General features: G+C 43.7%; 1 pseudogene; it reads right to left on the bottom strand.

Annotated features, from left to right (window-relative positions):
* Positions 1–55,625: 55,625 nt before the first annotated feature.
* Positions 55,626–134,649, bottom strand: LOC124805596 (annotated as a pseudogene).
* Between the last annotated feature and the right edge of the window lie 9,530 nt (positions 134,650–144,179).

Below are 144,179 nucleotides of genomic sequence, written 5' to 3'. Positions count from 1 at the left end.
ATGCTACCAGTGTTAAAGACTGCGATGGAGCTCCGTATGCCACGGCAAACTGGCTGACACTGACGGCGGCGGTGCACAAATGCTGCGCAGCTAGCGCCATTCGACGGCGAACACCGCGGTTCCTGGTGTGTCCGCTGTGCCGTGCGTGTGATCATTGCTTGTACAGCTCTCTCAGTGTCCGGAGCAAGTATGGTGGGTCTGACACACCGGTGTCAATGTGTTCTTTTTTCCATTTCCAGGAGCGTACCTCGTCAGTCTAAAATATTTCGTGACTGGTTTAATAAAAAATACATACTTGTTTTAATGCTTCATTGTCCACCCTCACGTGAGTACAATGCATAGAATGTTCATGCATGAAGCAGTCTCTGGGACGCTGTTCAGCTGGCACGTCACATAAACACATGTTATGTCGTCAGTACGTGACCTTTCATGTGAATTCGTCGTTTTGTGGTAGGTCCGCATAGACGACGCCAAGCCTTGTGTTGATATTTTTTCCGAGAAAATAATTGTCTGCGTTTTTTATTTTAGTGATTTCTCGCCAGGCGTTGACGTGTTGTTGTTTTTGTTCGAGAGACAAGATGTGCGGGTCAAACTTTGCTCATCCTTTTCTCTTTTTCAAAACATCCTGAAAAATGTGTAGAACATTTAATTTTGAGCTGTTGCTCCATTGCGATTTGTTAGAGAATGGCGTTGACAAACTACAACCGGTCGTCCACTTCGTAACACTGCCTTCTCACAACCGACTAGTCGAATGCACATATGTTATTTACAACTTCAGGTAAGTCACCTCGTCATCAGTCACTTCTCAAGTTGCCACCGCAGTTCACTCTCTGGTGTCACTCATACGACGGGGATAAAATGAGGCTAGGAACGTTTTGGACAGGTGATGTACCGTACGCTAGTATCAATTACGAGTACCTGGTCCTCCATTGACCACTTGCCGCTAACGTTCCATTTTTATCTTCCCTACTTCCATCACTATACACGATAAATTTTCCTTTCTAGCAGCCACTTCCGGATCACCACCAGCCACGCAAAAACCCGGACACAATGCCATTCCAGTGGCTTCAACAGCATAAAATTAATTACGCCGTTAGTGATATACGCGCTAGCATCACATCAATAAAATGATGTCACTTCAGGTAAGTCACCTCGTCATCAGTCACTTCTCTCCACCGTCCCTCAACCGCTTTCACATCTCATTCCATCCACAAAACGAAGGGCTCTTGACATGACCTTTACCCTACTGCCAATGATACCCAAAATATATGAGTTAGAGACTGAGAACATGGATTCCTCAACCATGTAAATTCTTTCATCCAGAAATTAATTCTTTTCTTGTTTTCAGCCATTTGTCTTACGACTGGTTTCATGTGGACTATCTGACCTTTCCTTGTGTGCCAATATCTTCATGCCACGGTAACACTTGCAGCCTATATCCTCAGAAACGTGTTGCACCTATTCTTATCTCCATCGTCCCCTACAGTTTCCACCCTCTATGGCACACTCAAGTACCAGGAATTTCAGTCCTTTGCATCTAACAAAATCCATATCACCCTATCCCCTATTCTTTTCAATGTATTTGTTACGTCTTTCTCTTCGCTGATTCTGAGGAAAAACTCCTTATTAGTTCCACTAAGATTTAATCCGTGTATAGCACCACGTCTGGAATGCTTCGTTTCCCTTCTTTTCGTGTTTTTGCAAAGATTATGATTCAGTCCCATACAATACCATGCTCCAAATCTCCATTTTCGCAATATGTTTGTCAAATTAAGGTCTGTTTTTGATACGAGTGTGGTTCTTTTGGTTAGACTGTGCTGGTCTGTTGGTTTAAATTCTAATTTGTGCCTGTACTTCGCCGTCTTTATGATCGTTAATGCCATTTCTGCTACTCCAGATTACCTTCATCTTTCTCCCAGTTACTGTCAGTTCATTATGCTGTTTATCCCACTGATCAGGTCCAGTAATTATCCCCACTTTCATTTAGGATAAAAAAGTTACCAGGTAATTTAGTTTCTGATTTCCTACCCTTGAAACTTTCTTTGGTTTTCGTCATTTCTTCTCCGATGGACTGACTGAAGAGTTGGATCGAAAGACTATATTCACGTCATACACCGTTATTAATACGAGCACTTCGTAATTGGCCTCCCATTCTTCCCTCTTTGTACTTTTACATTTTGTGTGTTATTCGTCTTACCTTATAGCTTAGTTCAATGTTACTAATACAAAATACTTACTTCAATTTTTCTAATAATGGCGTGGCTGGTGGCGATCCGGAAGTGGCTGCAAGAAAGGAAAATTTATCGTGTATATTGATGGAAGTAGGGAAGATAAAAATGGAACGTTAGCGGCAAGTTGTCAATGGAGGACCAGGAACTTGTAATTGATACTAGCGTACGGTACATCAGCTGTCCAAAACGTTCCTAGGCTCATTTTATCTCCGTCGTATGAGTGACACCAGAGAGTGAACTGCGATGGCAACTTGATCTATCAGCTGTAAATAACATATGTGCATTCGACTAGTCAGGTGTGAGGAGGCAGTGTTACGAAGTGGACGACCGGTTGTATTTGTCAACGCCATTCTATAACAAATCGCAATGGAGCAACCTTGCACAATATTACGGTGTCGATCGCTCTTTCTACGCCACCATAATTATCTTTTGAACGTGAGTTGATTTTTCTGAAATCAGGCGTCCATTTTCCACAGGAAAGTAAGATATACCCCTCTGATATGTCTGCCTTTCCTAAGCCAAACTGATTGTCATTTAAAGTCAGTCTGTATGACCGTTGGAAGATCGTTAGTTTGATTGTTAGTTGCATGAATTGTAATAAACAACGTTCTTAACTATTTCTTCCGAATATTATTGTAATTCTAAATATCCGTCATTGGCCTCTGCCACGTAGACGTAAATCTACGTATCGTATACTTCTAAAACCATTTATGTAACTTAGGAATTCCACTGAGTACTACATACTTAACGATTGCCATCGGCTGGTATTTGCCGTCAGTTTAGAAAAAATATTGTTTTTGTAATTGTTTATATATATCGGTAACACATCACATACACATGGGGCATCGTATGGTTGTAACATTGACTTACATTATTTGCCAGCAATGACTGATTTTGTAGGACAACAATGTATATTTTCTGTTTATATTGACTGTTAATGCATCTTTCACCACGCTTGTGTCGTGATTGGACGTATACTTTAATCTAGACGTCAGTAACATATGATGTGGACATGCGGCACGTTCTGTTGTATCATTGATACATATCTACATAAGTTGTTCTATGGTATAATGAGACACTGAGGATGACGTATACATCCAGATAACTTTTAGAAACGCACATTAAGGTTGACTATTAGATGTGTATTTGAATAGTTTGAGTTTGCTACAATAACTTTGCTAGCCAGAGCCTGATATTATGTAAATTTTTGCTGATGTGGGGATATTTTGTGTCGATATTTCTTACCTCAGATTTCAGATTTTAGCTGTATGATGGCAATTACCACCATCCATTTTGCTTTATCATTTTTGTATTAGTAACCTCATTGGTATGTACATTGATGTACATAGCGATCACATAGTACGAAGAGTCCTTAACTGCTTGAGGCACATCATCGTTAGACTGGACTCCTCGACCCTTTTTTAAAGGACCGAAGGCTTGATAATCGCTTGGTTAGAGATCAGGACAATAGGGGGCTTCTCGAGCGTCTCTCACTTGAGTTTGCATAACTTCTGCGTTACGACACTTGCGAAATGTGGACGTGCGTTATTATGAAGCAGCAGCACGAAACTTGGCGGAGATTTCCACAACGATGGTTTCCGACAGATATGTTGCCCATACATATTCTTTATTCTCCGATGGTGTCTACCGGAGTTCGTCCTTCCTCAGTCATGAAAAGAATAGCACGTTGGTCCTGTTTCGATCCATTTGCCAATAACGTCGCCACAATACACGTTTCCGATTGTTCCGCACGCACGTCAGAAAGACACGAATGCCACACGAATTCCTTCCCTACATGTTGGTGCTTGTATACGCGCAGAAGAGTCGCACTACGATGCTTATACGCTGCAGCAGTGTACTCAAACAGAAAATTTTCGATCGCTCCTTGTCTTATACTACTCGAAACTGTGTTGTACCATGCTACAGACTTGCGGCGCTTTTGTCAGGTACGAGTTAGGACACTCAACGTCGATCTGTCTGTTTACGACGAGCTTATGCAGTCTTTGACTGTTGCTGTCACCACATAGCATGGCTATTTTCTATGTCACTTTGAATTAACGACAACTGTGCTTGTCTTTACTTACTATATACTCAAGTTACAAGCTCAACTTGGAAGGTATAAATTTAACATAATGTTTTTCTGTAACTTTTACGCTGTTCTCTTGTGATTTGTGGCGTGCATAAGTTTGCATAGTGAGGTTTCTATGTAGATTTTTAAGACAATGTTTGCCGGCTGATTATACTTCCCAGCTGATAGTCCCTTGTGTTATCAATACCCAACTGACAAATTGCCCTTTTATCTTACACATTTTTTAAAATATATTGTTACGTGCGGTACAATAATTTTGTTAAAATAATTCTACAGATACCATCAACGATTAATGCATTTCTGTCTTGTAACCCATTATATCTGTGAGGGGCAGGCAAATGAAATCTGAACACATTGCTCAACGGGACCATGGAATGGTTCCATTCAAAAGCGAACAACGCATGCTTTAAGACATTTATTCCGCTGGGAGACGAGACGATCAGTACCTGTTTCATAGAACGCCGACGGCCGCTGACAGATCCATAACCACACCAATTGTTGCATTTCCTCATCCGACTGAAAACGAAGATCATGTCTGTCTTTCTTCAGGTCGCCAAAGATGCGAAAACTACACTGTGAAATATCCTCGCTGTATGGAGGATGTTGCAGTGTTACCCAACCAAATCTCTGAAGTGTAGTCTTCGTCCGATTAGCAGTGTGGAATCGGGTGTTGACTTCCAACAGGATCATTTCATCCTACAGCATTCTAACAGCCAGAGGTAAAACGGCAAACCTCACATCTTCCCCGTCAAAGAAATCCACAGCTGTTCCCAGCAATTCCAGGTGCCCTCTGTTAGTCAGGTTCCTGGATTGTGGAACCACAATCCATGCACAGCGCTATGAAGCAACTTTCCAGAAACTGCGACTCGCCTTAAAATTAAAACGCCCAAAACTGGTGTTGGACAGAATCACCTTGCTGGGCGGTAATGGCTAGCCAATCACTGCCAATCGGACGAAGGCTGCACTTCAGCGATGTGGTTGGGAAACAATGCAACATCTCTGTACGGCCTGGATCTTTCACCGTGTGATTTTCTCATCTTTGGCGACCTGAAGAATGGCATGAGTGGGCATCAGTTTAATTAGGTCGAGGAAGTGCAAATGTGGGTGTGGTTGCCGGCTTTCTGCGAAAAATGGATTGATTGTCTCCTCTCCCAGTGGGATAAATGTCTTAAAACCATGTCGTGATTATTTTTGAATGGAACCATTGCAATGCCCCATTGTGACATGTGTTTCGGTTTTTATATGACGTCTGCTTGTTTACAGGGTGTCCCAAAACACACCGACAAACTTTAGGGATAGGTTCCTTTCTCAGAAATAAGTAAACAGTGTCTAATGTACATTGGATCCAAAATGTATACTTTCAGAGCTATGAGCACTTGTTTATCTCTTGTACTGAAAAAGTGCTCGTAGCTCCTTAGGTAAGCATTTTGGAGACCATGTTCAGTAGATTCTTTTTCTTGTTTTGGTATTTACTGCCTCTCCCAAAAATAAATAACGAAGTGCTCGCAGTAGATGAGATGTGCTTCATAGAATCGAAGACGAACAAGTGCTCATATCTCTTAAAGTATGCGCCTTAGAGCTCTACTAAAATATTCATGTTTCTTAACGTACTAGACGAATATGTAATTAAAAATGGGAGTTCCCACTTTAAGAAACGCAGTTGATACCGGTTAGACCTATGGCAGCGCCATCTAGCGGGCCAACCATAGCGCCATCTGGTTTCCCCCTTCAAGCTAGACGAGTTTCGTTCTTTGCAGTTTTTTCGTTTGACGCTTATTTCGTGAGATATTTGGCCTGGTCACAAGCAATGGACCATCCTGCATATATAATTAAGGCTCATCGGTCACTTGTCCATCTTCTTCTTCTATGCGGATCCACAAACAGTGCCGGAACTCTTACGGGAATTGGCAATGCGCAGCGAGTAATGAGTATAATGGGTGGGGGCACTACAAATGTAGTGCGGGACAATACGTTGAGAATGTGGGTTTCGCGGGAGGCGCTCCAGAGATAAATCCCTGCAGTCACACTGCCCTCTGTGTTCTCGGTGGCTCAGATGGGACACAGTCTGCTTTCGGCTGCGGTGGGGCGAGGACTTCCGCTGCGCCCCGCCGTGCGCGACCGTGAGCGCTTGCTTGTGTTTACTTTCTCGCGGCGCGAGTTGTATTTGTTCCAAGTTCAGTGCGACTGTGGCACACACAGTGCGTCACGATATGATCAAAATTACTTTCCAACCAGATCACGAGCGTCCTCGAGCCTATGAAATAGAACAGTTCATACGCGACGATCTACATTTAGATCCGGCGACCTTCGTCGGAATACATTTTTCTGTAACCGCCAGCGTGGTTTATGTTAAAATGACCAGTGCAGAGGTCTGCGCCTCAGTGGTGGTGTGTAAATACTCGAACTCACTCAGATTCAAACATTCTGACGGGCATATCGGTGCAATGACGGTGGATCATGCAGGCATGGGCCTAAGGACTGTACGGGTTTTTGAGCTCCCCTTCGAGGTCCCAGAGGAAGTTGACAAGGACGCCTTCCGACCATATGGCAATGTTATCAGCCACGTTGCAGAAAAGTGTCAAACTTTCCTGACGTATAAGGTCTACAATGGTATGCGCCAAATTAAACTTGAGTTCAAGAAACATGTGCCGTCCAATTGGAACATCGGTGGCTGCAATCATCATGTACGACGGTCAACCGCGTACCTGTTCCGGATGTGGGCAGGAAGGCCATGTTCGATCGAGCTGCTTACAACCTAGAATTACGCAGATACCAGTGGGAGACTCCGTTTCCCCGACGGGGACGACAATCCTGCCCCTCATGTACGCTCAGACGACGATGCGCACCATAGATGAGGACGAAACGGGCGATCAGACACATCCATCGACGTCAGAAGTACCAAGGGAGGAAGAGGAAGGACCCCCGATGCCAACCCATATGTCGCCCCCTCCACAGCAAAAACAGCAGCAATAGTCCCACGGAATCCAGACGCGACATAATATTCAGAACGCGATGGACTTGGACGCGAACATTGTCCCGATAGCGGCTTTCCTAGCGGAAGGTGATACGACGGTGGACTGCCTCCCACATTCGGATACGGATGTCCACATTCGAATGCAAAGTTCGCCTCGACGGCGCAAGCGACGTCGGTGGACCCCTTCTGACGATTGCCTCCTACACACGGCCGGTCAAGAAGGTGACATCTCATCAGACGGCATGGATAATGCTCCTACTGAGGATCTAAGTGGTGTAGACGGTTCACTTGCCCATACCACGAGTGCCCAGTTACTTATTGCACCACAGATGCAGCAGGTCGCGTCGATGGATAGCGCTCCGTCTACCTCTACCAAAGACGACATACGTGAGAGAGATTTAGGTGCCGATTAGCTACACAGCATCGTGTAGCACCCACTGTGATCGGACGATGTTGAGGACCTTCCTGGAGAGGGCATGGGTGACAGGGGAAGGGATGGCATTGGGGATGCCACTCCTAGCGTGAAAGACTCATAGTTCGTAACGGGTTTGGTGGATCTGGCATCTCTTGCTGTTATCTTTGATTGCCATGACGTCTACCCTAGGTGAAGAGGCTAGGCAGCACACCTTTCACCTTGCCACAATCAATATCAACGCGATAAGGGCACCACACAAACTGACAATGCTACAACGCATGCTCGATGCGACGGACATCGACGTGGCCCTCTTGCAGGAAGTATGTGTAGCTAGTTTTTCTTTTTTTTAAAAAAATCTTTATTTACCATCAATAATAATTATACATCATAACCCACTTCCTTATGTGATTAGTGGGTCTTACTTTCTAAATGTTAGTTACAATTAGCAGCTAATTACAATATATTAGGTCGTGAGCTACAGCTATATTCTAATTACAATGGGCAGCTATATACACTTATTAGTTTTTAACTTAAGGTTTTAACTAACCCTACTTCTACTTCCTGCTGCGTCAAAAATGTGTCAGAAAATTATATAAACCTACTTTATTGCCTTGCCCATCGAGCTAACCCCGATGGGCGTGCCCCTGACACTGGGCAGGCCAGGATGTTAATCGCTACAGGTTCCTAATTCTAGATTCCTAGTCTAATTTCTACTAACTAGTTCTGACCTAAGTCAATTCCGGTGCATTGTCCAGTCCTTGTTGTTTTTATTCCCCACTACCCCTGATCCCGTACGCGGTGGATTCCAGACTGTAAGGTCGGCCTATCCACGCGCAGGCGGTATGGGAGTAGGGCGCGTGTTTATTGTAATCTGTGCTATTTAGTTTAGTTCCCTCATGTATTCTCTTAGCGCTTTTCGCGATACCTCTTCAGCAAGTTTATTTAATGTTTGGAAGGTGTCTTGTTGTCTTATCAAGTAGTATGTGTCATGGTCGGGTAGTTGGTCATGTAGTGTGGAAGCAACATCATTGAAGAGGGGGCACTCGTAAATCACATGATCGGGAGTGCCCTCCGGTTCACCACATTCACAGGCGGGTGTGGCCCTTTTCCCGAACCGACATAAGTATGTCGGGTAAGGCCCATGTCCAGTGAGAAAATGGATTAGTCCTCTGGTGGGTTCAAAGTATTTCATTTTTAGTCGTTCCCTAATGCTTGGAATCAGTTCATATGTCCTACGCCCTGTTTCATCCGTGTCCCACAGTTCTTGCCATAGTTGTTCTCCCCTTTGCCGAATCTCGCCCTTGTCCCTTGCCCCAATGCCTAAGATCTCCTCTATTTTTGTTGCATTTCCCTTCTTAATCCAGAACCACGCAGCCTGCTCTCTGATTTTGATGTCCAGGGGGCAAAGCCCCATTATGACCAGTAGTGCTCCCCCTGGTGATGTTCTGTAAGCGCCTACCGATCTAAGTATCATGTTCCTTTGAACCCTTCTCACTGTCATGGCGGGCACAACCCTCGTGAGCCTGTGTGCCCAGACTCCCGAGACGTAACCCACTATTGATGTTAATATGCTATTATGATAGAGTCTTATGAGGTGAGGTGGAAGATGAAATCTTTTATGTCATATGGATATGAGATTGTTCAATGTTTGAAGGGCTTTCTGGGTTACGGTTTCGATGTGTTTCCTGAAATTCCACTTCTCATCAATGATGATGCCTAGGTATCGTGTGTCACGTCTCCGAAGAACCGGCTAGCGCTCGATTCGTACAGTCGGGTTACGGATTAATTGTCCATTCAATAGTAAGTAGGTAGACTTGTTCGGTGATATCGTCATTTTGGTGTTTTAGCATCATAGTTGTAACTTGTTTAAAGCACTTTCTATTTTGGGTTCAATGTCTTCGCAGCTACTGCCGCCGACCAACAGGAGGAGGTCATCTGCATAGGCTATCACCTCTAGCACTTCTTCACTTTGTTGTAGGGTGTCTAGTAAAGGCTTCATGTGGATGTCCCAAAACAGTGGCCCTAACACGGAACCCTGGGGACAGCCCTTTGTTATAGATTTTCCAATTCTCTCGCTAGAAGATGATAGCCAGACCTCCCGTTCCTCGCAATAGCTCCTCAGACAATCATATAGCGGCCCTGGGCACTCCTTCTCCCGCAAGCAGGAGAAGAGCGAAGGCCACCACAGGTTGTCGAAGGCGCCACTGATGTCAACCATGATGCCCACCACATACTTATGTGGGGTAGAGCCACAGACCTCAGCAGCCAGGGCGATTGCATCAGATGTCGATCACCCAGGCCTGAAGCCGAACTGCCTGTCGCTCATCCCACGCAGCATCCGATCTGCAGCCAGTCTGTCAGCTAGTAACTTTTCTAGTATTTTCCCTAGTATGTTAAGCAAGCGGATTGGTCTGTAGAATTTTGTATTTGTTGGATCTTTATCTGGCCCTTTCTGAATAATATCTACATTCGCGGTCTTCCACACCCTTGAAAATTTTTGTTGTATCAGACACTCATTATATAAGTGAGTGAGTGGTGCAGTTAATTGGGGAGCTAGAAGCTGCACTACCTCGGCTACAATGCCGTCTGGCCCGGGAGCTTTACCCCTTTTAAATGATTTTATGTGGGCAGCCACCTCTTCCTTCGAGAAAGGGTAGACTGCCGTATTGTTGGTGTATTCGTTGAGGCTGTCATGTCTTAGTTGTTGTTGTTGATCAGATTTCCCATCCGCGCTATCATCAGGCAGCAGGGATCGGAGGAGGACCTCGGCAGTTTCCTGCCAGGATTCCGTCATCCTGTCCCCGTGCCTGGCTGTTGATAATTCCAGTGGAGAGCGGATCTTCTCTCGCACTAATTTATATGGTGTACCCCAGGAGTCCAATGCCAATTGGCTCTGGACGAAGTTTTCCCAGCTTTGTATTCTAACAGCCTGGAATTCCTTCTGGAATCGGAGTGTAGCCTCCTGATATTGCAGCAGCCATCTTTGCCGTTCTGGCCAGACGACACTGCACTGGTAATATCTTCTCAACCTTCTAACAGACCGGCGCATATCCTCGAGATCGGGCGACCATGGTAGTGGAGAGGCTGCCATGGCCTTTCTCCTGGTCGGTGCGGCAGCTTTCACCGCGCTAGTTATTGCACTGGGCGGTTCCTCTGCTCGGTCGTTTACGTCTATGTCAAGGTCTGCGCCACCTTCTGGCAGGGCAGGAATCACGCACTCCCTCGCTAGTCGTTTCCAGTCAGCCCTTTTGTAGTTAAACTGCGTTTCCCACCCCATGGCCCAGCGGGACACTCTTTGACCTATGATGAATGTTATTAAGTTGTGGTCGCTTGTGGTGGCGTTTTCTTCGACTTTCCACTCTTGTATTATGTTGATTGCATTGGGGGTGGCTAGAGTTACATCAATGTTCGTGACTGGTCCTCCTCCCCAGGCATAGGTTGGAGGGTTTCCTGGCTTGTTAGCTATCACTAGTTGTGATGCCATGATAAAATCTTCTACTCTCTCTCCGTTGGTGTCCCTTGTGCCGCTGTACCACAGGGGGGATTTTGCGTTGATATCGGCAGTTATTATCATCCTGCGTCCTTGCAGTACCCTAGTTACTGTAGCTAGATGGTTAAGGTGTGTTTCAATGTTATCACCGTACTGAAAGTACATATTAACAAGTATTATTGCTCCACCGGGAGATAGCAGCTCCACGACATTGCAGTGACTATTGGTATATTGCGATAGTGTAGTTACTTTCAGGGCTGTATTTGTGATTATTAGCGCCGCTTTCGGACTATCTCCTTGGCTGACGACCTGCCAGGTCGCTGCTACAAATGCAATTTTTCCAGCTACGGAGTACGGCTCTTGTAGACAGAGCACATCCAGCCTCCTCTCCTCCACTTCCTTACGTAGCTCCTGCATTACAAGTCGACTGTTATGTGTGTTAAGTTGGCCAATGGCAATTTTTGTCATCTACGGAAAGTATGTATGTATGCGGTCTTCTGGCCATGTCTTGCTCCAGTCAAACGTAATACGTCCATTAGCCAGAACTGACTATTCGCAAATGTCGTCTAGGTCAAATTTTTCTCCTCGTCTCTCGAATAATTTCTTTAATAAGTCTCGCAGGGCTCCGAAGTCGGTGGGGAGATTCACTGACTTTAGCTGTATCCTGTCTACAGCCTCCATTACCGAGAAGGTGACTCTTCTTCCGTATTCATGTCCTACGCGGACCACATGTCGTAAGGCAGTGGTCAGGGTAGCCGGCTGCTCCAACCTTGCCAGTTGCATGGTGAATTCTAGATTTGGGTATATCCGAACCGGATCTACTGGCGGTAATCTTACCACTGGGGTGTCTTGAGAGCTTGTTATTGTGCTCTCTTGCACAGGCTTTTGTTCTTTCCGATTGCTTCCATCTATTGGGATCTCAGGCACAGGATACCCTTGCTGTTGCTGGTGTTTGGTCGGCTTCACTCCCCTGCTGAGAGAGGAGGGATTGGCCATAGGGATAGATTCCGTCTGGATACATTTATCGATTTTCGGTGGATCTGTTTGGATACTTTTGTCAGCTGTCTCAGTTATCGGATCTCTCGAAAGAGACTTTATAAATTCTTTGGACCTATTTGCCCTGATGGCATCCCTCCTCCTTTTTCTAGGGGATTTTCGCTTTGGCATCCTGTTTTGTTTGACGTACTCAGCCATAGTCCGTTCTGGATATCAGTCTCTGCTCCAGCATGCGGTACGTAGGGCAATTTCGTCCTGAGGCTCCGCAGCCTTTCTTCCCGCGTCTCTTGCAGGGAGTGCATACACTTGCACCTTTACATTCTTTCCGGGTGCGACCATCTTCGCCGCACCTGGAGCACGCCGACCCCCTGGTGCAGTGCCTTAGAATGTGGTCCAGGTCTCCACAGTTATGGCAACGAGGTACCACGCGGTAGTCTCTAATATTTATGACATGGAAGCCAACATATAGTCTGCCCATTGTTATTATCTGCTTCCACATTTGTGCTGTGACCTCAGCGACGTGATGTACGACATTACGATCCCGAGATGTGTCGCTAGTTTCCCTGACTTCTACGGATACACCGCCCACATCTCCCACGACTCTTTTACCGATTGTGTTGTCGCTGTCCTGCTACGGGACGGCTTGGCGGCTACGGACGTACTGTACTTACCGAGTGCAAGAGCCATGGCAGTAACTGTCAACGGTGTACGACTCATCAATGTATATGCCCCTTCAGGTTCAGGGAGACGGAAAGATCGGGGCCGCTTTTTTTCGGAAGATATTACGCGTCTATTTATGGGCCACATGGATGATATGGTGATCAGAGGAGATTTTTAACTGTACATGATCTCCGTCTGATCAGCAGCCACATCACGTCCCGTGTGCGGAATTGGAAATGCTAGTGCGTGACCTCCACCTGATCGACACGTGGCGCCACATCCATGGCCCAGCTCCTGGTTATACCCATTATACAAGTCATTCATCAAGTCGGTTAGACAGAATTTACGTCACAAGCACCCGTTCGATGGCGACGAGAGGAGCAGAGCTCTGGCCCACTGCTTTCACCGACCACACAGCCTATATTTGCACCATTGCCCTCCAACATGCACGTGTGTGGCGCAGTAGGCCCCCCTGTAAACAGAACGTCGCCCATCTGGACGAGCCGGCATGCAAACGTGCTATCGAAGAGTCTTGGAACGCGTCCTTACAGCGTCGTGGTCGTTACCGATCGACCCTCAGTTGGTGGATTGAATGTGCAAAGCCTGCTCTTAGGCGCACCTTCATGGCTTACGGCCGGGAAGCGGCGGCATGAAGGAGGAGCACGGAAAACTTGTATTACACCGTTCTACGGGAATGTCTTGCTATGGAGCCCTCACCTGACAGGCAGATCGTAGTCAATCGCGCGAAAGCGCAGCTCGCCTCCTTAGCACACCATTATTTACAGGGCGCTGTTATACGGTCGCGTGCTCCAGACATGATACAATCAGAAAGGCCATCTATGCACCACGTGCTCCTAGAACGCAGGAGGCGCCGTAGGGCACTGGTAACCAATATGATAATGGACGACGGACGACATGTGGCAAAAGAAGCAGATATGGCAGAAGCCTTCTATGGGCATTACGCTCAACTTTATTCAGCAGTGCTCCCTGATAGGGCGATGGTAGACACCGTTTCAGCACATGTCCCCGGTACAGTTTCACCAGACATGGTACCGTCTTTGCTGGGAGAAGTGACAGAAGAGGAAGTGCTCGACGCCATTGGTAAAAGTGCTCCCCATAAATCACCAGGAATCGATGGATTGGCATTAGAGTTCTATCGAACATTTAAACAACTGTTGGTACCGTGTTGGGTTGAAATTTGTCAGGAATTGATGTTCCCGGGTATACCGTTGCCTGCACCGTTCTTGGAAGGACTGATTGACCCCGTCCATAAGCCGAAGGGACGGAATCATGTCCGCGATTATCGCCCCTTAACGTTATTGAACAGCGACTTCAAAATCTTTTCGAGGCTGCTATCAGAACGTATTCGCGGCACACTATTGTACGTCCTGTCCAGCGATCAGACGTCCTTGGGGGAACCCAACAACATCAGAACAGCGTTATGTCGTTACAGGGATCTCATCTCCCTTGCAAGGGTGAGACGTTTGCCGTCAGCCCGGGCGTCTATCGACCTTAGCCAGGCTTTTGACTGTGTGGGCCACACTTTCCTCACGGCCGTTCTACGGCGCATGGAATACCCCGACTCTTTTATTACAGTGTTGACACGCCTTCTGCATGGGGCTACTTCTCGAGGTCTTGTCAATGGTAGACTGACGGCACCCACGCCAATCAGCCGATCAGTACGACAGGGATGTCCTTTATCAACACTGTTATTTGCATTGGCCTTAGAACCCTTGTTGTGTGGTCTCCGAGACAGGCTCACTGGCATACAGTTCGGCGGCTCCATCTATCGCTGCAACGCATATGCGGATGATTTGATGATCGTCTTACGTGGAGCTGACGATATGGCCGCGGCTTTGGACTGGATTGCAACCTACGGTACAGCTTCTAGTAGCCAAATCAACGTTGACAAGTCTGTCGCCTTGAGCATCGGGATTGGGCTACCGCAGGAACACATTGCCCCTTTACGCTTCCGTGATACTGTCCGCTGCTTGGGCTTAGATTTCATGAACGACATGCGACGCGCGACGCGCGACGACGCTCAGTTATCGACGCCTTCTTAACCAAATTAGGGCCATAATTGCAAATCAGCGCTTGCGATCCCTCAATATCGTTCAGCGGGCGTATTATGTCAATGTATGCCTTGCGTCCCGCATACCGCATGTCGCCCAAACGCTACACATTCCGAAACCCTTGGCTCGTAGCATTATGGCAGCGCTGGGATATTTCGTCACCGCTGGTATGTTACTGAAGATCAGATACGTATCTCGTACCCTCTCCAAGGAAAAAGGTGATCTCGGCCTAGTTAACGTCCCTTACCCTCCCCAAGGGAAAAGGTGACCTCGGCCTAGTTAACGTCCCTCTATGTTAGCTCACATTTATGTCTGCTGCGCCATTGTCCTACGAGCCTCACGAGTCTGCTTCTGAAGGTGCTACGACCTGCTTCACTAAGAGCGCCGGTGCCACTACAGGACATCCCAGCACCCCTCTTTTATATAGGACGTTTCTATTTAGAACAAAGTTATTGCAGTGTAGCGCTCACGACACCACAAATGGCCGCAACTCGACGCCTATATCATGACATGCTGCAACGCCGCCCCCTAAATGTGGTCGAACTAAAATGTCCTGACGTACGGTGGCGCGTGGTGTGGAAGACTGTACACGATGCCATGCTTGATTCCGATTTCCAAATGGTACGTAGTCGTTAATGGGAAGCTGGTGACGCAAGAACGTCTCTACAATATCCAGATGTCAGAATCTCCCAATTATGTGGGTTGTAATACAGTAGATTCTAACGAGCACCGCTTCAGCTGTGGAGAGGCGGAACCGGTTTGGTACCTAGTGCGGCAGATGCTGGCTTATCTCTTGCGAGTCAGGCCGGAGCATATATCTGCACGCACGTTATTGTACCCGGATGAGACAATTTACCCCAAGACTCGAACCAACTCCGTCACCTGGATACGTGGATATGCGGTCCTTTATCTCTGTCGTGAAGGACACAAGAATTTACATGACTCTATTTGCAAGAAAGACATCATGCTATTTCCGGACATACCAGATATCGACAATGCTCGCAAACCCGCCGTTTAGCTGGAATGTTCCAGGCAGTGGCAGATGAGGTCAGAACGAACTGCAAACGATCATATATTGAACAATCTTTATCAGTGGGCGCAGTCACTGGGAAGCCTAACTACGAAGTGGTAGCTTTATTTTCATGTTATTTACGTTTATTATCTTCGATGGTGTCTTCATTCTGTTTTAGTTTTCCTGGCTTGATAAACTACTACTGTTCGCACATTGATATCTATATAAATAATAAAATGAAATAAAAAAATTAAAAAACTTAAAATAAAAAATTAAAAAAATTAAAAAATACCTTACGAACCCTACTAGAAATACCCTTCCCCCCTTCCTTCCCTCGTGTTTCTGTGGGTTGATGCACACACGTTAGTCGCGTATAGTGTAGTTTCTTCACATTTTAGTTGAGGGGTGGTTACGTATAGTCAGGAAGACAACGCCTGAGGAGGTAAGAGTTCATTTTTGTTTGGCAGGACACAAGTGGCGGTGCCAAGTAGGGATGGCTATGATTTTGTTTCATTTCTTTAAAAAAAAGTCACACGACATCTATTTATTTATTTATTATTTACTTCAAAATACAGTTACACAGTTTCAGTTCCCGTAACTGCACAACTAGCAAATAATAATAATAATAAAAGATGGATAGAGTGTCTGCCATGTAAGCTAGAGATCACGGGTTCGAGTCCCGGTCGGGGCACACATTTTCATCTCTCCCCGTTGACCTATGTCAACGCCTGTAAGCAGCTAAGTGTTTTCATTTCATTGTAATTATTTATTTGTTTTCCTACATGTGATCTTGAGAAATGAAGATTTTATAAAAACCAACATTCAATGAAAAACAAGATATGACGAGAAAATATTTCTTAAGAAAGTATATTGTTATTGTGATTGTGTTTTGTGGTTTTACAGACAAGACTAGCATTGGCTTTCAAATGGTGTATTGAAATGTCGATTGAAACTAATCTCGCGCTGATTGAGGTAATATGTTGCTAAAGAGCTGTGACAGATTTTTTGTGGAGTGCTCCTGAGTCCGTTGAAAGTTGCAGTGTTTATCTGCAGGTTCGTTCGTCAATCTTCCCAGCGTCACTCCAACTCCACGTCGTTGTAGTGAAGCTAAAATTTTCTATAGTAATTAGGATGACTAGAAATGGTAATACGTATTTTAAATTCTCGCCTAATTATTTATCAAACATGGGCATTCGTTTATTTCTTCCTTGAATACAACTTCTACTCACAAATGTTCAAATGTGTGTGAATTCCTAAGGGACCAAACTGCTGAGGCCATCGGACCCTACACTTACACACCACTTAAACTAAATTATGCTAAGAACAACACCACCCTCTTCCCCCCCCCCCCCACCACACACACACACACATACACGCACACACACACACACACACACACACACACACACACACACACACACACACACACACACACATCCATGCGCGAGTTACGACTCGAACATCCGGCGGGAGTGGACGCGCAATCTGTGACATGGCTCCTAAGACCGCGCGGCCACTCCACGTGGCCAACTTTTACTCTTGCTATCGTGTTTCAATACGTAATATTCACATTTATAAATTCCCTATTCCTTATCGGAGCAAGAAGGAAATCGGAGTCATTAACATTACAGTCAACAATAGATATAATAAAGATCAGAGATAATACAGTGATAATGTTTGCTTTTCTTACGTAAGGGCTAACATTAACATCTTTGGTTCCTGCACACAGCACAGTATTTGACCCAGTTATTTCCGTAATAAAATGTGATATTACAAGAGGTCTGTGACGGCTAGGAGCTCAGTATGAACAGGGCACGAATGTAGCGACGGACACGCGCGCAGCTGTTGGTGGCTCCTGCAACTCAAGCGGCTAATAGCTGGCGAGCTGATAGCGTGCGCAGCGTTGGCGGACCGTCTGGCCAGCCCAGCCGCCGCTGCTGCTGCTGCTGCTGCTGCTACGACGGCGTCGGCGGCGTCCGCCAGTTATCGCCGCCGTTACTCTCGGTCCGCGAGATTGCGGCGCCGTTCTCCGGAATATTGCTCCATCTGTAGCCTTCGGCCGCGAGATTTATTTCAAATCGAAAAACATCAAAAAGTCACGCGCACCGCCCGCTGTGGCCACGCACACCTCACACTCAGCGCTAAGCGGCGGCCCGAGGACAGGTAGATGAAGTGCTGCTGCAAGCCGACCTCGCGGCGGCCGTCGTGAATTTTTACTGAGGCGGAGCTGGACGAGGAGGAGGAGGAGGAGGAGGAAGATAAAAAGAAAGAGAGAGGAGGAGCAACAGCGAGGGAGAGGCTTGGGAGGGCAGACGGTGGGGCGCCGCTCGGCGCCGGCGAGAAACAAAAACTCGACCCCGTTATCAGCATCTTCGCCGCCGCAGATTGGATTCCGCCTCATTGTGGCGGGGCGTTATTTGGCGTGGCTCCTTCCGCAGACACGGCCCCCAGACCTGGAAGCGTCGCGCGCTGCCGGCTCCATCAGCTTTTATGCCGGCGCCCTCGCTCTCACGTCGACAGGCGCCGTAAGCAGTGTTTTCACTCCTTCCCCGCACCCCGTGGGCGAGCGATGTTTCCGAGACGTGCGCCTCCGGTTCGGGATTACGGTTTCATCTCTGCCGGAGATGTTTTCCAGGAGATTTCGCAAGGATATTATTTTTCTCTTTCCATGTGCTGGACTACACCGTAAACAACGACCCTATCGGTTTGCGCTCACCGCCTAACCACCTGAGGGTGGGGTTCTGTTGACTGTCTCTGGCAAGTCCACAGCCGTGCGGGTTCTGCCCTTCATTTTTCAAAGAAGAGGCAGGATGAAACTGAAAAAAGACAATAGTCTTCTGAAGCCCTACAATTGTAAAAATGTCTGTGAGCCAACGACTGTACCACAGTGTGATTCGTATAATACGGCCAGTTGATTGTAAGAAGATTTATCTTGACGTAGTTTCGGCACCGACTAGAGGTGTCTTCATCGGAAAAACCAAGAACAATTACCTATTAAGATTAAAAACCCATTACCATACAGGAAAACCAGTAATAGATGGTTATACTGAACAAAAGCTCAAACGTTTTCAATATAATAACCATGAATTTTTGGTTTCCTCCGTGTTAATGTTTTTTAATCTTTATAGGTAACTGGTTTGGGGTTTCTCATGAAGACGCCCATAGTCTGTGTCGAATCCAGATCAAGTTAAGTATTGTTACAATCGGTTGACTGTATTATACAAGTAATCTCCTCAAGTTAATAGTGATGGACTGTATCGCCTTTTCCATGTCATTACCTTAACATGAGGGTATAATAGTTTTTAATCTCAGTGATATAAATAGTCAGTCTCTTTTATTTCATATTATTCTGTGAACCTCTGGTGAAGGAACGGACATCACTGTGTATCTTCCTCATTAATCACATCATGCACAGCCTATTCTTCTCCCTCTATGTTGCTACGTATTATTGAATATTGAGTTCCCATGTGTGAAAGATCCTCTGCCGGGCAATAAAGTATCACAGATAGGTTAGCTGTTGAGTTACTGGTGCCAACCTAAATGCTAGCGTGACTTCAGTCAAAGATGCACCTGCTTCTCTCTAGGCTACAGGGTCTAGTAGCGGTTCCCCTTCCCCATCAGAGAAAGCAGAGCGACCATTGGGGGTTGTCATCATCTTTTGGTTCTCGTTTCCGGGACGGCACAGGGTAAACACGGAGACTGTGAGGGTCACCGCGATAAGAAGTTTCGTAGACAGTAGGGATGAGATGTTATATCATTTGTGTGTCTAATCGATTGTTTTACAGGTGATTGACAGCTAAATTCTGACGACCACTGAAATGTCAGTGAACGCCCCAGGATGACGATATAACTAAACGGGCGTGGGAAAGATGCAGAAGATTTATCACAAGTCATTTGTTGTTTCATAAAACAACGATCTTTCATTGCACAGGTACCAATCAAAACACTAATAAAATACTAGTGATTCATGTAATTATTCCATTCGAACCAATAGATAATTACTCAGTTAATTTAAACGAATAAAAAGCACCAAATTAGGAACAACTAACAAGCAAATAGTAAAATCAAGTATGTCTCAGACATACACTTAGCTCTGGTAAACAATGACAGTATTGATGCTATATATTACAATTACAACATTTGGGTGGCCAAAGAGGTGCTTATGATTTATGAACATAAGTTACAAAAGGTGTAGTATTTTAATTTATTGACGTCTGGTATCAACACAAATAACCAATTTTTGGTCAATACTAAAATACTATTTAAAAAATTGAGCGTGACATCAATATTAAGATTGTTTTAAGAACCAAATTTCAAACAGAGAAAACATGAAGGGGCAAGGACGACAGGCGAGGTCCGAAGAAGATTGTGACCGCAGCTCGTGGTCTCGCGCTTGCTTTCTCGCTTCCCGAATACGGGGTCCCGGGTTCGATCCCGACGGGGTCAGGAATTTTCATCTGCCTCGAGATGACTGGGTGTTTGTGTTGTCCTCATCATTTCATCATCATACATGAAAGTGGGCCCGCATCTCGTGGTCGTGCGGTAGCGTTCTCGCTTCCCACGCCCGGGTTCCCGGGTTCGATTCCCGGCGGGGTCAGGGATTTTCACTGCCTAGTGATGGCTGGGTGTTGTGTGATGTCCTTAGGTTAGTTAGGTTTAAGTAGTTCTAAGTTCTAGGGGACTGATGACCATAGATGTTAAGTCCCATAGTGCTCAGAGCCATTTTTTTGCCATGAAAGTGGCGAGTTTGAATGGAGCAACGGTTGGGAATTTGTACGGGCGCTGCACCGCGCAGTTGAGAGCCCCACAAACCAAACATCACCATCACCATCATGAAGGAGACGGTTTAGAATATGGGGCACCATTGGTTAAAGTAACGCCAGATTGCTACTAGATAGAACTTAAGGGGCATGTCGCAGCAAGCCAGGAGGCCGTAACCTCTGACACGCTAAGGTGAGACGGGAAGCGGCGCGCCGCCTGTGCGGACGTATACAGCCGACGCGGGCAAGCTACGCAAGTAACAGGTAAAATCCCGTGGCAGCGAACCCAAAGGCAACGATTAGCTCGAAAGACCGGGAGCAAACAAGCAAACCTATAATTCGTGCATAAAAATCATAGACTTATGAAAATCCTCAGACCAAGACAGTAAGCTCAATGTAAGTGTAGCCTCAAGTCCCAACCAAAACTTACGATAACAACAATTTTACAATAAAAATTACTGAAAGGATTAACCGGTTAATCTTGCAATGAAATACACTGAAGCGCTAAAGAAACTCGTATAGGCAAGCGGTATTAAAATACAGAGAGATGTAAACAGGTAAGAACACGGCGCTGCGGTCGGCAACCCTTGTATTAGACAACAAATGTCTGGCGCAGTTGTTCGATTGGTTACTGCTGCTACATTGGCAGGTTATCAAGATTTAAGTGAGTCTGAACGTGGTGCTATAGTCGGCGCACAAGCTATGGGACGTAGCATCTACGAGATAGCAATAAAGTGGGGATTTTACCGTATGACCATTTCACTAGTGTACCGTGAACATCTACATCTACATCTACATCAATACTCTGCAGGCCACCTGACGGTGTGTGGCGGAGGGTACCCTGAGTACCTCTATCGGTTCTCCCTTCTATTCCAGTCTCGTATTGTTCGTGGAAAGAAGGATTGTCGGTATGCTTCTGTGTGGGCTCTAATCTCTCTGATTTTATCCTCATGGTCTCTTTGCGAGATATACGTAGGAGGGATCAATATACTGCTTGACTCTTCGGTGAAGGCATGTTCTCGAAACTTCAACAAAATCCCGTACCGAGCTACTGAGCGTCTCTCCTGCAGAGTCTTCCACTGGAGTTTATCTATCATTTCCGTAACGCTTTCGCGATTACTAAATGATCCTGTAACGAAGCGCGCCGCTCTCCGTTGGATCTTCTCTATCTCTTCTATCAACCCTATCTGGTACGGATCCCACACTGCTGAGCAGTATTCAAGCAGTGGGGGAACAAGCGTACTGTAACCTACTTCCTTTCTTCTCGGATTGCATTTCCTTAGGATTCTTCCAATGAATCTCAGTCTGGCATCTGCTTTACCGACGATCAACTTTATATGATCATTCCATTTTAAATCACTCCTAATGCGTACTCCCAGATAATTTATGGAATTAACTGCTTCCAATTGCTGACCTGCTATTTTGTAGCTAAATGATAAGGGATCTATCTTTCTATGTATTCGCAGCACATTACACTTGTCTTCATTGAGATTCAGTTGCCATTCCCTGCACCATGCGCCAATTCGCTGCAGATCCTCCTGTATTTCAGTACAATTTTCCATTGTTACAACCTCTCGATGCACCACAGCATCATCTGCAAAAAGCCTCAGTATACTTCCGATGTCATCCACAAGGTGATTTATGTATATTGGGAATAGCAACGGTCCTATGACACTCCCCTGTGGCACACCTGAAATCACTCTTACTTCGGAAGACTGCTCTCCACTGAGAATGACATGCTGTGTTCTGTTATCTAGGAACTCTTCAATCCAATCACACAATTCTCCGACAACGCTGCGGCTGGAAAAAGATCCTGCAAGAACGGGACCAGCGACGACGGAAGGTAATCATTAAACCTGACAGAAGTGCAGCCCTTGCGCAAATTGCTGCAGATTTCAATGATGGTCCATGAACAAGTGTCAGCGTGCGAACCAATCAACGAAAGGTCATCGATGTGGGCTTTCGGAGCCGAAGGCCCACTCGTGTACCCTTTATGACTGCACGACAAAAAGCTTTACGTCTCGCCTGGGCCCTTAAAGACCGACAATGGATTGTTGATGACTGGAAACGTGTTGCCTGGTCGTACGAGTCTCGTTTCAAATCGTATCGAGCGGATAGATGTGTACGGGTATGGAGACAACCTAAGAATCCATGGACCCTACAAGACAGCAGGGGACTGTTCAAGCTGGTGGAGGCTCAGTAATGGCGTGCATCGGTGCATTTTGAGAGATATGGGACCCCTGATACGTCTAGATGCGACTCTGACAGGTGACACGTACGTCAGCATCCTATCTGATCGCTTGCATCCATTCATGTCCATTGTGCGTTCCGAAAGACTAGAACAATTCAAGCAGGACAATGCAATACCCCGCACGTCCATAACTGCTACAGAGTAGCTTCAGGAACACTCTTCTGAGTTCAGGATTCCCTCCAGCACTACTTCAGACATTTGTCGAGTCCATGCCACGTCGTATTTTCGCACGTCTGAGTTCTCGCGGGGGACCTACATGATATCAGGCAGGAGTACAGGTTTCTTTGGCTCTTCAGTGTATAACAAGTTAATGTAATAACCTGGAAATTGTACGGCACTCAGACACATACATTTAAGTGGCTTAAATGGTGACACGCAAATCTTGAGTGCTAACAATCAAACAACTACAACAGTAATTATATTTAAAACAATAAATATAATTTTCCTTGAATGGAAATAATCTGACCAGAGTTCCAGAACTTTACCACAGCCGTAGGCAATTTCATAGTCACTACATCAGTCAGGAAAGCAACAACTTCCAACATCAGCAAGAATCAGTTTCGACCTAGTGGTCAGCAACCCACGTGGTGGCTAGAATGTATGACAATTAAGATCAGGTGCAACTGACGAAATAAGCAGACAGTGAAAAAGTTGTAATTTTATAAAATTTAAAACATATAAATTAGGCACTCGGATAGTTTCAAACAGAGGCGCCCAAGGGTGAATTTAATACCTCAGACAGACTGATGGAGAACCACTGGCAATCCGTCGTAGCGGGAGCAACTTCAACATGGGAGCACGTGTGTCAATCTAATAACGAGTACCTTACCCCCAAAGGGCAGAACAGAGAGCACCAGGAAAAGAACAGCACTCCAACATCGATATCTGCAACTATGCCTCCTTAAACCAGGGTAATCAAGCTGCATCGACATTGGCCCAAGCATTGCCGACTAATGTCACTCTATCGACCACCAGCCGTGTAGACAATCACGCGCCGGTAAGCTCCGTGAACAGCTCGCCGTAAGACACGTGTGCCCATCGTCTCTCTCTTGCTGACTGCGACCGACTGACTGCCGATGTTGTCAACAAGCTGCTTCAGGGAACTACAAGCAGAGAGACTCTACTAACAGACGACCGAAGCGCCTCCCGGCAACTAGACAGAGGGATCACGCCAGTAGGCAAGGATGTAAAACCATAGAACACGGCTCAACCGCCATATGTAGTATTTTTCAGTATTATACTCCGCAATTAGTATTTTCAGTTTCAGAGGCAACCATGGTGTCAATCTCCTGGTACCTTAAGCACAACTGATCTTAGATAATCTCTGAGTTCAATTTACTTTCCTACTACGATTAACGTTTGCAGATTTGATAAATATTTGACATTTTTGTCGCTAAATTGGGCCTACCCACTGTTTGAAGTAGCCATGCGGTAGTAACTTGAATAATTTAAATGATCCGCAGAACTCGCGTGAAACTATTTACGAAAAATGTCTCCTATGTGTGAAATATGTAAGAAATAACACCGTATGAAATTATTCGCTATTTAACTTAAGTTGTCATTGTCTCCTTCTACCCACATGGCCACCACCAGCGGTATAGTTCACCATAGGCATCATCAGTTTAGTAAGCTTAGGTAAACCGTGTGAAATTTGTCATTAAATATAGCCCAAAAATGATCACTGAAGGTGAGTGGAGCATGGTACATGCGGATCATTTTTGGGAAATTTCAGTTGAGGCACATACGAGTGACGATTTGTAATAATCCAAGAGTGAATAGTGTTGATTAAAATGACTGCCATCTACCAAACTGACGATGGCTGCACAAAACTGAAAAACATTACACGCTCTTGTTGGAATTGCAGAAATTAACGTGTGGCGTCTGATTCAATCAGCAGGACGTATTAATGTACAATGTGTCTGTGTTACTGTTAATGTTCGCGTCTGTTTGTCTTTCTTAACATTCATACTACTTTCTGTTTACTCGAACGAAATTTTGGTTCCCCGCTACAATAAATTTCATTCTCAACAGCGTTATAAGGCCATTCTTGCGGATTAACAGAGGATTAGATATTCGTTTACGAACTGCACATCGTAATCCAGTTTCCATAGAGTTTTGATTGTCTCCCAGTGTAGCGACATAAATCCCACCAATGTCCACGTGCATATCGTATCTAAGAGACCAGTAGGTTAAGAAGTACACGGCATTAACGTAATTATATTGTTGATGTTTACATTTCATTACTATTTTGTGACTGAATGTTGTAATAAATAATTTTACCATAAGAGGAAAGCCTCCAACATTACCTGAAATGATTTCAACCACTGTCCCCACCACATATACTACTCCTGTAGTAATTGTAAACACAGCAGATAGCATAAGCCAAATGGTACGAAAATTTCATGTGATAAAAGAAACATGGAGCGTACCAGAATACGTGGTTTAAAAGGCTAGCTTCCTCGGTTACTGGAGCTCTCCCCTGCGTTATCCGTTGCGCTAATATGAATCTTATTTTTTTTAATTAATTCTTTCTGGCCATCCCTTTATTTTCTTGATCCCGGTACTGTATCGAGGTTGCAAGAGAAGAGAAGGGACCGTACCATAGCCTGGCAATGATCTGCACGAAAGTTTAGTTACGCAAACCAAGAGTACTTGAATTAACAAAAAGGCAAATTAAAAAGGTAGTAAGATGGTTTCAGCACTTCATGGAAAATATGTAATGTTATACATAGGGCTCCCCCGTTAGTATTGATTCAACAACTAAAATGCCTCTTCCATTTCTGGATCCTTTACAGTTTTGCCATTGTCAACGGAGTTTTTCAGTTTTGGGCATCGAAAATGTTTTTTATTCAATACATTTTTCTCAACTATCTCAAATCATTGATGTAAGATCCTGAGGGACCATTGATTAATGAAAAAATTACCAGCAGATCGCACATGAATCGTCAGATTGTGCATATCAAGAAACTAAGGGGAACCTTATGTATATGTACAGGCAAGTACGCACACTGCACGGATGTGTTTAAGCCAAGGAAGAGGCATTAACAGATGATGCTATGAACTCCAAAACAATTCATTTCGGTAGTAATTATTCAATTAGTTTTTGTTGTAAGCTTGGAAATATAATGAAGGTAATATGTTTCAATATCGAATTTTCAAGTTTTGCTGGAGTATAAATTACCGTTACTACTATACTACTATTTAGGAAAGTGCGCAACCAAGATTTACTGCGTAACCCATTCATTAGAAATAGCCTAAACATAGACTTACAAGAATCTCTGAAAAAGTACCAAAACTGAAATGAGACGAGCTCATATCTTCTAAAAGGAGCAAAATACAAAATTTCTTTGATAATTTACCAGATTTTGGCACTGTAACATGACTTACACAGCTGATGAGATAAGGTACTCAATACTGCTAAGATTTCTACAAACACGGTATTATGTATTACATCATGGAATACACTGAGGGTTTTCACAACTAAGAGGTATACATTTGATAAGATAAAATTGCAAGTAACTTTGATAACTAACCGTTTTATATCACCCCGGACACTTCTAGTAATTCGGATGACAAAACCTAAATGCCTAACCGTAACATATTACAGTAATCATAACAGTAGCTCCATAATAATACAAAATTATTTGGCTGTGCAATTAATGCATAGCATGGTCTGATCATCATGTAACTATGAGAAAACGAAGCTGACTTGGAATCACCTTCATTACAATGAATAGTGACAAGCTCTTCTGGCCCTTCCACTCTCGCTGGAAGGCCCATCAAGTAGTTTCCCACTCATTTTCTTTTTTTCAGTACTTCAACAGGCAAATAGGACGTAATTTACATGTTCGATGAGCTCTCAGTACCTGCATGTCCAAGGAATTTCATCAGTGAGGAGGGGATAGATTTATTATCTTAATACTACGTTTCACCCTCCGTAAGCGACTGCTGCATTCCGACAAGGCAAGGTGGCCAGGGGTGACGTCAGTCTGGCGAGTCGGCGAACTTCCAGGAACGAAGCGAGGACAATACGTGAAAGCGGTGAAGAGTCTCACAGTCGCAGTCCATCTTTTAAGTCGCCGCCAGGTAGCCGCAGCTCTGCGCCGGCCAAATCGCTTTACTTCTTAAGCCCTGTTTTGTGGCCATACGGCAGAGTGCTGGTCTGCGGAGCCCGCACAGCTTTCAGTGTTAGAATTCGCAGAAATATCCCTCTGGCTCTCTGGCTCTACGGGACGCCTGTAGGAGAGGCGCCGGCCGGAGTGGCCGAGCGGTTCTAGGCGCTACAGTCTGGAACCGCGCGACCGCTACGGTCGCAGGTTAGAATCCTGCCTCGGGCATGGATGTGTGTGATGTCCTTAGGTTAGTTAGGTTTAAGTAGTTCTAAGTTCTAGGGAACTGATGACCTCAGAAGTTGAGTCCCATAGTGCTCAGAGCAATTTTTTTGTAGGAGAGGCATTCCTCGAACACACCAGATTTATATGCCCGGTCACTGCACCCCACGGTTCAGTTGTCCCACGAACCGTTTCGACGAGCCCTAGATTGGTGCGTGGGTTGTGACGTCTGCCCACTTTCAAAGCAGCAGTTTGGCTTTGGCAGACCGTTTTACTGTTGCCAGAATGAGATTTTCGCTCTGCAGTGGAGTGTGCGATGATATGAAACTTCTTGGCAGATTAAAACTGTGTGCCGGACCGAGACTCGAACTTAGGTCCTTTGCCTTTCGCGGGAAAGTGTTCTTCCATGTGAGCTACCCAAGCACGACTCACGCCCCGTCCTCACAGCTATACTTCTGCCAGTATCTCGTCTCCTACCTTCCAAACTTTACAGAACTCTCCTGCGGACCTTGTAGAACTAGCAATCCTGAAAGAACGGATATTGTGGAGACATGGCTTAGTCACAGCCTGGGGGATGTTTCCAGAATGAGATTTTCACTCTGCAGATTAAAACTGTATGCTTGGGTAGCTCAGATGGTAGAGCACTTACCCGCGAAAGGCAAAGGTCCCGAGTTCGAGTCTCGGTCAGGCACACAGTTTTAATCTGCCAGGAAGTTTCGCTGCTACGCCCCGATTGGCAATTTTCGAGAGCAACGGAATGGGCTTCCGTGTTGTGGTGCAAAAGACAGAGGGCCGAAGACTCGCTTCTGGAAAGCCGGAGAGAAAAGTCGCTTTATCGCTTCCGCATCCACGGAGAGATTCGCGCTGACCTGTGTTGATCCGAACGCCCGGTTGAAAATTAATTGTGTTCCATTCCGGAGAGTGGCAGATGGGACGCTGGGCAGCTGATAACTCTTGCGCCTTCGATATCGTCACCATACACCCGTCAGCTTCACATCATATTTCTGTGGTTTTGGCAAAGTGTCGCATCACCAGAAGATAGGTAATTCCGACTTGCATTACCACCACTTGCTGCCATCTGCACTAACCGCAGACAGAGCCTCTCTGTTCGCATACGATCACACGTCTTTTCCAAGTGTGGTCAATCACCGTTTTGAGGTAGGTGAATTCCATATTGGTATTAACGGTCCTCCGCTCATAGTAGAGCTCACAGCACGTTTGATGTAGTCAAACTAAGAGCACAAGCGTTTGTTGTTAGCAAACCAGCAGTAAATGTTGCTCACACTCTTGATTTTAGTATATTCTGCCACTTTAATATTGTCAGGAACCAAGCATCAATTTTGTCCTTCAAGCTTAGCACATTATCTTACTGGTTCGTGATTGTCAGTTAACTTCCTTTCCCAGCTCACATATTTTGGAGGGGTCATCACATAATTTCTTCAATAATTGTGTTGATGAGAAATTATCCACCTCATTAGTATATGTACGACGGCCAAAGCAAATCAGCGTTCGGTAATTATTGCGTCAGCTTGAGCCAGGTGGATAACAAAATTCTTCCCGGTTGGTATGGACGGATGTATATCAGTCAGCTCCAAACAGGGCCCACCAAAGTCTAACTTCCAACAGTTCCAGTAAGTTAAAAGACGAGATAACAGTATATACAGAGGTACGACATTCAGCCATCGCTCCAACCTGGCAGAGCGTACGGAAAGACAGAAACTGTGCAACAAGCCATAGAGAGATAATGTACCACACCGAAGTCTCGAAGAAAAAAGAGGAAAGTGGTTGCACATGATCACACTTGCATATTTAACGGCACAACTCCGCCTGATGGAGCACCCATTGTAATCTCCGCCTACACCGTCTGCAGACTTATGACGAACGATTGTTTCTTGCTAACCACAGCATCTCCATAGAAATACTTCTGCTTGGCGGACAATCTGAATCACTGACGAGTACAGGTCGTGGAAGGACTGGACCTGATAGCGACCTATATGGAAAAGGTCTGTAGGTGTACCGTTATAGAAAAGACGATTGGAACAGGTATGTTTTAGCCAAAACTTGGAAAACCATGGGAGAAGATGAAACGTACTCCTGTACTCTGATTTGTGTAACAAGATTAATAACTTTGTAGATCTCGAACTTCATGCTTGCTAGATATATTCCATTCCTTGACGGTTGTAGGTGTCATACTTTAGCAAAGAGATTGTGGAAGGTTTTGAGGACAGATGCTGCGGTGGACAGTTGACATTGTTCTTCTGCGCTTGTTTAGACTCATCCAGCGATGATCTTTCGTTCCTCTCTCCGATTTAAGTGTGCCATTTAACCTTCTACAATATAGATGTAGAATAGTGGAATAAGAAAAGTCGAGATAATTTCTCGGGTGCAAGTTTTATCGAAGACAAACAGTGACGCGCAAAACTTAAATGCGAAGCGGTTAAACTTTAGTGTCTGTCCTATCATCAGGTACAAAATGAATATGTTAAAAGAGCATAAGATCTAAGTCTTAATGATTCGACGAGAATTTGAAGCTCTGTCCACCTTGCAGCGATTGCTGTGCTCTGACCACTACGACACTTCTCTCGACCGACAGAGAAATTTAACTCGGTGCGCTTGAACTAGAAAGAAGAACAGAGACTTCTTCCTTCGTGTGCTTAAATGCCTTCACACAGTGACAAGAATAATTGCGTCAACCTGATCGCAAACTACTTCCTTCCTTTCCCATCCGACCGATGTCGATGGTACGCAAATCTCTACATAGTTCTTCCTTAATTACTATCCTCAATCTACTGGCCTCGCATTTTGAAAGAATGGGTAGGAAGAAGAAGTTCCACCAGTTGCTGCTGTATACGGCTTGGGAAGCCATACTCGAGGAACAAAGGTATTCAGAGCTAGCTAGACATCAGACGTTACAAATTCAGAAGAAATTGTAACAATGGTAGTAATTTGGTCCTTCATTTGTACTCATGACCATGGATAGTTTTCAGTTTTATTATGAATGTTTAGGCTACAAGGCCAGCTCAAGTTCTAATAAACTTGTCATTATTAGACTTTCATCTCCATTTAAATGCAGAATTACTCAGTCAGTTCACTCAAACACACTTTCGATTTCTTCATTTTCCACTTTTAACATACCTGAACGAAGTACGCGATGCTAAGCATTAATCTTTTCAGGAGACATCTCTTTAATAACGTGTAACAGTGGCGTTAGCCATGGTAATGGCCTAAGTTTGTCGAGAAAGTAAGGTCAAAAGTTTCTTTAGGTACACCATATAAGGCTGATGCCACTCGGGTATGATCAGATCACCAAACGGAGGGGACGTTGGCTCCTGTATTACATCCTGCATGAAATATCGCAGACATTTTCTACTGAATGAAGACCAGATGATTCAGCAAGCCAGACAAGGTGCAGCAGGGCGCCCAAGTGTTCCTCAAAACATAAATATCTGCGTCTAAGCGTGTCGAATGCGGCTGTTGCGATCTTGATGATGTGGCTATCATTAACAAGGACTGGGAAGAAATCTGTTCACCTGCGTTAATCGCCCATGCGTGCCAATCTTTTCGCCTGTACTATACACCATGCCAAAAATGCCACCTGTCTGAGTGGGAATGGGAAGAGCAGTGGGTTTGGGGGAGGGGGGGGGTGGGCGGAGGGTGCGAAAATTCTGAATGTGGCATTTGGCTTCTTTTCAAACTTCTCAAAGAGATAGATCGCAAACAAAACACATTTCTACTGTTTTTTAATTATTTTTGGCCCCCTGAGGACACAATAAAATTTATATCGGGAACAGACTGTCAGCAGATATTTCGCAGAGTTTGGTCACTGAGGTTGCCACGTATATTTGACTGATTACGTTTCATAATCGATAATGCCTTTCATGCATGTACTGTATGTTGACAGAAACATTGCTATCATCTTTGAAACCTTATTATGGAGGAGATGAAGCTGTTTCGAAACAGATCAATGTAGAACTACTCGACGGTTCTGACGTTAAAGGTTTTGTCTCACGCACGGAAACTACTATGCAAATCGTCCAGTTTAATTTGCAGAAGGGATTATGTGATTGCATGATACTTGCTGGGAGTTCTTCCTTTACACAACGAACAAATAGCTATGGGTAAAAAGCGCTTAAAGAAAGATTATGAAGAACCGAAGAATGTCCTGCCGAGAAAACTAAGCCGCACGAAACGCTGGAAAGAACTGCTGAACGGCACTACTAAATGAACTGTCGTGCTGTTCACAAAAGGACCGATCAAAATCGAGATGTACCGAATACTGCCGAGACAAGCCGAGTCCCAGTCAGAACGAAGTTGCCGCTGTCTGGGGCATCTCAAACGTGTCTTCGGTCTGGAATCTCACTGACCACTTCAGATTAAGCCCGGATAACCAGTGAAGAAGAGCGTGGAGACGCCCGAGACAGCAGAAGGATGCAGATCTGACTATCGCCCACTGTACGGCCTGACAACCAAAAGTGATGGTCTGGGGTGCCATTTATTTTCACAGCAGGACCCCTTTGGGTGTCATCCGCGGCACCCTTACAGCAAAGCGATACCTAGACGATATTCTACGCTCCGTTTTGTTGCCCTAATGCAAAGCCATCCTGGGCTTACGTGTCAGCCAGATAATGCCAGCCAGCGCAGGGCAGGAGTTTCTACTGCTTGACTTACTGCTTGCTAAACCCTATCTTAGCCAGCAAGATCGCTGGATCTCTCCTCAGATGAAAAAGTTTGGAGCATTATGGGCAGAGGTCTTCAACCAGCTCGGGAGTCGGACGATCAAACGCGCCAGTTGGACAGAATTTGGCACAAGATCCCTCAGGAAGACATCCAACAACTTGAACACTCAATGGGAAGCGGAAAAACTGCTTGCGTAAGAGCCAGAGGTGGACCAACGCTGTATTGACTTAATCAATTCGTGTTCAGTTTCCCTTCAATAGATACCCAATTTTTCTGAAACTGTAGTCATTTGTTTAGCTGTATATGTACATCACATCTACCAAATTCCGCCCCGTTCACCTAATTCCTTCATGATGTGTCTTTCTTTTCTTTGCCTTAGGCTGTATGCGGCAGCATTGTCCAACACTGATGCCACAAATTTCGAAGGGTAGTCCTACGGTCATAAATATCAGCTTTGAAAAATTAAGCTACATAATTAATATATCCTCTGTATGCAGATATATGTCTTTAGCATTCTGTACACAGTGAAAACACTACACCACATTGTCGTAGCCGTAGAGGATCCAAAGCAAGTGCATTCATCTTTATATATGGGCAACGCCGTTTAGGGTTCACTGCTATCCTGTTGCGGTACGGTGTGTGGGTTCTTTGCTACCGTACTTCAGTACCACAGTCCAATAAGTAGAGTGGCGACACTGTTGGTGTGAAAGTTGTTATCGTTGACTGCTGCAGTCACAATATTTCTTGCACTTCACTCGAATTTCTAAAACACGATTATTTTTGTAAATTGAATCACTTTTGCTTCAAAATAGAATGTGTTGAAGGTTATTGGTGTTTAAGGCTCAGATTTGGCAACGGTTATGGAGCTGATTTCTCGTGTGTTTGGGAACAGTTCTGTTGCTTTTGACGATCTATTATCATATCTGTGTGGCCTAAACATTCATTCCCTTAAGCTACTGTTGTGGTGGGTTATTTGATCAGTTAAATAATGCAGATATTACATTCCACATAGGTTCCCTACGTTCCACATTCACTGGTTTGGCTGTAAGTATAGAGAACAAAACTCTACTTTGTTGGACAGATATACGACGCCTTTCTGTAGAAGGTCAGGTCTTCTCGTGTTTACTAACAACTTCTCGTTAATAAAGGAAAACGAGATCATTAAGTAAATTCCTGTCCGTTTCAAGAGAGTCGTACATAAACTGTCTTGGAAAGTACCGTCTGGTGTCTCCTAGGTCCCTTAGAAAACTAAATAATCACAAATATGTTGTAATTTTCTAATTATTGCAGATTTTATAGCACTTCATGCACCTCCTGTAGCAAAACTATGTTATGATTAAACACAAAACTTAGTATTCGTACTCATTCGATATCGTATTCATAAGTGTTGCATGCTGGCCAGTTGGAGTGCTGTCATCGCTGGGGGAGGGGGGTGGGGACAAAAGTGCGACACAGTTTTGTGACTGTTATGTCAGACTGTATTGAATTACAGTTCATTATTATCCTACTACAGTTCTGTGGGAAGGGGACTGCCACATGTACCGGAACACTAGGGCAAAAGGGGCAGCTGGCACATGTTGTTTGTGTGGACTGTATACATCCAGAGGCAAACTTGATTGACACCCCTCCTCTCCCCTTAACCTAGTGTTCTGTTAATAGATTTATGACCGCCTGGGGGTTTATTTATTGTCCCCCTGGGTACAATCTGTCCTGAGAAACCTCCTCTACCGCTACTCCTACTCCTACACCTCCCTCAACCCTCTGGAAACTCCCATTCCTGATTCTAGAATACTTTTCTTATTATTACCTGATTAATTAAATCGATCAATTAATTAATTCCTCCCCCTCTGGTAAATTCCCCAGGTCTCCCCTACCAACCCACCCCCTCTCCTCCTTCCATCTGGAAATTTGTGCTGCAGAAGAAGGATATCATGACAGGAAATTCCATTACATAGCAAAGGATATATTGTTCACTTATAAAATTCAATTTTGAATGGTTGTATCTCCCTTGTTCATCATTCTCTGCTGTTTTGAAGGATGCACATCATGTAACATGCACTGAAATGAAGTAATTAAATAGGTTGCCTAGAATACCATCATGCAAAGAATACCATCATGAAACACCACATGTGATTACACTGTTAAAACTTTTTTGATCACATCTTCCAAACGACCACATGGTGGAGTCCGTTGGCAGTTGATGGTTGGAGTGCTAACACAAAGTTTCCAGATAGTCTCCAAAACCAGTTATGTTGGTCACTGATGCAGTATTTGTAGGGATTGTGTCAACCCATTCTGCATCAACTACAACCTGAAGATGGCGCATTGAAGTACCAAAACTGGTTGCCACAAAATAGATAAAATCATAAGGAACGCTGTAGGCCTTTCATTTTCTCACAACAGACCTCCTGTCAAAAGGATGGACACACAAAAACAGGGTAGATAAGCTGGCCTTTTCACATATTCACACATGCCGGCCGCATTACTAAGCTGTATCACACGCTGGTGTCCGAGAGGCCGCACTACGCCCACTCAGGCCCCGTGACTGCTGTCAGCTGCCACACTGGCAGCCATCTTGCATGTTACCATGCACACAGGTTCGGAGAGAGCCTTGCAGACCAGACGTCGCGCTAATAGCTGAAGAAGGCAGCAGGTGGTGGCAACTCTTTGATACTGATACCTGCAAAATTCTTCTCGAAATACATTCTCTCCCTCTCTCCTTCTCTTTATGTCTCAAGTGATTGCTTCCTGTTCGTGTAAAGCAACAAATGCAAACGTATACAGAACAAGATGTCCCCTCAAACCCTCCATCCTTCCACACCACTCCCCTGCGCTCCTCACTACTCATGCACACCTGACGTTGGTAGTTGATACACTTATTTGTTCTCATACCTCCATTGCTATGAAAACATGTAGCAGATCGAACAAAGATGTGCACACACAGCGCCCTAGGCCAGAGGTCATGTATCACTAGTTGATTCCTTTCTTGTAGAAATTCTATCGGCAATTTGTAATCAAGTCTCCATTAAACCACACACTTTACTGGATTCTATGGAGATGTCTTTTAATGATTACAGCCACTGGTGAATCATATTTGTGGCGATCTCATATCTCGAATCTAATCATGTTTTCCGAAACTATCTGCTAAGGATCTCACATAGCAAAACTCCACTGTGGTGTAACTGTATTTTGCAACTGTTCCTCAGTCTCTGCTCTGTCCTCCCTGTCCATGTGAATGTTTCACTTTAAGTCAGAACTGAGTGTAAGTCCGAGAGCGCTATATCTACCACCATCTACATTCTGTGGAGAAATAGGGTGAGCTGAGTTAATGTCACAGGGCCTCCTTTTGACCACTCAATTGGAAATTGAAACGTGTTGTCATAGCTCCTCCAACTGTATGCAGTGTGTAAAGCCAGTGACAAAAGAAGGTTTCTCCTGCAACACGAAGTAGTTGGAAAATTAGGAAGACTTAAGCTCAGATGAGAAGTGAAAGAATGAGGATTTTGCTACTGCATGGCAGTGTGTTTCTAAGCTACATTCAGGTACTGCAGTCTAAAGGAGATCTACATCGCTCAGGATGCACTCATGTATTTATCCCATATATTTTCTCCATCCACATTATTTTGTATCATCCAATTGAGAAAAACTACGAACTATAGAAACTTCGGTAATGTCATCTGCTAAGATATTACCGCAACCCTCTCTTCTGACAAAAACAAATACCATCTGCATGCTGACATTGAGCATGCATGGTGATCCTGTTAATTACACAGGTACTGATCCATTGAGAGCCAGTGGCCAGCAATGAAACTCACTTGCACGGAACAGTGTAAAGTTTTGTCGCCTGTACTGTAGGAGGTAATATTCTAGAGACTATCAGTCACAACAGAGGGTCCCTGCGTTGTTCTTTCATTAGCAGTTTGATGCATTGTTCTCCTGTTTGTAACACATCCAGAGAGTGTACGACTACAGCTTTGTATACCGCCACACATTTTATTTCTCAATCACGACCTTGATGACTGTGTCAGGTGCTAAATTAACATTAACCCATTACAACCCATTGGCTCTCACAGAAAGCCAGACATCGCATGGTGTAACCTATGCTGCTCCCGCTACACACAGGATGGTAGAAGTAAATGACAAAGGTGGTCTTTCTTATGACAAAAATATGGAGAATATCGCAACATATGAAGACTGGAAGGGTTTGCAGAATTATGGAGCATTTCCAAACAGCTGTCAGAAGGCGATGACCTCCACATTTAATTTCATCATCTACAGTAATGGGGTAGCAGATGTTTGTGTGTTACATTTTGAAAAGACCAAGAGCGTTGATTCCTCACATTGCACCCATGTTTGCCGTTCTCTTTTTAGTGCTGACATTCCTGGAAGATGTTGCTCCCACCAAGACTCTCTCCATCTCAATCAGTGCCAACCAGTGACATAGCAGCATGATTCCTAATTTCCGTATCATCACGAAAACACTCCTCCACTACTTCCCATGTACCATGTACCAGACTGCAAATGTAGATAGTGATGTGTTGGCAAATGTGCCAACATCTTGTAGATAGAGGAGGCCGAAATGCACGCTATCTAACGCAGACGGGCGTGAATTCTGGAGCAGGATACGTAGTGAATGGTAGCAAGAAAAGTTGCTTTGGGAATACTTAACTTTTATATAGTCCTTTGGTTTACAACGTTCTTGATGAGACATTTCATATGATAACTATCAAACTATGTAAGGCTAATGGCGCCTTGCTAGGTCGTAGCCATGGACTTAGCTGAAGGCTATTCTACCTGTCTCTCGGCAAATGAGAGAAAGGCTTCGTCAGTGTAGTCGCTAGCAAAGTCGTCGTACAACTGGGGCGAGTGCTATATTGTATCTCGAGGCCTGCCTTGTGGTGGCGCTCAGTCTGCGATCACACAGTGGCGACACGCGGGTCCGACATGTGCTAAATGGACCGCGGCCGATTTAAGCTACCACCTAGGAAGTGTGGTGTCTGGCGGTGACACCACATTCCTCCCCTGCAAATCGGCGAACGGTCGTGTTATAAGGCTTCCGCCCACCGTGGGGAGGACCCCATGTTGACGTATGCGATGAGGTGGGGAGCCTAACAACAGGCGAGGCTGTGCCACCCGCACCCGGCCATTCGGTCCGAGGGGAGCTAGGAAACGCCTGAAGACCTAGTCCAGGGTGCACGTCAACATGCGGTGTATGCGCCCGTAAAGAGACAGGAGGGGCCGAAGGGTCGACCTCCATTGCGTCGGGGTATCCGACGCGCGAAGACGCCATGTGGTCCGGAGCGGGCAAGCGTTCCATGGCGGAGGACAGCTGGTCACGGGAAGCGATCGGCGGCGCGTGACCAGGGAGGCGCTTGGCGGCTGCAGCGAAGCGTCGAATGCGGGCGGCGCCGGCGGGAGAACAGGCGGCGGCGGCGGCGGCGGCTGCGGCGGCGCGTTGCCATGGAGCAAAATGGAAGGCATCGTCGGTAACACCTGGGGATGAGGCGAGCCAGTAGATGGGTCCCCAGGGCGCTGACCGGACGGCACCGTCGCTGAAAGCAGACGGGGAGCGGCAGAACCCGTGCGACGACAGAGGCGCAGCTGATTGAGATGCCGACGCACCTCACCAGAGGCCGCCAAAACCAAATACATCGCGCGGCCGAGGCAGCGAAGAATGCGCCCTGCGAGCCAACGCCGTGAACCTCGACAGTTGCGATAGAATACAACGTCGCCTGGAGCAAAAGCAGAAGTCTGCCGCTGCACAGGAACCTGATGCGGCGGATGCAGCAAAGACATCAAGGTTCGATGAGGACGACCGTGGAGCAACTCAGCCGGCGAGCGACCATCTCGGGGCTGAGAGCGATAGGAAGGCAAAAAGAGCAACAATGCGTCCTCCCGGGAATGCGACTCTTTCAACTTCAACATCTGTGACTTGAAAGTCCGGACCAATCGTTCAGCGGCACCGTTTGACTGAGGCGAAAACGGCGCGGACGTCAGATGTTGAATACCATTCGCCTGGCAGAATGACTGAAATTCAGCGGACATGAATTGTGGGCCATTGCCGGAAACAATAGTCTGCGGAAGACCTTCAATGCAAAAGATAGCAGACAACGCTTGGATGGTGGCAGAGGACGTCGTGGAAGACATCCGGACAACAAAAGGAAAATTACTGAAGGCATCTACCAGAACCAACCATCGAGCATTCCAGAATGGACCAGCAAAATCGATGTGCAAGCGCTGCCAAGGGGAAGTGGCTTTTGGCCATGCAAAGACTTTCCGCGGCGGTGCGGACTGTTGTTCGGCACACGCCATGCAAGAAGAACACATATTCGTAATCGCAGCATCGATTCCGAACCAAGTACAGTGCTGACGAGCAAGTTGTTTCGTTCGCACTGTACCCCAATGTCCTTGGTGAAGAAGCCGTAAAACAGGGGACTGTAACCAACGTGGGACCACGACTCTGGACTGATCATTATCAGAACGCAACAACAAAACACCACGTCGAACAAAAAGTCTCTCCTTATGAGCAAAAAATCTGCGAACCAACGGATCCTCGATCCGAGACTTTGACAAAGGCCATTGCGTAGCAACAAAACGCAAAACGGTAGCAAGGACAGGGTCAGCAGCTGTGGCTGTAGCTACGCGACGAAAATCAATCGGAAACGATTCGACCACTTCATCGGTTTCCGAATCAATGAACATGCAAGCAAGTTCGGAAGAATCGAATGCTCTATCCTCAGCAACAGGCAAACGGGACAACGCATCGGCGTTTCCGTGCTTAGCAGTGGACCGATACAAGATATCGTAGCGGTACTGCGAGAGGAAAATAGACCAGCGAATGAATTTCTGCGCTGTACGCGGAGGTACAGGCTTGTTCGGATGAAAAAAGCGACGTTAAAGGTTTGTGGTCTGTGATGATGGTAAAGTGACGACCATACAAGAAATCATGGAACTTAGTAACACCAAACACGAGAGCCAAAGCTTCTTTCTCTATCTGTGAATAATTTCTTTGCGCAGATGAGAGCAATTTGGACGCAAAGGCAATAGGTCGATCATGCAAGCCAACTTTGTGCGCAAGCACAGCACCGATCCCGAAATCCGATGCATCTACCATCAACAAAAGGGGTTTCTGGGGATCGAATGGCGTAAGGCAAGTATTAGAAAGCAACGCCGATTTCAACTGGCGAAAGGCGCGTTCGCATTCCGTCGTCCAGACGAACGGAACATCCGTACGGCGTAAGCGATGAAGCGGAGCTGAAATGGAAGAGGCATTGCGCAGAAAGCGATGATAATACTTAATTTTACCCAACACACTCTGTAGCTGCTTCACATTCTGTGGCGAAGGCAATTCTTGTATGGCACGGAGGTGCTCTGGACTCGGATGTATGCCTTGGGCATTGATGACATGCCCCAGGTATGGTAAGTCACGAGCAAGAAACACACATTTGTCCTTCCGCAAGCGAAGACCATTTTGTCGCAAGACTTGAAATAACGTTCGTAGGTGTGCTAAATGCTCGTCGGCTGTCTTTCCGGAGATCACAATATCGTCCAGATAGTTCGCAGCAGTAGGGACCGACGCACAAATAGTTTGTAAATATTGCTGAAACCATGCAGGGGCGGATGCACACCCGAATGGCCGTCTTTTGAATCGGTACAAACCAAGATGCGTGTTAACCACCAAGACGCGCTGGGATGCGGCGTCCACTGGGATCTGCAAGTACGCATCTGCTAGGTCCAACTTCGAAAAGTATTTACCCGGGCACAGTTTATCAAAAAGATCTTCCAGGTGGGGTAAGGGAAAAGTTGCAGTCACTAGTTGTGGATTCACTGTTGCCTTGAAGTCCACACAAAGTCTCAGTTTTCCGGAAGGTTTTGGCAAAATTACTAAGGGTGAGGCCCAGAGAGAAACTTGCACACGTTCAATTATGCCTTGTGATTCTAAATCGTTTAATGTTCTTGCGACCTCATCACGCAATGCGTGAGGAACATTGCGCGCTCTGAAAAATTTCGGTTGCGCGTTGACTTTCAGTTCCAAATGTGCTTCATAGTTTTTAGCGCAACCTAAGCCCGGTGCAAAAATGTCTGCAAATTCTTTACACAGACGAAAAACACTGTCTGAAGGCACAGTCTGGTTCACTGATAGGACCTGATTTACTATAGGCATGTTAAACAATCGAAATAAATCCAAACCAAACAAGTTCACTGCAGTAGAAGAACGAAGAACGTAAAATGACACAAGTTTTGTTTGTCCCTTGTATGTTGCAAGAAGGGTGCACTGTCCGAACACAGGGATAAGCTGTCCTGAATAACTTTTTAACTGAACATTTGCGGCACGCAACGGAGGTTTGCCCAGTTGTTTGTAGGTGTCGTGATTGAGCAATGAAACTGCAACTCCGGTATCGAGCTGGAATGGTATGACCTTGCCATTAAAGTCCAAATCTACAAAAAGTTTATTGTCCTGCTGACGACAAGAGCGACTGTCTCGTGCAATTTGAACTGATACAGGTACAGCATTACTTGCTAATTGACGTGATTTCCGGCGACGTCGATGCACACTTTTTGTGGGACAAACACAGTCACTGTTAGAGAAAGTGGCACTGGACGAAGCGGAATTAACTACATGAATGTCCATGGGCGAAGGTCCATGAGCCGGAGTGTCCTTGGTTCGATTCCGGCGCGAAGCAAATGGCCTGGAATGAATGTGATTGTCTGATCGGAGCTTTTTCTGGCAAACATTGTCTGATCTGAGCTTTTTCTGGCAAACACTTTGAACATGTCCTTTCTTATGACAGAAAAAGCAAATAGCTTGGCGTGACGGGCAATTTTCACGCGAATGTCTAGTTGCACACCGCGGGCATGATTTCACTGCATTTGTGTGCTGGCGCGGCACACCTGGTGTAGAGCGTGGCGGCAGCTGCGAGGACGTGCGCGAGGGCAGTGTACCGGGCCGCACAGCGCGCCTGGCGGGCCGGTTAATGTTACACACGGCTGGCGAAGTTTCAAAAGATTCCTGAGCACAGTCAAGTGTGTCTTGCCTATCCAATATGTCTATCACTTGTTGAAGGGAGGGATTAACTAGTTTCAAAATTTGTTCCCGTATGCGAACATCAGAAACGTTCTGTACAATTGCACCACGCACCATAGTATCTGAATAAGGAAGGCCACAGTCACATTCAAACGCACAATCCCTAGTAAGGCCTTGCAAAGTTGCAACCCACTCCCGGTTAGTTTGACCGGCCATACGTTTTGTATGAAAGAAAGTATACCTCTTTGGAACTACATTAACTGTTTCTTTGAAATAGGCGTCCAATGCCGACAAAATTTCATTGTAGGACAGAGTTGCTATGTCGCGTCGAGGAAACAATTTCACTATCACACGGTACGTTTGCACGCCGACACAAGCAAATAAGTGAGGCTGCCGCTCGGTACCTTGAATTCCGTAGGCGGCGAGATGAAATCCAAACTGGCGTGACCATTCCGTCCAGGATTCGTGCGCCGCATCAAAATTGCGAAACTGCGGTGCAACTGCATGTTGTGGCTGCGGGAGCGATGAAGCGGCGGCCGCCGCATCGGTTTGAATGGCACGTTGACCTTGGACGAGCTGTCCAAGGGCATCCAATAACGCCTGCGTCTGCTGATTCTGCAAGCGATAAAATTCGGACAGTACATCTGGCGAAGCCATGACACAAGTAAATGTAAGCAATTAGAAAGAACACGTTTTTCTCGTCGCCAATGATGTGTTGGCAAATGTGCCAACACCTTGTAGATAGAGGAGGCCGAAAAGCACGCTATCTAACGCAGATGGGCGTGAATTCTGGAACAGGATACGTTGTGAATGGTAGCAAGAAAAGTACATTGCTTTGGGAATACTTAACTTTTATATAGTCCTTTGGTTTACAACGTTCTTGATGAGACATTTCATATGATAACTTGCTAGGTCGTAGCCATGGACTTAGCTGAAGGCTATTCTAACTGTCTCTCGGCAAATGAGAGAGAGGCTTCGTCAGTGTAGTCGCTAGCAAAGTCGTCGTACAACTGGGGCGAGAGCTATATCGTATCTCGATGCCTGCCTTGTGGTGGCGCTCGGTCTGCGATCACACAGTGGCGACACGCGGGTCCGACATGTACTAAATGGACCGCGGCCGATTTAAGCTACCACCTAGCAAGTGTGGTGTCTGGCGGTGACACCACAGATAGATGGCTGTGTGATACATCCATTCTTAGAAATATACATCAAAGAATACCAGTTAATGTCCACTTTGGTAACCTACATATTTCTGACACTTCGATCGTAGTGAGGAATTTACGATTACAACTGTCCATAACTAAAATGTTTCAAATGGCTTTTAGCACTATGCGACTTAACTTCTGAGGTCATCAGTCGCCTAGAACTTAGAACTAATTAAACCTAACTAACCTAAGGACATCACACACATCCATGCCCGAGGCAGGATTCGAACCTGCGACCGTAGCGGGCGCTCGGCTCCAGACTGTAGCGCCCAGAACCGCACGGCCACTCCGGCCGGTTGTCCATAACTCCCTATGTGAATGGATATCAGAGTAATCTCATATTCAAAGGGTAATGTTGGAGATTCAAAGTTCTACATCCCTTTTTAATCCAAGGACTTCATTCATTGTATTCCACTCTTACTGTTCCCTCTTGGCTCTTGTACATATTGTATATTAACTTTCTTCCCTGTAGTTTATCCCTATTTTTCTCGTAATTTAGAACATCTTGCACCTCTCGACATTGTCAGCACTTTGTTCAGGCCGACAGCTCCTATGAACATGTCTAAGTTTGTTTATAGTTTTGTTTCCATTAGCATCACATCATCACAACTGACACTCTGGTGCCTTGTTGTTTCGAAAAGCCAAACTGATCTTTATGTAACAGGTTCTCAGTTTTCTTTTACATTCTTCTCAATTTATGAGAAAGTAAAACCATTGGTCGGTATCACTATAAAGGCAAGAAAGTCTACAACCTATGACATGCGAGAAGCTTCGGTGCAAAATTTCGTGAGCCAGAACTAGTATAGGAATGTGGGGTAAAGAGGTACTGTGGGGTAAGAGAAAATGACTTTTCATCCAAACTATAATTACTGATAGAAGTTTGTCACTCACATATCAATGTAACACAGGTATCACACTAGTTATTTACAACTGGAGACTATGCAACGATTAGGAGCCACATGAATTCTTCTGAAGCCCCTTTTCCCAACGTGAAGGGGTAAAATGTTCAATATAGCATACACCAAAAGCAGATAGCAACACTCTTTTGACTCAAGTAACACCACTGTCTTGGCGTATTGCTTAACATACAAAGAATTTGCTATTCTCGGGTGAACTGTCAACGGTTTCATCCACATTATAAATATGATGAACAGGATGAATTCCTAATCTTGCGTTTTTTAGGGATATCGGAAAGCTAGTCTCCATAGATCCTGTTAAACTCTTTCCCTCTAAACACTGAGGAGTTTATTCATTCAATTTAATTGTAGCCTGTTACCTATAATCTCTCCACAAACTGTATTGATTCCTACAAAAATTATGCAATATGCATTAGGACTTAAATTTATCCTACACGATACTACATTGCCAATCGATATAGACAAACTAAGGCTAGTATTAGGTTATAGTCTTTTCTAGCCAGTATGACTGCTGGTTACAGTGATGTGGTATTTTGTTCAGTCTGGCATTTAGAATGCTGATCTCTATGCATCGTCATGGTAAATCCATAGGATATTTTGTTCTGGTTCTTTATTGAAGACGCCCCACGAATTTCCCATAATCTCATTATCACCTAAAGCATCTCTGTTTCTTCCTAGAACTCTTCAGAGTATTACTTCAAGTATGAAATCGTTTTGCTACTGTAGAAGAGTGCATCTTACCATCCCTAAACGCTTCATTCGCACTTTCCTTCACAACAGGGTCTCACCTCTCTTCCTCTTATTTCTGGACATATTTTGTAGGCTTCTTGATGCCAGCTGCGAAGCTCTGCAGAGGTTTTTTAGGCTTAGCCTTCCCAAAAGTTTGAAGAAAATTAAGAATTAGGTTTGGTATATAACAGTGAGTTAAAATTGTGTAAGTTTTTTTTTGCATGTTACTTCTGTTTCATTCGATTCATCCATCAGGTGACAGTTCACTGCATTGTGGATGGTATCCAGCTAAAACAGTTCACTGGAATCTTTTAGAAGTAGTCTCCCGATTTCACGTGAATCCCGGTAGGGCGGCTGGCAGGAGGAGCGTGGCAGCAGGCTTGCCCCATCCGTGAAATTGTTGTTATTTCCCGCGCTATTCAGTCCTGGTTTAAAACGATTTTTTCAGCAGTATAATTTGCGAATGCAGGTGATTAACAGATTATATTATGACTTGTGTAAAGGGACCACTTATGTCTTTATTTCGTTAGTTAGATGACATACCGTCTACTTGCTGAACTTCTTAAACAAAGTGCACTTATGAAGGCAAAATAGTTGATGGGAACATATCATAAATTCCAATTTTCTTGGTAAAAAAAGTGTCCTTTGCGTGCAGGCTGCTCTGTAACGAATAAAATGCATTGTTACACCAGTATTTTGTTTGGTTCGTCTTGTACTGAAAAAGAATGGTCATCAGCTTCTTTACGAGTATACGTGAGAAAAGAAATTTTGACAAGAACCTGGGAAACACCAGAATTCAAGCAGGCTCCTTCAAAGTCAAAAGAGTTTTCAGTTGTTGGATCATGGACGAACCAAACTTCTACCCATGAAACATTATCCGATTGCCAAATAACGTTAATTCGTTATCGAGAGACTTACTGATGTTTTTTTTTTCTTGGGAAACCAAGAGCTTGCATTCACAGGACACTTTGAAAATGAAAGTTCTGACAACAAAGGCAATTACCTTTAATTATTAGAACTTTTGTCTAGACAGAAACAATATTTGTGATTGTTTGCAGAGCACTTCTGAGTTCAAAGGCACATCAAGAACAATCAGAAACGAGTTAATGGAATTTGTTACCAGTGTCATTATCGCCTTAAAGAAGAGTTTCAGTCATGTCAGTTTTTTGGAGTGCAAGCGGATGAAACGTTGAATACTTCTTGTAATTCACAAATGAGCATTATTTCCAGGTTTCGTACACAAAACAATAACAAAGAAAGATTTAGTGGTTTACACAATGTTCTAACGGCATAACTGCTCGAGATTTGTCATAAATGGTACTCAGTGTCCTCGATGTTTGTATAGCTGCCATTCTTAATAAAACTCAATTCGTTTTTCTGCTATCCCTTTACTAAGAAATATTTATGTATGTCCCTGTGCACTTCTTCAACCCAAATTTACAAGTGACATTAGTATGTACAAAGCTAAAAAAAAAAAAAAAATCAACAGATTGTTAAAGGATATGAGTTCAGAACATACTGGGGCCTTCTATACTGAAAGCTGTAATACGGAATTTCACTGTGAAATAAGTTTTAGTAACTGTGACTTCCAGTCGCTTAAGATGTGGCCTTATGAGAACAAGATGACAATGCATATAGAAAAGCGTTCTGTAGATATTCAGATCATTCAGTTTACAGATATACTTGTCAAGAATCAGACTGGAAATTGTAAACCATATTTCCCAACAATTAAACTGAAATGCCTTCTCACAGCTTAACCATTCTTCAATAAAAAGCAAATGAAAATGAGTTAGGAAACACCTGCATTGGCGAACATAAATATTTACCACCTGCAGACCTTCTTAAAGAAACAATGGACAGTGAACTTCAAAATATTTATAACGAAGTAACAAAGTTTATCAAACTGATTGTTACAGTCCTTGTGACTATAGCTTGTGCCAAAGGAAGTATGAGTACCATTAAGGAATTAAAAATTGCCTTTGCTATTCAGTGACAAATGGTACTCTTAACAGTTGCAACAGAAATAATACTTGATTAAACAGCTTAAAAGTGACCAGAAAATTAAAGGTGACATGATTGATAACTTTGATACCGAGAAGAATCGACGCATGGACCTCCTGTATAAATAAGATATAACGTAAGCCTGCCCACAATTATTCCACTAGCTTCTCCACTGCTTGATGACGACGTACTTGAAAGGATACGAAGCAGCTGCAGCAAACCGCTTTCAATCGGATTTTTATATTAGGTCAAATACAGAAGTGGAAATGTGTTTTTAAATAACACATTTCATTAAAACAAAATTGTCGTAAAGGGATGGAATGACGGATGATTGCTTTGTTCCTGGAGATTTAGGAGAATGTAGTAGTAAGTGTAGAAATAAGTAACTCTTACGAGGGTGATCCAACTGATGGAGAAGTGGCCACTTTGACCACTGTTTCTGACGAGTATAGTGGCTACTTGGATCGGACGCCATGTCAGCATGAAACCACCACGCCGAAAGAAACAACAAAGAACTTCATTTGTAAGCCAAGGGAGATGTTTACCACTGATATTGTAAAAAGGTATTACTCCAAGTTTAAGTGAAGTAACAAGAATAATATAAATGACTTACCTTACATGAGACGACTTAAACTAAGAACAGTTTGTTTAAAAACTTAAAAGAAGAAGCTTCGTCTGTCAAATTCACGGACAACAGAGGTGCTGCGTGTTGGAACTAGTTCGACCACTTTCCGGCAAGCAGCAGCTCTTTCCAGCATAAGAAAGGTAGTCACTTTTTCCGTCCTCACTACTTTACACCACCTTCGAGTACCCACACTGTCTGCACGAAAAGATGAAAAGATGAAGACACTTGAATGATTTGGAAGAGAAGTAATATAGAATGAAAACTACTGCCGACCTAGTGCTTCATCCTCTGCTTATGACGTCCCAACACAGAGGTGTCGGATGGGGATGTGGCCACTTGCGAAAACGAAATAGTGTCTTCACTGTTCATCAAAAATAGTAAACAGCTAAGTAATAATGGAGATCAAACCAGTGACCAATGGTTGGCAGTCTGAGACGCTGGCCGATAAGTGGAGGATGCGGATTTGTTTAATTATGGATGGTAAAATTACGAAACCGGACGGATACATTTTGATATCTTGTTTGTTTCAACGTCTATAGGAACTATCGTAGAAATTAAAAGAAGAACTTTCGGAACAATTCACGACTTTCCCTCCAGCGATTTTAACCCCTAACCATCTGCTTGTAACAGAAGTACATTAACCAGCACTTTAAGTAACATTATGAGGAGATAACGCAGTGAGCGTTTCTCGCTCATAGCCTTGTTAAATGTTAGGGACACAGTAGTAGAGTTCTGGAGGCCACGTGGAAGTAGTCTGTGTAGAAGTGTGTCTGATATGAGTAAAACCAATCTGCCCGACATGATCCCATCGTTCATAGAGTATATAAGGCCATTAGACGAGCCTTACTACATTTTCCTCGATAGGTATGGGATGAAATGCATGTGTGGGTACATGGCGATGCAGTTACGAAAGACAATGGATTGAGCTAAGACGCCCTGAGGCATTTCCATGGAAACAAATCTAGCATTTTCGAAAAGATATAAATGAAGAAATAATAACTTATGGCATAGTTTGCATCTTAGGAGGAGGCTACGGAAGAATACTAAGCCTGGACTTTCCGAAGAGGACGCCGCGTACAAGTCGCGAAGAAAGCGAATGCTGTGTATGTGGCGTCGTCGAAGCTATTGGTGAATGGCACTGAGGTACGTTTTGATGTCTGACCACGTACTAGGAGCTCCCAGGGCTCGCAGTAACCTCATACCCACTTCGGCTCTTGTTTTCAGGGACTCCAAGGTGGAGCAATGGGACCGCCGTGTGAGAGTCGCGGAGGGTGGAAAAGCTGACGGGGTAAAGTCGAAGCTGTTGGCGAAGAAAATGAATTTACACACAATTGAGCGTTTGAGTTTACAGGCTGCTACGCTTGTAGTAAAAACGTTCTCAATCTCCTGTGTGTTTGATGTTGTGAAGATGGTCAGTTGGGTACAGGCAATAGAAGATGACAGAACAGGACGAGAAGTCACTAAGTGGCAAACCGACAGAACCATAGCAAGCGGTTTGTGGCGTTTGCATATTACATCAAGTTTTGTGTTGTAATGAGAATTTACGCTACATTACATAAATTTTTGTGTTATACCTAGAATACGTTGTGGAGTCACTACAGTACATGGATTACTGAAGAATGGGATACAGCCCGTCGGCTTTGGCCAATGACGTCAGAAGTTAACAGAATTGATGTACTGCACAGAATCACGTAATTCTAGAAGATAGCTTTCATCAGCCGTTGTACGATTGAACGATACGCCATACTCGCCCCCTCGCCCCCATCCCTGTGTGCCGTAAGAAATATTGGCGTTTTTATTGAATACGACAGACAGTAGTTACGAATCTTTACAGAGATCAGTTACTATTTCTACAATTTTACAGAAATAGATGTACTTCTAATTTTTATTTTTCATCTGGTCTAGGGATGGAGAAATCCTTTATCAGGGACTATTTCTTTGCAAGTAAGTGTCTGTTAAAATCTCTTATGAAAAGTTACATACTAGGAACAAAAGTTAAAATTGAAATAAAATACAGATAGTAAGTCTGGTAAATATTAAATTGCACATTGACATTTCAGGACATTTCCAAATTCAAATATTCATCCTACACAGTTTATACACGATGTTTAATATAATGTTTACCTCATACAAATCTCTCTATTCAAATTCACGAAAGGGTTTTGTGGGGAAATATTGTTCGTGGTAAATTCAAAGATCCCGCAGTTGATCGTGATCTCTCTGCTCTCACTGGTGGTTGTCTCAGCGATGCGAACGTTTAGTAACCGTGAGCAGTTTACACATCTTGGTGCCTTGTCAGAATCTAGTGAAAATATTCCATTCTAAGACGTACGACGAATAATATGAAGTTACAAAGTCGAAGAGTACCCACCGTACAGCACACCAGCCGCAAAATCCTGTCAGGTAAGTATCCAGGACATCATCTTCTTTTTGAATCATTGTGTTCTGTTTTCATGAATTTCCTTAAAATGTGTACCTAATAATAGATGAAGCGCTGATCAGCAACTTTTTTCCAACAACATTCCGTTATCCCCTGGCATTCCTCTATGGTATTTTCACGTAGAACTTTTCACGAAGAATTTGCTTACAGCTTTTGATCACTCACACTGTCCTTGATTCTGCGAAGTAATCCAACACGGCACCACTTGTGAAAACTCTTAAGACTGTTAAAACTAACCGCGATTGCTTATGTTCGTGGCATATGCAGCATGTCGTGTACTGACTTGTTTTTCCCTTTCATCAAAATCGCAACACAAAGTCTCATATAGCGTAGTCTCTCCACCTGTCCACCAAACAACATTATTTACAACCTCTTTCTGTTGCTGTTGTTCGCTTCTGCAACAAGCGGCACGGTACGATGTCTGCAATTAAATGTCCTGTTGCGTTTAAGAACAAGGTGAAGCATATGCGTCAGTCATCCTCATAAATTTCGCCTACAAGATTATCACACACTTCTAGTTTCACTATCTCAAACAGTAAATCAAGTATTCCTACACTTCTTCCCCTTTTAGTTTCTGATTTAGTCACAACTCTTTAACTTTCTCTTTCGTAATCACTGATGTCCTCTAACACTCCTCTTACTTCCCCTCTCTCAGCTGTCGACACGTTTTCATTGCTGCCAGTGCCCTCAGCTTAAAACTGACTATAACTTGTCTTTGTTGTTCTACTTGTCGTGAACTAATTAAACTCTGCTTCTATCTACTCTTTTTTTCCGATAGTTACGTTATAGTTATTTCTGAATACGAGTATAACATCCCATGTTCGACATAAGTCCTTTCACAACATTTGTGTCATTATTAACACAATGCAAAATAGTTAACATGGAACTTGAGAAATTGAGTCACACAGGCCAAGTAAATTGTATTGAATGCTACGCTAACACTTCGAAGTAACACAGACATATGACACTATTTTTCAACATAGTCATCATGCCACCGTAAACAATGGTCGGAACGTTTTAACAATCGTTACATTACTCGACGACTTCTGTTTGTTAGCCAGAGCAACATGATTTCTTGAAACGAGTCTTTGTCTCATTCTTATTCAGTGGACCTAGCGAAACTAGAGATTCAGTCAGCGCACAAAATAATCACATAACTCGCAGGATGGAGCCGAGTAAGGTGTTTGACAACCCTCGATATATTGACGGGTGCATACACTGCCGTTTTTCAGGCAGACATAAGAAAATGGTTCCCCTAGAACTTAGAACTACTTAAACCTTACTAAGCTAAGGACATCACGCACATCCATGCTCGAGGCAGGATTCGAACCTGTGACCGTAGCGGTCGCGCGGTTCCAGACTGAAGCGCCCAGAACCGCTCGGCCACACGGGCGGCTCAGGCAGACATACAACGAGAGAGTGTTGTACAAGGAAATTTGAAATCACGGTATGCAGAACATATGCCGAAAGATAACACGCACGCAAGCGCGCGCACACACACACACACACACACACACACACACACACACAGTAAACACCAAGGCAAACAATCAAAGTCGACGCCAGAATTGATCGACAGTGTATTGGCGGGTGAGGTTGCAGCAAGTCTGTCCTATTTGGTGTTGACAGCTTCTGAGAAGCACAGAGTGGCTTCGTGGTTCAGGGTGCCCTGTCACGGATTGCCCAGTCCCTCCCGCATGAGGTTCGAGTCCTCCCTCGGGCATCAGTGTGTGTGTTTTCTTATCATAAGTTAGTTTAAGTTAGTTTAAGTAGTGTGTAAGTCTAGGGACGATGACTTCAGCAGTTTGGTCCCTTAGCAATTCACAAACATTTCAACATTTTCTTGATAGCTTCCTACGTTGACCGTCTTTGGCTGTGTCATAGGATTATTGTTTACGCTGATAGAATTATTGTTTACGCTGTGTGTGTGTGTTTTTGTTGTGTGTTTTTTATTTTTGGTATATGCTCTGCATACACTGGTTTTAGATTTCCTGGTACACCGCACTCACGTTGTAATTCTGTCTTAAAAATGACCTATCGAAATATCGATTGTTGTCAACGACGTCACTTGGCTCCGTTTCCGTAAGTTATTCGACTATTTTTGTGCGCCGAGAGAAACTCTGGTTCCAATAGATCAGCTGGATAACAATGAGACACAGACTCGTTTCAAGAAATCTTGCCGTTCTCCAAACAGGTTTTAGTCGAACTGGTGGATAATCAACGAGGCGATATACGAACAGGGTTTGACAGCTGGACCAATGTCGTAAACGTTACTAGCACTCGAAACAAATACTGGAACACAAATTATTGTTTTCTTTTTTTGTTTTTCTTTGCAACAAGCGTACTGAATTAGACTGGCTAGTAATGGAAAAACTTGTTTGAAAATAACTAATTTACTATACATAGATTACGTGATTCTTGGTCATTTTTTCTTTTTATCGAGATGGTGAACGGTTTATTAGTAGATTCCTTTGAACGAATGGGAACAAGGGATTTTGTAGAAGTGAATGAAATGGATTCGGCATGCTGAAATCCGTAGCTGCATCTGTGTAGAACATTTTATCTGCTCCCGTACGGATAGGAAAAAAAGAATAGTGCCAAAGCACGGAAAATAGCGGACAGTACGGGCAGTAGATCCAATCACGTCGGGGGCAGCTCCCGAGCGCGTCAGAAGACAAACAGCAGACGGACGGGTCTGACCGCGTACACTCGGCTTCCCCCCTCCCCCCTCCCTCCGACCCCCTTTACCATCGCCCATCCACGCAGTGAGTCCGCGGAATCCGTTTATTGTGCCTGTTCCGCTCAATCCCGCAATCTGGTCGCCGTGGGAGCCGCCGTTTACGGTCGTGAATTCTAATATCTCTGACGGCAGGCGGAGCGCCTTAATGAGTTTTCTTCCCAACCCGTGTGCCACTCCCATAGTTCGTTTTCCGAAGCTTCTACTGGTTTTGGCGATGGACACTGGAGTGTCTGTTACAACGGTGAAAACTCTTTTGTCCGTTTTTTCCCCGCACTACTTTCATTTTTGTCTCATCCGGCCAGCAACACTGTGAAATGAAATTTCATCACAGTTTGCTGACGTCACATAGTACCGAATCGAATGGTGAATGTGGATACGAGAGCATGATTACAACGACTGTGTTGGTACAGGTAGCAAAATCAGTTGGACATATTTCGCCATAATTTTGATTTATTTTTACTGCTACAAGTAAACGATTTTATACTTATACGTGAAAATAGACATATCCTCCTCCCTTAATTAAGCTAGGTATGTTTTCACCACTCGCTCAGCTGTTCATATGTATAAATCTACTGCTTATCAAAAACTGATGCCTTTCAGATGTGTTATTAACTACTGATGACGTATAAACTTTGAAAATTCCTGGTAGATTAATACTGTGTGCCGGACCGAGACTCGAACTCGGGACCTTTGCCTTTCGCGGGCAAGTGCTCTACCACTGAGCTACACAAGCACGACTTCGCCTGAGTCGTGCTTGGGTAGCTCAGTGGTAGAGAATTTGTCCGCGATAGGCAAAGGTCCCGAGTTCGAGTCTCGGTCCGGCACATAGTTTTAATCTGCCAGGAAGTTTCATATCAGCGCACACTCCACTGTAGAGTGAAAATTTCATCCTAGAAACATCCCCCTAGGCTGTGGCTAAGTCATGTCTCCGCAACAAACTTTGTTAGACGTCAGGATATGAAAATTTTGATACAACGTGAACCGGAGCTCCACCGGAAAAACCTCGTACGCTCTTCGGAGATACTTTAATATTACTGACTCCTTCGTCTCCCGTGTTTCATTACAAAGCAATGATGTAATTACGATTTATTCAGTTTGATACGCTAACTATATCTGTTTTTCGGTTGTATTCAGTCAACCCCACCCAATGCGATCTCTTAACGCAAAGCAAGCTGCAATGGCAGATGCCAGTTTAGCTGCATCTATTATCCGTAGGTTGTGGATACGCTACAGGAAGATAAGTAAGTTCACAAGGCGAGTTGGACGGGGTCTACGATGCCTTGCAACCCCACGTGAAGGTCGATGAACATGTTATTCTCAGACGCTTCTAGTTTTTCTCTGAAGCAAGGTAATGGCCTGTTCGTCTGTGACGGCGTCGTGGTGAATGATATCAGACAAATTTTATCCAGAAAATCGACCGGTTCGGCTATTGTTCTGTGAAAGTGTGTGGAGGCATCCGTGTTGACAATGGTGCGGATCTTGTTGTTCGTTGTCCACGGTCGCCCTACAGCCAGGCAGTACATAGAACAGACCCTGTCGCACTATGCGATAGTTCCTGCATACGGTGGTGGCTTTGCATTCTTTCTCGTGCTTGATAATTGAAGGCCCCTCCTAGACCACCAGAGATGTCTTGCGCAACCTGGTAGTTGATGTAATGGCATGGCTAACGGCGAGTCCCGACCTAAAGTTCATGGAGAACGTGTGGGACGTATGGACAGATGTGTTCATGATCGTCCTCTATTGACGTTAGTGAAGTTCCAAAGTACGATCAAGAGCGCCCAGGATGACGGGAAGAATGATTGTTTCCACTTTGTTTTCAAAACCTATCTGATACATCAGTTCTCGTTACGTAAATGAGCGACTATGTAATAATGTTTTGTTGTATATTTTGTTTGTGAAAGATACAGGCGTAACACGCCCAGTCCTCTATTACTGCTCACTGGGTTGTTGCAGACGCCCAAAATCATACTCCCCAAATATTTTGAAAAGTTTCATTTCTTAGCAGTAATAAAGCCTGGAATATCCGATCAACAAAATGTACGAAACAAACACACATTAATAAAACAAATTAAATCTTTAAAAAAATAAAGCTAGTGGGGAAGTCTCTATGACAGAAGAGTTTTACTTCTTAAGAGTAGAAAAGCCAGGAATACACAATCACCAAAATGCACAATGCAAACCCAAACTAACAAACAAAGGAAAACTTAAAAAAAAGTAAAGCTAGTGGACAAGACCCTGTGACAGCGTAATGTTAGAAATTGTCTCTACAAAAAATACAAAATTAGCTAACATAATCTTTAAGGAATTTCGAAAAACATAAACATCCGAGGATCGTGTAAGGTAAACTTAATAGATCCACAACATATGAAAAGCAGTAAACAAGAAATTAACAGCTATAGAGGAGCTTCTGTACTGGGAGTTGCATATAAAATATTTTCCAACATTTTGCTAAACAGTAGAAATAGCACTGGACAGTGATTTAAGTGAATATCAAGGTGGTTTTAGGAATGACAGATCATGTTATGATCAAATATTTAATACGAAATGAATCTTTCACTACATATAATTGAATTAAAAAGATGTTGTTGTAATATTTGTCGATTTCCGAAAGGCGTTTGATTTCGTTGACAGACAAATCATAGACAAAATACTTGGAGAACTCGCTGTAAAGTCTAAATTACGAAGTCTAATTCGTGAACGCTTACAGTCACGTACCTAAATTAAAAGTTATGGGTACAATATCTCAGCTCTTCGAAATAAATATAGACGTACATACTGGTGACGGTCTATCACCCACTCTTCATAACTGTGATTCAGAAGAAAACAGCGAGAATCTGGAATGAAAAACTGAGTGGAAATGAAGTTTCAGCATTTATATTCAGATGAGGAAACTAATGCACTAGACAAAACTGTCCTGCATTTGCAAACGACTTTACTGTACTTCTGAAAAAGTTACGTCTGCTGTAACACATAGAAAGAAGAAGTAACCAAAAAGAAACAACTTAAAAGTTTATGCAGAAAAAGGAATTTTCATAAACATTAAAAACGCACGGAACAGTCTGAAAAAAGCATTACAGTGTCAGACCACACACAAGCGCTGCGACGTTTGCAACAATCCGATGTCTTGGGTTCTCTGTGATCAATCATTCTCCACACATTAACTGTAGTCGCAGTTGCGAATGTGGATAATCATCAGCTGTGTAACGGAATGTCGACGGTAAAATTTTCTGTTGGACCAGGCTCGAAACTGGATATCCCGCTTATTGCGAGTGGTCACCCTTGCCATTTTTAAGCTTTTTTTCTGGTAATAGTTAATTCGTATTTATATCTTTTTTCCCATTATAAACTGACATTGGCTTCGTGATCCATCAAATATCTCAGGAATTACTGCAGGGATTTTGATCTGGTTTTCGGTAATATATAAGAGTGATTCACGAGGAACGTTTGTGCATATAATTTACAAATAGTTCTTGCTTATTGGCTGAGCTATAAGTTAAGTGCCCTGCCACTGTGAAAATATCTTTCCCATCTAGCAGTGGCAGGCATGCATCCACCAACTACTGCACCATGCCAGTGCCAGCATCACAGCTCCTTTACGAACAGCTCACTCTACGCAGAATCTTTCCCTGACAGTCTATCTTATGACACGTACAACAAATGTGATGTTTCAAAGCAAAGTAATACTGGTACTTTATGCAGATTACACTTCCATTGTTTGGGCTGAAGTTTCAGTATCCCATAATATATCCATTGAAACACAGTTGGACATTTGCCCAATGGCCCAATGGCCCAATGGCCAGCAAAACCTTTTTTCTCTGGAGACTTCTGTCAGATCTTCTTGCCAATGATCACAAAATGGATGAGGGCAGATGGAGCCCATACACCCAAATGACAATACCTTGAAAATAAAGTCATCAACCAGAAACTTATGTGGATACACAGTTTTCAAGAGTCCACACTTTTTAAAAAGCCAGCTGTAGAAATACTAAACACGGAAAAAAACTTTTCGAGCTCGGCTATTGGGAATTCCACCTCGCAGACGTAGTCGTCTAATAGCTTCTCGTAAGTGTTTTGGCTGTAATGGTCCTGTTTCACCCTGTTTATCCATCACATCGCCAACAAAAACTTTAGCAATTGCTGACAACATCCTGTGAGACAGAACATCCCATAATTGTCTGCATCAACCTCGTAATAGATGCCTTTGGAAAAGCTGGCCTCCTGTTCACTTCATATCTATCCAGTTGATCTTAAGTGAAATTGGATGCCAATACTTGCAATTTCTCTCGTTCCTCCTCTTGTAACTCCTTCGTGCTCTATGCTTCCTTCTTCTTTTCGTTTTTTTCTGCTGCATCTATTTTTTTAATTCAAAATACCCGATGTGAAACTCCCAGAGCTGTGATGATCTTCGTTTTGTACAGGTCTTTCACGAGAATGTTTCATAAACTCGCCTCTATTACTAAGAATGTCTTCAAGTGCACGGGCCGCTCTGTTTAGATTAGCGTCCTCTGCTTCGTTGTCATCGGAATTGTCATCGGAATCCGAATGTACATTTTGGCTGACACTTTCTCGCTTGATATCCAGAGTATCATCCTGTGCTTCAAACGTACTTTCAAGAAACTGTGGCGGTGATAGTTTAACGTCCGCTGTTGGAGCGCATACTTCACTAGCTCACTCTCATTTGCATAATCGTCGTTGGAAAATATATTTTCCATTTCCTTTTGAAACGCAGTAACAACTTTACTCTTCACGCATAACACCAATGACTTGAACAATGCGCACTCCACATCTGCCATTAGGCTACTCGAGTGCGACTCACACCAGACCGAAACTTCCATATGTTGTCAACCACGTGTCTACAACCTTACCTCGTACATTTATTATGTATATTCCCATACAGGGGAGACATTTTACTTGAAATATGCTTTCTCGGTGCCGGCGGATAAATACGATATTACAGTGCCTGTGTTATTGCAAATTACAATGCAGTGATCCTTTATCCGCCGACACCGAGCAAGAGACTTTCAAATAAAATATCTCTCCTGCGTGGGAATATACATGATGGACGTACGAGTAGATCAAGTTTTAGACAGATGGTTGACGATACATGGAAGTTAGAGGATGGCATTGAGTCGTTCGCGTGTAGCCAAATGGTAATGCTACATCTCGTGATAAGCGGGTTCGAGTCCCGGTCAGCCACAGATTTTCAATGTAGTCATTCCGTTATACATCTGATGGTTATCCAAATGCACAACTGCGGATGCTTTTGATCTGTTTCATAACGGCTGTAGTCACCACAGTGTCTGTTCCTTCGAACATGCATTCATCTCCCAAGGGACTTTGCATAGTAATTCAGAATAACACACATCCTGCAATATCGTATTCTCCATACAGTCCCGACTAGACACCATCCGATTTTCATCTGTTTCCAGAACTTAAAGAACACCTTCGAGGACTTCATTTTGACATGATAAAGATGGGAATTTAAAGAAATGGGACCTGGATAAACTGACTAAACCAGAGGTTGTACAAGGTTTCAGGGAGAGCATAAGGAAACAATTGACAGGAATGGGTGAAGGAAATACAGTAGAAGAAGAATGGGTAGCTTTGAGGGATGAAATTGTGAAGGCAGCAGAGGATCAAATAGGTAAAACGACGAGGGCTAGTAGAAACCCTTGGGTAACAGAAGAAATATTGAATTTAATTGATGAAAGAAGAAAATACAAAAATTCAGTAGATGAAACAGGCAAAAAGGAATACAAACGTCTCAAAATTGAGATCAACAGGAAGTGCAAAATGGCTAAGCAGGCATGGCTAGACGACAAATGTAAGGATGTAGAGGCTTATCTCACTTGGGGTAAGATAGATACTGCCTACAGGAAAATTAGAGAGACCTTTGGAGAAAAGAGAACCACTTGTATGAATATCAAGAGCACAGATGGAAACCCAGTTCTAAGCAAAGAAGGGAAAGCAGAAAGGTGGAAGGAGTATATAGAGGGACTATACAAGGGCGATGTACTTGAGGGTAATGTTATAGAAAGGGAAGGGAATGTAGATGAAGATTAAATGGGAGATACGATACTGCGTGAAGAGTTTGACAGAGCACTGAAAGGCCTGAGTCGAAACAAGGCCCCAGGAGTAGACAACATTCCATTAGAACTACTGACGGCCATGGGAGAGCCAGTCCTAACAAAACTTTACCATCTGGTGAGCAAAATGTATGAGACAGCCGAAATAACCTCAGACTTCAAGAAGAATATAATAATTCTAATCCCAAAGAAAGCAGGCGTTGACAGATGTGAACACTACCGATCTATCAGTTTAATAAGTCATGGCTACAAAATACTAACGCGGATTCTTTACAGACGAATGGAAAAACTGGTAGAAGCCGACCTCGGGGAAGATCAGTTTGGATTCCGTAGAAATATGGGAACACGTGAGGCAATACTGACCCTACGACTTATCATAGAAGCTAGACTAAGAAAAGGCAATCCTACGTTCCTAGCATTTGTAGACTTGGAGAACGCTTTTGATAATGTTGACTGGAATACTCTCTTTCAAATTCTGAAGGTGGCAAGGGTAAAATGCACGGAGCGAATGGCTATTTACAATTTGTACAGAAACCAGATGGCAGTTATAAGAGTCGAGGGGCATGAAAGGGAAGCAGTGGTTGGGAAGGGAATGAGACAGGGTTGTAGCCTCTCCCCGATGTTATTCAATCGGTATATTAAGCACGCAGTGAAGGAAACAAAAGAAAAATTCGGAGTAGGTATTAAAATCCATGGAGAAGAAATAAAAACTTTAAGGTTCGCCGATGACATTGTAATTCTGTCAGAGACAGAAAAGGACTTGGAAGAGCAGTTGAACGGAATGGACAGTGTCTTGAAGGGAGGATATAAGATGAACATCAACAAAAGCAAAACGAGGATAACGGAATGTAGTCTAATTAATTCGTGTGATGCTGAGGGAATTAGATTAGGAAATGAGACGCTTAAAGTAGTAAAGGAGTTTTGCTATTTGGGGAGCAAAATAACTGATGATGGTCGAAGTAGAGAGGATATAAAATGTAGACTGGCAATGGCAAGGAAAGCGTTTCTCAAGAAGAGAAATTTGTTAACATCGAGTATAGATTTAAGTGTCAGGAAGTTGTTTCTGAAAGTATTTGTATGGAGTGTAGTCATGTATGGAAGTGAAACATGGACGATAAACAGTTTGGACAAGAAAAGAGTAGAAGCTTTCGAAATGTGGTGCTACAGAAGAATGCTGAAGATTAGATGGGTAGATCACATAACTAATGAGGACGTATTGAATAGGATAGGGGAGCAAAGGAGTTTGTAGTACAACTTGACTAGAAGAAGGGATCGGTTGGTAGGACTCGTTCTGAGGCATCAAGGGATCACCAATTTAGTATTAGAGGGCAGCGTGGCGGGTAAAAATCGTAGATGGAGACCAAGAGATGAATAAACTAAGCAGATTCAGAAGGATGTAGGCTGCAGTAGGTACTGGGAGATGAAGAAGCTTGCACAGGATAGAGTAGCATGGAGAGCTGCATCATACCAGTGTCAGGACTGAAGACCACAACAACAACAAAGCGATGCAAACAGATGTGACTTTCAAAATGATTCAAATGGCTCTAAGCACTATGGGACTTAACATCTGACGTCATCAGTCCCCTGGACTTAGAATTACATAAACCTATCTGGCCTAAGTGTACCACACACAGCCATGCCCGAGGCGGGATTCGAATCTGCGACCGTAGCAACAGGGCGGTTCCGGACTGAAGCGCCTAGAACCGCATGGCCTCAACGGCCGGTAGACGTGACGTCGTGACTCCATCAACAATGTCGTGACTTAATCAACAAAGTCAAACATTTCATTGTGATGGTATCAACAAATTGGTCTCTCGTTCGAAGAAATGTGTCGGTCGTCAGGGTGATTATGTTCAGAAATAAATATGTAAATAAAGACGTAGAGAGTTAATAACGTTTTGTTTATTTCAAAAGCTTCAAGAGTTTTCACATTCTAGGCATGAATTTTCAGCGCGCTCTAGTAGATATCAAAGATAGATTGGAAAAATAGACGAAACGTAATTTATCTGTAACTTGTCGTCAGGGACCACCGATTTAGCAGAAAGTACGTCTGAAGATCTTCGGAAATTTTTCCGGTGAAATTTAGGTTTGCCTTTATACTTCCAGATACGTTTAGAAACTTTTGATCTTCAATAAGAAGAAGTAATCGCACCTTCATAGTGAGAAAAAAAGAAAAATACCTTTTCATCATGAAATACGGAAATTGAATTTTCAAAAGTGCGAATAATTCGGGGGTGAATTCTGGCAGAAGTCCGCATATCTCCCTACTATGGGAAAATGCCCCTCGTCTATTCCCACTAAAATTCTAAGTACTGTGTCAGTGATGGCAAGAAAGTCTGTAATGTATGTACAGGATCCGACAGATACGCTAAAAGTCGTTAGAAAGGAGATATTTCTAGAGAAGCGTTTATTGAAGTTACACACACAGGATATAAAGTGGAGAAAAACTCTTAATTGTTCACGGAATATGTAACTGTTGTAAGGTTTTGCAGCTTCCTAGAGCAGATATTGCCTCAACTCTAACAAAGAATGTGATGGGTAGCAGCTGACGGCGGATAACTGTCAGGGGTGGGTTAATCGATTTTTTTGTAGCGACAACATCCTTCATAAATAATTTACTAAATTTGTTTAAAGCTGCTATACAAAGTGTTATGTCTTTCGTATATTACAGTTTCAAGAATCAAGAATGGAAGACAAACTCATCGACGACTGTACATTGCAAAAGCTGTGATTTTATGTGGTGAATACTGGAACTGCGTTGGAACTGAATCACTTTTCAGTTAAAGAATATTCACAGGGATTGGGTTACACTGCTGTAAGCCATTGTTATCATCACTTAAGCCGCAATTTGAAATTTCTAACGAGACATATGCGGTGACATATACTGTTCCGAATAAGGAAGTTTACTCGTTTCTCCCCCTTTTTACACTTATTTAACTGTTTCTTAGTTTTTATCGCGTTCCCAGTGAGGGTATCTACGTGAAACTTGCTTTTGTGTCAGTATCATAGTTTGAAAGGTCACGAGCAACCTCTCTTTCAGATTCTCAGATTATCTCTACAATAATAATAATAATAATAACGTATGACTCGTAGGCCTGGTTAAAGTCTTACAACCCGCCTCCGTTTCAATAACTGGTGTGTCCCTGTCCAACCAAAGCTATCCAGACTGGGAAAGAAGATCGACTGTTTAAAGTGGAGTACGAATTAAGTATTTTTTTGGGCGAATCTCCACGTCGTTGAGAGGGAAGGCTAGGTTATAGACAGACTGAAAGAATTCAGGATTCGATCCGGCCTCCTTTCTGCTTCCAGACACGGAATCTTTCATGTTTTTAAAAACAACTTGAAGGTTCCAAAAGTGCAACGTACTACGAAAAATTTGTTTTAGACACGTTGTCATTCTCTCAGCGGAAAGCTTTAGTACAAGGGAAACGTGCTGATTGACTTTTCAGGATCTCTTTAAACAGGTTTAATTTCGTTCTCGGTGACTGTGACGCTAATCACCTTTCAAGTCAGCGTCGTACAGTGTCGACAGATTTGGGTTCGAGTTTTAGATTACTGCCCTTATCAGTCTGTCTTAAGGAGGACTTCGTGAATTGCTCCACAGTGAAAGTAAACTGTAGCCAGATTCAATAATATTTTAAATTATAACTTTATTTGATGTTCGATTCAGGGGATTGTTTTGTAGTAGATACAAACTCATGAGTGCAGTACTAAATAACGTTTCGTCATTTATCACATCCTGCAGTTGCAAATAGGTACGTTAACATTTGTCTCATTGGTGACTTTATGACAGTTAGCGCACTTACAAGCTGACTTGGTCTGAGTTTTCGTGGTCCATTTCGTAGTCTGCGACAGCATAACGATGGGTATGTTAAAAGTTCACCGTAGGAAAGAGAGGTGTTTTTCTACAAAGTCCAGAAAGTTGATGGTGGGACAAAATGGTCCAGAATTGAGGACAGACTATTTTGAAGCGTTTTAGCTGTGTGCAACAGCCTGCACCTTTTAGCCAGATCTCGGGGACTGCAGCTATTACTAACGTTTTTCTGCGATACATCTAACCCAGACAATAACCATAAACACAGTGTGCGTGCGTGTGTGGTAGTGTGTCTGTGTATGTGCGTGTGTGTGTGTGTGTGTGTGTGTGTGTGTGTGTGTGTGTGTGTGTGTGTGTGCGTGTGTGCATGTGTAGGTGGGTGGATGGGTGGGAGCTAAAACAGAGAGGTCTCCATTAAAGATCTGCAGCGGTCACCGCTCTGACAAGGATTTTTAGTGGGCGTGGAGGTCGCCCAGGTGAGGAGGTGAGCTACTGATGGATGTTGTGATACTCTCCCCCCCCACCCCCCCCCCCCACCCCCCACGGCATCAGTGAAACAGCTATACCTCGAATCATGTTTAGTACCAGTGACATTAAAGTAACGAATGTCTTCTCCAGTATGGTGGAAGGTTCACACACTCATATGTCTCATATGTGACGAGTAATGCAGACACAGCGCGGTGACACCTCCGTCCGTTATATATTTCAGGTCACGGCAGCGATTTATGCAGGTTTCCCAGACAGGAGTCTGATGGTGCAAGCCTGCCATTGCTTACTGTCTGCTATTGTGGCTCGCCCAACTGCTCTCGAGGAAAGACGTACAACAGATTACCACAGGCGGTAGGTGTGTTGAAGGTAGAGCTGTGGGACCCAAATCGGTGACACGTTGTGCAGCCATGGAGGTGGTATTCAGGTGTCACTGGCTACAGGTCGTTAGCGGAAGTTTTCAGTCCCTCAGTACCACCCTTCACGAGGGGAAGTCCCACGCTTGCCCGCACCTGCTTCAATCATGGAGGCGTCCAAACAGCAGTGACAGCTTGCAGCTGCAAATTACCACTACAGCCAGCTGACTGTGCTCTCGGAGGCGAAGTCTCTTCTAGTCCGTCGGCGGCACATTTAGTTATTCTGCAAGGAGATTTTAATCTTTAAAACAATCGAGATCTAACGCATTCTATTTGCCATAATTTAATTAGATTTATTTGCACAATTCAGTTCCTACTTCTTAGTTATGGCATGAACCCACTGTACAGGAATCTGGTGTAAAGGTAGATCCAGAGGACTGGCAACTTTATGCCTCAAATGGTTCAAATGGCTCTGAGCACTATGGGACTTAACATCTGCGGTCATCAGTCCCCTAGAACTTAAAATTACTTAAACCTAAATAACCTAAGGACATCACACACATCCATGCTCGAGGCAGGATTCGAACCTGCGACCGTACATTATGCCTCAAGCGAAGATACAGAATACAAGTTGCTGTAAACAACATGGCTGTGCTAGTAGTAGAAACACTTAGAGTGATAATCGGCAGATTGTGTTCCCGGAAATGCTGGATATATTCAAACATATGTTCTTTTGTATTACGCCCCTTTTATGATACAAACAGGTTATCTGCTGAGTGTAGGAATATCGTATTCAAAGTGCCGTTAAGAAAGGTTAGATTTTGGGTAGGCAAGCTATTCAAATGCTTTTCTAAACAGTAGAGTATATATATTGACAACTTGATCATGGTGTTACCAGTAATGATATCTGCCTTGCCACAAATATGCGGTCTCAAGTTTGTTGCAGCATGGCCGACTGAAGGATAGAATACACTCAGCATAAACGTAACAGTTTATTGACGATCACTACATACACAGATATAACGTCGACTGATAGCTGCACGTCGGATAAAGATAAGGCTACAGACATTTGCATAACTATTAACTGTGCAAGTATGGAGTCCTATCACTGATAACTGAAAGGTCATTGGCCCGGGGCTGATGTTAGCGTATAGCAGAGGAGATGCAAGTGGATGAGTCCCCTGCGATGGGGCGGTGCCTGCAGGAGGGCCCTCCAAATGGGACTGATGTGGCTGCGGCTGTGGCAGTTAGTTGCCACACCTAGGGCGTTGATGATTGTGATGGCCGGAGAGTGACGCCCTGCCAGCGTCCACGGTGAACATTCGATGGCCGTGCGTTTCCCGAGCCATAGCCAGCAGCCACCCCGGCCACCGACCAAAGTTGCGCTCGCAGGATAGTTTGTCCACAGGCTGTGGTGCACAGGCTGTGGCACAGGACAGAGCAAGTGTAGGGTTGTCGGCCACACAGAAGTTCTGTTGGGCAGCGGCCATTCAGCGGGATGGCCCTGTAGATGCTTAGGAACAGAGGAAATGCTGTGTCTGCAGGCGAGTACGCAAAGCACCTCATCATCGATTAGGGGTGAAATGGTGCAGACCTGAGGTGAGTCATACCGTTCCGGATGCAGAAATCGTTGGACAACGTCGTGATAAAGCATGGCCCATAATCGAAGATGGTTGTCTGTGGCATTCCTTCGATTTCAACAATCCATGTTAGAGGCTGCACAGTAACTTCTTCCGATGTAGAGCGCATGCAGATGACATATGGGTAATTTGATAGTGCATCAACCTCTACTATCCACAAAGAATGACAGAAAGGACCCTCAGAATCGACCTGGATGGGGTCTCATGGCTGATTGGGAGTGGGCCAAAAAATTTAGTTCGTTAGTTGGTGCTACCTGATGTTCTGCACTCTGCACCCCTGTACAAGCTTGTCACTCTCTGAATCAATGCTTGGCCAGCAAAAAAAAAAAAAAAAAAAAAAAAAAAAAAAAAAAGTATCGTTAGCATTTTCGTGTGGGTTATGCCCAAGTGGCCTAGATGGAAGGGTGCAAGAATCTGGAAGACTGATGGGATGACAACGTGAATTTCATCGAAATCTCTAGTAAGGAAGAGTGTTCCTCCGAACACCACCAGCCAAATATCAAGGAGGAAAATATTTTGGAGTGGGCCCGACTCCTTAGCAGGCAGCCATTTGGGCCAACCTTTTAACACAAAATGGTACACCTGAAAGAGCACCGGACCTTGGAGATTTGCTTTCTCTATGCGCTTTTCTGTGACTAGCAGGCTACCCAACGTCCACTGCACATGTTCATTCATTTGGAAGCACACAACATCAGCTTTGTCGAACTCTGGTCAGAACCAGTGGATAGGTGTGTCATCGCATCTGCGTTGGCGTGATGAGCAGTGCGACGCTAATGAATCTCGTACTGATACACATTCAAAAATAATACATGCCACTGACGTCCTTGTGTGATCCTGTCCGGAAACCGAGTATGGGAGCCAGAAAGCGCCACAGTTTATGGTCAGTGATAAGACGAGGTTTGTTTCCGTGAAGGAAAACGTGGAACTTATGGACCTCGAAAACCATTACCATCGCTTTCTACTTGCGAATAACTGTGTTGAATTGCTGTCAACTTCTTTGAGGCATATGGCAGAGATTGTTCAGATCCAACAGCTTCCCCGTGAGATAAAACTGCACCAATTCCGTGCTGGCATGCGTCTGTGACAAGAACCAGCTGTTTATCTGGTGTAAGGGTAGAAAGACACGGGGAAGACGTTAGCAACGACATTATGTGGATAAATGCCTTGCGGAGTCCACTACCCAAACCAAAGGAACACCTTCCTTCGGGAAGGTGTTTAAAGGATGAATGACACCTGCCACATTGGAGACATTTTATTGATAACAACTAACTTTTCCCAAAAAATACTTGGAGATCTTTCTGGTTTCACGGCGTAGGAAGATTGCCAACAGTCGCTAGATCACGATGCGTAGGGCGGACTCCATACATCGAAAGAGGGTGGTCTACATATTCTACATCTGCCTGAAGAAACCTTTGACTTTCGGAGGTTGCAGTTAAGGCATGCCTCTTGCAGTTCAGGTTTCAAAGGCTGTCAAGATATTCCTGCCATAATGACCCCGTGATGATAACGTCATCTAAATAGTTTGCACCATGTCAGACGTCGCGTATTAACTGTTCTAAGAAGCATTGAAAAATACTGGGGGCATTCGCGATGTCAAAAAGGTAAAAGCTTGTAAGGATACAACCTGAATAGGATACTGATGATCGTGATCTGCTGGTAAGCGTTATCCAGACGAAGCTCTGTAGATACGCCTCCGCCAAATCAATTGCTGAAAATCATTCGCCACCCAGCAGTATTGTGAGATTTCGTCGGTTCGCAAAATCGGATAAGAACGCACTAGCGACGGAGCGCCTGTAGCGGATTTGAAATCCTCATAGCAACGAAATCCTCCTGAAGGTTTGCGAATAACAACCTATGGCTCATCCCAATGGAATTGGGGGTCAGAGTGCGATAAAATTTGATATGGCTGTCGATTTGACGGTGACGTGTGCCTCGATATCCTATGCCGCCCACAAATCTGGCGAAAATAGGTGACCAGACTCACAGCAGAGGTCATCCATTTCCCGGAATGGAACAGAGATGGAAACGAGATGTACCACGCCTTGAATCTGAAACCCAAAGACTGTGTTTGCTTAGAGACCAAAACGTTCTCCGACGTCGCACTGTCTATTGCCAAAAACGTGAGGGCCCTCCTGACAATTTGATGCGATACATCGATCGTGAAATCTCCTTTAAGAAGAATGGACTGGTTTCCGTAACCGACAAAACGCTGACTGGTGGAGGAGAGAGCGTGTCCAAGATCGTGAGGGTCGCAGAGGACGGAATTCTACCGGCATCATACGTATCCTACTGCTACTGCCCAAAGACTGTGATATAAAAGAAATGACACCAGATTCACACTACGAATTATACAACACACAACGAATTATCCCAGTTCTTACAGCATACTTTTGCCCATACACTCTTTACAATCTTATCCCAAGGATCCCCAACGTCGACAATTGCAACACATGTCTGGCACAGCCTTTGCGCACGAAAACTTGTGCTCAGAGATATTGTAATATGAAAGCAAACAAGTCATGAGATTCACACAGTTGTTCAAGAGTTACCTTCGGATTAAAATGAACGTCCCAAAGATACACCATGGCCAGTGATGCCACACGAATTATAAAAGTGTTTGTATGTATGTACGCATGCATGTTTGCACGTATGAATTTATGTATCTTCCACATCTCCTCCTAAACCACTAGATCGACTTCAACCAAACTTGGTACCTATATCATTTACTTTCTGGAAAGAACCACTGTGGAGGTAGGAAATACCAACCTATCAAAGCGCTGGTGACACGGGTAAGAAAGCATTGTAACCCACGGCGAAATAATACTCATATTTTAGTAATCTAGTACTTGAGAATGAGAGCATTTAGAGACCTGCAACGAACTTTACACATAATTTCAAACTATTATGGAACTACTTCGCGCTGATGACCTGCGCAAAAGGGTGAAAGGAAGAAAATATTAATTAATACATTTCCGTTGTTCATGCAGTAAAACTGCCACGTGGAGCATGACGTTTGAATTTATTATTTCTCTGCTACTAACTTAATCGCGAAACATTTTGCCGACAGTTTTCACATATACCACTGAATTTACAATAAAATTATATCACTTCATTACACATATTTCAGGAGTTAAGTCGTCGAAAACACTGAGATGCATGAGAATGTCCTGCGTGATTCATGACGTATTTCGCAGATAGTAGGCACTTATACCACTGGATGTCCCTGCACATTGTGACACAGCACATAGTTCAGAAGATGAGTCAACATAATCATTGAGCTACTAGAAAATGAAACTGCAGGGCGAAATTCGCTAGACAAAGAAGTGAAATACCTGTAAAAAAACGTATGAAATATGTTAAATATGTGTGAAATATATTTGATATATGCGTAAGCAGGCAAAGCCACGGATAAGAAGCTCATCCTAAACCTCAGGTGCGATTTCGATCAAATTTGATACACATATTAATTACAACTTTGAAGGTAGTACTGTAGGGGTAAGAACCACCAGACTCCTGATGAGGTGAGTGTGATTAGGTGGAGAGTGAAGGAGGATGAGGAGATGGATAACCAGCGGGAGGGAAAGCTGAGATAGCTGCAGATAGGAGGAGGCGATGGATAGAGATACTGGAGGTGGAAATTGATAAAGTGTGTGGAGAGGAGGAGATAGACAGAGAAAGAAAAGAGGTAGTCAGTGGGATGACTGAGTAGGAGATGAACAGGGAGGGGGAGAAGGGAATGGACAGAGACAAGGAAGAGGAGCAGATGGATAGATAGAGAGAGAGAGAGAGGAGAGGAGGTGATGGACTGAGAGAGGAGCTGTAGGAGATGCATAAAGAGAGAGGGTCAGGAAGATGATGTTTGATTGATGATGTCTGCTTTGTTGGGCGCTGAACAGCGTGGTCACCAGCACCGGTACAAAGTCCCAATTTATTCACAATCCAATTTTTTATACGGTACAATCTAGCCACTGTAACAAATGATGATGATGAAATGATGACAACACATAGACCCAGTTCCTGGGCAGTGAAAATCCCCAACCTATCCGGGAATCGAATCCGGGACCCCGGCAGCCCTAGGTGGCCGAGTGGTTCTAGGCGCTACAGTCTGGAACCGCGCGACCACTACGACAGCAGGTTCGAATCCTGCCTCGGGCATGGATGTGTGTGATGTTCTTAGGCTAGTTAGGTTTAAGTAGTTCTAAGTTCTAGGGGACTGATGACCTCAGAAGTTTAGTCCCATACTGCTCAGAGCCATTTGAACCAACCGGGACCCCGTGATCCAGAGCCAGCAACGCTAACCACTAGACCACGAGCTGCAGACAGGGACAGGAGGAGATGGACAGAGAGTGGAGGTGGAGAAGATGGACATAGGTGGTGGTGGAGATTGACGGGCAGAGGGGGAAGTAGGAGGTGGATTAATAGAAGACTGCAATAAATACCTACCGGGGAAACGCCGGGTACTCAGGTAGTTACACAATAAAAATGGCCCGTTGCTAGGTAAATAAGGTGAATAAAATTCTTCTCACTCATGGCCCTGCATTGCGTGAAACGTTGACTGCGAGATAAGCGAAGCTGCTGTGGTGATGACAGCAGTGTCAGAAGATGGCACCACTGGTGATGGCATTGATATCCAATTCTGATCACCAGTGACAGCGGTGTCAGCATGGTCATAAGATCAGTTATGCACACGAGGTGAAGTGTCACCCCTCGGGTCAGGATTTTTAGTGGGCGCGGATGTTGATCGTGAGAGGTAGTTACGATGCTGGAGTAGGAGACAAAGCTCGGCAGTTGGTATGGATGGCTGTCTTGTACACTACGGCGCCAGTCAAACACCTTTACCTGGAATCATGTTTATTGCTGGTGATTTTGACAATCCAAAATGTTCTTTTCCGGCTCGGATGAAGGCGCGCTGGTTCACACACTAGCGTACGACGAGGAATGCAGGCACAGGGCTGTGCTGGCTTGTTCGTTGTGCGGGTCAGCGATGTCGTGCTGGCAGCCTGGACAGGAGCCTATAGACGTAAGTCTACTGCAGCTTACAGTCTTGCTCAAGCTCTCGAAGAGGGGCGTGCGCTTAAGCAAGTGCTAACATCACGTCAGTAACGGCGACTGTTGTGAAAGCGGAAGCCCAGTGCCCAGGTACGTGACGCAGCGTACAGGAAGGGAGGCGATACGCGGGTATCAAGCCCAGCAGATTGTAGACAGAAGTTTGCAGTCACTGGTTATGTCTCTTCAACAGCGATTGTCCACATCTGCATCAGTCACGGTGGAAACTGTGGCGAGTGTGTGTGTGGCGGCTAGATGGAAATGGATGTTGAAGTCTGGTTGACACAGGTCGGCGTCCGTCGATAGCGACAACTCCGATCTATAACTGTTAAGACAAACTCCTCGCTTTGTTTGGTTACTTTCAGATACTGTCTCCCATTAACATATATCCACGTATCGATGGAGCAGCAAGTCGAAATGTATAAGCGGCCCTCGTTTATGATTGATGCAATGGTGTTCGAGGGATGTTTGCCCCCTTTACTCTACACACAGCGACGGCACCACTCGGTACCGTAACAACTCCCTTTATCTGAAACGATAAACCAAATATCCTTCGCCTGTTCGCGACGGGCTTATAAGCTTACTCGAAACTTGATAACAGTAGTTTTTATGCCCGGTTTGCAAATGTCCAAACGTAGATAATATGTTATCTCAAATTATAAGTTCCACCACTGAAGCCGATGCCACTGAAATGCACTGCTTAAGTCCGCAGGACAGAACAGGTAGTTGCTATTGTGGAAATGGGCCAAAAGGGGGCTGTCAGTTACACTCAAACACATATAACTTTATTTAGTTGTCCAAACAATACTGCAAAAATTTTTGAACTTAGATATCGGCTGAATAGGCCACACTATCTTATGCCTTAAGGGGACAACCACTTAAATTTAAAAACGTTCGAAAGCCATTAACTTAAAATTCAAACTCAAAACAGAATATTTAGAAGACATAAGGCCTCACGTAACGTTCTGTAACTTGTCTGAAGCCCAACAAATTTAACACTTGAAAGGCAAACAAGTTTAATATAAAGACGGCTGAAGGCCCATGATTTAAGACTGCAGGTAAAATTAATTAAAAAAAACACAAGGCAGAAGGCCTTATCTTCAATTAGGCTGAAGTCCCTACACAGTCTGATACTTGAAAGACAAGAACTTTAATTTAAAAGCGGCTGAAGGCCGATTACTTTAAAGAACTAAAATAAATTTTAGTATGCAGAAGGCCCAAAACTTTATCTTTAAACAATAATTTAGACAGGTTGAAAGCCCAAACAATCTAAGATTTAACAAGTAAGCACTTTAAATTTTTAAGTGGCTGAAGGCCCATTATTGAAAAACACCACTACAATAAATTTTCAAAAGGCACAAGGCCAAAAGCTTTATCCAAAAAAAAAAAAATTAAATGAGGTTGAAGGCCCAAACAATGCAAGACTTGACAAGTAAGGAACTTTCAATTTTAAAGCGGCTCAAGGCCCATTATTTAAAACTTTAAAAATATTTAGTAATTAAGGATTTGTGGATTTTAAAGGTTAAGTTCGTGTACGGGATCAGAATTGGAATACGTGCTAATTCTTACTGAATTAAGGACCGAGCGAGGTGGCACAATGGTTATGACACTGGACTCGCTTTCCGGAGGATGACGGTTCGAACCCTCGCCCGCCCATCCTGATGTAGTTTTCCCGTGATTTCTCTAAAGCGCTTCAGGCAAATGTCGGAACGGTTCCGAAAGGGCACGAACAACTTCGTTCCCCATCCTTACCTCATACGACAGGACCGATGACGTCGCTGTTTGGTCCTGTCCCCTAAATCAATCAAGCAACTGAATTAAGGTGAAATCTTACAAAAAATTGGAAGAAGGAACCATCCATTATTCGTTACATTATTCGTCAAGAGAAAATAGCAATGTCATTACCTTGGTACTGAAAGGTTCAACGATGGGCTGCTGTTCAGGTTTAAAATTAGACTTTGCTGATGGTATACGTGCTGTCTCATGTTTTTCGTTGTGGAGAAACATCCTTCATTGGTTATGCTGTATTACAAAAAACAGTTTAAGAACAGGGACTAACAAAACTAAAACAACAAATGCTACTTTCTAAGATATGGACAGCTTTAGGTTTTGTTCCTAACATCGAAATTGCTACACAATTCTAAGACAACATAGACACGGAATATAATGAGATAGTCGCATAAGCGTTAGTGGTACTCATGCTGTGACAAACAATGGGAGACTGAACGAGTTATTCAGTAACTCTCACCTTGTCAAACGTCCGGCCTCGGTAGCTGAGTGGTCAGCGCGACAGAATGTCAATACTAAGGGGCCCGGGTTCGATTCCCGTCTGAGTCGGAGACTTTCTCCACTCACTGGTTGTTTTGTTGTCCTAATCATCATCATGTCATCCCCATCGACGCGCAAGTCGCCGAAGTGGCGTTAAATCGGAAGACTTGCACCCGGCGAACGGTCTCCCCGACGGAAGGCCCTAGTCACACGACATTTTTTATTTACCATATCAAACTACGTGTTAAGGAGTTTTAGAGCATCTTTAATGTCATTATTTAATAACAATCTTTCAAGGTGAAACATTAGCAGTTTGTCACGGGGATACACTACGATATCGACGAGGCATTGTTATTCTGTGGGATAACTTAAACTTTGTTTGTTGAATATTCGTCCCGTTGAGTGTCTATGTCCGATAATATTTTACTTTGGACCGTTTGTTTCCACTGAAGAGTCAACCAGATCTGATTCCTTCTTTCTCAACCGTTAGTAAATTGACGAATACAAAAATATCAATATTTCTCCTAAGAAACTGCCATATGATGGAGTTCCAGATTGTAGTCACAAAGAAAATTAAGGGGTAAAGTGATGCTATAGTATTTTCGACTGTCATTTGAACTTGCAAGAAATTGATGTCAGAGAAATATCAGAAGATGTAACACACTGATTTAAAGAAAGAAAATAAAAGGTCTTATTTTGCTCCATGAATGGTTAGTGTTGATGATATGCAGTTTTACCACATGAAGCGATGCTGATTGCAGTGATCTAAAATGAGGAAAGTTAATGTCAGGTGTGCATACGAAAGTGTTCTTACTGACTACGTAAAAAGAAAATTATTTTATACAACTTACTTGCCTTCTAAAGTGGATGGACATTTCGAAAACCGAGGGACATGTTGTTTTAACGTCTAAAACGGTTTTTAGCTGGAAAATGTAAGAGTTAAATAAGTTGATCGTAATTTACAGGCCTTTCGGAATAGAGTGCAGAGAGCGAATCATTTGAGTGGAGAAACGTTGTATTGATGTGAAAGAGATAGATGGAAAAGTTAGTGTATTTGCGACCTAAATATAGAGCCTTTCAATGAGCCATCAATAGTGTTCATCCTGCTCTCGTACGTTAACCTTCCTCAGTGAAAATGAGGACAATAAAATGGGCGTAATGTGACAGTGTGGTGTGAAAATGATCCGAAATAATTTCATGAAAAATTTATTTTATGTTTTATACCGCGAAGGTAAAGAAAGCCTCATAATTCGAAATCGTCACACATACAAACATCTGACACCATGATGACTGAGATCTTGACGCTATACAGAAAAAAGAGAGTAATTAGAAGGCCACAGGAGATAGAGATAACAGTCAACGGAAAAAATCTCAGTCTAACTGACTTAATAGCAGACGTTAAGTGAAGGTTTCTATTACATTTTTTTTCCAGTAGTCCCATGAGTGGTTTAATGCGACAGATCACGATTACTCCTCCTCTGTCAGTCTCTCGCTCCTCATCTTTTAAAATAGTTCAAGTGGGACTTAACATCTGAGGTTATCCGTCCCCCAGACTTAGAACTACATAAACCTAAGTAACATAAGGGCATCACACACATCCATGCCCGAGGCAGGATTCGAACTTGCGACCGTAGCAGGCGCGCGGTTCCGGACCGAAGCGCGTAGAACCGATCCGTCACAGCGGCCGGCTCTCATCTCCCCACGCCGAACACCCCTCATTAGTGTATGTATGTTGCATTCATTCATTTATGTGCATGATTTGCGAAGAGCGTTATTTTTCGCATTTTTTGCATATTATCGTTACTGTAATGCTTTTGTGCCATAATAATGAGTTAATTATAACTTTCAGTAAGCAAAATACACGTATGTTACCCCGTACAACTACACTATTGATGACAAGCTTCTGGTAACAGTAACGACCTTAAAATATCTAGGAGTAGCTTTCCGGAGCGACCTCAAGTGGTGTGAAAGGTAATATAATTCTTTCATTAATCAACTGGCACACAACGTGGTTTTTCAACCGATTCTTGTGCAACGTTGATCGATCTTGCGCCTTTACCAGATAGGACTGATAGAAAAGACAGACAAGATACAACGAAGAGTGGCGCCTTTCGTCACGGACTCGTTTAGTCGGCAAGGGAGCGTTGCAGAGATGCTCAACAGACTCCAGTGAAAGACTCTTCGAGAGAGGCGTTGTGCGTACGGAAAGTTTTGAAGCTGAAATTTGGAGAGACTGTTATCCAGGAAGAATCGGACGACAAATTACTTCCTGTCACATACATCTCGAAAATGACATAACGAGAAAATTCGAGAAATTGGACTTACTACATAGGCTTACCTACAACAATTCTTCCCACGCCAAGTGGCTTGCAGAGTACTCATGTAGACGTAGCTAGTGCGGCGTACACTAGTTCCGTGGTCAGTCAAAATAACGGGGATAGAAGACAATTAATATTGATCTTTGCTTCAGTCACTGTGTCGCGAGTGTGCAGGTACGTTTCCAGTGGGATACGAGCGCCTGCGCCCGCCAGTCAAAGCTGCCCTTGGGAGACAGTGAATGCATTACCAGAGAGCGACCGGCCGCTGGGGATGCGGCGCGCACGTTACGCGCAAGGCCGGTCAGGCGTCCAGCTGCAGCCAGCCAGCAGCTAGCGAGCGAGCGAGCGAGCTAGGCAGCCAGCCGAGAGCCAGCGCGCGAGACCCGCCACCGGCTACCGCACGGGCCGCTACCACGCTGTCTGCCCCAAGCAATCGCGACGTGCACCTCAGGCCAAAGGGGTGCAAATTAAGCACCAGGTAATCACACCGCTATCTTCTAGGCCACTGCAGACATTAACCTCTCAAACAGGCACACCGAAAAAATATGACGGCATCGCTATTATTTCCGTATAAACATTTCCCGATATGACCCAGGAAGTCCTCTTCCTGTACGTCATTATCTCTTCTTTCAGTTCATGTCAACCTGCTCCCATTTCATCTCCTTTGTCTAATTTATTTAATATTTTGAACAAGTGACTTTCTACAACTGCCATGTTCATAAAGAAATGCGTTTTTGATCTTCAGCTGCATAAACTCTAAGATTCTGTGTGGTGTCTGTTTGTTCTTAGTCGTGTCTCCCTACCACATTCGCGCAACGACGCTCTGAGCGTGTTTTTTTTTTTTTTTTTTTTTTTTTTTTTTTTTTGAATTGATTAGTGTGAACCTGGGACCTGTTGCTGGTAAGGAGAAGCCAGACCATGACACGTAGAGATCAGAAGAGTTCAGTGAGACTAGCGATGATATAATCTAATACTTAATGACTTCAGCGTCAGCTCCACTGCACTCCCTGTAAAAGAATCTTAATACTAACTAAATTTAGTGTAAGGGGTTCAATGCTTTACTATTTTTAGTTACCTGGTAAAATAACGTGGAAAAAGCAGTTAAGTTTACCACTGGAATTTTTATTCTACTCACAAAACATTGTTTATAAATTCCACTATTGATAATAGGAAATATTTAAATACAGCATGATAAAAACCAACTGCGTTCAACAAAAATGTGAACAAATATTCCCTGATTGTGTTTCCAAGTTCAACAATGGATCGAAGGATGACCTATGCCATATCACATCTATAATATAGGTTTAAATTAAGTTTCATTAATGAGAAAACTATCAAAAATGGTCTACAGTGACCCTTAGTTATCTTTAATTACTTATTTAACTTGTCATAAATTACAGTGGGTGATGTGGCTTCTCAATAATTATATAACAGAAAAATCATCGCGTTTCAGATTTTAACTTCAAGTAGCAAATGTGAATACCATGAGCTTTAATTGATGATCTTCACTAGTATTACGCAAAAAGGGGATGTAACAGATGAAACTTCTGCAGTTCCGAGTGAAGCATTATGCGCGCGGCATCACGTGCATTCATTACCTTGTCGTTGGTTAGGCAGCGTCAGGGGGTGGCGGGCGGCGCAGCTCCACACATCTCGCCGTCTCGGAAGCAACCCTTTATAACTTCTCTTAACTACAATTTACCGAAGTTGGTTTAAGAAAAGCTATCTGGCTGTGAATCAGGGTCTCAATGTTAACCTTAAGCTCCGCCTACAAATCTTCTTTCTATCCATTGAGAAACGTTATACTATTCGTGGTGGGGCAATGTTTTTAATGTTTGCAACGTAACAGAGACACGTACAGTCTCACGCTAAAACTTGCAGCTGGTGTGGCCCTTTTAGTGTTACCGTAAGATCTATACTGTTCTTCTATCTTTAAACATGGGCTGGGGATGGTCTTGGCGGTCGGCTGGCGACGTGGGTGTCCGTCCCTTATCGTAGGGCCTCCTAGCCTACACGATTCTGCTCTCAGTTTCCGTTCTCGTTTCTCCCCTCGGAACTGCGTCTGTTTCACAGTGGGAAGGTATGGCATGCATTTAGGTGCTCTTGTGTTAGTCTGTGGTATTCCATTTGCTCATTCGTTGGTCGTATTACTTTGGTTAATTTAATGGCAGGATTTATTCGGAGCTATGTGACATACTGCCGGATTTGGTATCATGTCAGGGTTTTCATGGAAGGTGTTGGATTTGCCTGACACCTTACAAAATATGTCTTTATTCTCTACCAGTTGCAGTCACTCGTCACTGGAAGAGTATCAACAGAAAAATGAAAAATGTAGTGTATACATTATGTTCAGCAAATAAAGTTAAAACAAAGGTTAAAAGGACATATAAAAGAACTTATAAAGGCACATGTTGGATGGAAAAGCAGTTCGTCTCTCCCTTAGATGTTTGGAAAGTACTCAACACTAAAATGACTGTGCATGCCCATTTGCCGACCACTGTGCAGTCCGGAACCGCGCTTCAGCTACGGTCTCAGATTCGAATCCTGCCTCGAGCATGGATGTGTGTGATGTCCTTAGTCAGTTAGGTTTAAGTAGTTCTAAGTCTATGGAACTGATGACCTCAGATGTTAAGTCCCATAGTGCTTAGAGCCATTTGAACCATTTGAACCATGCCCATCTACTGTGCATCCCAACCTTAATAACCTTAAATAGAAAGAAATTGATCTCACAATAACAGAAGGAATTATCAAAAAACCTAATCATAGTTGACGAGACAACAACACAGATCACATCTTTAGTAACTCCAAAGGAATTCAATGCTATGTATGTTCTCCCATTTTCAGTGACGATTGTCAGCAAAAATATATACTGCCAGCGGTCAAAAGAGTAAAGCAACAAAGTGTATCTTAGAAAACTTAGTATTTACTGTGTGATTATATTGTAGCCGCAAGGAGACCATTAATATACGTAAGTCTAAGCTGAAATCGTTGCTGAAGTAGTGATCATACAAATGAAGAAACGCGTGAAGCGAAACAAAATACTGTTTGAATCCTCAATTGTCAACAGAAAACTTTGTAACCTAACACATATATCGCAAAAATTCATTGTTTATGTACAAGTTTCAGCTACTAAGTTACGTCAAAATAAAAGATAATAGGCTCCAAAATCTTTTAATTGAATTTTTCTAGTCTTGGCTTGTATATGGTTTCACATATAAGGAAAAACAGCCATTTATCAATTGTTACACAAGGAATGAAACTATTGACAATCAGCATATATTTACAAGTTGTTTCGTTAAACAACGTAAGTCACAAATGCTAGTCAATAAATTTGTGATACATGATTTTGAATCATACATCCCTTTAACCAAGGTCTTGGACACTAGATTACTTAGGTCTCGAAAAGTTACACATTTTAAGAACGGTAAGAGATGGGGCTTCTTACATGTATTACAATATTGTGAATCCATCGTACCTTATATCCCCGGATCTGGGGCACTACAGTAATGTCACAAGCCACATTAGCTTAGACTTTGAAATATAGATGATATACACAGTGGTCTCATATAACATAAACAAAATGGACATATGTGGGTAACGTCATGTAACTCTCATACAACCACCACAATTTGCATGTTGAAAGGTCTCTGTTGGATTCCTTTCATGTTTGATTTCTTAAATCTGTTGTCATTTATGGAATAAATTCCTCTTCTAAATTTACTGTGGCGTTTCTGACTATCTGGGAGGAGACTGAGTAGTGGAACGTGTTACCTTTACACGTAAACAAGAACGATCTGTCACACTACTACACTTTAAAACACAGTTTATATGTAATTCATGTCACACAGTCTCATACGGAACCTACATCCGCTTTCTTTTATATACTGTATATGATAAGATACTGTCATCCCCCTTCCCTTCTGTGTGAGAGTATGAATGAGCAAATGTATTTGTAGTTGCATGCTTGAGGGTAGCAGACAAGCCTGTCTGCTAGAGAACAGTAGGACCAACGTCGGAACAGGTAGCTACGCTTCCTAAAAGCAAAGAGGTTTCTATCCTTAGTATGGTTCTGTCCGTCCGTTGTCATGTTGGTATAGGAAGCTGCCCCTCTGGCCCCTTCCGTTTGTCTTTGTGAGCTACCCTCAGGAAGCACGCTCAGTAGTAGGCAGTTGCAGTGTGGCCGTGCCGAGCGTCTGAAGTGGTAAGATCTCCGGCTAAGCGCGTGTCTGTTAAGTCCATAGGACAATGGATTTGTTAAGTTCAGCCTAACTGAAAATTTAATCATCTTTATTTCAGGTTTAACTCTAAAATATCTAAGGTTATCTTACATTGCAGCGTAGTGTAATTCTCGTGTGAAGTTCATATTATTTTCCAGTTGTTGCTTTGTTACTTCTTTGTGAGTAAAGTGGAACCACGTGTTGATCAGTAACTCTAACTAAGATTAATCTTAAATGCGAATGCTTGTGTGATTATAACGTCTCGTCTTGACAATATTTTACAATATAGCAACTTTTCTTTATGCTTTTCTTTATGTTCAACCCACGTGGAGTGTACTTTGCGAGACCAGTACCACGTGCTTATATAACTGTTTGACCCATCAGGTTAATAGTAAGACGTTAGTAACCAGTTCAAGGTTTTTCTTTTGTCAATTGCTTTTCGATCGAATTTATTTTAATTATCAAAATTACTGTGGAGTTATACGCTTTCTGTAAACCAAGTTGACCACGTGGAGCATGTGGTGTAATCATCAAAGTAGCCTTCAGCTATTCTTTTTGGGAAGATTTCACAAAGAGTTAATATGAATTTAGTATACCAGTGTGTGGTAATTACATGACGGACAGGATTGTGTTACGAACGTAATTTCTTTGGGTGAAAACTGAATCTGTTGGTTGTGGTTAATTTCTTCTTGCTTATGTTTCAACGTTCTTTGGGTGTTGTTTTGTGAATGCAGGGTTGTATGCAGTCTCCCAATCTTGGCTCCATATTTGATGTGTTCCGTAAGATTAAAATCTCACATTTTTACAATCCTTAAACAAGGCACCAGCTCAGTTATAACTCACGTATAATATGCTGAAATTTCAATGAACAATCTTAAAATAAATTTCCAAATATAAACTGATTTCTTTCTTTTTATTTAAATTCTCCTTTTTATATATAGATATATTACCAGTTGTTGTATGACTGTAAAAGATTATAATCAATGTTGGTCTGATTGGTAATGTGGTAAACCTAGACTAGTTACCTGCTGAAACAGTTGCTTAGTAATACAAGATTAACCTCCCCAGACAGCTCACAGCTTTTAACCCGGTTTTATTGTCAGTCAGTACCGCTTTCATCATAGCAAAAATTAATGTAGCAATATTACACATGGCGACCCTGTTCTGTGATTCCGCTAGACTCTGGAATCTCTGAAACGTTAGATTGCGAGCGTGTTATAATCTTAATTTTTTTCCTACAGCGCTCAAACAACTTCTGTGTTGTTTCCGAGCAGACTTTCAAAAGATTCACGGCGTTGTTGATCGGCGTTGCGTTGTTTGTCTTGTTTTGTTTTTTATATTTGTGTGTTTTATATGTCTGTGTGTTTTTTATTCTCGCTTGTAAATTCCACTGTTTCGATCAAAGATAAAAATTTGTTTTGCGTGTGAAAAAGTGTGTACTAGGTTGGGTATCTTTCGTGTGACTGTCGTAATTTTTGGGGGACACATTTATTGTGATTAGTGTGTTGCGTACTGAGTATAAATTGCACTAATGCAAACACGTAACCAAGCTAAAAGTAAGCGGTCCAACAACTTAAGCAACATGGACCAAGGGGATAATTTGATTTCCAATATTAACGCGTCGGGCGGTTCCGAAAATGCAATGGGGAATACTTCAGACGAAATGCAAAACAGCACGAACGGGCTCACAGCAGAGCCAGAAATTAATTTGCCTCCAACTAACCAAATTGATTTAGCAGAACTCATGAAAGCCTTATTGCAACAAAATAAAGAAAACACAGAGAAATCGATCCGCGAGCTAGGGGAACTAATGACGCAGAAATCAGAAAAATCGTTCGAACAAATGACGCAGAAATCTGAAAAATCGATCCGAGAGCTAGGCGAACAAATAGACGAAAAACTAATCCAGCAGACAAATAAAGTCGACAAGTCGATGCAGAGAGTGTCCGATGATATCTCACAAAGAATAAACAATCTGGCAAGTGAGATAAAAAGTGATATTATGAAAGAATTAGGCCGTACATTTGAACAAATCGATGATCGTCTGCAAGCCTTAGAACAGAGCAAGCGGAGGCTTCACCCACACTCCTAATTTCTCAACATCCCTCAATTTATGTTTTCCCTATCATTTTTCCTTATTTTGTAAATTTATGATGGAACAATAGGGCAAAGCAACCCGTACATGATAAAGCATGTTTGTCAAATTCGCTCTTTTCTATTCACGGGTTTGTCAAACAATCAGCACACGAACTAAGTATATGAACTAACAAAGTTTATAAATTTAACCCCACTTTAGAAGAAGATGGCTACCAATACAGATAATACCTTTCTTGCATAGACTTCAGCATAGTGTATAAAGGAGAAAAAAAAAAGACGCTGATCCATGGAACGGTTGAAATTGAGACAGAAATATTCGCATGCATAGCTGCTAGGAGAAATAATAGATTCAGAACGTGGTGATTCCATCATCTCATTTCTAGTTAAAACAACGTCGTCTCCCAGTGGAGAATAAAATTTTTAACACCTGAGTTACTTCAACTTCATATTGCAGAAGAAGTCACAAGTATACCAGAACATTATATTTCGCTATGTTATTTCGGAATGTTATATTTCACTAACACGCAATTCTCCAGGTGTCAGACAGAAAAATCGCTACCAAATCTTATATATCGACAGAATATCAAGGAAAACACCGATATAATTTTTGGTATGCGCTGTCGTTCAGGAGAACACACATACACGATAAATAATATTTACCACATGACCTACGGATCAGGGAAAGAATTACTGTGAGGGGCTGACGTGCAGAGCTCCTGCGCGGCAATCGGTAGAGTTTTGGTTTGTCGTACCACATAGTCCGTATTCCAGTCCTGGAGATGCTAATATTTTTACCCTAGAATGTGTGAATCTGTTATACGGGACAAGAAGTTCATGACATGTGAAAGGATGGTTCGGAGTTTATACACTCCTGGAAATTGAAATAAGAACACCGTGAATTCATTGTCACAGGAAGGGGAAACTTTATTGACACATTCCTGGGGTCAGATACATCGCATGATCACACTGACAGAACCACAGGCACATAGACACAGGCAACAGAGCATGCACAATGTCGGCACTAGTACAGTGTATATCCACCTTTCGCAGCAATGCAGGCTGCTATTCTCCCATGGAGACGATCGTAGAGATGCTGGATGTAGTCCTGTGGAACGGCTTGCCATGCCATTTCCACCTGGCGCCTCAGTTGGACCAGCGTTCGTGCTGGACGTGCAGACCGCGTGAGACGACGCTTCATCCAGTCCCAAACATGCTCAATGGGGGACAGATCCGGAGATCTTGCTGGCCAGGGTAGTTGGCTTACACCTTCTAGAGCACGTTGGGTGGCACGGGATACATGCGGACGTGCATTGTCCTGTTGTAACAGCAAGTTCCCTTGCCGGTCTAGGAATGGTAGAACGATGGGTTCGATGACGGTTTGGATGTACCGTGCACTATTCAGTGTCCCCTCGACGATCACCAGTGGTGTACGGCCAGTGTAGGAGATCGCTCCCCACACCATGATGCCGGGTGTTGGCCCTGTGTGCCTCGGTCGTATGCAGTCCTGATTGTGGCGCTCACCTGCACGGCGCCAAACACGCATACGACCATCATTGGCACCAAGGCAGAAGCGACTCTCATCGCTGAAGACGACACGTCTCCATTCGTCCCTCCATTCACGCCTGTCGCGACACCACTGGAGGCGGGCTGCATGATGTTGGGGCGTGAGCGGAAGACGGCCTAACGGTGTGCGGGACCGTAGCCCAGCTTCATGGAGACGGTTGCGAATGGTCCTCGCCGATACCCCAGGAGCAACAGTGTCCCTAATTTGCTGGGAAGTGGCGGTGCGGTCCCCTACGGCACTGCGTAGGATCCTACGGTCTTGGCGTGCATCCGTGCGTCGCTGCGGTCCGGTCCCACGTCGACGGGCACGTGCACCTTCCGCCGACCACTGGCGACAACATCGATGTACTGTGGAGACCTCACGCCCCACGTGTTGAGCAATTCGGCGGTACGTCCACCCGGCCTCCCGCATGCCCACTATACGCCCACGCTCAAAGTCCGTCAACTGCACATACGGTTCACGTACACGCTGTCGCGGCATGCTACCAGTGTTAAAGACTGCGATGGAGCTCCGTATGCCACGGCAAACTGGCTGACACTGACGGCGGCGGTGCACAAATGCTGCGCAGCTAGCGCCATTCGACGGCCAACACCGCGGTTCCTGGTGTGTCCGCTGTGCCGTGCGTGTGATCATTGCTTGTACAGCCCTCTCGCAGTGTCCGGAGCAAGTATGGTGGGTCTGACACACCGGTGTCAATGTGTTCTTTTTTCCATTTCCAGGAGTGTAGATGTACGACGGCGCTGCCATCTAACAGTCAGTTATTATTATTCTTATTATTATTATTGTTATTGTTGATATTATTATTACTGGGTATTAACACCCAGTGATAATACTTCCGCAGGTGTGATGTAATTATTTCTTTATTTTTCTGTTCCTATTGTTTTTTTGGTGCTTATTCTGTGAAACTACAAATGATCTCTGTAGGTTGACTACTTTCAGGTAAAAGAAACGAAAGTGGACTGCCAGTAGAACACTGCTATAAGTTTTTTTTTTCTTTATTGTGATTTTTATCACCTTACAAGGCGGGCTGTCAGCAGCTGAGTACGCCGCTCTTCAGCCTTAAGGTTTATAATAAGTAATACATAGAGGGGGCACAGAGAATACAATCAAAACGGCGGGCAAAACAATGTAGACACTAAAAAACAAAAATACATGGAGCCGTTCACGCTGGACGAGAAAACATCACTGACACTAGTTGACACGGCGCACAAAACATGGATGATGGCGACGGTACACGGGAACAGTGGCGGCGTGACGGCAAACAAACACTAAACACAAACGAAGGCACACACACGAGACACTGACGGCGATGACCTCCGGCGCGCGAATGTTCACTGTGCGTGTGCGAGTCCGTGGACCTGCCAAGAGAGAAGGAGGAGGAAGGGGAGTGGGAGAGCGAGAGGGGAGAGCGGAGATGCCACGGCCAGGGGAGATAGGGGGAGGGAGGAAGGGGGAGGGGAAGCCCGGGGAAGAGGGGTGGAGGGAGGGGTACTGCTATAAGCGACGAACAGTCCTTTTATATGTCACGAAAATTAAATCCATTGTAACAGTCTCACATGTACTACAGTACAAAAAATGGTAGAAGCTAGGCACGGACGCGGGAACGACAGACTAACTTCCCCACATCAGCCCTATAAAACAGACGTTCCCAGTTCGCGTGCTCCGTACATCCTGCGCTGCCTATTACTTACCATTTACGCACATTCTCCTGAACGACGGCACACAGTACAAACTGCACCGAAGTTTAGATTGATACTCTTTCGTTACACAACGTTTGGTACCTGAGCCGTGCGCTGCTCGTGTTCATCACGTTTATTGTTTGTCATCTTCTCTTACGGTACTGCCGTCTCGTTTTCTTATTCCATTTACTGGCATCACTAAGTTCCTGCCTTAACTGCCCGTAGTGGCAACAGCAGCGCTTATCGATAAGTGCACTCTCGTACCATCTCTGGAGCGACCGATAGTATTTCCGGGTCGTCCTGTGTCGGAAGTTCGGTTGCAAAGTCATTTGGGGATGGAGCAGCAACTGGGATGGAGCGCCAGTGAGATCCAGGCAGCCAGTACTCGCCGACCGCTGGTGACGCACATTAACTGTCTTACCAAAGGTGATTGGAGCACGACGACCATTGGTTGGTCGTTCGGGTGGTCGTCTCATCCGTCGTCCTGTATTTGGTCCTTTGACCGTTCCGTGCCTAGGCAGTCGGTCGGTTGGGGCAGAGCAGCGAGGAAGTCTCCGTGGCGCGTGGTCAGGCCAGAGTCGACCACCGATCCTTGACACTAAAGTTGAGCGCTCACTTAACCTACTATCAAGCCTCAACTGCTACCGCATCTCTTCGTTTGATACTGGTTGTCGCTTTCTGGGAGATTCCCGCGAGCAACAACGTGTGTGCATTGAAGTCGACGAGAAATCCTGTTCGGCGTTTAACTTAATTTAATTCATTCCTCCATTAATGAAGTGTACCAGCGGTGTCTTCTGCACTATGGCCATTGACATTCCAGTTACCTGCGCTGGGCGTTGACGTAGTTTTCGGCAGTGTATATTCCTCGTCGTGTTAATGGTGTCCATCATGGTGTGTAGTTCGACAGCTGAGGTGTTGTTGGTAGTTTTGGGTGTTCATTCTAACTTGGCTGGATTGGGCACCAGTATCCAGAACGTTGTGCTATTGACATCTTGTTGTCGTTTTGCTGGTTGGGTGGAGCAGAGCTGATCTTTTGGTTAGTTCGTCGGATAACTTTTGGTTGAGTTGCCTTCCGCTTTAGAGGTTGTCGGTCTGGCTGCCTGTCTCACCTAAACGTGCATTAGTGTTACTTCCCAGGCCGACCCTTGGAACCTTCTGATCGCCGCTCCTTGCGTTTTACATACTGATTTCCTTTTAGTCTTAAGTACTCTGTGTGGCCCTCAGCTGGGTTGTAGCTTATTACAGTTGCAAGGCATTTCTTCTTAGGCCTTAAGCCGTAGAAAAGAAAAAATTGTTTCTTGTTTGGTATGTGACCTTCAGTCGAGTGTCAGCCTTTCAAAATTGAAATTGAAAATTTCTTGTGTCTAGGCCTTAAGCTGTTAATTTGTTTCAAGTTGGTATGTGGCTTTCAGCCGAGTTTTCGGTCTTTTTCAAATCAAAAGTTGAAAAATTTTGTCTAGGCTTCATGCCGTAAGAAACATTTTCTAGTTTGTATGGACCTTCAGCCGAGTTTTCGAGCTTAAATAAAAAACTGGAAATATCTTTGCCTGGACTTAAAGCAGTGAGATTGTTTGGGTTTTGTATGTGGCCTTCTGCTGAGTTTCGTCTGAAGCATTTTGGGATAAAACCTTTAGCCTATTTTAGTTGTAGTTTAGAAGCTCTTCCCTTTAGATCTTCAGCCGTAAAATCGTTTTCTGCATGGTGTGTGGCCTTCAGCCCAGTTTTAATCTCTCTTAAATTAAAAATTCAGAATCCTTGTCTTGCCCTTAAGTCATAAGATTGTTATTCTTTAGTATGAGGCCTTCAGCCGAGTTTTACACGAAATATTTTAAGATAAGGCCTTCAGCCTTTTCAAATTGAAAGCTCTTCATCCTAGGCCTTAAGCAGTTAAATTGTTTTGTCATATGCGTCCTTCAGCCAAGTTTTCAGCTTGTTTAGATTAAACATTGAAAATCTTTCTCGGCCTTAAGCCGTAACACTGTTCTTGATGAATGTGTGGTCTTCAGCCGAGTTCTATGGGAAAAATTTAAGCTAAGGTTTTCAACCTATTTATATTGAAGATAAAAAATGTTTTCTAAAGAAGAACTCTTGTTCCTTAATTCCTTGCTTAGGCCTTGTGCCTTGGATTTTCGATGTGGCCTTCAGCCGATCTAAATTAAATCAAAGGGGTCTTCCGTTAAAACCTTGAGAGTTTTTGATTCTTGCTTGTGTGATTGTGTGTTTTAACAAATAAAGTTCACATGTTGAGTGCAACTAACTGTAACTTATTTCGGCCTCTTTCCACAAATATAACCTCATCCGCTCTGTCGTGCTAACCCAGGGATTTCAGTACCGATCTAACTGTCTGAGCCCTGGAGGACTGGTGAGAACGCCACCTGCACAATGTCCTCAATACTTCGCAAGTGACAGTCGTGATCAGAAGAGTGTCTTATATAGCTGTGAGTGCATTATGTTGCAGCTAAGTGAAATAGAACGTGGCAAATTTTTCGAGTTCGTTCGGTTGGTGCTACCGTGACAAAGATGGTTGAAATGATAGATATTTCAATAGGGCTCCGTATTGAAGATATACACCGCAGAAAAGGAAAACGAAAAACCAGTATCTTCTAAGTCACAACGAAGACGAAAGAGTGTGCTGAGCAGTCGTATCAGACGGTCATTGAAGAGGACTGTGAAGAAAAATAGGGGACGGCAGCTGCTAAAGTCACTGCAGAACTGAAGGTCGCACTTGCGAGGTCAGCATCAAAACAACGCGAGGGGAGCTGCATAGGCACGGCACTGCAGGTTTTTTCAGTCATAAAACATGCTCCTAGAGATCACCAACTACTATCTGTATACATAATTAAAAGGCATCATCCTCTAGTTCACGTGACTGAAGCCAAAGACACCAAAGCGAAGAGTATGATACAGGGCAGAAAAGCACAAAAAGCAATAATAACACCATCATAAAACCAATTGTGGATGCCCTGGCGCTCGCTAAGGCGACACCCTTATCTTAATCATTGCTCACACCACACCAACTAGCTCATCTCTGTATTAACGTAGGCACAGGAGAGAAGCATACAATCAAAGTACACCAGTGGCTGCTATGTAAGGGAAATCAGTTTCGTGAACTGGCCCTATAGGGACAGAAACATGTAAAGTATAAGCAAACCCACGTTCCTTTAAAAATAAAATTAGAGGAAAGTAGAAAACAAGTTTTAAATTTGACTTTAAAAGCTAATACAATTTTATCAACAGTTTTCAGACTGGAGGAACCAGAACCAAAATTTTGGCAATCAAATTTACATAAACGCATGGAGCCGAAACTGAAGATCATTTTGGATAAACGCTCCGCCCAAAGTTTCTGTTATGAACGTTTGCATTAGTTCACATATTGCGTCGTGTTCTCATTTCACTTACTTCATTTCTTTATTGCATATTTGAAGACTTTTAAGTGGAATCTTGGAGCAGTTCGTATATTTTATAAGTTTCATCGTGTAATATCATTAACTGTTCGACAATACAAACATATATTATTTTCTTAAAGAACATCAAAGAAGCAATAGTGGTTTACAAAGAAAATTAAGCAAAATAGAAACTTCAGATGAAGTGAAGGAAACGGATGGTGTTACGCAGAAATGTTAGTAATTTAGAAGAAAATAACACACTTTTAAGAAAGGATACTGTGGTGTGCGTGCTGTAAGACCTTCGGTACACACACCGTCAGATTATTTGACTTGTCGCTCTAAAGAAGTGGGCGAGTGTCAGCAATATGTCTCGTGGTCTTATCGTGGCGTGTTTATCTTCTGCTGTTAGGTCAGATGATAGAAATGCCACTTGCACGCTTAGAGTAGCAGATTGACGGTGACCAACTTTAAACAGAACTTGATTAATTTTCACACTCATTTATTAAAATAATAACAAGCATAAAAATAACTTAACTTTGTTCTGGATGCTATTTACAATTGACAATCTGAAGTTCCTTTGGTCTTGGTACGTTAATCTTATTCTCACATATCTGATACTTGACATCGTGTCTAAACATTTCTCTTCATGGGTATGTACAGGAATACGATAATCTTATTAGGCGCAGACTGAAACTTGACTACAGACTAATGCAGACTAAGGCAGACTGATGCAAACTGACTAACTGGAGGTCTGTACACTCGTTATAATACCTCGAGCGTTCAGGTACCACTGCGCGAGTGTCATCCACGAGGAGAAAAGGTTCTACGTTAGCAGCAATCTCATTGGCTGCGTGACATATTAATACGCGGATCGGCGGAAGCAGAATTTGGTCCGTCTCTAAGACAGCGCCATCTAGTAGTGCGGAGACGGACGAGCGCTGCGCCTGCGCTGTTGTGCTTAGCGGGGCGCGCTCTAGTGGGTAAGTTCTGTACGCGCTGACTACTCGGAACAATGTACACAAGAGATACGAAAGGTGCTCGCCTGTCACCATCATTGGTCCGAAAGGAAAGATCCAAATTGCATAGAGCCTTCGGTTTGATGTATAAAATTTTCGTTGTAGCACTGTTCTGCCTTTACCAGCAGAACATCGTGACCAGCTTAGCAGGAGACGTCGTTGCAGGATGACGCAAGATACCTCAACAGAGTGGCCGATCAGTGATTTTTTTTTTTTTTTTTTTTTGGTTGACACCACAGAAACCACTTCCGAAAGGCGAACTTACATCACGAGCGTGAAATCGCTGCGATAGCAGAACGGCTGGGGCAATGATGTCATGCTTGCCCAATGGCAACGCTGTCCGTCTCACTTGTGTTGTGGCATAAGAGACAGAAGTACTTCCGTTTTAGACACAACTGCTACCTGGCTTGTACGAGTATTGCGCATTTTAGACAGGCAGCATTCGTAACCACCAGCGGCCCATTGGATAGGAGGTCGACTCCAGTCCACGACTAGAAACAGGTCAAGAAGCTGCTTCTACCGGCTGCTGTATCCACTACCTGCGTTTCTCCTGTCCGCGCTAAGTGTGAAGGCTCCTGACTTGGTGCGTTCTCTAAGGCGGACCAACTGTTGGCTAAATTCTGTCTGTTGTTGGCCTTCTACTCTGGAGATCTATGTTTCAGGCCTGGGCCATCCGTACGCCCAGCTGTCATCGCATGTACGGCCAAACTCTTTTGTTGCTCAAGACCTGGTGCAGGAACACATCACCACCGTGAGCTAACATTATCCGCGCTGGGATCCTCAATTTGATTCTGCAGACCAGCGTGGATCCAACACCAGTCGGTACAGTTACGTGCTCCAGCTGTCTCATACTTCCCTGCTTCGTTAAGTCAGCGAATATATTACCGGAGTGCTCACAAAAGTCGCCCCATCCGACCACAACCTACTAACTAGAGACGCTTCATAGACCGACTCCGACCTGTGCCTCCATGGTGTTATCTACCAGCTAACCCCGCCACAGCTGATGTTTTCTGCTTTCTTGGTGGGACGTCAGGCATCCTCGAGATACCCAAGCAGCACACCACTGCAGCCACATCTAGGGTGGTGAAACTCAGACCTGCCTCTGTTCGCCAGCAGACCAGCTCCACCTCAAAGCGTAAAAATCGTTAACCCCTTGCGTCTTTATTGGTCACATAGTTTGTATAATGATGGTAAATTTCCTAAAATTAATGACGTGTGACCCATAGATAACAGTATTCCGTCACTGTTTGCAAAGCATTACGAGATTCTGTATTAAGTGTTGGTTCTGGAGCCATTAAATACGCTCCAGTCCTCCAACTATTCACTGTAAACACAATCACTGAGCAGGATCCAATTTTGTGCTCTTTACTTAAGAGAAAGAAATCGCGGTTAGTTTGGTGTAAGATTCAGGACAGTAAAGCCCAAGACGCATAACAGCACCGAATAACACGAATAAAACAGTTGGAGGTGTACTTGCTACTTTCTACAGTTCTCTCTGTTAAGTGTTTTCGTTGTAACATTTTCTCTGCCAATATGTCAAGGACTGCCCTTTGGTCTGGCTTCCTGAAGAAGTTGTATATGATGACGTGAATTATCATTTGTCATTTGGTCTGTATATGGAAGGTGCTGGTGTGGGATGCACATTTCCTGCATCAGCATTTCTGGTTCGTACAGACATTCACCCAGTATAAGTGTGTGACTCTTGAAATTTTACCGGCGTATCGAATATTCCACAAGATTTCGGGATTGCAGCCGGATCTCATCGACTTCTTTCCACGATATTTCGGCTGACAACCTTACAGCCATCTTCAGGCGAGTGTTTGAAACTGGAGATTGCTAGTGCAAGTCGCTCTATTTATATGTAAAAGTGCCGCAGGCGCGCATGCGCAAGTTACCGTAGCATGCGCGCGACCTGTCGATTCCAAGGCCCTCTACAATATAACTGCACTTATGGAGCGCAAACGAATGCTCGAAAAAAGTAAAACATGCACGCAGACGTGTCCAAAACAATAAAATGCAGAATTTCAATATTAAAATTAAAATTACTTGTCGCTCGACATGACAGAAACCATAAAAGTTTTCTTTTGGTTGAAATTAAAGAAATCAACGGGTCCCAGGCCTTATTCAATAAAAAGCCGCCATCACGATTAACGAGATTTTCCGCTGAACGTATTTTCACGGATTCCTTCACAACTGAATCCCAGAAGGATCTCGATGGGGCCAAGATTTTCGGGGCCGAATAATCCATAGTATGTCCTGTGGAAATATAATTACTAGGCTGTAAAAGGCGAGTGTGGCGCTCATGTTCAACGCAGCGGTCGTGTACTGTGCGTGTGGTTTGACCAATGTAGGCTTTCCCACACTCGCACGGTATTTTATAAATTCCAGCCTTCCGTAATCGCAGATCATCCTTGGCTGAGCCCAGAAGAGCACGAGTCTTTGTAGGTGGCCGGAAGATTGCTTTCACACGATGTTTCTTTAAAATTCTCCCTACTTTCGATGAAATGTTCCCGACATATGGGAGAAATGCTCTGGACTTAAACACCTCCTTATCCTCTTGATCTTGTGGGTGGTCACGTTTTTTCCTCCTTAAAGCAGTACTGACCTGATGTGCAGAATATCCATTATGTTGAAATACCGATTTCAAATGCTCTAATTCGTTTGCAAGGCTGTCTTTATCAGACACGACATGTGCCCTATGCACCATCGTTCGAAGGACACCCATAGTTTGTGACGGGTGATGACAGCTTGACACCTGCAGGTACAGATCCGTATGCGTGGGTTTTCGATAGACAGAATGCCCCAATGACCCACCCACCCAGCGTTTAACCATGACGTCCAGAAATGGTAGGCAACCATCCTTTTCAACTTCCATCGTAAACTGAATGTTTGTGTGGGTGGAATTCAGATGTTGCAAAAACCGTGAAAGCTCTACTTCACCGTGAGGCCACACTACAAAGGTATCGTCCACGTTCTGACATATCGAGCGACAAGTAATTTTAATTTTAATATTGAAATTTTGCGTTTTATTGTTTTGGACACGTCAGCGTGCATGTTTTACTTTTTTTCACGCTTTCGTTTGCGCTCCACATATGCAGTTATATTGTAGAGGGACTTGGACTCGACAGGTGGCGCACATGCTGCGGTAACTTGCGCATGCGCGCCTGCGGCACTTTTACGTATAAATAGAGCGACTTGCACTAGCAATCTCCATCTAGAGGGTTGGATCCCCTCCTTCGAAAGCGTCAGATTGCAAAGACTGGGCTACTCTCAGGGTGGAATCTCCGTCTTCGAAGATTGTGTGTGTTTGTCTGTCTGTCTGTCTGCCCGCTGCTGTCGCTGTTCGTTCGTCCGTCCGTCCGTCCGTCCGTCCGCCTGCTGGCTGTCCATCGCCGTCGTCGTAATCGCTGCCGCTGCCGCCGCCGCCGCCGCCGCCGCCGCCTGCTGTTCGTCCGTCTGTTCGCCGCCGACGCCGACGCCGCCTGCTCTTCGTCCGTCTGTTCGCCGCTGCCCATCGCCGACGCCGCCTGCTGCACGTCCGTCTGTCCGTCGTCGTTCGTCTGCAATGAGTACTCCCACCTCCACCGTCATCTACACCTCCCCCTCCCCCTCTCCCACAGTCACTTCCTGGAGTGCCGCCTCTGGCCTTCCTCCTTCCACCTCCCATTCCCTTCCACCACTTACCCACCCCCCTATCTCCTCCCCCGCTGTATACCCACACCTCTACTCCCTTCCTCCAGCCTCCACACCCTCAACAGCTCCCACTACTACCCCCGCCCTCACGTACGCCTCTGTTGCCGCCTCTGCTGCCGCCCCTCAGGTAGTTGGCTTCCCCTCTCTCACCGACCCCGTCGCTTCGTCTTCTCCATCTCCCGCACGCATCACGTCGCGCCGAGCCACCATCGCCACCACTGAACCAGCTGCTTCTCCCGGTGCCTCCACTACGCCACAGGGATCTGCCACCCGCCACCTCCCTCTCCTCCCCGTCCCTCTCCCCTCCTCCCAGCCTCCAGTCTCCAAAAAACCCCAAAAGCGCGTCCTTACCGACTCTGCTCCCGCCACTTCCCACAAAAAATCAACACCACCTCCCCCTTCCCCTGCCATCACCATGGACACCACCCCTCCTCCTGCCACCCCTACCTTGGCCCCCACCCTCCACACTTTTGTCCTGTCAACTCCCGATCCTAAGTTCCTTGACGCTCGTACCCTCACCAAGGAAATACGAAAGTACTTACCTGGTGCTCCCATCTCCCAACTCATTCCCCGCTGGGACTCAGTCCTTATCAAGTCCCCATCCCCATCCTTTCACACAGACCTCCTGCGCAAACTCTCACGAGTTATGTTTGGCCCCCACGCCTCTCTGACACCCCTCCTTTCTGCTTCCACTCCTCGTCAGCCCCAGCCTCCCTGTCGCCCCCCCACCTACACCGCTGTGATCACCAAGCTCAGCCCGGTGATCACAGAGGATGAAGTGTTGGTAGAACTGAACTCCCACCCGGACTTGGAAATCCGCTCTGCCCGCCGTATCCACAATGCCTCTGGTCCCACCTACCTCATGCGGGTATTCTCAGAGTCCGCCCCATCCATAGACCATCTCCTCACCCAGGGTGCCCTGATATACCACCGTCGCCACCCTGTTGAATCCTCCAAATCCCCTCCCCAATCCTACCGTTGCCAGTGGTGCCTGATGTACAATGACCACCTGACTCCCAACTGCAAAAACCCCCCCACCTGTCCCCATTGCAAGGCCTCCCACTTTCTCAAGAACTGCCCCAACCTCGCTGCTCCTCCTTCCTGTAATACCTGCAATGGTCCCCGTCCCACATACTCCCACAAGTGTAAAGCTAAACCCCTCCAGCCACCCCTGAACTTACAGTCCCAGTTCGTCCCGTCGATCCTCCTGTCCATCCTAACAATTCCCTCCGTCCACCCCCCATGGCCGAGGACATCATCCGGTTCATTACCGTTGTACTCCAAAACATTCACCCATTTCAGTGCCCGCACACCTTCCAACAAATATCCCTTGCTGCTCGCTCTGTTTTCCACCTGAACACCTTCGCCACTTACTCCCACAACCAAGCCCACTTCACCTTCACCCGCCTCGACACCCTAGTTTAAGTCTCTTCCCTTCACTCTCTTGCCCCCCTCCTTCCCGTCATGGCGCGGCACGAGTCTCGCATCCTCTTCCAGAACATTCGCTCCTTCCGCTCCAACAAATACCTCCTCATGCGCACCCTCTCCCACCACCAGGTCGACACCTTCCTCTTGAACGAAACCTTTCTCCAGCCCCACCATTCTATCTGCACCTCCCCCTATATCCTCCACCGCACTGACGCTCCTGGTCCTCGTGCGCAGGGTGGAGTCGCGATTGGCCACCTTAAGCATATCCCCGTCCTGCCACAACCTCTCCTCAATGACCCCACTGAACACCTTATCCTTAGCGTCTTCTTCCCCTCCCTCACCATTACCTGTGCCACCACCTATATCCGCTCCACTGCTCCTCTTCCTTATGACTTCATCTCACACATTGACCACACCATCTCCACCTAAGTGATTGCCGCCGACCTCAACATCCATAGCCGCACTCCTGCTGCCCTTCGGCGGTGGCATCAGTTCCTCTCCACAATCCAGGGTGACCTTGTTCCCATTCCCCAGCACACCCGACCCGAAAGTAACACCACCCCCGATGTTGTCATTGCCTCCGCCAACCTCCTTGGGCGTATCACTGTCGCCGTCCTTGACCCCACAGGTAGCGATCACCTCCCTGTCCTTCTCACCATAACGTCTGCAAACCGCCCCCCTCTGGCTCCGCAACCTGCACCCCCTCCCAAGGTCGTCCATGAATATCGCCGTGCCAACTGGGATGCCTACCGGGACTCCATTTCCACCCAGGTCGAAAGCCACCCTCTTACCTATCGCCATCCTGACGACATCATCCGCGCCTCGTCCTTCCTTCAGACAGTAATTACTGACGCCGTGGAGGCCCATGTTCCTACTAAAACCATCCACCCACACCGTCCCACTCTCCCTCCGCGGGCTGTCCTCCTCCTCCGTGAATCCCGCCGCCTCTATCGCTCCTTCCTCCGCACTCGTGACAGGGATACACTCCAACGCCACCGGAAAATACAGCGACACGTACGGAACCTTATTACAGCAACAAAACGCCGGGACTGGCGCCAGACCTGCAAACGACTCAATGCCACCCTCCCTATCAACTCCTCCAAGTACTGGTCCACCTTCCATCGTCTTACTGGTTCCCTTTCCGCTCCCCACTACCCCCTTCTCCATAACGATCGCTCTCTTCCAGACAACCTCAGTAAGGCCAACCACTTCGCTTCCCACCTTTCCGAGGTTTTCTCCATCCCCGATGATCCCCACTTTGATTATTCTCTTTTCCCCACCCTTATGGAACGTGCTGATACCTCAGTCGCTCCACTTGCTCCTAGTCTCCAGTACTTGGGGCAGTTGCCCCCCTCCGACGTCAACACTCCCATCACAGCACAAGACATCAAACTTCTCCTCCAGTCCAAACGCAACACGGCCCCTGGTCATGACTGTGTCACCTACCGTCACCTTCGAGAAAGCCCCTATTCCTTCCTAACTGTCCTCACCCATCTCTATAATGTCATCCTCTCTACTGGCTTCTACCCTGACCTGTGGAAGACCTCCCGTGTCCTCCTATTCCTCAAACCCAACAAACCCCCTTCTGCCGCCTCTTCCTATCGTCCCATCTGCCTCACCTCCGTCTTCAGTAAGGTCTTTGAATCCATCCTCTCCCACCGTATCCATCGGCACCTTGCTCAAGTCCACCTCCTCCCCCTTACCCAGTGTGGCTTCTGACCCTCCTTCTCTGCTGACGACCAACTCCTCAACCTTGTTCACCTTCTGTCCATCCAGCTCAACTCCCGTCGCTCCGCCATTTTTGTTTCCCTTGACCTCCAAAATGCCTATGACCGTGTATGGCATCCCGGTCTCCTCTTTAAACTCCAAACCTACGCCCTGCCTATCAATTTTGTCCGTCTGGTCGCTTCCTTCCTCTCGCACCATCCTTCCTATGTCACCCTCCACAACACCAACTCCCGTATCTTTTATCCCACGGCTGGCGTCCCCCAGGGTTCTGTCCTCTCCCCTCTCCTTTATCTCTTGTATACAGCTGATATGCCCAAGCCACCCCCACCAGTCCACCTTCTCCAATATGCTGATGACACCGCCTTCCTGGCTCTCTATCCTACCCTTCAACGGTCTCAACGTACCCTCCAAACCCACCTTAACCAGTTCACCACTTGGTGTAACCAGTGGCTCCTCCGTCTCAACCCCTCCAAAACCCAGGCAATCATCATAGGCCGCACCACTCGCTCCTTTCGCCTCCATGATTTCTACGTCACCCTTTATGGTCGTCCTATCCAACTCACCCCCACCCTGAAATACCTTGGCCTCACCCTTGACCGACACCTCACCTGGACCCCTCATCTCCTGACCATCCAGCAGAAAGCCCATTCCCGCCTCCGCCTGCTGAAACTCCTGTCCGGCCGGTCATGGGGATTGCATCCTTCTACCATCCACCACACCTACAAATCCCTCATCTGTCCTATCCTCTGTTATGCCAGCGTCGCCTGGATCTCCGTCCCCACCCGCTTTTACAAGGCCCTCCAAATCCTTGAACGCCATGCGCTCCGCCTTGCCTTCCGTATCTGCCTTCCTTCCCCCACACGGCTCCTGTATGAACTGATCCCCTTCCCCCACCTCCTCTTGTTCCTCCAACATCTCCGCATCCTTTACATTGTTCGCAGGGTTGATCCCCCCCACCCTCTGGTTTCCTCCTTCCTCTCCACCCCCCGCCCGTTGCCGCGCCTCTATCGCTGTATCCCTCCCTCTCTCCACCTCCACACCCTCCATCTCCTTCATCAGGGCAATTTCCAACGCCTCCCCCTCCCAGATGACGAACTTCGCCATGACATATACCCTTCCTTCCAACTATAACCCGGCCTTGTTCCCCCCCCCCCCTCCCCAGGGCCCCCTTCTCCTCTTTCCTCCTTCTCCCAGAGCGGATTTTCCTCCATCCCCCCCTCCCCTGAGACCCTGCACACCATACTTGCCTCTCTCCTTCCCACATCCCTCCCTACCTGGCCCTCTTCCGTGCGCCCCCCATTCCCCTCCCCCATCTCTTCTCCCCCCTCCCTTCTTCAGGTCTCCCTCATCTCCTTGAACCTGGCAGATCCTCTGTATTGATCATCATCAGTGTGCCACATCAGTGTTGTGTTTAGTGCTGTTTCTCGTGTGCGTCAAGAGGTGTGATTTTAATTGTGTACTGCCTTGAGGTTCGCCGTCAGTGTTACGTTGTGTGCTATGTCATCCGTCAACACCTTTATGTTCCAGTCATACTGTACCTTGTGTTCTTTTAATCGTCGCAGTATGTGGCTTTTTGTGTGTGCTACTTTTAAACAGTTTTTTATCTCCATTTTACAGTCACCCCGTTTTTTTCTTTGTCTATTGCCTTCCATGATGTTCTCCCTTTTTATATCTATGTTCGCCTTCTTCTCTCCTTTGCTGTTTTTAAATGTCTTCTATTGTTTTGTTCTATGTCTTTCGGCTGAAGAGCAGCGCATATGCTGCTGCCAGCCCACCCCGATGGGGAATTGAAATACAATAAAGAAAAAAAAATAGCAATCTCCAGTGTCAAACACTCGCCTGAAGATGGCTGTAAGGTTGTCAGCCGAAATATCGTGGAAAGAAGTGGATGAGATGCGGCTGCAATCCCGAAATCTTGTGGAATACAGCATAAGTGTGTTGGAAAAAGACGATGTCATTTTAGGAAATGTATGATTCATGAAGAGGATTGGTGTGTTTTATTCCTAATCCTTCCATTATGTTAGCAAGAAACCATAGGTACACTGGCCCTAATCGCATGTGACTCTCTTCCTTTCCCGTGTGTCCACCCGCCAAGTTCCACGAACTGCGACATAGCTGCATAATGATCAGAAAGCGCTGCATGCATTTCTTTTATTTCTGTCTATGCTAATAAAACTTTTAATCCTTGGAGTACTGGTTTCGGTAAGTGATACTTATCTTTAGATATGGAGTAAAGTGTGGGAAAACCTGTTGTAACATATGTCCTAATGTAATGTAGCCATGGTGGCATTGTTAAATAATACACCGATGAGCCAAAACATTACGACGACCTGCTTGACAGCTTGTTTTTCCGTCTTTGGAACGAAATACAGCACTGCTTCTGCGTATCAGGGAACCGACGGGCCGGCAGTGGTGGCCTTGCGGTTCTAGGCGCTTCAGTCCGGAAACGCGTGACAGCTACGGTCGCAGGTTCGAATGCTGCTTCGGGTATGGATGTGTGTGATGTGCTTAGGTTAGTTAGGTTTAAGTAGTTCTAAGTTCTAGGGGACTGATGACCTAAGATGTTAAGTCCCATAGTGCTCAGAGCCGTTTGAACCATTTTTTGGACCCGACGGGTTGTTGGTTGGTTTGTCGATGTAAGTGGCATTGGATGTCTACACACAGTTCATGTAATCTGCATTAATAATGGGATTTGCGTACGCGGTGATGGCGCCCGACAACGACCCTGATGAGTTCTGTAGCATTCACGTCAGATAAATGTGGTCGCCGAGACACCACAATTCTCATAAAACCACGGTAGAGCGGTTCTGGCCCCGAGACACGGACAATTATTTTGCTGAAAGATGAGATCACTGCCAGGGTATACGTCAAGCATGAAGGGATGCAGGTGGTTCGCAGCTGTCAGCATCTCCTCGAGTACTACCACAGGCCACATGCAAGCGCAGGAGAATGTCTCCCGCAGCATAATACTGCTCCCACCAGCCTATGTCCGTGGCGCACCGCACGTTTCGAATCGCCGACACCTCAAAGACGGCGTTTGTGGAGGCGACCAGCGACCTAATATAGCAAAAATGTGATTCGCCTGAAGAGCTGACACGTTTTCATTGATCAACTGTCGAATCCCGACGGTTGAGTGCCCACTGCAATCGTAATTGACGATGTCGTAGGGTCAACATGTGAACACGTCGTGGTGGTCTGCTCGGAGCTCCATGGTCGACAATATACGATGAACGGCGTACTCTGAAACCCTTATGCGTGCACCAGCGTTGTGCTGTTTCGACAGAGATGCCAAAGATCACCATCTATCCTACTTTACAGAGCAGACAAGTCTCCGGACACCACGTTCTGTGAAGAGTCATGGACGTCGAACCATTTAGCGCCTAGTGGTAGTTTCACTGCCCTATCTCATACCGTACATGCTCGCGACAATAGCACGTGAGCATTCGACCAACTTCGACGCTCTCGAGATACCCGCTTACAGTCTCTGCGTAATAATGATCCGCCCTTTCCCAAAGTCGCTCAGCTCAGTGGAATTCCCCATTTGCAGCCCATATCTTCGCTAAGGTGATTTCCCGTCCGTGTCTGCTCCACTTACATACTTTCATTCGTATTACCACGTCACCAGGCGGCATCTAGATTAGCAGTGGGAAGTAGTCTCAGTGTTTTGGCTGATCAGTGTATTTAGAAAAAAACAGCGTAAACTAGGCCACATTACCGGCAGCCTCAACTTGTTTACAGCACTATTGTTCATAATAACACGAGCTACAGCGGCTACAAAATACGTTTACATCGTAAGCTCGTCAAATGTTGCTATGTGGACCTACACACGGTTGTCAGTAACGCAATTGCACAAAATTCAAAAAAAAAAAATGATAAAATAGGTTGGAATCATTGTTGGGTTATTGTCACAGAAATATAGCCTGATAAATTAACAACACGAATAAATCTAAATTCACATTATTACGTAAAAGAAATGTTGTTACTATGACTCTTTCGCCGTGTTTTTAAATAAGAAAAAAACAGAATTAACAAGAACAATCTCCGTACCTGATGGGGCAAATAGAGCCACGAAAGAATAATAAAATAATTTCGGTTATAAGCCGAACTGATGAAACAGAAGAATGAAATAAGTTATCAGTGCCCTATGTTAGCGCAGTGATCAGAATGTAAGATAGGCGAGATGTGAACTTAAACGCCGGAGGACCTGTCATATTCTGCAACACCTTGTGCCAGGAAGAGACCATAAAGAAATGTACTAGTCAATTAAGAAGATCATATAGTCAATAAAAACGATATATAAACAAATGAGGTCAATCTAACACAAGGATAACACGATCAACGTATGAAAATGAAACAAATATGTCACACTTGCTATGCTGGAAAATGAAAAGACACACATATGCGAATTGTTCACCGATTAGTGTACAACACTGACAAACAAATCGAGGTAGCCATTCCGCACAAAATACTTCTATCCATTGAGCACTTTCACGCTCCTGTTCTTTCTTTTCTCTTATAGATATGGAACTCTTTCAACAAATTAATAGCATGGCCGCCAGGTAGAATTTTGCACAGAGCATAACTTAATCATAGCTGACACTTGGTTCAAGATTCTTGAACCAAGTGTCAGCTATGATTAAGTTATGCTCTGTGCAAAATTCTACCTGGCGGCCATGCTATTAATTTGTTGAAAGAGTTCCATATCTATAAGAGAAAAGAAAGAACAGGAGCGTGAAAGTGCTCAATGGATAGAAGTATTTTGTGCGGAATGGCTACCTCGATTTGTTTGTCAGTGTTGTACACTAATCGGTGAACAATTCGCATATGTGTGTCTTTTCATTTTCCAGCATAGTAAGTGTGACATATTTGTTTCATTTTCATACGTTGATCGTGTTATCCTTGTGTTAGATTGACCTCATTTGTTTATATATCATTTTTATTGACTATATGATCTTCTTAATTGACTAGTACATGAAAGAAACCTGGAGATACTGGAAGGTATCAGATAGTGCTAAGACCGAGATTTACGAACCAGGTTTTAAATTGTAAGGCACTTCTAGGGGCAGATGTGGACTCTGACCACAATCTATTAGTTATGAACTGTAGATTAAAACTGAAGAAACTGCAAAAAGGTGGGAATTTAAGAAGATGGGACCTGGATAAACTGAAACTACCAGAGGTTGTACAGAGTTTCAGGGAGAGCATTATGGAACGATTGACAAGAATGGGGGAAAGAAATACAGTATAAGAGGAATGGGACGCTCCGAGAGATGAAATAGTGGAGGCAGCAGAGGATCAAGTAGGCAAAAAGACGAGGGCTAATAGAAATCCTTGGGTAACAGAAGAGATAATGAATTTAATTGATGAAAGGAGAAAATACAAAAATGCAGTAAATGAAGCAGGCAAACAGGAATACAATTGTCTCAAAAATGAGATCGACAGGAAGTGCAAAATGGCTAACCATTGATGACTATAGGACAAATGTAAGGATGTAGAGGCGTATATCATTAGGGGTAAGATAGATACTGCCTACAGGATTTAATTCGACTACATTCCATTATCCTCATTTTGCTTTTGTTGGTGTTCATCTTATATCCTCCTTTCAAGACACTGTCCATTCCGTTCAACTGCTGTTCCAAGTCCTTTGCTGTCTCCGACAGAATTACAATGTCATCGGCAAACCTTAAAGTTTTTACTCCTTTTCCATTGATTTTAGTGCCTACTCCGTAATTTTCTTTTGTTTCCTTTACTTCTTGCTCAATATACAGATTGAATAACATCGGGAGAGGCTTCAACCCTGTCTCACTCTCTTCCCAACCACTCCTTCCCTTTAATGCCCCTCGACTCTTATAAATGCCATCTGGTATCTGTACAAATTATAAATAACCTTTCGTTCCCTGTATCTTACCCCTTCCACCTTCAGAGTTTGAAAGACAGTATTCCAGTCAACATTGCCAAAATCTTCTCTAAGTCTACAAATGCTAGAAACGTAGATTTGCCTTTCGTTTATCTATTTTCGAAGGTAAGTCATAGGGTCAGTATTGCCTCACGTGTTCCAACATTTCTACGGAATGCAAACTGATCTTCCCCGACGTCGGCTTCTACCAGTTTTTCCATTCGTCTGTAAAGAATTCGTGTTAGTATTTTGCAATTGTGCCTTATTAAACTAATAGTTCGGTAATTTTCACATCTGTCAACACCTGCTTTCTTTAGGATAGGAATTATTATATTCTTCTTGAAGTCTGAGGGTATTTTGCCTGTGTCATACATCTTGATCACCAGATGGTAGAGTTTTGTCAGGGCTGCCTCTCTCAAGGCCATCAGTAGTTCTAATGGAATGTTGTCTACTCGTGGGGCATTGTTTCGACTTAGGTCTTTCAGTGCTCTGTCAAACTCTTCACGCAGTATCATATTTCCCATCTCATCTTCATCTACATCCTCTTCCATTTCCATAATATTGTCCTCAAGAACCTCGCACTTGTATAAACCCTCTATATACTCCTTCCACGTTTCTGCTTTCCCTTCATTGCTTAGAACTGGCTTTCCATCTGATCTCTTGATATTCAAATAAGTGGTTCTCTTTTCTCCAAAGGTCCCTTTAATTTTCCTGTAGGCAGTATGTATCTTAACCCCAGTGAGATAAGCCTCTACATCCTTACATTTGTCCTCTAGCCATCCCTGCTTAGCCATTTTGCACTTCCTGTCGATCTCATTTTTGAGACGTTTGTATTCCTTTTTGCCTGCTTCATTTACTGCATTTTTATATTTTCTCCTTTCATCAATTAAATTCAATATTTCTTCTGTTACCCAAGGATTTATACTAGCTCTCGTCTTTTTACCTACTTGATCCTCTGCTGCCTTCACCACTTCATGCCACAAAGCTACCCATTCTTCTCCTACTGTATTTCTTTCCCCCATTCTTGTCAATTGTTCCCTTATGCTCTCCCTGAAACTCTTTACAACCTCTGGTACTTTCAGTTTACCCAGGTCCCATCTCCTTAAATTCCCACCTTTTTGCAGTTTCTTCATTTTTAATCTACAGTTCATAACCAATAGATCGTGGTCAGAGTCTTACAATTCAAAATCTTGTTCCTAAATCTCTGTCTTACCATTATATAATCAATCTGAAACCTGTCAGTATCTCCAGGCTTCTTCCATGTACACAATCATCTTTTATGATTCTTGAACCAAGTGTTAGCTATGATTAGGTTGTGCTCTGTGCAAAATTCTACCAGGCGGCTTCCTCTTTCGTTTCTCACCCCCAATCCATATTCACCTACTACGTTTCCTTCTCTCCCTTTTCCTACTGACGAATTCCAGTCACCCATGACTATTAAATTTTCATCTCCCTTCTCTAGCTGAATAATTTCTTTTATCATCATACATTTCTTCAATTTCTTCGTCATCTGCAGAGCTAGTTAGCATATAAATTTGTACTACTGTGGTAGGCGTGGGCTTCGTATCTATCTTGGCCACAATAATGCGTTCACTATGCTGTTTGTAGTAGCTTATCCGCATTCCTATTTTCCTATTCGTTATTAAAGCTTCTCCTGCATTACCCCTATTTGATTTTGTGTTTATAACCCTGTAGTCACCTGACCAGAAGTCTTGTTCCTCCTGCCACCGAACTTCACTAATTCCCACTATATCTAACTTTAACCCATCCATTTCACTTTTTAAATTTTCTAATGTACCTGCCCGATTAAGGGATCTGACATTCCACGCTCCGATCCGTAGAACGCCAGTTTTCTTTCTCCTGATAACGACATCCTCTCGAGTAGTCCCCGCCCGGAGATCCGAATGGGGGACTATTTTACCTCCGAAATGTTTTACCCAAGAGGACGCCATCATCATTTAACAATATAGTAAAGCTGCATGCCCTCGGGAAAAATTACGGCCGTAGTTTCCCCTTGCTTTCAGCCGTTCGCAGTACCAGCACAGCAAGGCCGTTTTGGTTAGTGTTACATGGCCAGATCAGTCAATCATCCAGACTGTTGCCCCTGCAACAACTGAAAAGGCTGCTGCCCCTCTTCAGGAACCACACGTTTGTCTGGCCTCTCAACAGATACCCCTCCGTTGTGGTTGCACCTACGGTACGGCTATCTATACCGCTGAGGCACGCAAGCCTCCCCGCCAACGTCAAGGTCCATGGTTCATGGGGGTAGGCATGTAAAGTGGTTAATATGATGAAACTCGAAATCGCAAATATAGTTGTTAAAAAAAACCTCTCTCCGATCAATACAGCAAAGTCACCAATTAAGAAAGCTGTACTTCAAAAGATCTCAACGAAAATGTGAGGAAGAGAAGCCAATAGCCATCCGAGCAGATAAGTAGAATACTGCAGTAATTAAATATGATGATGACTATGTAAAGAAGACACAAGTGTTCTTTCCTGGAAACCAAGTAATAGAAGTTCTTAGGGACCTGAATGGGTAATTCCAAATTGATTTGTGTAAAATGATAGACAGCTCCCTATTTCTTATAAACGGAAGTAAAAAGAAGTCGCTAAAATTGATGATTGCCGAACTTCTCCAACTAGGATCTCGATTTAAGATTCAGAAAGATGTAAATTCAATTTGTTAAAAAAAACTGTGAACTGTTGAAATTATTGGGCATAGTCTGTTAAATCACAACAAAATTAGAAGTACAGAATGAACAGACGAACCGAATTTTTAGATTTCATTTTAGCTAACCGATTTTTTACCTTTAATGACAAAGTACTTTACCTATATTATCAGAATGATCGTCTTTGAATGAGTAATAATCTGGCTGGTACTTCAGCAGGTGTTTTTGAGAATGTATCACCGTAATGATTCATCAGTTCTTTTGGCTATCTTTCACTGACAGTGAATTACGCAAGGAACTCATTATTTTAAAGCAAAATACAACAGCAAATTATTTTTCTGCAGACGATGTTATGTGCCCGTATAAAACGCTAAAGAAGGGGAAAATAAGAAATAATAGGCAGACACAAGCTCACTCGCACAACAGTCAATAAACAAAGTGTGAAAACCATTCGAATGGAATTTCATGGAAATGTGTACCAACAAATAGAGAAATCTTTTGAAAAATCTAACGTTAAATATTGTTCTCAAGTTAACACAACAAAATAAGTTGAGAAGTGCATAAGGCAAATCTGATGTCTCTGAATTACACAGGATTTTTTCTTTTTTTTTTTTTTTGTAATTGTGATAAGTATCACATCGGTCAAACCGGCCTCTCTTTTAATGTAACGTTTGAGGAGGATTCACATACATGCAACAGAACTGCCTTGTTGTTAGCCTTAGCAGAAATCGGCCATACCATAAGCAGCATTGATAACAGTGTGAGTATTCTCCAGGGCGCAAGAAGGCCGTTCTTGCAAGCTGTTGGAAGGGCTTGATATTTACAAAAGCGGAAAACAGGGGTCAGAATGTGTTCATTGTGCGGAGCTACTTCGTGCCCAAGGCCTGCCTTTGCTTTGGTTGACGAAGTTTTACGTTAATTGTCGTTTTGCCTTCATTGTTGTTTCGAGTTCCTGGAAAGGGGCTGACTGGCAGTATATAAGAACCGCCCTTAAGCCAAAGGTTACGTATGTTTAAGTAATGGTTAAAATATATGAAGAGAAGATTATAATAGAACACATCTGTAAAAGACATATTTCTGATATTTACAATTTTTACACTTAAATGACCATAAAACAAGTTTTTTACAAGTGAATTTTATTACAAAAATCTTAAATATGTTGATGATTTTTAAAATTTCTTTGTCTATTTTATATTACAGCTGAAATGTAGTTTCTGATGATAATGTAAATGATGCGATGGTGTAATGGTTACGCTCGTGATACATGAACATAATGTCATGATGAAAGTGCAATGATGAACGTTATGATGGGACCCTGTAGAACGCAGGTAGCGATTAAATATGAGCTAGTTGCAGGAAGAGGAAGGAGAAAATTGAAGAATGGCGTCAAGTTGAGCTTTGTGATTTAGTGTTGGAAAGAGAAGTATATCTCGGAACGAATTTCATTGTTGGGTTTGTGAGCTGGTTGAAATTACGGCTACGAAGGACGGATAAGGCGAGAAGGAACACGGAAGGTGGAATACGGATGTAGTTGCGCCTCAGGGTTGGCGAGTTATGTAAGGGGTATAGGGTGTCGGTATTAGGTTATGCTATTAGTATATCAGCTCACAAGGTTCTCTTGTGCATTCCTTTCCAGGATTTAAAGGGATATGCAGGCCACGGTGGCGGACGTATGGATGAGGATAATGAAAGGTGGATCCCTGGTGAGGACTGTTAGTACTGCTACTATTTTCCGTAGAGTGCAGGCTTTTCGCTTGGACTTTGAATGCTTTCCACTGCACTGGATAATAAACTATGCAGAGGGTGGTATTGTGAAGGATGGCGGGACTTTCGTGATAGGTTCTGGGACATTCCTTGAGCTTCTGGTGGCGATAGGTTCAAATGGCTCTGAGCACTATGGGACTCAACTGCTAAGGTCATTAGTCCCCTAGAACTTAGAACTAGTTAAACCTAACTAACCTAAGGACATCACAAACATCCATGCCCGAGGCAGGATTCGAACCTGCGACCGTAGCGGGTGGCGATAGGTAACTGTATCGTATCTGGGCGCAGTTTGTCTCCTTTTATCGTATGCCTGTGTAATGACTTCGTCTGTTTTTGGCGAGTTTAGTAGTATTCATGGAGTGCTACATCATTTTCGTGGAACTTGATGCGAAAGGTGGGATAGTTGTGTTAGGATGTTCATACACATAGGGGTCCATAGATTAACCATGTTGGAATCGTATGTTTGGTGTAAATGTCTTCTGGATAATGTGCGAAGTTACTGGCTCTGATGACGTTGTCAAGAACTGCTCTGTTGTTATGCAGGATGGGACAAGTTAGAGTGAGTCGTTTTCGGAGAGTCTGTGCACTATTCCCCAATACCATCCAGAGTTTATGGGTGCTTCCTTTATTTTAGTGGTGTCATTTGGCTGTCCCAGCAGTCAGTGGCATGTGAGTGTGTCCCAGTCATAAATATGAAAGAATTCTCTATATACACGACACTGTTCTTGGAGCAGGGAAAGTTCAGATTGGTATATGATTGGAAACTGCATCTGAGATGCGGTGTCTTCAGCATTTTGTTGGAATCGTGGCTTCTGATTGGGGTATTGATTTGGGCGTAATATACAATCCAGTCTGCACCAGAATAATCCTGGATTTGTCGGGTGGATGATTAGGAGTGGGGCGTTTTGGATTTAGTACACAGTATGAGACCTGGAAGAGGACAGTTAGGTTATCACTCACTTGTATCTGGGACTCTTACTGGGGTTCGGCTCGTGAGGTCAGGTGGGACAACAGCGACATTGGCGGCAGTATCTTTGCCAGGACGAATGTGGTCAGTATTGTGGATATTGGTGGCCACTGAGGATGCAGATAAAATGACGCCACAAGCTGGAATGGAGGAGTGAAGGTTTAGGTCGGTTTCGATCATGTGTGTGGTAAAGTTAGATCTATGTAGGTTATTAAATCTCTTAGATGAGATAGTAGCAAGGGTTTATTGGAATTTTGTGAAAAAGGTTGTTAGGATGAGGTTATCAGACAGAAAATTTAGCAACGGTTTGGGAGCGGAAGATAGAATCCGAGAAGCGCAATGGCTACTCTGTCGTGGGTAATAGGATTGGGATTATCAATGCGATGTAATATATAAGGAGACAAACGTATGGAATGGTGGGGTTGGGAAAAAGTTTCATTGAGGCTTACATAAATTTCGTGTTGTCAGAGGGTATGAATAAGATGACGTTAATTAGAGTGGATGGAAAGCATACAGGATGTACGACTATTGGACCATTTTTATTAAAACAAAGAGGTGTTTGAGGGATAGCTTTGGTGTTTAGAGACAAGCAAAAATGAAAGTGACTTGACTTGGGGAGTGTGTGACGTATGTATTGAATCGGAGGTGCAGGTGGGGACGGTTACTTGCTGTAGGATGTGGGGTCTTTGAAAATGGTATATGTTGGTCAGGATTAAAGTCACCAAACGGAATAGATCTTCAGCGGTGTGTGGAGGATGGAGAGAGTTATTTGTGTGGAGCGGGAAATACACAAGTTCAATTTAGATATAGTGAGAGCAATGAAGTGAAATGGAAAGAAGACAAGTATTTCTAGTCAGAGAGTATAGGGCAATACCGACAGCAACAGCAAATGGTATAACGGGAGTAGGATTCATTATGAATAGGAAGGTAGGGCAGAAAGCGAGATATTGTGTACAGTTCAGTGACACGGTTGTTCTCATCAGAAGCTACGGCAAACCAACACCGACAATAATGGTTCATCTGTACATGCCGACGCCGCAAGCAGTGGGTGACGTGATTGAGAACGTGTATAAAGATACTGAACGTGTATTCAGTATGTAAAATAAGATGAAATCTAACAGTTGGGGGGGGGGGGGGGGATTGAAATGTGTTCAGAGGGGAAGCTGTAGAAGGCAGGATTAAGGGAGAATGTGGATTTCGTAGGAGGAGTGAGGGAGGAAGAATACTAATTGAGTTCTGCAATAAGCATCAGTTAGTGAAAGCGAGTACTCTGTTCAAGTATCACACGAGGAGGAGGTATACATATAAAAATCTGAAACATCCCTAATACGTAGTAGATAAGCAGTCGTTTTGAATGTCATATCCTCTTCTTCGTTCTTCCGTTTGTACGTCTGTAGCTCTCTCTGTACTAACTGAGACGAATATCCATTGTTGTGGAACACAGTTTGCAGGTGTTCCAATTTCGTTAGCCGACTAGCGGCAACTTGAAACTACCTGGCAGATGAAAACTGTGTGGCGGACCGAGACTCGATTTCGGGACCTTTGCTTTTCGCAGGCAAGTGCTCTACCAACTGAGCTACCCAAGCACGACTCACGCCCCGTCCTCAAAGCTTTACTTCTGCCAGTACCTCGTCACGCTCCGTCCTCACAGCTTTACTTCTGCCAGTACCTCGTCGTGCTTGGGTAGCTCAGTTGGTAAAGCACTTGCCCGCGAAAGGCAAAGGTCCTGAGTTCGAGTCTCGGTCCGGCACACAGTTTTAATCTACCAGGAAGTTTCATATCAGCGCACACTCCGCTGCAGAGTGAAAATCTCACTCTGAAAACATCCCCCAGACTGTGGCTAACCCATGTCTCCGCAATATCCTTTCTTTCAGGAGTGCTACTTCTGCAAGGTTCGCAGGAGAGCTTCTGTAAAGTCTGGAAGGTAGGAGACGAGGTACTGGCAGAAGTAAGGCTGTGAGGACGGGGCGTGAGTCGTGCTTGGGTATCTCAGTTGGTAGAGCATTTGCCCGCGAAAGGTAAAGGTCCCGAGTTCGAGGCTCGGTCCAGCACACAGTTTTATTCTGCCAGGAAGTTTCATATCAGCGCACACTCCGTTGCAGAGTGAAAATCTCATTCTAGCGGCAACTTGGTACAGACTCAGTGGATTAAGGCATTCAGAACTCCCACCGTTTGTTTTAGATGCTGGCAACTAGTAAGTTGTAATCGTCTAATAGAAAAATGTCGTACTCTGCGTAGCCGGAGTAATATGTGACTCTATCGAGCTTAGGCAACGGAACTGATATCGATGAGGCGAGTTCTCACCACGGAAGCTGAGTGTGCAGGCACAGACTTGCAACGGATGTGCATATGCTGAATTAGCGCATCCGCAAGGCCAAGCAAATACACTACAATCGTCGTGGAGGGGTCTTGAAGGTGTGAGCTCCGAGTCTTTTCGTCGTATTCATCCGAAGATAGTCGGAAGACTGTATGTCGAATTATCGTGCAGTTCTCTTTAAGTTTTATGGAGTAACTTGTACGTCGGGAAAGTTTTAAAGTCCACATCAAGATAGCCGTCATAATAGTCAAAATACAGAAGCCGTATCCAGTCACGAAAGCCCGCTCTCACATCGGAGACAGGTATATAAAATGACGTCGGCCTCTCGTTCGAGCTTGACAGTCCAACTATGCTGTCACTGACTATGTCTGCGTGCGTCCTACCTGAGCGGTTGGAGTGCCAACGCACAAGTTGAGCGGCGTCCCGAGTCTGCTTTCGCTGCTGCGGTCGCCGTGGCATTACGACTGTCAGGTGCAGCCACTGTGTTCGCAACTGCTGCGGAAGACTGGCACGACCCACAGGGCTCTGTTTGGGGGCCGCTGCAGTATCTCAGGACCGATGGAATGCAGCACAGCTCAGATGGTGATGCGTACCCACTCCGAAAATGCTGTTTACAACAGCTGACTGAGAAAAATATAGCGAAAACAAAGCCAATACAGTGATTGACATTTAGGTCTACGGTGTCTTATGCTTCTCACCAAACCCAAGTATATAATTTTTAACAAGGGTAAACAATGAAACCAAGGATTCACTAGACAAAATTTCGATGAAGAATGATTTCGAAAATTGCGATTATTGTTTTACATCAGTTGTAGAACATTTAGAACGAATGGTTCAAATGGCTCTGAGCACAATGGGACTTAACTGCTGAGGTCATTAGTCCCCTAGAACTTAGAACTACCTAAACTTAACTAACCTAAGGACATTACACACATCAATGCCCGAGGCAGGACTCGAACCTGCGACCGTAGCGGCCGCGTGGTTCCATACTGTAGTGCCTAGAACCGCTCGGCCACTCCGGCCGCCTCAGGTCGAATTGGAATTTGTGCTGGAGTTTGACTCGAACCCAGATTTACCACTTGACGCAAATAGTCGTCTTAACCATTTCTGCTAAATGAGCACGCTTCCAGGAGTGGCCCGAATATCTAGTTGTTCTGGTGTCTTCACATCACTGTGCTCGGGTTGTATAGTTATTCACGCCGAGTGTGAGAGACTGCTTTCTCTCGTCATTTCCTTGCTATGGCATGAAATACCCGTAATGCACTGTGAGCACAAGGAAGTGAAGACACCAAGACAAGTAGAGAGTTGGCCCACTTCTCGAAGGGTGCTCCGATACTCGGAAGTGTTTAAGGTACGCGCTAGCGACAAGCAAGAAATACGGGTTCGAGTCACGATCCGGCGCCAAGTTTCATGTTCTTCTGAAATACTCTACAAGTGATGCGGAACCATAATCTCACTTTGCGAGTACATTCTTGTTTGTGTACCACACTGCAATAGAGTATTTCATGCCATAGCAAGGCAACAACAGGAGAAAGCAGCGTCTGACGCAGTGCAGGAATGATGATGGTGTGGTGCGAGACAACGGAGTGAAGGACAGGTAGAGATTTGAGCCGCTCCTGGAAGAGTGCTCGGTTAACCGAAGTACGAAGCACATGTATTCATATGTTCTGAAATATTCTTCAGCTGATGCAGGACCATAATCGCAATTTTCGAGTCATTCTTAATCGAATACTGTTGTCTATCGTCACCGCTGTGTCTCACAATGCACTACAGTACAAATTTTCAAATAATGAAAATGTAACAGCGGCTACAAACTGATTTATTAATCACAGAATTAGGTCACACCTTCAGGTAACAAACTAATCACCTAAAGAAGATACAAATATTGTTATTAGAACTACAGTACTGGCCATTAAAATCGCTACACCACGAAGATGACGTACTATACATGCGAAAGTTAACTGACAGGAAGAAAATGCTGTGATATGAAAATTATTAGCTTTTCAGAGCATTCACGCAAGGTTGGCGCCGGTGGCGACACCTACAACGGGCTGACATGAGGAAAGTTTCCAACCGATTTCTCTAACACAAACAGCAGTTGACCAGCGTTGCCTGGTGAAACGTTGTTGTGATGCCTCGTGTAAGGAGGAGAAATGCGTACCATCACTTTTCCGACTTTGACAAAGGTCGGATTGTAGCCTATCGCGAGTGCGGTTTATCGTATCGCGGCATTGCTACTCGCGTTGGTCGAGATCCAATGACTGTTAGCAAAATATGGAATCGGTGGGTACAGGAGAGTAGTACGGAACGCAGTGCTGGATCCCAAAGGCCTCGTACCACTAGCAGTCGAGATGACAGGCATCTTATCCGCATGGCTGTAACGGATGGTGCAGCCACGTCTCGACCCCTGAGTCAACAGATGGGGACGTTTGCAAAACAACAACCATCCGCACGAACAGTTCGACGACGTTTACAGCAGCATGGGATATCAGCTCGGAGACCATGGCTACAGTTACCCTTGACGCTGCATCACAGACAGGAGCGCCTGCGATGGTGTACTCAACGACGAACCTGGGTGCACGAATGGCAAAACGTCATTTTTTCGGATGAATCCAGGTTCTGTTTACAGCATCATGATGGTCGCATCCGTGTTTGACGGCGAACGCACGTTGGAAGCGTGTATTCGTCATCGCCATACTATCGTATCACCGGACGTGTGGCATGGGGTGCCTTTGGTTACACGTCTCGGTCACCTCTTGTTCGCATTGACGGCGCTTTGAACAGTGGACGTAACATTTCAGATGTGTTTCGACCCGTGGCTCTACCCTTCATTCGATCTCTGCGAAACCCTACTTTTCAGCAGGATAATGCACGACTGCGTGTTGCAGGTCCTGTACGGGCCTTTCTGGATACAGAAAAAGTTCGACTGTTGCCCCGGCCAGCACATTCTCCAGATCTCTAACCAACTGAAAACGTCTGGTCAATGGTGGCCGAGCAGCTGGTTCGTCAAAATATGCCAGTCACTACTCTTGATGAACTGTGGTATCGTGCTGAAGCTGCATGGGCAGCTGTACCTATACACGCCATCCAAGCTCTGTTTGACTTAATGCCCAGACGTATCAAGGCCGTTATTATGGCCAGAGGTGGTTGTTCAGGGTACTGATTTCTCAGGATCTATGCACCCAAATTGCGTGAAAATGTAATCACATATCAGTTCTAGTATTACATAATTGTTCATTGATACCCGTTTATCATCTGCATTTTTTCGTGGTGTAACAATTTTAATGGAATGGTCAGTAGTGTATCTTAAAACAATAAGTACGGAACTAGTGTAATGTTGATTAGCAAGCGATATTTCCATACATAATGTCTTTAAAATATTCGTGAGGGTAAACAATGAAAGTCACCTGTCTTCCTGAAAGAAATAGGCATTATAAAATACGGAACCCTCAAGAACAAAATATGGGGTGAAACTAGAGAAAGATGTACGCTTAGAATAAAAACCAGCATCATAAAGGTTGAAAAAGAGCCGCTAAACTAAATTAACTTATCTAATGAATGGGGTATCTCTTCTCAGGTACTGGGGCCAGCACCTCTAGTATATGATAGACTGAATAAGCAGGCCCCGTCCTTGGAAGACAGTGCAGCAGCACATGCACAAGATCCCCCCCCCCCCTCCCGGTCCTACATGGAGAGCCTGAGACGACAAACAAATGCTAAAAGTAACGCAAAGTGCCAAGGTAACGGATGAGCAAATGCTGGTTAGCAGTAAATTGGTGGTGAGTTAACAGTGTCTCCAAGGAGCACTAACTTCTTTGCAAGGGAGAGGGAGGAGAGGAGAGACGCCACGTTCCGTAAATGAAGTCGGCGTTGTTCTGCAGTGATTCAAAGAAACCTCCAGTAATCTAATATATTCACGTCAGATCTCCAGACAAGCAGCAGAAGAGCTTCAGTCGTATTGTGGACGGCCATGATAGACTGATAGCATGAGAACGCATTCAAAGTACGGGGCAGCTTGTCGGCTATAAGCTCGTTAACGGCCACGTAACTACTTGCTGCTTGTTTAAATTCATTTACTGATCCTTCAAACGACATTAAATGGTAAAGTTTCTCTTCGGTTGAAAAGCGAACAATGGCTTGTGACTCCTACAGCATCACGATAGCTCTTTAAGGCAACAATTAATGACTCGTAAACGAAACAGCACACTGCAAGGAATGTTATCCGAACTCGCTGATGGGCTATCAGTGCTCATGGTGAATCAGTGCAGCTATTGTGCTTATTTTACAAGTAAAAAAGGGATAAATTCTAACATGCAGAGATGACACTCAAGCTTCTTTTGCAACTAAACTAGCGAAAAACTTGACGAAAGGGATCTTCTACCAATTGCGTGTTAAAACAGACATGGAGCTGAGTGCACATACACGGGGCCATCAGAAACTGTCTGAAAAGCTTGTAACAGTGTTGCAGGCTAAGTTGTGCTGCGAAATGATTGTTACAAAACATTCCATACCTTGCGTCGTTTATGAGTTAAGTAGCATTGCGGTTAGCCAGTCAGGACGTAGTACGCCCAAATTCATGCGGTACGCCAGAGACGTTGTTGCCAAACGCTTTCTTCGTTTGGTTTCGTAAAACCGAACAAGAGAGCAATACAAAAATTAGACCTGGACGTTAGTAAGGATCGAAACCGAGCCAAAGGCGGAGCAGTCTCATACGCTCGCATGTACGCAGTGAGAACAACTGATGCTAGTTGTATCTGGCGGGCTGCTTAAGTTGGCTAACTTCATCGCTGATTATGTCAGAAACGGCGCATCGAATCAATTTTACTTAAGAATTATTTCTCAGCACAACCTACCCTATAACATCCCTACAATTTTTTCAGACTGTTTCTAACCACAGTGTACACATTTCAGAATTCCTGTTACACCTTGATCATATGCTGAACAGATCAAATACATCAACTAATACGGCGCTTTTGAACTCGAGCCTAACAGGAACAGATATCAGCGTATTATTTTCAGGATATTACTCTAGGAACTGGCAAACTAGATAAATATACGGAACTTTCAGGATATTTATCGCATGGTAATCTAACACTCCGTACGTCTTTAATGGCAACAAGAAGCCATAAAATATAATTCAGATACCATAGCGTTTACGTAAAGAGCCGTACCTCCAATTCTTTATCAGTTGGATAACACATTCTACCTGCATATTAGATTAGATCAGGTTAGTTTTTCATTCCATAGATTCGTGCTGAGGAGATCCTCGTGCATGTGGAACATGTCAATTTCTTTTAGAAGCTGAAATAACAATACTAATAGTATGAATATAGACAAAACATCATTTATTTCTATTAAAAAATTCGTCAATGAAGTAGAAGGAGTTTCCACTAGTAAGTCTTTCAGGCTCCTTTTAAACTGATCTTTATTTGTAACTGTTGTTGTTGTTGTTGTGGTCTTCAGTCCTGAGACTGGTTTGATGCAGCTCTCCATGCTACTCTATCCTGTGCAAGCTTTTTCATCTCCCAGTACCTACTGCAACCTACATCCTTCTGAATCTGCTTAGTGTATTCATCTCTTGGTCTCCCTCTACGATTTTTACCCACCACGCTGCCCTCCAATACTAAATTGGTGATCCCTTGATGCCTCAGAACATGTCCTACCAACCGATCCCTTCTTCTGGTCAAGTTGTGCCACAAACTTCTCTTCTCCCCAATCCTATTCAATACTTCCTCATTAGTTATGTGATCTACCCATCTAATCTTCAGCATTCTTCTGTAGCACCACATTTCGAAAGCTTCTATTCTCTTCTTGTCCAAACTATTTATCGTCCATGTTTCACTTCCATACATGGTTACACCCCATACAAATACTTTCAGAAATGACTTCCTGACACTTAAATCTATACACGATGTTAACAAATTTCTCTTCTTCAGAAACGCTTTGCTTGCCATTGCCAGCCTACATTTTATATCCTCTCTACTTCGACCATCATCAGTTATTTTGCTCCCCAAATAGCAAAACTCCTTTACTACTTTAAGTGCCTCATTTCCTAATCTAATTCCCTCAGCATCACCCGACTTAATTAGACTACATTCCATTATCCTTGTTTTGCTTTTGTTGATGTTCATCTTATATCCTCCTTTCAAGACACTGTCCATTCCATTCAACTGCTCTTCCAAGTCCTTTGCTGTCTCTGACAGAATTACAATGTCATCGGCGAACCCCAAAGTTTTTATTTCTTCTCCATGAATTTTAATACCTACTCCGAATTTTTCTTTTGTTTCCTTTACTGCTTGCTCAATATACAGATTGAACAACATCGGGGAGAGGCTACAACCCTGTCTCACTCCCTTCCCAACCACTGCTTCCCTTTCATTTCCCTCGACTCTTATAACTGCCATCTGGTTTCTGTACAAATTGTAAATAGCCTTTCGCTCCCTGTATTTTACCCCTGCCACCTTTAGAATTTGAAAGAGAGTATTCCAGTCAACATTGTCAAAAGCTTTCTCTAAGTCTACAAATGCTAGAAACGTAGGTTTGCCTTTCCTTAATCTTTCTTCTAAGATAAGTCGTAAGGTCAGTATTGCCTCACGTGTTCCAGTGTTTCTACGGAATCCAAACTGATCTTCCCCGAGGTTGGCTTCTACTAGTTTTTCCATTCGTCTGTAAAGAATTCGTGTTAGTATTTTGCAGCTGTGACTTATTAAGCTGATAGTTCGGTAATTTTCACATCTGTCAACACCTACTTTCTTTGGGATTGGAATTATTATATTCTTCTTGAAGTCTGAGGGTATTTCGCCTGTTTCATACATCTTGCTCACCAGATGGTAGAGTTTTGTCATGACTGGCTCTCCCACGGCCGTCAGTAGTTCCAATGGAATATTGTCTACTCCGGGGGCCTTGTTTCGACTCAGGTCTTTCAGTGCTCTGTCAAACTCTTCACGCAGTATCGTATCTCCCATTTCATCTTCATCTACATCCTCTTCCATTTCCATAATATTGTCCTCAAGCACATCGCCCTTGTATAGACCCTCTATATACTCCTTCCACCTTTCTGCTTTCCCTTGTTTGCTTAGAAGTGGGTTTCCATCTGAGCTCTTGATATTCATACAAGTCCTTCTCTTATCTCCAAAGGTCTCTTTAATTTTCCTGTAGGCAGTATCTATCTTACCCCTAGTGAGATAGGCCTCTACATCCTTACATTTGTCCTCTAGCCATCCCTGCTTAGCCATTTTGCACTTCCTGTCGATCTCATTTTTGAGATGTTTGTATTCCTTTTTGCCTGTTTCACTTACTGCATTTTTATATTTTCTCCTTTCATCAATTAAATTCAATATTTCTTCTGTTACCCAAGGATTTCTACTAGCCCTCGTCTTTTTACCTACTTGATCCTCTGCTGCCTTCACTACTTCATCCCTCAAAGCTACCCATTCTTCTTCTACTGTTTTTATTTCCCCCATTCCTGTCAATTGCTCCCTTATGCTCTCCCTGAATCTCTGTACAACCTCCGGTTCTTTTAGTTTATCCAGGTCCCATCTCCTTAAATTCCCACCTTTTTGCAGTTTCTTCAGTTTTAATCTACAGGTCATAACCAATAGATTGTGGTCAGAGTCCACATCTGCCCCTAACTAAATTTTTTATTCTTGCTGGCAAATTATTGAAGATGAGTGTTCCTGAGTAGTGGACCCCTTTTTGAACTAAAGTAAGTGCTTTTAAGTCCTTGTGGAGATCATTTTTGTTCCTGGTATTGTATGTATGAACTGAGCTGTTTGTTGGAAAAAGAGATATATTATTTAGGACAAATTTCATTAAGGAGTAAATATACTGAGAGGCAGTAGTTAGTATACCCAGTTCTATGAAGAGGTTTCTACATTACGTCCGTGAATTTACTCCACAAATAATACGTATTACACGTTTTTGGACTCTGAAAACTTTTGTTTGACTTGAAGAGTTACCCCAAATTATTATACCATATGACATTATGGAATGAAAGCAGGCGAAGTATGCAGGATTTTTCATTTTTATGTCGCCCTTGCCTGCTAACACTCGAACTGCAAATACAGATTTGTTAAGGCGTTTCTGCAATGAAGACAAACACGCGCTCCAAACGCACAAGGATAGGTTGAGGTAGAGAAACATGCAGAGGTTCTCAATTAAGCGCCGTTGATCGGAGAAATTATTAAGTATTTTAATACTAGGCAAAGAACCGTTACAAAAAAGAGAACATTACTTCATACACAATAGTTACGCTCATTCAACATGGACGTTGATAACTCATCGTCGAATTCTAATTTACATTTATTTCATACCATAGTATCATCACTTAAGTCTCATGTGATGTAATCCACGTGAACTTAAAAAGCAGGCACTCTGAAATGGATCAGTTAACCTTGTTATTCGTACTCGAATGTCAGGCTAAATCTCGTCAGTACTATTTATGACAGAAGAAGGGACCCTATGGAAATACTCCTTAAATTTGACTAGGTTCTAACTGCTCCACACACACGTGGTTCACCACAGTGTAAAAAATGTGCCGAGATCGAACAATCAATTTAGAAACATATATCAAAACGACAAGCTAACGATTTTGGTTGTATCTTAAAAGGAAAATTAAACACTATGAAGGCACTCATTCCACCTGTGGAACGTCTAACTGAGCTAAATCCAAAATGGTTCATCATACAAAGAACACATAGTAAAACTCAACAATTAAACACAAAACTATATGAAAGTAGCAAGAAAAACTATTTTTTAGCATTCTGAAGAGAAAAGGAGACATCATGAAGCAACAAATCTGCTTGTGAAACACTTAACTAACCTGCGATACACTTGGTTCGGCACAGAAGCAAAGTATCAAAATAACCATTAAACTTACAATCTAGATCACGTTGCAGGAGAATTACTTCTATGGCATTTTAAAGAGGAAAACGAGAGCACATATTAAACCCGTAGTACTTTTGTTGGTATGCATCTTATAATTTGTTTTGAAAACAGTATGCATTTCGTTTATCTGCTCTTGCGAGTCCTATACAGTCTTTGTCAAAACTTCCAGAGTAATCTGAAAACGGCAAAATTTTTATTGATTCTCCCTGAATCTTAGTTCCATTTCCAATTTTGTCCTTTGTTTCCTTCGCTGGTAACTCAATATACAGACTGAATAACATAGGGAATACGTTACAAAAATGTCTCTCTCCCTTCTTAATACTGTTTCCATGTCGTGCCCTCTGACTCTTAAGGGTAATCCGGTAGCCCTACAGATTGTAGAGCGGTTGCCGCATTGGACTATCTTTATGAAGAATAGAGCTTTAAACCACCTGCAGTAAACAAGATGTATGTTTACTGTTGTTGCCTTTAATAGCTTGAGGCAAATCTAGGGTCGGTTTGCCTTGAAAAGAACATTCTCTCGTAATCCTTTCCCTCGACTGCTGTAGAGACTACTGGTTGAGATTTACCTCACTTACAGCTTTTCACATTTACCTGAAAACGTAAGTTCTTTCTATTTTAGACACAATCATAAGATTGTTAAGATCATTACAGTTTTCGTATATGCACAGACCATCTTCAGATTATGCAATAAGAAAAGTAAATGTCGGCATTACAAACTTAAAACCTGCAAAATTGTTGCAGTTTTATTTATAACTAATACAAAGTGAAAATGAAAAAAAAGAAATGGTTTGTTGGCTTACTTCACGGGAGGCAGTTGGAGAGCAAAGTGTTATCTTATTTAATGCAAGGGGCAACGTCAGGATGTCAAGGAGTCAACAGGAAATATATACGATGTTGCAATGGAGTAACCATTTGTAAAAGTGTGCAGGTACTGTACCACCAGTCTGGCATTTAATATTCAGTGAAAGAGGCATACACAACAAAGTTACAAGCCAAGTGTGACGGCTTAAAAGCAGTTTTGTTTTAAAATTTAATTCACGTTTTAAAATTTGGTACATGAGTGGAGCACCAACCGCAGTATGAAATCTTGTTGTAGAAACAGTAAACAACCAGCCAGTTGCAAAATGGAAGGTTTATTGAAACCCTTTTACGATGGTTTCTTCAGAAGGAAATACTGGCAACTGGATTACATAGTGCGGCTGAGGTACATTAAAATGTAGTCAGTCAAGCATAGAACTTCACCTCTATAGTTATTGAAACATGCAAAACATGTTTGTTGTTATTTGGTATTTCCCCGCCAACGTACAGGCAGTGCAGTATTTCTACAAGAAGGTTTGATTCACTGTGTCGCAAGACGAATACCCCATACAGCCGTATGGCAACGTTTAATGGGACGTGACACGTTTCGTGGCTTATAAACACATCCTCAGGTGTACATTTTCACTTTAACCAATCTTTCACTCCAGTTAAATAGTCGAAAGTATCCCCTCTTAACCTCGTAAGGCAATCAATTACAAACAACACTGTGCCCCAGGCATCTACACCTGTGGCAATAGATCGTGCAAGAAGAACACCTCGTGCAGCTGTATGACGCCCGGAACACGGAGCTGTTTGTAATGGACTGCATCGGGAGCCTAACAGGACACACTTTCGACTATAGAATTGGAATTATGCATTGGTTAAAGTGAGGATGTACACCTGAAGATGTGGGTATAGGCCACGAAACCAGTTTTATCCCGTTAAAGTTTATCACACATCGGTATGCGGTGTTCTTCTTTACAGGATGTATGACCATAGCTGCGGATGCCCAGAGCACTGAGTTGTTTGTTAATTATTCACTCTAACTTTTATGCGTATTTATGTTACGTATTTCATTATCAGCCTTTGTTCTTACACTTAGCAGGACACACCGTGTTTAGGAAATGCAGTCTATCGAGTTAGGTCTGAAACGCGTAAGTTTTCATTCATTGTTTACGTTACTTAAAATTATAACTGGCGGAAGTTTTACACATTTTATTTATGTAATGCTGATTTTTTTCAGTTGCTACTGTAGTATCTATAGCTGTCCAATGTATGATTTAAAGAGGTAGTGATTGTTATTATGTTCTATATATGACTGAGTGTAAAATATTAAGAAATATATTATATGCAAGTGACGAGCTAAGATTTGGCTCATTTTATTTCATTTTTCTCTATGCTGTCTCTTCCTCCTGCCCTGTCGCCTGCCATAGCTTCCGGCACTCCCACTTCTAATGTGACACGAATTCCCACAGCAATAATTTTTTTTACAGCAGTAAAAGAATGCTCTTTTCCTAACTACGAGGAAATTACCAATTCATAGGAGTATTTAAAAAGTATTCATCATAAAATCTGAGATGTAGTTTCGTGAAAAACGGATTTAAGAGGATTCTAATAACAACAGACTTTTAAAACCTGGGTAGCATAAATATTTAGACAATATACAATTGAACTGTCCTTTCATCATTTTCAGTACTCCACTTAGAAACACAGGTCAGCAAACTATGGCTATGGTATCGCTTATACCAAAGAAATGCCGTTTCGACCATAATTTCCGCATTCATTTGGGACGATCGTCCTTCTATTACTTTTTTACTGCTGTGTGTTTGTGTGTGTGTGTGTAATGGGAAGGGTGGGGGGAAAGAGGGAGTGGAGAACTGTCGTCCCCTTTGCTACCATCTGTGATTTGCGAGTGCTACCTGTGTGATCTCGAACTCTGACGGATTTATTGTCAGCAGTCGGTATAGTAAGTCTGTGAACGTAACTTGAATGTTCTTCACGTGACACGATGTCAACAAGAAACTGAGAAGTATCCTGTGTTTCAGATAGCTTGTAAAATTCTATCCTCTAAAATTTAGAGACTCTTAGCTTTCGTGTTAAATTATTTTCCGAAAGCTGTCTGATAAATATGAAAATTAATACATGCAAAAATATGAAAGATTTTACTGCAATAGTCACTTAGTGGGAGGTGTGGAGGTTCTTCAACCCCTCCCCCCCCCCCCTCTCCCCCTGGTCTTGTAATAGTGCCTGACAAATACTTTTCTCTGCACACGAAATACCATTCTACCAAAGAATTACTAGAAATTTTGGCTGACAACGGGTGCAATCCGTTCATTTGTTCTTCCAGATTTTCTGTACTATCACTCTGAACAGTTACTTAGATTTCTACCTTAGAATTAATATTTTCTTTTTTCTATATTTCTATTCTATGACATTTTAGTTGAAGAACGGTAGTTACATGCTTAATACTTATTTTTTGGACTATCAGTCTCCTGCCAGTTTGATGCAGCCCAGCAAGACTTTCTCTCCTTTTAGTTTCACGTTAAACTAAGACTTGCTCCGAATGTGCTCATTAGTTGGAAGTTTTTCAACCTGCAGTTTTAAACTCCTACAGTTTTAAACGTCTATATCTCCATGAAACAAAATGTAAAATATTCCTGATATCTTAATGCACGAGTTATCATGATCTTATTTCTTCTTGTCAATGGTTTCTCCAAGACTCTGAAGTAAACTATTTCAGTTTTCAATATCCTTCTACAGTGAAAGTGAAACGTTTCGATTTTTTTCTTTTCCTGTTTTACCACAGTCCATGATTCACTTCAACATAAGAATGTGCTCAGAAACTTATTCCTAGAACTGAAGCCAACTTTTGGTAGTAGTGAAAATTGCTTGCCATATTTTCAACTTCAAAATGGTTCAAATGGCTCTGAGCACTATGTGACTTAACTTCGGAGGTCATCAGTCGCCTAGAACTTAGAACTAATTAAACCTAACTAACCTAAGGACATCACACACATCCATGCCGGAGGCAGGATTCGAACCTGTGACCGCAACGGTCGCTCGGCTCCAGACTGCAGCGCCTAGAAACGTACGGCCACTCCGGCCGGCTTTTAAACTTCCAAATCGGTTCTTCCTTCCATATATTTTGAATCTCAAACCTATTGCTAAGATGTTGTGTACCAAGTGATCAATTACTGAAGGTATCACAGTCTTTGACTAGTTGAGGAGACATGTCTGAAGAGAGATACTTTAGCGAATTGAAGTGAGAGTCAGCAGCAAGCCGTTGCAGCTGCATGCTCGTTGCGTTTGCGCTGGCTTGTACCACACAAAACATTATGAGTCTGTCTGACTTTCTGAATGGTCTTCTGCGATTGTCTCTGGCTGTTGTTCCGATGATTTTGCGTAGCAGTGGACAACTGGTGTAGCTGCTCTGAAGTTGTTCTCTGATGCTCATTCTCGTTCTACGAATTATGAAATACTGTGAGATTGTGTCTTGCATCGTGCAGCTTGGCGCAGTACTGCAGCATTTCCGGATCTTCAACCCTTTAAGTGAGAATGGTAAATATACATATGCCACTGACCTTAAGTGCCTTTTATTACTTTAATTAGTACGAATCATCGATTTTATTGGTATTGATATATTGACAACAGACTCTCTGATATGCATGAATACCATATACGCGTTTATAAGTTGATAGTCTTGAGATATCAGCAGATAGGTTAATATTTGTATGAATTTATCAATGGTCTTTGAGACACTCGTCTTCTAGAGATAGTTTTAATCCAGCTTAGAACAGTCATCTAAGAATTTTCTCTTCCGGTGTCTTATGATATGAAGGGCGGTATGTTAAGTTCACAATATCATTCGCCGTATTATACAATATAAAATCAATACGACAGTCGTTTGTAAGCATATTTGCAGCTAGCTTTCTTCCTCGCAGTACATACAAGCAAATGGATTTTCGTAATTTCAGTCCTACTTACATCAAATTTTACTGGTTCTATATTCTCAATTCTTCGGCTAGTGAAGATTGAACGTTGCAGTTAATATTGTTTCACAAACTATTTCTAAAATGTTAGCCACTGAGTTAATATAAATTATTTCCGCTGGAACTACACATGTGGGATGATTACTGAAAATATGCAACATCACAAAAATAGTTTACACAGGCACTTGAATGTAATATGCTTATTATTTACTCATATTTGGTTGGTTTTTATAGTGAAGGGGATCATACTGAAATCGTGAATGTTTATTTTAGATTTATAAGAATGACGTCATGGAAGTGGCGTAGCACGCAGAAGATTCAGAATTTGGAGGAGACTTTCAAGCAGATGACATAGCTACTATTTCAACTGCCTCAACCGTTTATGTAGTACTTGATGGTGGTCTGGGTAAAAGAGTGTAAAGTTGACCACAGGGTGAAACATCTAGTACAGATGCAGCAGGTAGGGTAGGTTGGTATACTTGAACAAGCATTTCATGCAGGTCGTGAATCTGACTCTGGGTACAGTTGTTGCAAATATGGACTTACTTGCATGGTCTACAGTTGATTGCGAACATCAGTTCTTTGGAAACTATCTTCCTCGTGAGGTCATATTTTCTCTAACAGAAGTTGGAATTGATAACTTTACGCAGATTTTTTCAAAGTTACCAGTGAAACTACTATGTATAATTTTGTGCTCGTGATTCAGATCTTAAGTGTGAATATTTATCATTCTATAACACATGGTGGCGTTAGAAATACATGATGAATTGAGCAGTTTTATTGATTAAAATTCCCAAAGAGAACATATTGACATATATTTCGTTTTCTGGACAGAACACACTGTCAACAAAAGAGTTAATGTACCTAACTTGAGTTCATGGTTAACGTTAATTGTTCAATGAGGTGGTTTTCTTTCGATGCACATTATGCAGTATCGACTTTTCATTAATGTATCCGAATGGTAGGCTTGTTGAGTTTCTCACACTCCCGTTTATTTAAACATATGCTTACCAGGAAATCTGTATAATGTTATTTTAAAATCGGCTCTTTCAGCCCTGTTTTGTTGACACTGGCACTGTTTTGACTACTTATGATGTGAACCATAACTGAACATTTGAGATATAAATACTTTTAAAGTATTTTTTTAAACTTTAATGCCTGATGCCTTTTTAAGGTTATGTACTGCATTCTTATTCTGTAGCAAGTGTTTTTTAACGTAATTCTTCCTGCAAATTTTCGCAAGGTCCACAGATAACAGCAGAATGTTCCGAACACACAGGTACGGTTTACTTCTAACAAATAATTTGACTTTTAAACAAGTCTTCTCTACGTAGTATGCACATCTTCTCCTTTTCTCAGCCAGAGCTTTCACGGCCCTCCATGGATTCGTTGCTACTAATGAATTCATTGACTTTTTGTATCGCTGATGGTTGCTTTCGCAAACTGATGATGAAAGTCTGACGTCTTATTTTTTTATCATCCAAATTATGTATTCATTCACTGTGCATACGTCTATCGTGTGGAAGAAAACCACCAACGGCCAGCGCCTGTTTCTGTCTTCACACTGTAGCATTGCATCATCTTGTACATGGTGTCAACGCCACCTTTAGCGGCTTTGTATGTCATTATAACTCCAGAGTTGTTTATTTCTGGTGCTGATATCATTGGTTGGCCATGAGGAGAGCTAAGGACGGCAACAACTTCATTCATCTTAGGAACATAAGAGGCTCTTATCACATCTGATTGAACACCAAATAATGCAGAGTGCACTTCACGTCTCTTAGATGAAGTAAAAGGCAGTTCATATTTGGTTTGTCGGATAATATCGATTAGTGTCAGATCGATTGACAGCAAAATATTAGTTAAATCGAGAGATGTATAAAAATTATCACACATGATACTATGTCAAAACATTTCATGTTCAGTCAGCAGGGGTTTCACAAGAATCTCTCAAAGTCGCTTCGCACTGGTTTCTTCCTCCCTCCCTAAATATACTTTAATCTTCCGGCAGTAGCTTGTTGCACTCTCAAAAATTGCCAAGAACTTTGTTCCTCTACCATGCTTCGGTGGCATATATTGTCGAAATCGACAGCGATCTCGAAATATGACCAGCTGTTCATCCACGATCATGCACTATCCCGGAATGCAGCCATACATCAATGTAGTTTCTCCATTTCAAAAATTTCTCTGGTAGGTTACAGTTTGTCACTTGACATGTGTTCACGTTGGCCTGCTGCACTATCAAAGCCCAACATCCTCAGAAAAGCTTGGAAGCTGTTGCGAGACACAATTTTAACGAAGAGTTTTCTTGACTTTTACAAACCAGGAGCCGGAACAACAAGAAATCATTTCGTGCTAACCTATATCCACCCAGTCCCTGTGTACAATGCGGCCTTCCTTGGTGGCCCACAAACACACTTCATCAGTTGAGCGGCATGCAGAAGAACAGCATAAAAAAACCATCATTATCACAGTTCTTAATCGTATACATTGTAGGTCCCTGATCTTCCTTCAACACATTCTTTTCACTCCGCCTACAGGAGATTTCAGCTTAAGAGGTTGTAGCCCATGCTTCCTCGTTCTTCTCCTTCATTGCAAAGGGTTTCTTCTTGATCATAGTCATCGCACTAATCCTCGTACTACTCTGAGTTTTCAGCGACGTCTACCTCATTATCATCATCACTGGGAAATTCAAATTCGCTAGGTGGGTTTCTAGAATAAGAAAATTGGTCCAACATTTCCCGTAACTCATCTGATAGTTCTCTTCTTTGTAACATTTTAAATTTAGAGGACAGATAACAGTTCTGAAATAACGCATCAAAATAAACGTGTGCTTATTACAATGAAGACTTTTGAACACTCGTGTGCTTATTACAAGGAAGAGTTTTGAACACTGAAAGAATAACAATACGCGTCATCAATAGCAAATGACGTAATAGGCGCAGCGCAGAAAGTCGTCTAGTTGCTTGAAAATTGCTTATAACTAGAGAAGGGTCGTGTATGAACGCATGGTTCGAAAGGAACGGTTTACTAAAGCGAACGAAATGACCGAGGAACGACTTCTAAGCTACGGTCACTCATAGTTCACTGCGGTCGCGCTCTGTCTCTTTTCTCAGAAACGGTCGTTCACTATTCACTTCGGCCAGTTTCGGTCTCAGTCCTCGGTCTAGTTCCTACGTTCCTCGTTTTCGCCTCAGTCTGGTTCGGCCGGTTTCGTTCATTTTCGTGTAGTCAATCGTTCCAGTTCATCTTCTTTATAATTACGTAACTTACATAAAAATAAAGTTGTATGGACTACATACATATTTTTCAGCCAACAAAATGGGAAATGTGCATATCTCTTCGTAGATTTGATCAGTTGTGGAACACATATTTATCACAACGGAGTTATTTATTTGACTGACAAATTGAACGCGGCGCCATTGCTTTATTTTATTCGTAGTTTTATCTGCTTGATTTAACGACGAATTTTTAAGATGGCTTTTATTAATTTTTCAATTATAGTAAGAAAGTTTACATAAAATTTGTGATTTTTGCATTTCTGCGAATGATGAAACATGCAGCTACCGAGGCTCTTATGATTCAAATTTGGTTTGTTCTTTGTGGCACCTCTTAGATTAGTTTCCCCGCTCTAAAAGAAATGAATTGTGCATGATTTCGGCTCAGTGGGAAAATGGGAAGCGACGCTTCTCCACTGTATGAAATATCGTAGAATAGCACAAAATCGTATTTACATTTTATCTCAAAAATATTGTTAAGTAGTTTTCTATCGAAACATATTTTACTTTCGACATAATTATTAGTGCTGTATTGCTGCATTTACTTTAATAATACAACCTATAGACGTACTAATTATTTTGTGAGGACCACCTGACGAGAAATTCCTCTTTTTTTTGTTTATCTTATTTTCTTGTTCAAGCACACTTGTTCTTCAATCCAGTCTCTCTCATGAACTTGAAGCCTCACTGAACCGCATAATTTTCAAACTTTACTTTAGTAATTAGGTGTAAAGCGTTGATGGCATCTTTCTTTTCATGCCACTGTGAGAATCCGTCTTAAGGAACTTGTTACTCGAATGAAATCTGTGTAAAGATACTCTTATTTTATTAGATAGCAACTGTTCAGTCACATTAGTCATAATTTTTGAAATCTGATTGATTCCTACCTGAAATCCTATATTTTTGGTCTGTTGGTCTTCCTTAACGTCTGAATGTAGTGACTATTTTCATTTTTGATTCAGGAGATTAAGGCGACAAAACAGGAGACAAGAAACGTAAATAACTTAACAGTTTTTGTAAAAGTAACATGCGAATTATCACTATGGACGATCTGACATAACATATAAAGTTTTGAAGGAATTCAAATCCAAATACGTTGCTTTGGACTCTGAAGCGGCACAAGATTATGCTTTGACTTACATTCTGTTGGGGCAAATACGAACTGAACAAACTGCAGTCCTTTCTTGTGATTGTAATCCTGCTTTATCACTGAACATAAACTATCTCTATACATCTATGGATTTCACTGTCCACTTAGCATAATGGATCCTCTTGGAGCAGGGATAGGTAGTCCATGAGATGGTTCTTCGAGAGGAAAGTTTTCAGTTAATTTAAAAACTGTCAGTATAATTATCTCATACATCTTATACCTCCAAGGTAAATGCAATACCTTTTTCCAAAATATTTTCAATCAAAACACATGCATCTCTAAAAGTAGTCGCATTATACGCTGTCGTGAAAGAAAGTAATGATGGACTAAAGAGCCATGGACAACTTTTTGCTGACCATTTCCGTTAAATGATCGAAATACCTGTAAAATTATCAGCCTTGAACTAGTAGTGAACTTTAATTTTCTTTTATTTCTGATATATTTGAGAGTAAAATTTCTATTTTATGTTCAATAATACGTACCGGCATTAAATGAATTATTAAATTTCACATTCGTTTCCTCTGTTAATGGCTACCTGCGTTCGCTCCAAAGTTCTGTTTCGCAAATAGCTCATGGTAGATTCCATGCATGAAGTTTGTCGCCGCTTTCAGCTGGTGACTGAGCATAAACTGGCAACATTTTTCAACTGTAAAGATCTTCAAAGCAATGATGTGTCTTATGTCAATAACTTTTCGAAAATATACGAAGTCTTACTTCTTTTAACACAGGAAGTTTAGACAATACCCATGCATATTTATGCAGGTTCACTCGTTGCTGATACAAATCTTCTAATTTTAGTACGTAATTTCTCTGCTCCTGTGTTGGAATTCGTGATTTTTCCAAATAAATCTTCACTTTCCACACAGACAGTATGACACATTGATGTGCAGTTAATTTGCACGCCCACACCCTGTAAAAGAAAACTCTTAATGTAGAAGTTACAGATGGTAGTTTATATTCAGTTATTTCATACTAGTAGAGCAGACACAAGTATATAATTATTTTTTGTAAACGAACGGAAAGCGAAGACACTGTACTTGCTACAATTTCGAACTTGCGTCAAAAGTTGGATGATAGCTGTGGTGGTCTGCACTGCGGCATAAACAGGTTCCGAAATCCGTACTTGTGTGCGGGTAATCCTGGCCTCTCTCTACCTGTCTTGCGGTCACTAGCCCATCACGTCAGACTATTGACGCAGTACTTTCTAAGGACCCCTATACAAGTAAACAACTTGTCTACATGAGACAAGGAATGAAATTATCATCCAGAAGTAATATCTTGTGCAATCCACCCCTTAGCTGAGTGGCCAGCACTTCTGATTGTCATGCAACGGGCCGAGGTTCGATTCGCGGCCGGGTTGGAGATTTTCTCAGGTTGGAGACTAAGTGTTGCGCTGTCTTCATTATCACTGACACAGAAATCATCCAACGTGGCGTCCAATGGAAAGAGTTAAAATTTTGTGAGAGAACCAGATGGTGACTATCGGCTATCAATGCCATACGATTATTCTTTTCATTTCAATTCTGCATTATCGATATTTTTTCTGAGAATTTATCTAAAATCCATGTAAAATGCACAAGCAGATAAAAAAGAAACGTTAAACGAGTAAAAATGAACTTTTCCGAAAAAGGAACGATCTCCAATGGACTAATTCCGAAAGATGAACGAGTTTTCCTATCTCCACATCTAGCCACTCAGGCTTGCAAGGCCTCTGTAGGAGGGAATGTGAAGCGACACTTTAAAACAAAGCCATAGGTAAATTTTTATAATTCTTTTCAAAATTATGAGTAACATGACAATTTAGGAAAATGGTTGTTAAAGGGTTAAACGCTTCCACCGTTTTGTAACATATCTAGAATTTTTGTTATTGTTCAGATCTTTCTTATGGGATGGTCCATTGTACATGCGTTTCACTTGCAAACAACTGTTTTCTTTCTTGCGTCAATGATTATGGTTTGAGTCTAAATAATTTCCAACTGAACCGAAGCTCCTGTCCAAGAGATGAATTAACGTTTACGAATTCAATTACTCGTGTGGTAATGTATGTTTTTTGCAACTTGCATTTAACTTAAAATATGAATCTTATAACTTTCTCTGCTTTCAGCAGGAATGCTAGTGGAGATGAGATACAACTGCAATCAGTATAAACTTTTTAAGAACAGTAATCATCTGTAAGTTTTGTTATTCCTTACATGCTTTACAGGTCAGAAAGTAGTTCACGGCATGGAGATTTTGAAATATCAGGCTGTTCGACATTATTACCTTGGACCTGTATACTCCAGGTTTTCAGAAAGGAAGGTGTTAGGTTATCAGATGGAGCTTCGTTTGCTTGTTACTCACGGTTCATCTACAAGGTGAATCACATGTACTTTTTCCAAATCGGATAATGAATTTGGTAGAAGTAGTGAAATTAAAAATTCACTTAAATATACATTTACGCCCAGAAGTCCTTTCGTTGCCCAAAGTAAGTATTTACTATTCTCGTATATGTTGTCTGTATTACTGTAAGATTGCGTTATAAATTCTTTCTTGGCTACGTGGAAAGGAGAGCTCTTCAGGGTCTTTGCAAAGACATACAAGGGACGTTCAATAAGTAATGCAACACCTTTTTTCACAGCTAATTTGGCTGAAAGAATTGCAGAATTTGTTGTGGGACATCGTGATACTCCTGTCTCAGATCCTATAGTTCCATGAGGCTCCGACAGTTGGCTGCACTATACATAACCTTCAAAATGGCGCCTGTAACGTGGATGCGTTCCAAGCAGAGAGCTGTTATTAGGTTTCTTTTGACGGTAGACCGAAGCACCACAGATACTCATAGGAGCTTCCAAAATGTTCATGGAGACCTGGCAGTGAACGAAAGTACTGTGAGTCGTTTGGCGAGACATCTGTCATCATGGCAACAAGGTCGCGCAAATTTGACCAATTTCGTGCGTGCCGAACGGCCGCAAACAGCTGTGACTCCCGCAATATTGGAAGGTGCGGACACTCTCATTCGAAGTGATCGACGAATCACAATCAGACACCTCGCTGGACAACCGGATGTCTCTGTTGGCAGTGTTAACACACTCGTCCATCAGTTGGCGCATTCAAAGGCGTCCGCTCATTGGATTCCTCGTCACCTGCCGGCCGGAGTGGTCGTGCGGTCCTAGGCTCTACAGTCTGGAGCCGAGCCACCGCTACGGTCGCAGGTTCGAATCCTGCCTCGGGCATGGATGTGTGTGATGTCCTTAGGTTGGTTAGGTTTACTTAGTTCTAAGTTCTAGGCAACTGATGACCTCAGAAGTTAAGTCGCATAGTGCTCAGAGCCATTTGAACCATTTTGAACCTCGTCACCTACCAGAAGACCACTAAGAGGAACGCAGGATCATAGGTTGGGAAATTCCTTGTGCATTACGAGGTTGAGTGTGACAATTTTTTGTCGAACATCGTCACTTGTGTTGAAATGTGTGTCATCACCTCGAATCCAGTCCAGGAAGTGGCATCACACCACCTCTCCTCGAGAATTAAAAAAAAAAAAAAAAAATTCGTAGCTGCACCGTCAGCTGATAAAGTCATGGCGACTATCTTCTGGGACTATGAAGACTATATTATGTTTGATTTTCTTCCTCATGGTGGAACGACCAACTCTGAAGTGTACTGTGTCATCCTCAGGAAACTGAAGGAAGTGCTTCAGCGTTTTTCAGAACAAAAGTGTAGCATTAGTCACTGAGATCCCTTCGTATTTTCATTTACTCATAACCAGACACAAAAAAGTTGTTCACCAACACTAGTAGACTTCTTGTTACGAAGAATGCTCTCTTTTCTTATGTCAGGCTTCTTTTTATATCATCCTTACTACGTTCATCGTGCGCCGTTTTGCTTCCTTTGTCCCAATGTAGCTGGAGCCCCTCATTTCGTCTCTCTCGTGGTTCCCAATTTTGGTGTTAAATTTATCGCTAATTTTATTTCCGCTTCTCAATATTACTTTCGCCTTTCTCTCGTTCATTCTGATTCCATATTGTGTGCTGACTAGACTGTCCACTTCTTGCAACAGGTCCTAATCGTCCTCGTTTTAAGTGGCGGAAGCCGGCCCTTAACACAGTCTTTCTGTAAGTTGCAGTGGAGGCTTGTAATAGCGCTGGCCGGAGGCGGCTGTTGGCGCAGCAGGTGTGCTCTGACGGCCCCAGAGTGTGGACCGAGCGCCCGCCCTGGGCAGGCGGGCTCACTTGATGAACCTGCAGGACAAAGGCGGTCGTGGCGAGCAAACTGCCGCCGCCGCCGGCTGCCAGGCCCGCCTTAACGAGCTGCGAGCCGAGCAAACGGCCGCCGTGCTGCTGTGCTGCCACGCCTGCGTTTGCGGTGGACGCACAGCGGCGAGCCGTGGGCACGTCTGCCGCCCTGCGGCTGCCGTACTCTGCTCATAAGCACGTGTGCGTCCCTCACAATACCGAAGAGCCCTCCAATCACAGGCGAGGTCACGGAAGGTCAGTGGGGTGTGGTGACAGCTTCACGACCAGACTGCAGAGGCTATAATTTATCCTCACTATTTTGTGTACCTCCTTCATGGAGGTGACTTAAGTCACCAATGTCATCCATACATATTACAGAAATGGGTGAACCAAATTCAGCTGAACTTGGTATACATATCACCACTGTCTGGAAAGAATCGCTGTTGGGGTCACAACCACTTACCTATCAAAGTGGTGGGGGTGAAAAAAGCCGTGTAGTTCATGTGGTGCTAATATCCATAATTTATTCATCCAGTATTTGACTGTGTGAGCACATAATGACTTTATACATAATTTCAAAACTTTTCGAAGGCATTTCTCGCTGAAACCCCCACAAAATGATGAAAGGAAAATAAGTTTATCGCTTACTACATTTTCGCTGTTTATGAAGTTTTAATTTATTTCTTATTTTCTGCTAACTGTATTCGTGACACATTTTGCAATTTTGCAGTCGGTATTCACATATACCACTGTATATACAAGCAAATTATATCGCTGTATGACACATAGTTCAGGAGATAAGCCGGCCGGAGTGGCCGAGCGGTTCTAGGCGCTACAGTCTGGAGCCGCGCGACCGCTACGGTCGCAGGTTCGAATCCTGCCTCGGGCATGGATGTGTGTGATGTACCTAGGTTAGTTAGGTTTAAGTAGTTCTAAGTTCTAGGGGACTGATGACCTCAGCAGTTAAGTCCCATAGTGCTCAGACCCATTTGAACCATTTTTTTCAGGAGATAAGACATTATAAGCGTTCAGTTGCGTCAAAATGAAACTGCAGGGCGAAATTCGCTACAGATACAGGTGAAATATGTGTAATAATACGCGTAAAGTATGTTAAATATACGAATATTATATGTGAAATGTATTTGACATGTGGGTACATGTGCAAAGACATGGGTAATATGCTCATCCTAAATCCCCTGAATTATTTCATCCAAATTTTAAACATGTATCAGTTACGATCTGGAATGAAATACTGTTGGGGTAAGAGCCACCTGCCTCTTACCGAGGTGAGTGCGATAACATAGACGGGGAAGGGCTGAGGAGGATGTGGATAGACATAGAGGGGGAAGGAGAGGTGGACACAGTTAGGGGGAAGAGAAGGCGGATAGAGAGAGAGGGGTAGGAAAAGATGGACAGGGAAGAAGGAGGAGTGTGTGGAGGGGAGGAGCCGCTGAGAAATGGGCGGTGGAGTAGATGATGACAGAGGAAATGAAGGAAGAGATGGACTAGTAGAAGACTGCACTAGGCACACATATGGGCAATGGTATGCATTCAGTCCATACTATCCTTGGTGTCTAGTACACAGCCAACCTCGTTTCCCTTTCTCTACTGAGTGAGGTGGCGCAGTGGCTAGCACATTGGACTCGCAATCGGGAGGGCGACGTTTCAAACACACCTCCGGTCATCCGGGTATAGTTTTTCCGTGATTCCCTCAAATCCTTCAGGCAAATGCCAGGATGGTTCCTTTCAAAGGGCACGGCCGATTTCCTTCCCCATACTTACCTAATCCGCCGGAACCGATGACGTCGCTACTTGGTTCCCTCCCACAAATCAATCAATCAATCCCGTTCCCTTCTGGGATCGGTTTCCACAACTCCTCTGGCCACCTTTTCATTGTCATTTCATTTGAAATGGCTAGATAATAGCAATCTCGTTCAATCAATAGCTTGCATTATTTTCTCCCTCACTCTCTTTCGCTTCCATCAGTTGCCAGATTTATTCATTTCTGATGTTGTGTCGTCTTGAGACTCTAGTTTTTCACCTCTCGTAATCAATCTGAGGCATAAAAGTTGATATCTTTCACTGTTCCTTACTTCCCAAGCTCCTAACTCACATATACATAGGCTTTCTACACTGTGCCACAGAAACGAAGGGTAATTTTTCGGAACCCAGTTAATTGCCTCCGATTGCAATGCGTAAGTTTGAAAACTGGCTGAAACGTACCTATAAAATTGCTTTGTAACGCTGAAAGAGGGTGTCGCCCTGCGACGTCACCGTCGGGCTCGGGGGTGCTTCAGGCAGCGAGGTGTCGACACGTACAGAAGAAAGGCCACAGCATGGAAGTTTATGTGAGTTGTAAGGTGGGTTAACAATGTCACACTGGCACCAAATTTCAGCTCAGTTTTTCACAACGACACCGTGGACGTGTCACAGGATGAGAAGATCGTAAGAATCTCTCTTACCCAAATTCCACCCCTTCTTTTGACATCTCAGCGATGGAGATCGGAAGCGCTACACCTAGCTTTGAAATCATGTGCTTTTCTTTTGGGTGGCAGAGGCTAACATTTCAGTCATATCACCCCTCACAATCGACACGAAACTCCCACGCGGGGTGGCATAAACGAGGTGAACGAAACAACCCCTTTCAATAGGGCGTTGATTCCCATACATTTAGTGGCTGAAAACGATAATTCCCGGTGCGATGAGCAACAATAACCCTTTATTGACAACTTTTCACATTACTGACACTCTTGGACGTTTCAACTCATCTCTAAGGACATTGTGGGGCTGCAGCCCCATTGAACGTGATCACGCCCCTTTGGACCGCAGCGCAAACGCAGTGTTTCCTTTAGTGTACACATTGAAACTATTAGAGTCGTTCAAAACCCTTCAAAGAAATTTGAATACGACCCGAAGCAGCAAAAGATAATTATGTTTTTCAATCCTCCTGTTTTCCGCCTCATGTGGCGCGATCACGCAGGAGTGCAACATTAACATGTGCGTGAATAAAGCCCCCCACTTCGCCAACATCCTCGATGCCATCCACGCACCATTCTTGAGCAAGTTACTATTTAACTGCTGGAAATTTAAAACATCAAATCAGCCTGGCGGCTGCTCTAGCACCTTATGGTTAGACAACCCCTGAAACACCCTTTTTATGGGATTTGCCTACCTACTACGGCCACAATATGTTATACTTTACTAGAGTCTTCCATGTATGCTTACCTTATGTTACTCTCCTCATTTTTACGTACCTACTACATCAAACATCGCCTCCCATTTAATATGTAAATTGCGCTATCACAATTATTCTCAGAATTTCTAACATCCCGCATGTCCTTACAGTCTCGTAAGATCTTCCTTTAGGTCGACAAAGAGCAGAATGTAAAACAATGTTTATTTGTATAAGCGAAGTTAAATAAGTAATACAACGCATTTTTTCTTGGCTAATTTCGGTTGAAGAAGGGTGAAATTTGTTTTGGTGCATCGTGAAGTATTCCAGGTTCAGCTCCTATAGTTTCATGAAGTTCCGACTTGTGGCGGCCCTGCAAGTAAGCTTCAAAATGGCGTCCTTAACGGAGGTACGTTCCAAGTACAGAGCTGTCACTGAATTTCTTTTGCCGGAAAAACAGAGTATCGGAGATATGCAGACGCTTGCAGGAGGTGTATGGAGTCCTGCCAGTGAATAAAAGCATGGTGTGTCGTTAGGCGAGGACCTGTCATCATCGCAAAAAGGCCGCGCAAACGACTCCGATCTCCAGCGTGCCGGCTGGCACACACAGCTGTGACTCCTACAATGCTGGAACGTGCAGACACTCTCATTTGTGCTGATAGACGAACCCCAATCAAACACCTCGGTGCTCTACTGGACGTCTCTGTTGCTGGTGCTGATATACTCGTCCACCAGTCAGGTACTCAAGGGTGTGTGCCCGATGGTGTCCTCACCACCTAACAAAAGACCGTAAGGAGCAACGAAGAACCGTCTGCGCGGCTGCAGTACGTGGATGATGAGACGGTTTCTGATGCAGCAAGGCGTTGGCTCCGACCTTGACCAGTAGCGCGCTACCTTTCAGGCAGGCCATCGCATTGAACGGAAATTAGTTGAAAATGAGGGTTTTGTATTCAGTGGAGTGGGGAATAATATGGTGCATTGGAATCCTGAATAAAAAGAAAACCTGCTTTCAGGAAAAAAATGTGTTGCGTTACTTACTGGACGCCTCTCGTATATGCCTTCTCTGTGTGTACTCCAATATGATCATGACATCCTACTAATTTGTGTATAGTTCAGAAACTTGAGATAATATCTTTATAATACGTGCAGATCTAAAATATTCAGTATACGTTCGTGTAATATTACTTAATTTATACTCATATCAAACAGGAAAGGTGTGATTAGCGTTTTTTTGTATAGATGCATTATCCTCAAATCGTCACATACTTTGGGAAATAACAGCCTTTGTACAGATAGAAGCTGTTTCCGATGTTACCTGGAAGGAAGATTAAGGTTTACAGTTTCGTCGACATCGATGTGGTTACATACTGCATGATGTGTGTAATTAAATTTTCTGATGATCGCATTGACACCGAAAGCTTGTTCATAACAAATTATGAGATCGACATTATTGTAGGATAGTCTGCTTTTGTCTTTAATAGCAGTGGCGTGTAATTAAAAAGGGAATCCATAGGTTCACTGGACATCTCCCTCAACACGGTTTACAAGTAAACCGATAAAAATTAACTAAGATTGATGGAGGACCGTGACTGAAATTTTGCTGACCAGTTCTACCGCCGAAGTAATCTTTGTGTGAAATGTCTCGCGAGTTTGGGGAATCACTGGCAGTTTTATTCACATTTCTCAACTCGAGGGTTGGCTCCTGCAATATTGTATTATGGGCAGTACCACCGGCTCCAAAACATTAGGTTTCTGCTCAGATACTCAAGTAGGGTTCAGGAATACACATTGCCGCCAGCGTCACCATAAACTGTCAAATTGGGCCTTTGTTTTCTGTATCACTCCGTGATGCAGGCAGCCAGATCAATGTGGCTAGATGGTCATTTACGCTGTTGCCCCTAAGGTAACGACCATCTCGGACTGTGGTCACCACGCACTGTCTTACGAACCTCGACCATTTACACACTAGGTTCAAGCACGCATTACTGTAACAGCCTGCAGGGTCACGGTATGGCCAGTATATCTACCGGGAATCGCACCTCGGCCCGCCTGATACAGCCAGTTTTGACGTCGACAAGGCATTCTCGAACTTGCGTTTGCTTTATTTTTGACCAATGTCTACTGAGTAAACGTGGCAATCACTGTCTTTATCATTACGGAGATAGATGTCAGCTGGACCAAAGAAGTCTTTGCCATATTCCACAACATAAGTAAAGCCCGTAACAAAAAGTGGAAAGATAATTAATATGAAACGAAGTGATGCTGGGGCCGTGGCAAGACAGTCGCAACTGCACCTTCACATCTCCGTAAAATTACCCTTCTGTAACTTTTTCTACCAAGATTTGGCCGTTTTCATAATTTTGTGTGCAGGTTGAGTAAAAATGAAGCATTCATGCTTCCATAATACTATTAATATGTCACAGAAATCTTATTTCATTTATTTATTTATTTATTGTTCCGTGGGACCAAATTAAAGAGAAGTCTCCATCATCATGGAACGAGTCAATACATGAAATTTTAAGAGCGATATTAGAAACAGATAAAATGAAATATAAAAAAACATATTCAGGTGACAAGTCGTAAGTTTAAATGAAGAAAATCAACAACGTAACACTGGAATTTGCTTAATTGTTTAGCTCTTCCAGGAGCTCCTCGACAGAATAGAAGGAGTGAGACATGAGGAAACTCTTCATTTTAGACTTAAAAGAGTTTGGGCTACTGCTAAGATTTTTGAGTTCTTGTGGTAGCTTATTGAAAATGGATGCAGCAGAATACTGCACTCCTTTCTGCACAAGAGTCAAGGGAGTGCATTCTACATGCAGATTTGATTTCTGCCTAGTATTAACTGAGTGAAAGCTGCTAACTCTTGGGAATAGGCTAATATTGCTAACAACAAACGACATTAAAGAAAATATATACTGTGAGAGCAATGTCAGAATTCCCAGATTTTTGAATAGGGGTCGACAAGAGGTTCTCGAACTTACACCACATATAGCTCGAACAGCCCGTTTTTGAGCCAAAAATACCCTTTTTGAATCAGAAGAATTGCCCCAAAAAATAATACCATACGACATAAGCGTATGAAAATATGCGAAGTAGACTACTTTTCGTGTTGAAGTATCACTTATTTCAGATACTGTTCTAATGGTAAATAAAGCAGCATTTAGCTTCTGAACAAGATCCTGGACATGGACTTTCCACAACAGCTTACCATCTATCCGAACGCCTAGTAACTTGAACTGTTCCGTATCGCTTATAATATGCCTATTCTGTCTGATCAAAATATCGGTTCTTGCTGAATTGTGAGTTAGAAACTGTAAAAACTGGGTCTTACTGTGATTTAGCATCAAATTATTTTCCACAAGCCACGAACTTATTTCATGAACTACATTATTTGTTACTGTTTCAATATTACACACAAGATCCTTCACTATCAAGCTGGTGTCATCAGCAAACAGAAATATTTTTGAATCACCTGTAATACTAGAAGGCATATCATTTATATAAATAAGAAACAGCAGTGGCCCCAGCACCGACCCTTGGGGAACGCCCCACTTAACAGTGCCCCATTGGGACTGAACATCACTACCACTCTCAATATTGCGGAGAATTACCCTCTGCTTTCTGTTCTTAAAGTAAGAGGCGAACCAATTGTAAGCTACTCCCCTTACTCCATAATGGTCCAACTTCTGCAGTAATATTTAGTGGTCAACACAGTCAAAAGCCTTCGTTAAATCAAAGAAAACACCTGTCGTTCGCGACCTTTTATTTAATCCGTCCAAAACCTCACAGAGAAAAGAGAATATAGCATTTTCAGTTGTTAAACCATTTCTAAAACCAAACTGAACATATGACAGCAAATTATGTGAATTTAAATGCTCCAGTAACCTTGTATATACAACATTCTCGATAACTTTAGCAAACACCGATGGCATAGAAATAGGTCTAAAATTGTCAACATTATCAATGTCTCCCTTTTTATAAAGTGGCTTCACTACCGAGTACTTTAATCGGTCAGGAAACCGACCACTCCTAAAGGAAAAGTTACAGATATGGCTGAGAACTGGGCTAACATACATAGAACAATACTTCAGTATTCTGCTAGATACCCCGTCATATCCATGAGAGTTCTTGGTCTTTAGTGATTTTATTATCAACTCAATCTCCCTCTTGTCAGTATCAAGGGGGAGCATTTCAGGTAACAGTCTCGGAACACTTTTTTCTAAGAGAGCTATATGATTCCCTGTTGGGACTAGGTTTCTATTTAGTTCACCTGCTATATTCAGAAAGTGATTATTAAATACTGTACATATATGCGACTCATCAGTAACACGGACATTCCCACTAGGCACTGATTCTATATCCTCGACCTGTCTCTGCAGACCAGCAACTTCCTTTACGGCTGACCATATGGTTTTAATTTTATCCTGAGACTTAGCTATTCTATCTGCATACCACATACTTTTTGCCTTCCTAATAACATTTTTAAGCACCTTACAATACTGTCTGTAATGGGTTGCTGCATTTAGATTTTGACTGTTTCTAACGTTTTGATATAATTGCCACTTTGTTCTACAAGATATTCTTATCCCTCTAGTCAGCCACCCAGGCTGTCTGTTTGTACTAGTTCCCTGTTTTAAAAGTTCTAACGGAAAGCAGCTTTCAAAGAACATGAGAAAAGTCTTGAGAAAAGCATTATATTTATCGTCTACTGTATCAGCGCTATAAACATCTTGCCACTCTTGTTCCTTTATAAGGTTTACAAAGGTCTCTACAGCAACTGGATCAGCTTTCCTGAACAGTTGATGACTATATTTAACACGTGTTGCAGCACAAAAATCTTTTAAAGTTAAAATCTGTGCATCATGATCTGAAAGGCCATTCACCTTTTTGCTAACAGAATGCCCTTCTAGTAATGATGAATGAACAAAAATGTTGTCTATGGTTGTTCTACTGTTCCCTTGCACTCTCGTTGGAAAGAATACGGTTTTCATAAGATTATATGAATTAAAGAGGTCTACCAGCATCCTCTTCCTTGCACAATCACTTATACAATTAATATTGAAGTCACCACATATAACTAACTTTTTGTATTTCCTATAAAGTGAACCAAGAACCTCCTCTAGCTTTAGCAAAAATGTTGTGAAATCGGAGTCTGGGGATCTATAAATAACAACAGTTAGAAGTTTAGCTCCGTTAAATTTAACCACACCTGCACAATAATTCCTGAATAATTCCTGAATAATTTTTTATTTTCACAGAAAACTGTGCCAACTAAAACTTGGAAGCTGTAAGAGTATTGGGTAGAGGGGGAAGAATATTACATAACGACTCCACCTACTTTGCTTGCTTCCTTCGCCATTGGGACTCTATCCAGTCCCAAGTAGCTAGATATTGCCTAAATTCAGAGGTCTCCGGTCGAATAACGTTTTTGCTACAGCACCCGCTCGCCGATCTCGTGTCCTGCATCGTGTCCTGCAATAGCATAGCGAACTAATAGCAGATACTCTGTTGTGGAACATGAGCGAGCAGTTTAGGCGTCAGATGTGTTAACAAACGTTGTTCACATTAGGTAGGTAGCGGCGGTGGCCGTTTCTTTTATTATGCGACTTGGACAATGTATCAACACCAACTAGTGCTTACACATCACCTGCTGTCTTATGTCCACTGCAATCCATTATCTGTAATAGCCTAATCACCACCGAGGGTACCGGACAACTAGATTGTGGTCACTAATTCTAGTGAAGTTTGCACGTGGACTCTGAGTGCTAATTTACACAGTTATGGCTGCTCTGTTCACGGTTAAATCTAACTCATCCTATTCAGTCAGATAAAGCGTGTCTGCCGGCTTCGTGTCGTTGCGCCGTTGCATTTACCTCGCTTAGCGATTTAATACGTTCCTCTGCACCACTGTTCAGCTACATGAGGCACTGCACTTACCCTGCTGAACATTAGAACAGGGTACAGGACAAACACAGGACGAGGTTAGACATAGCAACAACCAATACTGTAGTAAGAAATTGTCGTAGCTGTGTTGGGAAAGAACCAGAGCTCCAAGCCCTAATGGGAAGAACGGAAGTTTAGAACATTATAAGTACCAAAAGCTGGCTAAGGGCCGAGATAAGTTCAGAAGAAATTTTTAGGTAGGACAAAACGGTGTTGAGAAAGGAAGGATTAAATACAGTCGTTGGCGGCTTGTTTGTTGGGGTTACAAGTACGAGTACCTCATCTTCTGTAGAATTTGGAGTAGATACACTGGTTACTGTGATTTTCTTACTTACGGTTTGTTGTCATTGTTTGTGTCTTCCTTATATATTACTTTATGACGAAGTACATATATGGCAGAGCCAGACGAATATTCTGATTTGGGAGAACCTTGAAAAGTGGAAAAGTCCTTCTTCTATTTTTAAGTAGCATAAACGTATCTCTGTCAAGTTTCGCACGATGTTTTGTCTGTCGTTCATCGCTATGTAGGGGTTCTTTTTAAAATTACTCTTTGATTTCATTTTTGTGGTCAATATTAGCGGCACCTACTGACCGTCGTTTACCTCTTACATAGTTTCATCGCCATCTTCGGTTTGGCACTCATTCTCTTCGAACAGACGACGGTACTGTCAATTATGCCTTCATGAAAAGAGATATTTGTTGTATTCAGTCTTGTGTAAACTTTATAGCAATTACAAGTTGTGCATCTAAATCACTAATATGCGTTCTTATATTAGTATGTCTATGTTTGATGTCGTTTATTGCTTTCTATACGTTATCTCACAGCATCTGTCGGACGATAAAATGTATAAACACACAATCCTTAATAAAGAATCATGAGATCAATACCTTTTCATACATTAAAGTTAGCGAAATCTTCCCTTTGTCTTTCTTCCTTCTCTTAAATTTATAGTAACAAAATAAATTTAAGACAAATAATCATTAAATTTGAAACTTCCCGGCAGATTAAAACTGCGTGCCCGACCGAGACTCGAACTCGGGACCTTTGCCTTTCGCAGGCAAGTGCTCTACCATCTTTTTCTTTTTTTTCCCTACCACTTTTTTTTAACTAATGAATAATGAACCGTTGCAGGAGCAGGACGACGGGTAGGGCAGGGGTCGACAGCCGAAGCCTGGTCATCCCGCCGCCACGCCCAAGCAACGTGTTCGAGTTCGAGGATCGAAGGATCAGGAAGAGGATGTAGTCGGTTTGTCGATGTTGTTTTATTTATTTATTTCTTTAATTTTTTTTTTGTATTATGGATTTATTTTTGTTTCATTACAAAGATAGATCCTACAACTGCCGTAGGCGAGCGTCGGAGTCGTCTTCTCGTCTGTTGGGACGGGTTCCCCCCCATTCCGTCCGTAGAGGATCAATATGTTCCAGGATTCTTCTTCATTTTCAGCGTCTCATACCCGGAACGCCCCAGTGAGCAGGAGGATCCGCAAATAATGAACCTAAATAGTTTGCGAAACGAGTTCTGTACTTCGGGTGGCGGCTGAAAGCTGCATGTGTCGTCATCAATAGGGACCAAAAGTCGAGTGTGCCTTTGGGAGCATCGCAAAATATGTAGTAAACGGCCATGCCTTTTAGCCAGTTAACGGCGTTCGTTCTGGTTGATGGAAAGTATACGCCGTCGGGGCGCAATACGTAATCAGGGGAGATAGAGTCCGGCAATCGCCGCAAGAGTAATGCCAGCATGCGCTGCGTCAGTAGCCAGCACTCGCTGGTCGTGGCACACGTCAGACGGTGTGCATCCGAGTCAGCGACTGAGCATGTCGGACACAAGGGGTCGTCCGTCAGATGTATGGAATGTAGCCTCTGACGAGTAGCGAACTTCCCATTCACAACCACGTACCACAATGAACGCACCGTCGTAGGTAGAAAAGGCGTGTGTACCGCTCGCCACACCGTGTTCCAGGCAACTCAGGATGTCTGTGGGTGACCGTATTTACAGGTTGCCGCTGTTGATAGAGACGATAATAGTCTTTTGTGCTGGGCTTCCGTGTCGTTGGAAGTTCTGACCGTAAGTAGCTGAAGTCAATCAAGAACTCTCTGATGTGGGTGAGTGCCGATGAAATGTGTCCTACAGAAACCGGGGCATGCAGAGAGTGTGGTGCCACTTCCGCCATCAGGGTGCCCGTCAGAGTGGCGTGGGCAGAGGTCCACTTGCGACGCATAGTGTTGAGATAAAGCGATCGCGCACGGTTATATACATGAATTAAACCGATACCGCCCGCCCGCTACGGCAGTGTCAGGGTGGCGTATCGGACATTAAAAACCAGACCGGTGCTTACGAAATGTCCATATGCTGCTTGAAATCTGTCGGCCATCGTAGCCGTCAAGGGAAGGATATGCGCAAAATAGTTCAGTTTTGAGGCAAGATAGGTGTTGACATAACGTGTTCTGAGGAGCATATCCAAGCGACGCAGTTTGTTGTCCTGCAGCAGAGCACGTTTCTGGTGTAGGAGCCGGCGGTACGTAGCCGCCGCCGTGCGGCGGACATTGCTAAAGAATTGCACTCCTAAACACTTGAGTACGGGTACCTTGTCAAAGGGCACCGCCGTTTTGTGGGAAAGCCCCCCTCCGACATCCATGTATTTTGTCTTCTTCACGTTGATGACGCTCCCAGCGACCGCCCCGTACTGGCGTAGCCACTGTAGCGCCATATGCATTTCATCCTCTGATCTGGCCAGGAACACCACGTCATCGGCGAATGCACCACAACAAAAGGTCACGTCCCTCAACGAGATACCAGTTAATCGCTGCCGTAGACCATGTAAAGCTGGTTCAAGCGCTGCAGCAAATAATATACCCGACAGGGGACACCCTGGTCGCACTGATAGTCCAACAACAATGTGACCAGACTGATAACTGTTGACCATCATGTGGGAGCGACCTCCGTGGACCAGTCGAAGGACCACCTGTGCAGACTCCGGAGAGAGGCCCATGTGTTGCAAAACTGCGCGTAAGAAACCATGGTCGGCGCGGTCGAATGCGTGGTCAAAATCTACGGCGACAAGGGCGCCTCGTATTTTGCAGGCCGCCGTGAAAGCAATTACGTCGCGGTATGCTCCTAACGCCGTATGAATGTTGCTGACACCACCTAAACATGTCTGATCGGTGTGGATGGCTTCCCCGATAGCGGTGTGGAGACGCGCGCGGAGGATACGGGCGAAGATCTTGTAGTCATTGTTGAGGAGTGTGAGTGGGCGAAAATCCTGCCACCTACAACCACCATTCGGTTTCGGTACTGGGATCAAGATGCCTTCTGTGAATTCTGTGGGGACAGTGAAATCAGGGTGGATAAGGTCTTGAAACATTTGGAGCCACTTGTCACCCATAAGGTGGTAAAAAGTGAGGTAGAATTCCAGGGGTAAACCGTCAGGTCCAGGCGACTTGGTCGGTGCTCCACGTGCCAAGGCCGATGTCAGCTAGTTGGGTGTAATGGGCAACAGCAGACTATCATCGGGTGCCACGTCCCGAGGGCGGGAAAATCGTGCAACAGCTCGTCATAATCACGTACATTTCGCGGATCTTCCATGTACAAGGTCCCATAGTGTCTAGCGAACGTGTGCGCGATGTCCGTTTGTGTCACTGCGCGGCCGCCGTCCTCCGTGTTTACCGCAGTAATGAGCTGACGTTTGCGGTGGCGCCTCTCGCGCACAATGTGATACACTGACGCTGTTTCGTTGGGGATACGGTCTTGCACTCGCGCACGGATGCGGACACCTTCTAGCTGCTCTGTCCTGATGTGAAGTAGACGAGCTTTGATGCGTTGTACGTACATCTAACGTTCGGGAGACGGCGGTTGCGTCGCCAGCTCACGTAACGCTGTATAGTAAAATTCCGATGTTGCCCTTTGCCAGTTCGATCTGTCACGCCCGTAGGCCATCAAGGTCTTTCGGAGTGCAGGTTTGACACATCCCAGCCACCACAGCAACGTGGAAGCATACATGGGCAGGCGACTGATACATCGACGCCACGTGTCAGTGACTGCTCGCCGACACGCTTCCTCGCGAAGGAGGGAGACGTTCAGCGTCCACGGGCCCCTGCTGCGTCTTGTGAGTTGTCGGGGCAAGGTGACAGTGCAGATGTACGCGAGATGGCCCGTGAAGGCCGTCGGCCAGAGTTCTGCATCACGGGTTGCTGTGCGGAGGGCACGTGAGACGTATATCCGGTCCAGACGACTGGCAGAATGGCTGGTAAAGTGCGTATATCCACTCTGGGTCCCATGATGTAAGAGCCATGTATCGTGGAGCGCGAGGTCACGTATCAATGCTTGTAGAGTCGGGCATGGGACGTAATGCGGTATCTGGTCCTTGGGCCGCAGAACACTGTTAAAATCGCCCCCCACTATGTAATGGTCCATATTTCCTTGCAAAAGTGGGGCTACCTCCTCCGAATAGAAGACGTGCCTGTCACCACGGTGCGAATTACCGGAGGGAGCGTAGACGTTAATGAGGTGGACTGGACTGCTCCAAGTGTGAGTGCGATGCCTCGCCCGTTCGGCAAGTACGTCGCGTCCGTCGCGTCTATGCCATCTCGGAGAAGGATGGCCGTTCCTCCTGCGCCATCACCTACGGGTAGGCTGTACGTGGTGTAACCATATAGGTCTAAACGCAGCTCGG

The sequence above is a fragment of the Schistocerca piceifrons genome, chromosome 7, assembly GCF_021461385.2.
Source record: "Schistocerca piceifrons isolate TAMUIC-IGC-003096 chromosome 7, iqSchPice1.1, whole genome shotgun sequence".
Taxonomy (NCBI): domain Eukaryota; kingdom Metazoa; phylum Arthropoda; class Insecta; order Orthoptera; family Acrididae; genus Schistocerca; species Schistocerca piceifrons.
Note: the sequence above shows the minus strand (reverse complement) of the source record. Positions and strands in the feature narration are given on the sequence as shown.